The 143430-nt window shown below is 51.6% G+C and overlaps 5 protein-coding genes across 13 annotated transcripts in view; 2 read left to right on the forward strand and 3 right to left on the reverse strand.

The window, feature by feature from the left end:
• Nucleotides 1–710: 710 nt before the first annotated feature.
• On the reverse strand, nucleotides 711–27228 carry LOC116949517 (uncharacterized). 6 transcript variants are annotated; one of them, XM_076072396.1, is made up of 21 exons: nucleotides 26992–27228; nucleotides 23379–23441; nucleotides 22575–22934; nucleotides 21879–22109; nucleotides 21461–21571; nucleotides 20886–20988; nucleotides 19765–19832; nucleotides 19068–19138; nucleotides 18599–18681; nucleotides 17997–18108; nucleotides 16695–16835; nucleotides 16121–16221; nucleotides 15432–15603; nucleotides 12407–13165; nucleotides 11756–11901; nucleotides 10776–11486; nucleotides 9867–10031; nucleotides 9130–9449; nucleotides 8485–8622; nucleotides 7918–8033; nucleotides 711–6843 (listed from the first exon to the last, which is right to left on the reverse strand). In XM_076072396.1, the coding sequence occupies exons 3-21, from the start codon at nucleotides 22915–22917 to the stop codon at nucleotides 6736–6738; spliced, it is 3999 nt and encodes a 1332-aa protein (XP_075928511.1). In that variant the 5' UTR covers nucleotides 22918–22934; nucleotides 23379–23441; nucleotides 26992–27228; the 3' UTR covers nucleotides 711–6735. The 6 variants fall into 6 exon arrangements, with proteins under 6 accessions (XP_075928511.1, XP_075928507.1, XP_075928510.1 ...); XM_076072392.1 differs by lacking the exon at nucleotides 23379–23441 and adding an exon at nucleotides 23901–24029; XM_076072395.1 differs by lacking the exon at nucleotides 26992–27228 and adding an exon at nucleotides 23901–26917.
• A 2320-nt stretch (nucleotides 27229–29548) lies between these two features.
• On the forward strand, nucleotides 29549–38229 carry ECSIT (ECSIT signaling integrator). 2 transcript variants are annotated; one of them, XM_032966942.2, is made up of 10 exons: nucleotides 29549–29667; nucleotides 31825–31995; nucleotides 32468–32797; nucleotides 33026–33377; nucleotides 34242–34465; nucleotides 35260–35317; nucleotides 35595–35743; nucleotides 36168–36270; nucleotides 36486–36727; nucleotides 37175–38229. In XM_032966942.2, exons 2-9 carry the CDS (start codon nucleotides 31882–31884, stop codon nucleotides 36707–36709), a joined length of 1554 nt encoding a protein of 517 aa, XP_032822833.2. In that variant the 5' UTR covers nucleotides 29549–29667; nucleotides 31825–31881; the 3' UTR covers nucleotides 36710–36727; nucleotides 37175–38229. The 2 variants fall into 2 exon arrangements, with proteins under 2 accessions (XP_032822833.2, XP_032822834.2); XM_032966943.2 differs by lacking the exon at nucleotides 29549–29667 and adding an exon at nucleotides 29677–29905.
• A 759-nt stretch (nucleotides 38230–38988) lies between these two features.
• SLC25A27 (solute carrier family 25 member 27) lies at nucleotides 38989–55720 on the reverse strand. The gene is made up of 9 exons (XM_032966967.2): nucleotides 55355–55720; nucleotides 52020–52193; nucleotides 48852–48936; nucleotides 47565–47687; nucleotides 45778–45890; nucleotides 44682–44766; nucleotides 43611–43703; nucleotides 43077–43179; nucleotides 38989–41359 (listed from the first exon to the last, which is right to left on the reverse strand). Exons 1-9 carry the CDS (start codon nucleotides 55488–55490, stop codon nucleotides 41288–41290), a joined length of 984 nt encoding a protein of 327 aa, XP_032822858.1. The 5' UTR covers nucleotides 55491–55720; the 3' UTR covers nucleotides 38989–41287.
• A 10322-nt stretch (nucleotides 55721–66042) lies between these two features.
• LOC116949555 (uncharacterized) lies at nucleotides 66043–79939 on the forward strand. 2 transcript variants are annotated; one of them, XM_032966980.2, is made up of 3 exons: nucleotides 66043–66375; nucleotides 76279–76451; nucleotides 77914–79939. In XM_032966980.2, the coding sequence occupies exons 1-3, from the start codon at nucleotides 66364–66366 to the stop codon at nucleotides 78044–78046; spliced, it is 318 nt and encodes a 105-aa protein (XP_032822871.2). In that variant the 5' UTR covers nucleotides 66043–66363; the 3' UTR covers nucleotides 78047–79939. The 2 variants fall into 2 exon arrangements, with proteins under 2 accessions (XP_032822871.2, XP_032822869.2); XM_032966978.2 differs by having other exon boundaries at nucleotides 66048–66375; nucleotides 76262–76451.
• A 7974-nt stretch (nucleotides 79940–87913) lies between these two features.
• The window catches only part of LOC116949528 (BAR/IMD domain-containing adapter protein 2-like), a 56344-nt gene continuing 827 nt past the window's right edge, over nucleotides 87914–143430 (reverse strand). Inside the window, exons 2-15 of one of the 2 annotated variants that reach the window (XM_076072401.1) lie at nucleotides 142110–142255; nucleotides 132056–132131; nucleotides 130920–131006; nucleotides 105481–105542; nucleotides 104328–104399; nucleotides 102775–102906; nucleotides 101854–102006; nucleotides 99725–100018; nucleotides 98057–98411; nucleotides 97658–97913; nucleotides 97119–97181; nucleotides 95839–95950; nucleotides 94028–94056; nucleotides 87914–93063 (exon numbers count right to left, since the gene is read on the reverse strand). In XM_076072401.1, the coding sequence (XP_075928516.1) occupies nucleotides 92994–93063; nucleotides 94028–94056; nucleotides 95839–95950; nucleotides 97119–97181; nucleotides 97658–97913; nucleotides 98057–98411; nucleotides 99725–100018; nucleotides 101854–102006; nucleotides 102775–102906; nucleotides 104328–104399; nucleotides 105481–105542; nucleotides 130920–131006; nucleotides 132056–132131; nucleotides 142110–142157 (1809 nt within the window). In that variant the 5' untranslated portion in view covers nucleotides 142158–142255 and the 3' untranslated portion in view covers nucleotides 87914–92993. Of the gene's footprint in view, nucleotides 93064–94027; nucleotides 94057–95838; nucleotides 95951–97118; nucleotides 97182–97657; nucleotides 97914–98056; nucleotides 98412–99724; nucleotides 100019–101853; nucleotides 102007–102774; nucleotides 102907–104327; nucleotides 104400–105480; nucleotides 105543–130919; nucleotides 131007–132055; nucleotides 132132–142109; nucleotides 142261–143430 lie in introns of both variants that reach the window. The other variant, XM_076072402.1, reaches the window with a different exon arrangement.

The raw sequence follows: 143430 nt of genomic DNA on the forward strand, positions 1-143430 counted from the left end.
TGAGCGGAACCTTCACAAACTTTGTGGGTACAATGGTTATTGCTCTAAACGAGCCTGTAAAAGGCTTTCAAAGCATGTTTTTTTTTTTATCCACTGTTGCCATGCCCCCCCCCCCCGCATCATACCCCCACCAATGATTTGCCATTTTCAAATCGACGATAGGCTATTAATTTATAATACAAAAAAGTATTCCTTCGTAGAAGCTAGCCTGGCACGGCTCTGGAGGCTCCGGGTCGCTTTTCCACTGCAGAGTGCCGAGCTGTGCTGCTGACGTCGCAAAGCAATCAAGTTGTGGGTAACCACCCCCCCCCCAAGCCAGATTGAGACATCCTCGTAAGTCTTGTGCCGTGATGGCCCGGCGCTGGCCTGGCTCAAGTGTGCCAGTGGAGAAGGAGTAATTGTAGATCGGGCACATTTGTAAAATTATTTTCGTCACTCCGTGTGTGTGTGTGTGGAATGGCACCGAATAAATTAACGGAGCCCCCGAATTATTATGTTTTTTGCTGCGAGCCGATATGAAGTTGAAAATGCGAGGCGGCTGCTGCGTGCCCAGATTCCGGAATATCCAGGTGCTCGGTCTTCTGGACCATGTGTCCGGTTTTGTCAGCGAATTAACTCTTTTTGCACAGCTAATGGAGATGCATTCCTTATCTTTTGAAGGTCGAGACGGTCGAGCGATCGTCGTTAGACCGAGATTTTTTTTTGTCGTCGTCGTCGGTTTAAATACGAACTTTTTTTTTTCGGTGGCAAGAGCAGCGCGTCCATCAACGTCGGAGATCGTGGCTGCACCCCAGCATTTACCGCACAGACCCACCACACGCGCCACGCCACTTGCGCCGGAGCTCACCCCTGCACTGTTATACACAATAATACACAAATACAGCGAGTCCTCAAAATAACGGTGAAGGATATAGCAGGCTTTTATATATTTTTGGCGGAACCTTAAAAAACATATCTCAAGGCCCTCTCTCTAGTTTGGTCAGTCTTTCGAGCAGCTCTGGGCTTGTGTCCACGCTTCCGAGTTTGTTGACTTGTCTGAAAAATCTGGCGCGTTATCATTATTATTGATACATTTTTTGTTACACATATATCGCACTCAGGTGAGCTCGGACAATTTGCGCCGTGCAAAGCGACCGCTGCCTTGACGATGTTGTTCTTGCTAGCCTCGGTCTTCACGCCGCGCAGAAACGTGGATGCGACCCGTACAGGTCCCTGCCGAGTCCCGCACGGCACAGCAGCCGCGACTGCTACCGCAGAAAAATTGGATTGTGCGATCCGGAATTGGCTCGTGTGATTTTCAATAATGATTATACCTAAAACATGTTTTTCTACTTGTACGTATGCAATAAAAGCAATATCAATAATGTCGCAAGCTGTAAATGGCCAAAGGTTGGCCTTCATGGGAATGACGTGGTTTTGGGAAGGGGAAATTGGTATCGTGGAGGCCAACACAACCCTGAATAAGCCCGATATTGCGAGGACACACAGTGCAAACACACCCCCACACAAGCAACGCTACACTGCACACGCATGGATAGGTCTGCAGGTCATAAAAGCTGGGAGTTGAGAAGCTCTGTTTTGAGTATTCTCGAGCAAATGTGCAATGTTTTATTTTATTGTTGGTGAACTTTAACCCCTGATCAGTGTTACGTGAATTAGTATAACTTGTAGGAATTAGCGTGCGCGTCGTCGGCAGAACCCAGACTCCGAGCGCCGTGGAAGGTTCAATGAATCCATCCCGGGCTTTCGCCAACACCACCACCACCACTAAAATCACCCAACGAATCGTCTATCGGATTGACTCTGGAGATCCACTGAAACGCCAGAGATCTCCTGCTTAGATGAGCATTGAAGCGGTGCTCGTCTTGTGTTTACAGCCCTGAGCCAGTGGTTAGACATTCCACATTCCTATTGTGGGAGTTGAATCCACTGTTGATCTCTCCCACCAAGTGGCACTCATTTTACGGAGCGCAGAGGGATAGATGGGCCCGAGTCAAGTCTCTGAAACACGATTTGAACTCGCAACGTTTCCGATTGCCGAGCCACCGTGGACAGACGGAGGTCCTCTGGCTGTCAGAAAACAAGATAAATGTATTGAAATTGAAACGCGAATTGTGTTTGTTAATCGTCAAATCCAACGATTCTTACATCTTTGCTGCCGCGTGTAAATGTCCTTGTTCCCGTACGCCTTTGATTACGGGAATAAAACAAAGGCATAATGCAGTAAAATTCCTGCTATCCGTAACCCTTTTATCCACCACTCCGTGGTCCGCGAAAAATCCGTGACCACATTCTTCCTATTAACCGCAATCATCTGCGGTTTCCCATCCTGCGTTGCGGAACGGGCTTCCTATTATCCGCCAAAGTCTTTGCAAATTCGCGCGATTTTATTGGTGAACAAAATTCATCACTACGGACAAGCAGAAGCGAATTCGCAAGATAACGTCGCGGATAATAGGATCCCGCGGTGTTTTTGTCGCCCACATCCCAAATAAGAGGAGCTGTGGTTGTTGGTGCTGTTAAAGACCCCGACATGGACATTGGCGAGTCCTTTCCCAGCCCGGAGGCTGTGATGCTGTAGGACTGCCCACCGTGTGACGTGTTAATGTACATAATCGTGCCGTGTTAAGTATGTTGCTATTAAAATAACGTTCTGTTTATACTGCTTGTGTCAATGCTTTTGTTTGCCAATTATTGTTTGTAACAATAAATTCTTACCGTGAACACGTAAGCCTTGTGAGCGACCGTTCAGAGGTTGTGGCTTCAAAGTGCTGTCCCCAGGACCCAATGAGGGCTTGAAGTAGCTGGCAACAACCAATGTTTCAAGTTGGGACCTGGGAAATGTCACTTGCAAATGAGACGCCCGGGCGCATTATACAGGGTGTTTGAAAAAGATGGACCCGATTTGAAATTGCTGTATCTCTGCAACCACGAACCGCCCATGAATGAAACTTACCACTTGAAAGGGCAGGGCATAGAGTTTCAAATGATGACCGCTAGATGCCTCAGCGCACAAACAGCCCCTAGCCTCAGTCATTAGCAAGATAGCGACCCCGAAACACAAGGCGTTTTGCGTTCTGCAGTTCAGCAAAATTTAATCCATAATTGCGGTGCAGCGTGTTTCAACGGCGTTTTGGCATTGATCCACCAATGTCAAAGAGCATGGTGGCACAAAAGACCGTGGTGTTTTTGTGCCACCATTAGCGACTAATCTGGATGACCTAAAAACAGAATCACGGCAGTGGTGACTTCAGTGGAAGACACTTTGAGAGGCGTTAGGGACAAATTCAACTATCGTCTCGATGTTGTCCGTAAAGCAGGTGGAGGGCACCAGAGCATTTATAAAATGGTTAGTAAAACTAAATAACTCATTAAACCGTTTGTAACTTTTTGTGTAATTGTAACATTGCCATCGTGAAATATACTGCTTTGAAATTGGGTCCATCATTTTTAAACACCCTGTAGGCTGCCAATAGGGAGATGATTGCTGCTGCTGTGTGCGTGTGTGGACAATCCCAAGAGTAATTTGTGGGCATTTTTAAAAATTGGAACCCTGACAACCGGCACGCAGTGGCCTACTCTCGCGAACATCGGGGGAATCTTTCATGCCCACTGTGAAGCCGACGGCGCGTCATATCACCAACGGTTACCGCACCCAGCAACATTAATCAGGGGCGGCCGCTGGATTTGAACCACGAACCAGCGCAACAAGCGGCGAACGCAAAACCGCTGGGCCGTGTCACGGTCCATGGATCAATGTCCTCTGAAGAAGGGCCCAATGACTCAAACGTCATCCCTTCAACTTTTCTTTTCCTTTTCACGGCCACGGTGTTATTGTCAAACGTGCCGAGTCTTATCTGGCCTTATAGGATAATTATAATCGACGTATAGCAACCACTCTAGAGCGAGCGTGGGGGGGGGGGGGCGCCGGCCACCCGTGGAGAGCCAAGAGCTCCGGTCGCTGCGAGCCTTCCCCTTGCTCGATTCTGGGAGCACACAACGGTGGGGCCAGCTGTAAGGTTTATTTCAAGAACACAAGGTTTAACCGCAAGCACAACCCAAACACCTGCATTGAAATGTGAACACGGTTTCACGTGCACTTGGTACAGAAAATCGTATTAACTATGGCACGTGTATATATATTTTGCATAGTTAACAGCTGCTTAAACAACCATATTGCATACAGATTTTTTTTTTTACATACCAGCAATCAACACGGTCCCAATGCTCGAGTCCTTGAAAAGCGATGGACGGTACACCGCAGTGCTTTGGAGTAATAGAGGTGCCAACTGGGCACCCTGTGCGACACAGGACGTTGGTTAGCAGATGGATCGATCTCCTACGGCCGGCCTCCCCGCACGAGACACCGAGGTGGCACGGCACAGACAGCCGCCGCTGCAGACGGCAAGTGGGGAAACCAGACGCTTGCAGAGGAATCGGCCAAACAGGACCATCCATGGGAGGGGGCAGGCAACCAGCCACAAACACCTCGACTCGGAATAACCACCGGGACGTCGCGCCTGTAAATAATATAAATGATAAGCAGACAATGGCTCCTTTGCTCATCCGTCGGCGTGTAACAAAAATAAAAATCTTTACGCGGCCCGTCGGCCTTCCGGAAGGCTGTGGTGGGCAGATGAGTTTGCGCGAAAGAATGCTTGCACCGTGTTAATGTGGAGAGCACGAGATATATGGAAGGCATTGTCTGAACCTATTTTGTGAACGCCCGGATTACTAAAGCAAAAGATAACGAGGGCTCGTATTTAATAGACACGCGGTGTTGGAAACATTCCCCCCTCCAGTATATCCGATTAGTGCGGCCCAAGATGTGAGGAAATCGCGGCCCGTGTGAAGCGGAGTCATGGGGGCCGTGTGAAGCGGAGTCATGGGGGCCGTGTGAAGAGAGGTCACGGACTGTTGAAGTAAAGCTGTGGGCCCGTATCTGGACCATGGGGTGTAAGCTCCCAATCCCAAAACTTGTCAACATGCTGCCAAGTGTGGCAATGATTATTCCGTGAATCAAATAAAAAGGGCACTCACCTCTCATCGTATCCATCACATTGTGCAATGGATACGTATCGAACATCCATCGTATTGTGCAAGCAAGAATCTAATATTTCAGAAAAGCATGCGCTGAATTATTGTATGGAAATGTGACACTTATGTGAACGGAACTAATGAGGCAGATCTGGACAGAACACACGAGACGGGCAATACTAATGAGACCGTATAAACGAGATAAACATAACTGATAAGAATACAAATAACCGACTTTACCGGATTGAACTGTAACCCCATATCGTTAAAATTAATATCAACGATTAGGCATAAGGATGCGCACGACTGGGTCCGTGTATATGCCCCCCAACATTTCAAAGGGTCTCATGACATCACATTTCAATAATTCCAATGCTCAGCTGTCATTCTTGTTAAGCCTGGGGGGACGACGACACACCCCCCCCCTTATGACAGCTGTCCCAATAAAGCACCGAGTGGTCATTCCACGAGTTTTCAGATCTAAAACCACCAAACCTGCTGCCGTCTCTCCGCAACCAGTGTGAAAATGCACATTTTAAAATCGGCGGTTAATTTCCCTCCGAAATTCTCCGCAACACGTCTTATATTAATACACGAGCTTATATTTTTCAAGTATAGAGGATTTCACAGGCATCCTGCTACATGTGTTTTTTTTTCTTTCTTTGTTCTTATAGACTAAATAATACCTAAATAAATTGTATGAAAATAAAAAAATGCGGAGCGCACTTATTAATAAAGAAAATCTCAGCCGAGTTTCCCCGCACCACCCCCCTCCCCCATCAGCCTCCGCAGATTTGGCAACTCGTTATAGGCCGATTTGCCAGTTAACGGCTGCCATGGATGAAAGCAATCGGCGTGCAGCGGTGGGAGAGGTGGGGGGGGGGATGGTGGGCACTCAAACCGCGTCGCGAGGCCCCCACCACGAAGCCCTCACCACGAAGCCCCGTCGCGAGGCCCTTGTGCGAGCGAACGTGTCAATCTCAAAACGTCGCCCTCCTCCTCCCCCCCCCCCCCTTTTTTTTCTTCTTCGGTGCGTCGCATTTTTGGCAGAAACGGTGCCTACGATGCCTCTCCCTTCCTTCCTTCCTTCCTCCACCAACAAAAGGCAGCAGAACTCGGCAAAGGTGATGCGATTCGACCGCCCGGTCGAGGACGCCACGACGCAGCCATCGACGGCGCGTGCGGTTTTTTCGTCGGCTCAAGATGGGCGAAGGTTTCTTTTCCGGCCCCCCGCAACGCGGCTTTGTCCAGACTCGCAGCGGGGTGGCGCCGACGGTGCGTGTCCGCGTTGACCACGCTCGAGGCGGCGTCACAGATTAGAGCTGGCAAAGGTGGCACGCGCTGGGTAGCCTGGGATGACGCCGAATTGCCTGCCTCTCCGCCCGCGTGCATGCGCGTCTATGGAGGGGCGGCACCGCAGCGACAGCCCAAGTTTGATTTCCGGCCACGGATAACATCCGAACTGGTCCTGGGCCTCCGCTAGATTAAACACTGGGGAGACAAAGGCGGCCGGGTGCGGTTCCAGCAACACCACCCCCTTCTCACGCGCTGTGCCGTCCTTAATAGGTACTCGCCAACAGCACTTGCGCCCCCAACAGCCTGTCTGGGCTCCACGGGATATGTTTACGTCTCTATCCGTGTTGTCTCGGAGAGAGGGAGACGCTTTTCTGTGCCACGAGGTCTCCGTCCGTGCCAGCCTCAAAACCTCTCGGCGTGGCCTCCTCGGCCCCTGGAGTCGAGCGTCTGCTGGAAGAGGTTGCCCTGCGACTGCCTCCACTGCTGCGACTTCTTCCTCACCTTTTTCGTCTGCAACGTGAACAGCAGCGGCGGCAGCAGCAGCAGCAGCAGCACGGGATTCGTTAACACCTCCACACGCACACACACAGCACAGAGACGGGACGGCGAGCCCGACCACCGCACCGCGCAGCCGGCCACGCATACAGAGGCTGCTGGGTGAAGTGCCGTCCTTGAGCTAAACATTTTTGAGTTGAAGTTTATTTGATTTGCTGCACGGATGATGGTGGTCCCGTTAAGCCGGTTTGCCCAGATGTATTTTACAAGGGAGATCTGTGTTGCTGCGCGAGCACAGCAACAAACCAAACAGGTAGACATCGACATCGCAGAGAAATAAGTAGAGGGTCCCTTAAGGCAGCGGTCCCCAACCAAGAAACCGGTTTCGTGGAAGATAAATTTTTCACGGACTGGGGGGGGGGTTCCATCATTGGGTCTTCCCCCCTTTTCAAAGAAGCTCTCCAGCGACGTTTGTTTTTTACTCATTGTGGCTACTAGGGGTTAGAGCTTGTGGGCTTTATACCAACACTGTGACTGAGACAAGTGCGCAGTGCGGGAAAAGAGGCGCGGAGGGAAGTGGTAAATAATAAAATAATGGGCGGACCACGCGCAGACTCGCCGCTCACCTCCTGCTGTGCGGCCCGGTTCCTACAGGCCACGGACCGGTACCGGCCCGCGTCCCGGGGGTTGGGGACCCCTGCCTTAAGAGTTATTTAATGGTCATAAACGGAACACACGGCCTACGAGTGGTTGCTGCAGCTGCCACCACGCCCGATCACCTTTGTCTCCCCAGTGGCGATGTTTACACACCACACCAGGTACTCATTTAAGAGCCGAGTCGACCAAGCGGAAACCCAGTACCGGCTGGGAATTGAACTTGGGCCGCTGAGTTTGCAGCACAGCGTGCTAACCACTTCACGACCACTCCCCCCCACCCTAACCACTGCACCAGCGTGAACCACCGCACCCCACACACACATAGACGACGCAACGACGACAGTGGGAATCGAACTCGTGTCGCCGGGTTTGTAGCGCGAAACGGCACAGGCAGCAGGGGGGCGAGGGGTTGCGAGCGGAAACGCCCCTCACCTTGCCCAGGTCAAACTCCTCGTCCCACTCGTCCGTGACGCGGTCGTGTCTGCACATCGCGATGTCGCGCTGCGCATCGCGGCTCACCAGGGACGGCTGCCCGTCCCACGAGAGCACTGCACCGCCAGCAGCACAGCCAACGCCACAATTATACCACACCAGCATGACCACAACAAAACGACCGCGATTAATACCATCAGCACCACCACAAAATGACCGTCATTAAATACCATAGCTAGCATTGCCACAACCGCGATTAATATCATCACCACAACAATCAACACCACCACCACCATCAATAGCACTACCACCACAATTACCAACACCACAATTACCACCACCACCACCAATAGCACTACCACTAGCACCGCCACACCATCATGGCCACCACCACAACATTCCGCAACAACAACAACTCTCGGACAAAGCCTCGATCCCTAAATCCACAGGTTGCACCGGCGACGAAACTCCAAAGACTCTGAAATAAAATAATAAATTCCCGACTTACCACCACAACAACCACGATTAAACACCGCTCGCGGTTATTGGGTGGCGAGCGCCGACTACCTGGGGTGCCGTACGCGCGGTCCGACGATCGGCGGAGGAGCTCCTCAAGCACGTCAGACCTCCGCGGGGCGACCGCCCTCTCGGGTTCCGCCAGGCCGCGGCGCTCACGAGTGTGTCTGTCCCACCGCACCGGCGCCACTGCACACGCGGCGGGGGGGGGGGGGGGGGCGACACGGGGCGACACGGGGCATGCGCGTTGCGGTGAAACGCCGGTGCCACTTTTGGGCAAGCGGACCGCACCCTTTTTAAATTGGCGACGTCTTGCGGGTGGCCGGGCATCTTACGCGCAAAGGCCAGGTGCGCATAGGAGCACACAAGTCTGAGTTTACAGCAGGCGGTGAAGCGTTACAGTGGCACTCGGCGGTGAAATTCACCATCACGCCGCAGCCGCGCTACTGGTTTGACCTCTGCGACAACTGGCGATGAAGTCAAACGTGCCCCCGATGAGCACGGTTGGCTACGTACGGTGCAAAAGAAGTTCAACACGCGTACACGCAAGCATCCTGCCACACCTCCGAATAAAGTAAAAAAAATTAAGTAAAGGATGCGTAAAGCCTAAAATCTAAGTTACACGCAACCCTTACGCAACCGGGAGAAGCCAGAAGGACAGGGCCAATGCGAATGGAAACGCGCGTGGACAATCACCATGTGCTCGCTCTGCCGCACTGGCCTGCCCGTTCATGAGTGCCGGCAGCTGCTCCTCCTGGCCTGCATCGGCCACCTCTTCCACCACCTCCTCCACCTTGGCGGCCCCACGCTCGTTGCCGCCCGCTTCTTCGGAGTGCCGCCGCTTCTTCTTTTTGATTTTAGGGGGCCCGGCGTCCGCCTCCGGGAAGTCTGCCTGCGTCCGCTCGGTGGCGTCAGGCCCGAGGAGCTCCTCCTGGTGGCGCTCTCTCTTGCGCCTCTTCGTCTCGTCGCGCGGTGCGGCGCCGGTGGCACAACGCTCCTCCGAGTTGTGGAGCTCGCTGTGGAGAAGGAGACGAGGGTAAAGGTGCAGCCCCTGCAACTGCTCCGGTCACGCCACGGCCAGCAGAAGGGCCTCCACACCGGAGGAGGGGGGGGGGGGCGACGCTCGAGAGCTCCGCAAGTGGACGGAGGCTCTAGAGCCCCTGCCCTACAATAGAGGGTCGGTGTTTGGCCTACTCTTCCATGCTGGTCAAGACAGCTTGGGGGGGGTGGGGGGAAGAACGTTTCACGCGGGCCGGGGAAGCCCGACGGGCAAGAACACGGCTGTTGGTTTCTATTCACGTTGGAGCTCGGGCATTAAGAGGGAGGGGGGTTGGGTTTAGGCCAGGGGGCTAGGGTTTTTGTTTGCGAGGTTGAGTTAAAACTAAAATCAGTCATCGTTAGGCCTCCCCGGGCCGCTGCGTAGGTTTACTCACGTCACGGAGTCGTCGTTGTTGGAGGTCGTCACGACTTCCTCGGCCAGGGCGGATCCTTCCCGAGTCTCGGCTTCCCGCTTCGACTTCCGCTGCCTCTTCTTTTTGTGCCGTCTCTTCCCCTCCGCCCCGCTCTTCGGCTCCGAGCGCTCATCAGCAGCAACGGAGCTGAAAATAGACACACCGGGAGCAGCATCGTATATTAACTATTTTTTATTTGACCAGGAAAGGGCGCACTGAGCTATATGGCTATTTTTCAGAAGTGACCTGGCCACAAATGATACCTCAACGAAATGGCTTATCGCGTGTAAATTTATAGCAGCCAAATACTCTACACGCGCGTTGATTCTAATTGTGGAGTGAAAAATCGGAGGACTCGGAGGAAAAGCCACGCAATCACGAGGAGAGATTCAAAACTCCAAATATACTGTACAGGCGTCACGGTGGGGATGGAACCCACGACCTCCTGCATACCAGGTGAGGTAGTTAACATCTCGCCACTGTGGTGGGCACCCCCTCTGATTTCACCAACCAGCACTAACCAAATCGTGAAGCATGGTCAAACAACCCCCAAGACTAATCCAGTAAGAAAATGGATTAACCAAAGGCTGTGTGCTACAGTATTTTAAAAATTATTATTTGGAATGTGTAATAGTATTATTACACGGTGGTTATTTTCTCTATGCTATAAACCTGGAAACTTGAGGGTCAAGGTCAAGTGATACCTCACCTTTCCATCAACTTGCAGTGACCAGCGTGGTGTTCAACAACAACCACCTGATGACCGACATACCGTGGGGGTGGGGTTGCAGGCCTTCATCCAACAGTGGATTGACAAGGTGGCTGTGGAATATTCATATTCTAAACACTCGTCACAACGGTAAAACGTCGACGCTTAGAAATTGAACTTACGCGTCTTGGCGTGACTCTACAGGCGTGCGCTTCCTCTTCTTCCCTCTCGCTCTACCGGCCATGTCGTCTCCCGTCTCCCCGGTCTCCGTACGCGGCGCAGCGCTGCTCTCTCCTCCGTCTCCGCCTTCTTCACCGCGGTGCTGGAGGCCGTCGTCGCGCTCCCTGTCGCGGTTTCGCTTCCGTTTCTTTCGTTTCCTGCGTTTGCCCGAGGCGGTGGATTCGGTCGTGACCTCCTCCTCCACCACCACCACCTCAGCCGCCACCGCCTTCTCAAGTTGCCCGATGCCCTCCAACCTCCGGCCTGCGCCGCAAGGCTTCTCCCTCGGTCCCGTGGTACTGCTGCGGTCGCTGTCACCACCGCCAGTGCTGACGTCTGTCGCCCCGGCCAATGTAGCCGAAGTCTCCGCCGGGGTGATATTACTCTTGGTCAAACCGTCGCCCTGCTTGTGCTGCTGCTGTTGCTGGTTGTGTTTAATTTTGCCGTTCGCTTTCCCGAGAGCCGGAGCCTCGTGGCTTCCATTCGCCACGAGAGGTGACAGCAGTGGCGGCGGTAACGACGATGACTTGGCAGTTGCCACCCCTCCTCCTCCTCCGCTGTGCGCGGTTCCGTTGGGTTTGGACAGAACATCCGATTTGATTTTCCCGGGCGGGGAACGGCACAAGGATGGGAACGCAGGGGTGATGTTCCAACCAGGGCTGAGAGGCGACGGCCTGGTGCAAAGGGGGAGGGAGGCAAGATGGAGTGAGTCTCTAATAGCTACACAACTTCAAACGGACGTTCAGTTGCATGTATGAATGCTGAGCTTCTTTCGCACCGTACGTAGCCAACGGTGCTAATCGGATCATCTTCACAAGTGTTATCGTGCCCCCCACCACCGCCCCCCCCCCCCCACCACCCTTGGTTATGGGCAGATGGATGTGGTAATGTGGTTGAGTAGCGTTAGGAAGGCAGTGGAGCGCCGGTGAATGCGGGGAACCACCTGGAGGAGGGGGAGCGCACGGGGCTGCTCGAGACCGACCACTTTCCGACCGGCAACAACGACGGCATCGCCACCACGAGGGGCGGGGATAGCGGCAGGGAGGCCCCGTTCACGCGCCAGGCCGGGCGGCCCACCTGCAGAGTGGCCTGGGGGGGGGGGGTGGGGGCGGGCGGTGCACAGGCAGGGGCATAAACGCACGCGCACGTACACACACAAGACAAGGGATCCACCGTGCGGCCTTTAACAGGCTGTTAGGCCAAGTGCCGTGAGCGAGTAGCACCTATGAAAGCCGGCATGGCACACGAGGGCGTGGGTGGCCAACACCACGCCCGGCCGCCTTTGCCTCCCTCGTGGCAATGTGTACACACTGCACCAGGTTCTCATTTGAGGCTGAGTCGAACTAGGGGAGGCCCAGAAACGGTTCAGATAATCGTCACCGGTGTTGGCCGTGAGCAGGAATCGAACTCGGGTGGCCGGGTTCGTAGTGGAGCGTGCTAACCGCTACGCCACCGCTCCCCACATATACACACGTCCACAAACACACGTAGCTACACAAACATCACAACGCATACACAAAGCCCTTGGACACACATAAACAAAACACAAGACACCGACCCACTCCAAGCCTCGATACAGAAACACCGCAGTCACCTTCGGCGACACGAGGAAGAGCTTTCCGAGCAGAGGCCTGGGCTTGTGCGCATTCTTCATCGGACTGAGCGACAATTGCATGGCGGTCGTCTTTTCACCACTTGCGCTCGCCGCGTCCGAGTGGGCCCTTTGTCGGGCACTGCAGCCAGCTTGCTCCTCGGACGCCCCGACCGGGTCCTCGCTCTGCGCGCTCGCGAGGGCCCCGCCAACGCGGCCCGCGCCAACGCCGCCATCGCCGTCGCCTTGCCGCTCGGTGGCACCGACGATCGTCTTGCCCGCGCCGTTCTCGCTCGGCTCCGGAGACGTTTTATCGTCGGAGCCGTGGGTCTTCAGCTTTGGCTTGTCGGCCACCAGCGCCTCTTTGGGTAGCGGCTCCCGCGACGCTTTCCCCGCACTCCCTCCGCCCTCCGCGGCCCCGTCGAGGCCCGATGGCGTGGGGCGTGGCGACACCGCCGCTGCGGTCCTCTCTCTGGGCGGCACGTCAGCGGCGGTGGCGTTGGCCGTGGCAGGCCGAGCTGGGGGTTTTGCCGGAGGAGGCGCGGAAACGGAGAGCCGCGGAGTATCAGCTGCGTCCGGCGCTTTGGGCTTCTTCGCGAAAATGTCGATGAACGCCGGAGCATTCGTCACTCTCGGCTGCCACCGGGCCGGGCCGAACGGCGCGGTGGACACGGTGGCCGGGGCGGACGCCCCCGCGTTTGGGCCGCGTTGCACGGAAACTCCAAGCTGGTCCGGTCTTGCCACGATAACAGAGTCGAAATTCTGAAGCGGAAGGTGGGGCCGAGTTAACGGACGGAACAGTGGTAAAACCTCACTAGCTCGTTAACATTTAGCCAACCGATGACAACTCGTTGGCCGGTTACCGCTAAAGACGACCATTATCCCCTGGCCCTGGCTTTGGCCGTACACGCAAAGAGGTGACTCGGTGGCAAGAGTGCTTATAATATAAAAAACGTAGGTCTACAGGAAGCGATCACCAACACCAGAGAAGTGCAATCGCGGAAACACGTTTGTCCAACCTCGTCTATCGCGGCTGCCATTCGACGACTCGCGGAAGAGGACCGGTTTAAAAAGGGCACTGGTGCTGTATGAAAGAACCTCATGGAACATTCAAAAATATAACTCATCCACACCCCTCTGTCAAACAGTGCTGGGTGAAGGCCTCCCGGCGCTGTGCCAATCATGGGGTCGTCCGACCAAGGACCGGTTCCAGTCCACCTTCACGCCACCGACATCGGTCGTAGCTGGGAATCGACCTCGGGTCACCAGATTCGAGACGCAGAGCGATAATCGCTACAGCGCCACCGCCGCCCCCCCACCCACCGCCGCCACTGCTACGTGCCAAAACACGCCGCTCGTCCGTACGTCTCAAAAATTAGCAACTCCTTCGACGGTGGCACGCTACCGATCGGTGGCCTCGCCGTGCTGAGCCAAGCTGCAGCCCGGACGGGCTGCTCCCGGCAATAGCGACAGGCGCAGCTTAAGACGGCATGCACAGGAGCGAAGAGGAGCGACGTGCGGACAATAGCAACAGTTCGTGTGTAAGCACGTATCGCGAACTGTACGTGTGCATCGGGTGTATTACATGTGCACTGTATATCGTACGTGTGTATCGTCAATTGTACGTGCGCACCGTGTGCCGTACATGTGTATCATGTGTATTGTGTCCATCGCGTATCGTATGTATCATGTGTGCTTCGTGTATCATACGTGTTTATCGAGTCCATTGTGTGTATCGTACATTTGTATCGTGCATTGCGTTGATCGAATGTGTTTAACATGTGTGCTTCGTGTATCATACGTGTTTATCGAGTCTATTACGTGTGTATCGTACATGTGTATCGTGCATTGCGTGCAACGTGTATCGTATGTGTTTATCATGTGTACTTCGTGTATCATACGTGTTTATCGAGTGTATTACACACGTATCGTGGATCCTAAGTGTGTATCGTGTGTAGTATGTGTATCGTGTGTGCGTGTATGTACGTATATATAATAGGGTTGTGAAAATATTTTTTTCCTCTTAACTACGTGGAAAAGGATGTTAAAACTGGAAACCAGTTTGCCACACGTTCAGAAATGTCCGGCAATAAACACAACACAGTTACATTGGATAAAGGAGAAAAGAAAGGGAGCTGGCACAGTGGTGGTGTTGCGGTCAGCGCACTGGACTTGCCATCCGTCTCCTGGCGCGACAGTTTAGACATTGTGGGCGAGATTCTTAAATCCCCACCCCCTTCCCACGGCCCCTCCACCGCCTGTCCACACAGCAGTGCGAATGATGATATCCTTGGGACCCTTTTGCCGGCATCAACATGATAACAGAAATTTAAGAGGCTTTCCCCTTTCTCGCAATAAAAAAAAGCGGTGTAAATGTTCAAACACCCAATAGACACCTATTGCAAGGCATCAAAGTCTACGAACGGCTTCAAGCAGGCTGCGCGTGGTGGGGTACGGTGTGGGTACGTGCACCTCTTCAAAGCCGTCCGGTGAGCATAGACCAAATACCCCCCCTGTAGAATTCGCTCCGGTGGAATCCATTTTCGCCAGCAGTGGCGCGAGCGATCGATTGCAGGGCAGCCGCCTTTTTAAACTTGTAACCGAGAAACGTCGGCAAACGAGCCTCGTGGTGACTCGGGCCGCCGTGCCGTTCGTAGGCACGCTCGCGCGGCCACTCGGCACATTCGTACCGGTTTCCAGACGCCGTTTGGGGACAAAAAAAAACCCAGTAAACACATTCTGGAACCGGTTCGTATGCAAGTGCGTATGCATGCCGAACTTCTTTCCCACCGTACGTAGCCAACCGTGCTACCGGTGAACAACCCTAGTATATATGTGCATGAAAGCGTTGTTCTGGAGGCACTGGGGAAAGACGACGGGGACTCACGTGGACGCAATGCCAACGGCTCGTCTAGGATAGAAAGGCGAAGGAGGTCTACTGCTTGTGGTCCATGGACCCAGCATTGGATTTCATGAAGGCTGGAATGGAGGAGGAGAAGAAGGAGCAGCAGCAGAAGTGTGGCGCCACCTTGTGGAGCAGCGGTGGTCGCTGCGACGAGCCCGGTGGGGGGGCGCCGCCCGTTCGTGCGTCTTTGCCGCCGGCCCCACCGTGCTGCCCGGCCGCCAGGGCACGCGCGGGGGTCTCGTTTCCCCGGGGGGTAACCCCGCCATCATCCCCAGGCTTCTTGGCATCCTGGACCCTGCGTCCGTGTGCGTGCGTGATTGTGCGTGTGCGCGCCCGTGGGGCAGAGGGGGTGGGGGGCAGACCATTTAATCCAGCAGGGCACATTTTCACTTTGGCCCTGTGGGGTGATGGACACAGGGGACTGGCGGTATGGGGCGGCAGCGAGAGGGGAAGGCGCAGGATGGGGGCAGCAGTTGAAGGGGCAGCACTTGAAGAGAATGGCTCTGGGATTTAGGGGATCACACCGAGAGGTGAAGTTACTGAGAGGGCTCTGGCAGCACTAGGGGGGTAATGGCACTTCAAGGGGGCAGCACTGGGTAGCGGGGGAGGGGGGGGGGCAAGGACAGCAGGAGGGGCAACTGGGAGGTGGTGGCAGTGAGAGGGGGCTACAAAGAGGAAAACGTTGCTCCGACAAGTGGCACTGGAAGAGAGCGGCACCTGAACAAAATGACAATGGAGTTCATGGGGGCAGCACTGGGGTTTAGGGGGAGGCACTGAAAGGGGGCGGCATGCGGGGGAGGGGAGTAGCGTACCTGATGTAGAAGAGCACATAGGCCTGCTGGTTGAGCACCACCTTGATGTTGCTCAGGCTCACGTGGGAGTCGTTCATTTGGTACCACTGCCCATTGCTCGCCTGCTCGGGAGGGGATGGTGTTGAACGGTGGGAGAACGGGGACCGAATAAAGCCGGCCTCTTAATAAACAAAGCGCACGTCAATCACAACCCTCAACGCGCCGTTCAAGGGCCCATGCGTTATGCACATCGCGCAAGTGTATGCGTGCGTGTCGTGCGTGTGCAACAGCAAGTGGGGAGCGGTCGTGTAGTGCTCATCGTGCTGCACTTTAAACCCAGCAGCCTGAGTTCGATTCCCACTCATGGGCCTGGGCCTCTCCTAGGTCAACTCGGCCTTAAATGAGTACCTGGTGGAGTATGCAACCATCAGCATCGGAGACAAAAACAGCCAGGGGAGTGACATTGCCCGCAAACCTGCCCCTCCTGCGCAGTTGCAAGCCTTAATAATAGGCGCTCGCTAACAGCACTTGGCCCACCAGTCTACACGGCTATTGGCTTGTGACCACGCAGGGGCAGCGACCGGTCGCCTCCCACCTTGATGTAGCAGTAGTAGTGCCCGGCGTAGCAGCTGTAGCCGGAGTGCACCAGCACGGCGTAGAGGCTGTAGTGGAGGGAAGCGCCGTTTGGGACCGACATGAACGGACGGAGGTTGAGCCGCTCGGGGTAGCTCACGTCCTGCGGGGCGACGGAGGCGCAGGGTGATGGGGGGGGGTGGGCGATGTTAGCGTAACCTGTTCCACTCGCAAACGTTTCGTTTACATGTTACAATAATAATGCTGAGTTTGTGACGCACAGGTTTCGTTCAACCCCCCTTTGCGTGAGAGACAGAGAAGTGAGATTCAGAGCCGCGGGAGGGCCACAGGGCAAGCGGAAAGGAGCAGCCAGGACTGGCGCCAACAATTGCCCAAGCTCTGTGGTCCTACGTTGATGTTTGGTCAGCTCCGTAAAAAAATCTACTGCCGAATCGGGAAGCAGTAAAAATCACGCGTGCGGATTATGCAAACACTTTCCGTCGCGTTTGTCCTCGGAATGATTTCATCGGCAATCAAATATTTAGCGATGAAGTTCTTCCATCAGGTAAATAATACATATTTTTTAATAGCCTGGCTCACGTTCGTTTTCAACGATAGGTGGCTTTGTTTTTACGCGGGGCATTGCTCCCCACTCATTTGTCTGTGGGCCACTGAGAGCTGACTGCACTCATGTGCAACGTTAAACATCATGGGACCTCCTTTGCCAGTATCAAAATATGATCATAGGTTTTCCCCCTTTTTTACGGCAACAAAACAGGTGTGTTAAGATGTTAAAACACCAAACTGAAACCTTTCACGAGGAATCATGTCTGCATTAACCACAATGCTTGTGGTCAGAATGCAAAAAAAAAACACTCTGATAATATATGCATTGCCCTGGAAACTGATTGGTCCACACCAGAGACAGCTTTCTTTTGAGCCTCGTCTCAAACGGTGTTAGACCAGAGGACGCCAAAAGGCGTGCACAGCCCAAAGACAATGCCACTATCAGAGTAATGAGAGCTCGGGTAGAGCATCTACATCATGGGACCTCCCCTTTGCCAGTACCAAAATATGATAATACAATCAACGCCTCTCCGATCGCTCTTCCTTTCTCACCTCCAGTGGCCCCTTTCCCCATCAACCAGTTTGGCACAGGTGCTGCGGCTCGCCCCTCCGTGTGGTTTCCGCTTCACCTGGGCCGCCCCCCTTCCCACGCCATCACCCACCAGGGGATAACTACCAAGGTGACTCCACCGATAACGGAATTAAACAAGACCCAGGCGCCCGCGGAGTAGCTCCAAGGAGTTGGCCGCCTACGCACCTTGCTGATTTTCCCGCCGGAGAAGTTCGCGAAGCGTTTCATGGAGATGGTGAGGACCCTGGAAGCGCGGTGAATGGAAAACCTCTTGGAGGCCGGAACTTTCTTGTGGCAGCTGAGTTGAGACAGGAGGAGGGGGCAGTGGAGGCGAAGGCAAATTTTGGTCATCATCATCGTCGTCACTGTGTTAAACATTATCGCCATTATCATCGTGATAATCGTCAATAAAGTCACCATCATCTACGTCGTCACTATAGTTCATAAAAATTGTCGGCGATCGTCGTCGTCGTCAAAATTATTATCGTCAATGTTATCGACAAGATCATCAATGCGATCACAGAGCATCAAAATCATCATCAATTATCATCGTTGTCATTATCGTGGTCATCATAATTGTGCACCAGTAGCGGCCGGTATTTGTGGGCCACTTGGGAAAAACCGAAAATGTACAAAAATGAACAATTATCGAAGCTGCACATCGTGTTTTTTATATTTGTGAACAACGCGCGCGTGCGTGCGTGCGACACCGCGCCAAGTTCGCTACTTTGGGGCCAGCCCCAGCTGACGGGGCCGCCCCCTGTCCTGGCGCGTGGACTCTCGCTCACCGGTGGCACATGTACGCGTTGTCTCCGGACAGCAAGTCGGGCCGGACAAAATGCTCGAGGGCTCGGACCACGTCACTCGAATGCTGGGGGAGGGGGGCAGGTTAGTGGGGGGGGGGCAGAGACAAATGGAGAAAAGGAAGCGATAATTATTCAGGAAGGTAGCTCAGGTCGGTGATCAATCAGACAGCTAATAAGTCATCGATTCATCAAATACCAATCTGAGTGCCTGTGACCAAGTTGCCTGGAATGTGCCCGATCCCATCAGAACAAGCAAGCCAAGCAATGCTGAAGGCACAGGACCAGACCAGACCGGTTCAAATATTCGTCACCGTTATCGATCGTGAGCGGAAATGTGGTTAGCGGAGTGCGCTAACTACTGCACGACCGCTCACCATGCCTAAGGAAGACACACACACACTCGCGCGCATGTATAGTTCACCCTTAATGTGACCGAGTTCATTGAACGCACCTTAATGTCCAGGGCGATATCCAGGTACGGGTCGTAAGTGTCCGAGACACCTTTGCAGACTGAACACTTCACTGCAGCGCAGGATAAGAGACAGGAAACAGTGTCGGCAAATGCAAGAAGGCCGCATGTCCACAGTGCTGACCAGAGCCGGATTTCGGCCCAAATTCTAAGATCGGGCACCAGTGCCAGACTTCTGACCCAAAAGCGCTGACCCTCTGCAGGGGCGGAGGTGGCAAGGTTTTTTAATCATTCCGCTAGTTTACTTAGGAATGCTTCAATGAATCACTTGACTCTTTTTCAGGAGGGACCTTCCAAGTTTCCACAGCAGGAAGACAACGATCGATGTAGGGATTCCAATTAAGTAACTCGCGGCAAATTTTTCAACTTTGGACTGTGACTTCGGCACGCAATGGCCTACTCTTGCGAATGACGTGAATGAATCTTTAACGTCCACTGTGAAGCAGATGGCGAGTAGTAATATTATTACGGTTAATTCACACCACAGTATTAACTAGGGCGGCCGCTGGATTCAAACCGTGGACCTCTGCAGCTACCGCTGGGCCACATTACCTGCCAAACGGTGCAAAATGGGCACCTTGCATTTCAGGACAGACGCAGATACGGCGCAGAGAAACAAGCGATGTTAAATGCGTGTGTGTGTGCGTGATCAATGCAGGTAAATGTCTTGACTTCTGACCTCTTGACCTTAAGTAACCTCCGAAGATTTGATGGACCAGTGTGGTGGCCTGGCTCTGCCTGTCCAGCCTATAAAAATATCACACAAAATAAAATAAACATCAACACAGCAGAAACTGCAAGATGTGAGTTACAAAAAAAACATTGGAGGAAGCTAACGATATTTTAAATTGAAATTCAGTCGGCAGAAACTGGTGAATGAGTGTGACAATATATTTGGTTTCATAACGTATGTCAACTGCAGCCCGACGTCAATTCACTGTTGGATGAAGGCCTCCCCGTGTGTGTGCCAAAAAAGAGAATCACTCTTAGAGTATTGCTGTGTGCCATCACAACCATGACAATTGTGATTATATTATGGCACGCACGACAATACACCAGTTTAGATCTTCCACGGAAACAACAGTCAGCGCTGAGCCAGATCCGCACAATCCACGGATTACGTTGATACCCGGTGCACATGTGGAGAATCAAAGACTCTCTCCTGTTTCTGTGTGCGACTTCCGCTACGAACTCCAAACTGTGGACCACGTGACCTTGCGCGCCCCCTAATGTACACGTGAAAGTGATGGGTGGGTGAGTAGATGATCAGTGGGTGAGCAGTGGGTGAGCATATCTACAATTTACCAATTCTCGGACAAGGCACTAGAATGGCTGAATCCACCACAAGTGAATCTCTGACAGCTGATCTCCATAGGCCATACAAAGAAGAAGTTGGCCTTTTTGCAGTGTTGGTAAAGGGCATCATTATTGTTTTGCGGTGTGCGCAACTAGAGGGCATCATCATACTATGAGAAAAAAAGTTTTGCTGGCTGTTGTGCGGTCGCGCAAGTGCGCCGCGGTGGTGAGGTCAAAAGGCAAATCCGTGTGGTGAAATCACCTGCATCCCACAGCGCTCAGAATCATAATCTTCATTTATACTGGAGGAATCCGATGAGCCACAAATCTCTTTTTAGAGATATCCAGTAAGCGGTAAGCCGGATTCTTGCATCATGTTGACGTCTGTAAGTCTCCCCCTACCCCACCCTCCACTCCTCGGCCATGTATTGTGTAGCGCTGCGTGGTAGCAGAGGGCATTATCGCACACGCTCCGGTATTGCTGCGCGAGGCGAGGGCTCTCACTTGGTGTGCCCACTCAGGCAGGCTTTCTGCATGGCGTCCACGGTGTAGCGCAGGAACTCGTGGGCGTCCTCCTGGCTGCCGAAGCGGAAGTGTCGCGCGATTCCTTCAGTGGCGGAGGGCGGGGGGGGAAACAAAGAAATTCACGCGCAAGACACCGTGGCGGGCGTCAACAAAACCACGATGCGCGCCGCCGCCCGTCCCAACCGCGCTGCCGAGACGAGTCGTGAAAAATAACCTTGCATGGAGACACGAGCGTAGTGGGGGGGGGGAGGGGTGCTGCCACGCTGGGATTGTAGTGCAGTGGTCGCCGGTTCGATTTCACATCGCGGCGCCGGCGGTTAAATAAATGAGCGTTTATTAAACCCCACCCCCCATACCTCCCCCCCTCCACCGCCTCTGTCTATTGAGCAGTATACGTGGGTGCACACCACATCGAGGAGTCGATCGGCAGGTCACGTGTGCTGGGGTAAAATGTGGGTAGTCCCATTTATTCCAAGGCGTCTAGGCCAGCGTGGAAAAGTAGAGTGGAGGTAAAGCGGGGTGTGAGATGTGGGGGTAGGGGGTTGCACACTCACTCTTGAGGTCATTGATCACAGAGAGGGGCTTGATGGCACTGCCGGGGTTGGAGAAAGTCTTGACCAGGTGATTCTGCATGATGCACAGCATGCAAAACCCGCTCTGCGTGCCTGTACACGCAAATACGCACACACACAGATAAGGATCACCCCTATAGCCTCAAAAGACTGTTGGGGCAAGTGCTGCTAACAAGCACAAAAAAGATCACCCCTATAGCCTTAAAATACAGTTGGGGCAAGTGCTGTTACACAATGTCGAAGGACAGGACGGCACACAAGGAGGCGGGCGGCTAGCACCCCTTTGTGTGCCATGCTGGCCTTCATCGGTGCTCAGTAGCAGCGCTTTCCCAACAATCTGTTAAGGCTAAAGCGGGGGATCTTTGTCGTTGTGTTTCCCGAGTGCACGCGGCTCACTCACAGGCGCGCGTGTGTTCGCGCGACATCAGGTAGTTGGCAAGCGGGGGCGTATAGGCGAGGCACTGGAGCGTGGAGTTCAGGAAGCACGTGTTGCCCAGGTTGTGCAGGCCCGCGCCCACCCGTTGCACCCGCTCCCAGGTCAGCACCAGCCTCTCCGCCGCAAACAGCACCTTCTGGGGGGCTGGGATCCCATCTTGGGGAGGGCCTGGACCAGTGCTTCCGCCACTGCCGCCTGCCGGGTTAGAACACCATGCCGAACACAACACGCGGCACGACCCGAACACACGTCAGAGAGCTGCACTATACAACAACAACAAAAAACCTACAGAGTTGCAATGAACATATCCTCGAGATCGGGAGCTCTCTAGTCTCATTTGCACTGACAGGCAGTGGCTCAGGGCGGGGGGTGATGCTAAGGCATTAGCTGATGGGTGACTGGTGACAGAATGATATTAGCCATGGTCACTAAGTCCATAGCAGTGTGGGGTAACCACTGTACCACCACTCATCAATAAAAATTACAATTTTAAGTTCTGCGATCCGCAGTGCAAATCGACCCCCGTCGTTCCACACTGCCACTAGGCAAATTTCACATCGCGGCAAGTTACTGCTGCACCTTGGCCCCACTCTCTCAAGACTTTTTCCGGCAATCACCGCCGCTATCGCCACTGTCTGCACCAGGGAGAGTTGCCCCTACCTGACGGCGGGATGCTTGTGCTGCTGACGCCCGGCCAGGAAGCCGACGGCGCGATGGCGGCGTCCCCTCGGCGCCCGAGCGGTTTGTACTTGAGTCTCAGCGCCGCCAGACGGGAGCTCGCGTCGCCGCTCGAAGCTGCCGGAACGAACTCCAACCGCGAGCGGAGAACCTGGGAGGCCGAGGCGGCCAGCAGCCGGTCCAGGTCCGGTTCGGCGCTTTCATTGGCACTGCCACTGTCCGTGCCGGTGCTCGCCCGTCGCCCCTTGTTAGACCAGAGGTCGCCGCCACCACCGCTGCCGCCACCCGGCCTCAGGGTCGCGTTGAGACGCTCCACAATGGCCATTGTCACGAAGCTTGGACCTGAGAAGAGCAGTCGGGTTCATTTCAGCCGGGGTCTGTCTGGGTCTGGGGTTGGCGAACTGCAGCTCCGGAGCCGCATGTGGCTCTTTACGGACGGCTTCGTGGCTCCCGTCACTATAATTGGAATGTAAAAAAAACATCCTAATTATTTGAGATAAACGGTGAACGTCTAAAAGCCCAACAACGATTTGTCATGCGATATTACAAATCATTGTGCACGTGCTCTTCTTAAAATAGTGATTACAAAAAATATGCTTTGATGTTATTCATTGAGTACCGTCCTGTATTCACATTCTACTACAGTCTTACCAGCGGCCTGGGAGATATTCAGTGAGGAAATTAAGCCTTGGCGTGGACCACCGCACCATCGCTAACAAACCTCAAAATCGTGAAACGTCGTCTCAAGAAAAAATGCAAACCCGTCAACCCCTTTTCAGTGCCTACCTTATTACAGACCAATTCAGATGTTATTGGTCACCCGTCGCCTTATAAATCTCAACGTTCATCCTACAAAGTCCCATCACAAGGAAGAGACACAAAGAAGTAGAAAAATTTACATATTTATTTTTGCCCTCATCGAAACGGCTGTACGCCGTATGGACCTAAAAAACACATTTCCCCGTACAAGAATACAGTAAAACCTTGGATTGCGAGTAACTTGGTCTGCGAGTGTTTTGCAAGACGAGCAATTTTTTTTTAAATAAATATTAATTTGATGAACGAGCGAGGTCTTGCAATACAAGTAGTACGTGCACGCTTTGTCTGCCGAGCGTCACATGATCACAACCGATATACGAGTGCTTTGATATACGAGTGCTTTGGATTACAAATACGTTTCCGGAACGAATTATGCTCGCAATCCAAGGTTTTACTGTACAGGTAAACCGTATGGGTTGACAGGTATGAAAATGTCACGAGACTATTTAGAGCATCACCACACGCACAGGGTGCTCAACACACACACACCTGCAAACTGCTCCTCGATCTGCATGTCCTGTTTCGCCAGATGCGTTGCTCGTCGCTTTTGCAAAGCATTGCTCGGGAAATGCAAAGTGTTGCTTGATCCAACAAGAACATCGTTAAGTTGACAATGCGCTGGAGAAGAGAATATGAACGAAAAACTATTTTTTTTATTATACCATGGCCCACTGAGCTATATGTAGCTCTTTTTTTCCTAAGCAACCTGGCTACACATGATAGCCCAATTAAGTGGCTTATCATGTCGAAATGTATAGCAGCCGAAGAGTCTAAATGCACGTTTCTCAATGCGGAGGGAAAAAACGGAGAAAAATGCACACAACCACGGGTACAGATACACGCAAAATTCAAACATACAGCAGGCATCGTCAGGGTCGGGATCGAACCCACGATCTCCTGTATACCAGGCGAGGTAGTTAACATCTCCTAGCCACCGTGACGATGAGAGAGACACCGCAAACTCCAAATATACAGCAAGCACCGTCAGGGTCGGGATCGAACCCACGACCTCCTGTATACCAAGCGAGGTAATTAACATCTCCTAGCCACCATGGTGATGATGATGAGAAAGAGACACCGCAAACTACAAATATACAGCAGCAGGCGTCAGGGTCGGGATCGAACCCACTAACCTCCTGTATACCAGGCGAGGTAGTTAACATCTCCTAGCCACCGTGATGATGAGAGAGACACCGCAAACACCAAATATACAGCAAGCACCGTCAGGATCGGGATCGAACCCACGACCTCCTGTATACCAGGCGAGGTAGTTAACATCTCCTAGCCACCGTGATGATGAGAGAGACACCACAAACACCAAATATACAGCAGGCACCGTCAGGGTCGGGATCGAACCCACAACCTCCTGTATACCAGGCGAGGTATGATGATAAAGAGAGACACCGCGAACTCCAAATATACAGCAGGTACCATCAGGGTCGGGATCGAACCCACGACCTCCTGTATACCAGGCGAGGTAGTTAACATCTCCTAGCCACCATGGTGATGATGATGATGAGAAAGAGAGACACCGCAAACTACAAATATACAGCAGCAGGCGTCAGGGTCGGGATCGAACCCACTAACCTCCTGTATACCAGGCGAGGTAGTTAACATCTCCTAGCCACCGTGATGATGAGAGACACCACAAACACCAAATATACAGCAGGCACCGTCAGGGTCGGGATCGAACCCACGACCTCCTGTATACCAGACGAGGTAGTTAACATCTCCTAGCCACCGTGATGATGATGATAAAGAGAGACACCGCGAACTCCAAATATACAGCAGGCACCATCAGGGTCGGGATCGAACCCACGACCTCCTGTATACCAGGCGAGGTAGTTAACATCTCCTAGCCACCGTGGTTCTGCCATGGTCCACACGGTGCTGTGTCACCATGGCAGCCTGGCCCAGTCGTGCAAATCACGGAGTTCAAATTCCGGTTCACTTTCCCTTCCATGCTGAAATCTTAAAGGAGGCGAGCCAAACCTGGAAGCAGTTGGTGACAGTCACGGCATAAGGTATATTATATAAACACTGCCTTAATATTCAATACATTCACGCGCGTATTATTAAATTCGTATGATGCGTTGTACGTGTTTTAATGTAGCTTTCCGCGTTGTGCTTTTGCACAACGCGGAATGTGTTCTCGGTTTTCGTGTAGGTCTCAAAATAAGAGACTCTTTGTGTTAAGGTGCTCGTCGTAATAATCATCATCAATGATCGATCCACTGCTGGTTGAAGGCCTCACCTAAGGCGTTTCCCACCTCGCGATCCTGTGATGTAACAAAAAAACCCATCCATATAACCTGCACGCGAGTATGCCGTGATAGTACAAATATTGCTATAGTTTCTCGTGTTTAATTGTGTTATATCGACAATATCTTTCACGAACCCATTGTACCTATTCTTGATTCTTTCGGTAAAGTCACGTAGAAGGGAAATAATACAAATAAAACATAATACAATAAAATTCTCACGACGTTTCGGCCACAACGCAAGCAGCTGTCCTCGGGTGAAGATACAAAGCTGTCAGAAAGACAACTGTACCTATTGTCCACGATTACCAGCAACGTATTTCACGTCGGCGGTTCATTAGGGTTACAACGAACGAGTGCTGTAAATGTATTGCCGAATAATCTAAACACGCCAACACTCAATACGTGACGACAAAGCAACAAATAATGAGGGCGACGTTCGGAACTCCTGGACGTGTTTGGAGGGGTTCACGTTCAAAGTTAAATAAGTCACGGCAAGTGCCACCGATAAGCACCACCATCACCACCACCATCATCATCACAACCTTCCATCATCACTCTCTCTCTCTTCTCTTTATCTCTCTCTGGAGAAACGGCGATCTCCACGAGAATCACTCCGGCCACCACCGTATGGTGCAGCGAGACCAATTCTTCTGATGCAATCTGATCACGAGAAACCCATCTGGACACAAACAGCCTTGCCCACTCCCCCCCCCCCACATCTATACTCAATGTAGGCCACACAAACCCCATGCAGACTCATACGGAGCTAGCTCGCTTTGCAGACCCGAGACAACATTCGCAAGCAACTTGAACTCGAGCAAACTCCGCCTCGTGCCGAATCAGAACCCCCGTCTATAACCGAAACACACCGAAGCAGACCCATCCCGACACCAACCAGGCATCATCCATCATTATCATCAACCCACTGATGAAGGCCTCCCTCCCCCCAAACAGTCGTTACCCTCTCATGGTCCCGCTGTACACCGGGGCAGCTGTACACGTGGTCATTTCATCGCTCCATCTCCGCGGGGCACGTAGCCCCTCATCGACACCCGACCGAATCCCCATCGACCCAGACCCTGGTAACACCCCAACTGAACCCATCCACACCTCGTCAACAAACCAACCAGGGCACCCAACAGACTAATAACGTCCAGACTCTAATCCGTACCCAACGAAATCCCATCCAGATTCGAACCAGATCCATCTCGACCACCATCCACACCCAACCAGACCCCACCACTCACCCCCCCCTAGCAGCCCGCAACCGAAAACGTGGACTGCAACACCCCAAAACCCTCCCCGGCGCCTCTCACCGTAGCCAACGCTGGCCCAAGGCCTTGACTTGAAGACCTAAACCAGCCAGACGACGAGGAGGTCGAGGAGACGAGGTGGGACGAGAAGAGGTGGGGATGGGGTTGGTGGTGGATGCCGAGGCGAGGGAATGCTTCCCACGCGCGCGCCTCCCGCCCACGAGGTCTCGTCAGAGGAGTCGGTGGAGCACGCGGGCGGCCATCTTACCTGGGGGTGGTGGTGGGGAGGGGGGACGTGAAGCCGCCCAAGCACAGCACTCGCCCGCTCCCCCCTATGACGTTGATTCGTCCTCGTGGTTGTGACGTCATCCGGGGTGACGGGGAGGGGCCGCGCAAACCCAGCGGCGTTGTCCACGCACCCCCACCTCACGTAAGATGGCCGCCCTCGGAGAGGGGAGTGATTGTGGACCGGCGTGACGTGGCGCACGTGCTACGGATATCCGGCTTGATGGGTGGGGAGGGAGGGGTGGGGGTGGGTGAGGGGTCGGGTGGGGGTCAAGGGAGGGAGTCGGTTGGGGGTCGGGTGAGGGGTCGGGTGAAGGGGGTGTCGGGTGGGGGGGTGATCGGGTGGGGGGGGGGTTGGGTGAGGGGTCGGGTGGGGGGTCGGGTGGGGGGGTGATCGGGTGGGGGGGGGTTGGGTGAGGGGTCGGGTGAGAGGTCGAGGGGGGGGGTGATCGGGTGGGGGGGGGTCGGGTGAGAGGTCGGGTGGGGGGGTGATCGGGTGGGAGGGGGGTTGGGTGGGGGGTCGGGTGGGGGGGTGATCGGGTGGGGGGAGTTGGGTGGGGGGTCGAGGGGGGGAGTTGGATGGGGGGGGTAGGGGGTGGGGCGGGCGCCGCGCCACCCGCTCGCACGATATAATTTCTCAATTTAATTTCACGATATAACGATTATCACGATATCGACATTATCGCTATATAAACATTATCGCTATATAACGATTATCGCGATGCATGCCGTAATTGTACTTTTACTCGACACACAGCGTGAATTACAGCGTTACTTTGAACTGAAACTATTACATTTCGATTTAAAGCTTTCGTGACTGCAGGGATTCATATTCTTGGTTCTTTCGGTAAAGTCACCACGTTAGAAGGGAAATAATAAAATGTAAATTAAACAAAAACAGATTTTCTTGCTGATGATGATTGCTTGTGTTGCAATCGAAACGTCGTGAGAATTTTATTGTTTAATTTTATTTATTTTATTGTTTCCCTTCTACGTTACTTTACCGAAAGAACCAAGAATATGAAACTTATTAACTTCGTGAATATTTTGTCACGAAGTTCACGACCGTAATTTAAAAATGGTTGTAAAATAAATAAATCTAAACTCGAAAAATCAACGAAACTATTAAATTTTGCAAAAAAAAAACCCATACAACGACGTTTCTGGCTGTCCGCCTGGTGATGCTATTTGTAATTACTGGCGAAACGTCGTACCCAAATTGTTAATGTTGTCGACTTGCTCTCCAACATACCCGTGTGCTGTTACTAGTAAGGGTCCGTCCATAAATGACGTCACGCACCTGGGGAGGGGGAGGAGTCAGACATTTGTGACGATGTGTGACGAGGGGAGGGGGGGGGTTGAGAAATGTGACGTCACATCAAAATGCGCAACTTTAAATAAATAAAGACAACACGTTCTAACTTAATTAAATTGACTTTTTAATAAATGTTTTCTCCTACAACATCAGGGTGCAGCGCCACATTAAATACGCACTACAATAATAGTTTAAAGCGATTTGAAGCATGTTTTTTTTTGGGGGGGGGGGGCAGAGCTTTGTGACGTCATATTTGAGGGGGGGGGGTCTGACTTTCGTCCAAAATCGCATGACGTCATTTATGGACGTTCTTGACTTCTGTTCACGTAACAAACCTCACTAATTAGCTGTGTCGGTTGGTGGCGGGTTTAACGACACATTTATATTAACCTCTCAGTTATGGATGATGCAATTGTCCTTGGGGAATCTTTAAGATGTTTTTCTTGTTCGTGTTTTTTTCTTTGTTGTGGTTGCACCAGATTCAAGAGCCGAAATGTCTCACAGGGCTATATCAAAATAAATAAAACTGAAATCTGATATCGTGCGATATATCGTACGATATATCGATATATTGTCGTATCGTACGATACGCTATATACGCTATATATCGACGATATATCGACGATATATATCGTATTGTACGATATATCGTATCGTACGATACGACGATATATCGTATTGTATATATCGTATCGTGCGATATATCGTATCGTGCGATATATCGTATCGTGCGATATATCGTATCGTGCGATATATCGTATCGTGCGATATATCGTATCGTGCGATATATCGTATCGTGCGATATATCGTATCGTGCGATATATCGTATCGTGCGATATATCGTATCGTGCGATATATCGTATCGTGCGATATATCGTATCGCACGATGCGATATATCGTATCGCGCGATATATCGTATCGCGCGATATATCGTATCGCGCGATATATCGTATCGCGCGATATATCGTATCGCGCGATATATCGTATCGCGCGATATATCGTATCGCGCGATATATCGTATCGCGCGATATATCGTATCGCGCGCTATATCGTCGCGTATCGTCATCACCGGCAACCCTACTACCCACAACCCCGCGCGGCGACAACATGGCCACCCCCATGCCACGCTGCTAATCCGCGTGAGTGTCCTCCTCAGCCTCCTCATCCTCATCATTCCTCATCTTCGAGTCTAAACACCTCGTTGGCTCCTCGCCTCATCGCGCAAAGGCGAGAGAGGCGATGGACGGGGCTGGGGCGGCTTGTGAGGGAACTCGTAGTCTCATTCTGCGTGAGACCTCCCTGACCTTTGGCTCGCTCGCCAGAAGCCGGCGTAACATGTTGCGACTCGCAGCTTCTTGAGTGTCATACTCGTCAATGGTAATAATAGTCTTAATAGTAATTATAATGCGACGGCTTGGGAGAGAGACCTTCATCCAGCAGTGGATTGATGGTTGTTGGTGGCGGCAGGCATTTTTGTCAAGTCAAACTGCCGGGTGTATGATGATTCACGCCGCGCATAGCCCGTGGCGGGCGTTGTTTGACCATACTTCACCTCGCTGGCGCTGAGGGTTGGTGAAGGCGTCGGGGGTGGGAGACCCCCACTACCGGTCCAGTACCTACTTGCTCTCCCTTAAAATAAATTACTTTGGCGATGCCGCTTTGCCAGTGGTGCACAATTAACAAACAACAAAACACAACGCGTACGTCATTAACACAGCCTTATAAGGAACGTATGTAATTATTTGCACACCTGTTTTACGTGCTCTGAAGAAGGGCCATTGCCCAAAACGTCGCCTGTGATATGATTCCTAATCGGTCGGTGTTACTGTACAGCAATGTACTGCGGTACTTTCTGTACTGCCATCTAGTGGTGGCCTGACCGCCTCCGTCTGGACGGGGCCCGTGGGATTGTGCGATAAATCCGCAGTGTGTCTGGAGTCAAACCATCCGCGTAAGAGGGGGGGTCGACTCTCAAAACTCTCACCGTACACACTTGAGCCACTCAGAAACAACCTACTTACTATACCAGAGCACATTCCCTATGATTACTGTTGCTACATTGTGTTTGTTTTTTTACAGCTTTATTTTGTTGATTTCGAAAACACATGGTTAAGCCGTGTTTCTTACGGAAGTGCGGAGTAGGCCTGATCACTTTAATCTAAATTGTCTTATGGTTGTTGTTGTTTGACTTGCATCACACTGGGATTTTTAGCACACAGCGTTGTAATACGGCGGGTGCAAGATTTTTTCTGGTTTATCCAGGATGTTTCTATTGCGCGTCGTCGCTTTAAGATGCTCTCTTCACATTTGGTTTGTTGCGGTTGCATTCGACTCAAGAACCGCATGACTCACAGGGCTATACCTAATAAATACAACTTGAAATTACCAGAAACGTTCCCTGTTATCTTTTCCAGTGAACGCCACAGTGTTCTTGATGAATGAATTGCGTTTTTTGTAATTTATTTTTGTGCACTGGCCAACGTAGTATCACCAAATAATGTGTTTTATTATACCACCACCTACAGACACCACTACCTCGCTGCACCTCCGTGATGTCAGATTATCGCTACTGCACAAATGACGGGTTTATCCCAGTGTGATATATAAAAACACTTGCATTGCACAAATGAATGGCCCGCTATTTACAGTGATACATTTATAGATACCCCACTGATTTCTTCCGAGCGCATTCTCAACACGGGACTGAACTTTGTCAAATCAGTTGCTCCGTATCTTACAGAAGAGAGTGTTAAAATACGTGTGTTAGTCTATTGATATTGGTGGGAGACATGGGCACCTGGAAGTTAATGTTTTTTCTCTAGTTTCGTAAGTACGATCATTTATAATTTGCAAAGGGTAGTTTTGTTGTTGTGTGTGGAAACCATAGACAAGCAGGAAGCCCGAGTTGCCCTAGCTCTGGTCCTAAGATTTCTAATAAATGTTTCTTATTTCTTTAAGTGGTATCTATGTCAATCTGTACATACTCTGCCGTGTGGTGGGTGCAAGGGGGGCAGTGCGGTAAAATAAATTGTGCTGTGAAGTTCTCTGCTCCCCGCCTTCACAAACCCACACTGACCAACATGAGTGAAGTACGGTCAAATATTGTACATGGGGTGTGGAGTAGTGGTGCAGTGACTTATGCACCATGCCATTATCCTGACCACCTGAGTTCGATTCTCGGCCACGACTAACATCAGTGGCAGGTGATATCTGGACCAGTCCTGCCTCCACCCCTTGTTCAACCCCGCACGATGCAGCGTGGTGACACGGAGGGACGTGTCTGTATGCCCCCTCAGGACTGAGCTGCTCGTGTTGATGAGGCCGAGTAGGGGTTTACCACGTCGCCATTGACGATGATGAGTTACACACGGGGGCTGTCGTCCCTGCTCGCTGGGATCTGGACCCGCACCGCTTCAGCCGTGACAGGGCCCGTGGGGGTCCCTTCACGTCACCGCACGGGGCCCCATGTACGTGAGTCACAGTGTGAGAGAGTATTTTTTACCCCTGTCGAATTCTGACCCTGGCGTCAGAAGTCTATGATTTATTAAAACCCTTTTCCTGCTGTGGCAAATTAACACCCCTGCCAATATGGGTCATTATTCTCTTCACATACTTGTAAGTACACTGGGAGCTAATCTATTTTGCGCTGTAATATTGACAAAAGCCAATTTTAAGAGGGTTGCAAGAACCCTTGGATAGGCACCCAAACCCAAACCCCTACACTAACCACAACCCTAAATCATTCTTACCTTGGGGGAAGTGAGGGGTGGTGGAGTCCTTGTTCTTCTACATTTTTTACCACAGGGGTCCAAATAATGAACTTGGGGCCTGCTATGAATCAACTATCCCTTCAATACTTTACAGTAGTTAGCCAAGTCAGTAACTCGACAAATAATCGACACCGTGGGACTCTCTTTTGATCGTGCCCGTGTCCATTAGGCTGCCACCGTCGTGGTCGTCACCTGCAGGAGCGTGTTCATCGGCCGCGCAGCGCCGCAGAGGCACCGGCTCTCCAGGGCGCAGCCTGACGCAGACAGCTCGAGCGCCGGCAGCAGAGTCACAAGCGACGAAGCTCACCAACGGCTGCAGCAACAGCAACGGCAACATGAGAAGCAGCAGCAGCAGCAGCAGCAGGAGGAGGAGAAGAGTCAGCAGGAGGAAGAGCAGCAGCAGAAGCAGGCTCAAAATCAGCAGCAACAGCAGGAGCATCAGGAGCTTGCGATGAAGCAGCAGCAGAAGAAATATTTTTGGAGCAAAGAGTCGACGGCGGTAGGCGAACTCGCAAACAATCCTACGAATGGCTGAGCGGGTGATTTGAGTGGGTAGACTGACGGATGATAACAGAATTGTGTGAGCGGCTGAGTGTTCGTGTCCTCGAAGGCAAAGATACCTAACTTCGGCCTTGCTGTTAGGCTGCATCGCTCCCGTGCCAAAGCCCCACATCCTACATCCATCACTTTTTTTCCCCCCTTGCGTCGCCGCCTTTTCTCTCCACAGGGCCGCGCCGACACCGATACCTCCGCTACCTCTCTCACCATCTACGAGCACCGTTTTGCTGAGGCGGCTGCGGCAGGGCATAGCAGCCGCACCAAGGCGGCGTTCGTGAGCGTCATCGAGTCGTTCTGCCGGGACGACCCGCGCCGCCGCGGCCACGTGGACTTCGTGTACGCGGCGCTGCGGTGCATGCGCGACTACGGCGTGCACCACGACATCGCCGTCTACAACCGCCTGCTCGACGTCATCCCCAAGGGGGTGTTCGTGCCGCGCAACGTGATCCAGCGCACGTTCAACCACTACCCGCGCCAGCAGCAGTGCGGCATCGCCGTGCTCGAACAGATGGAGAACTATGGTGAGAGTCGGCGGCGGCGACGTTGCGTGCGCGAGCGCGAGCGCGGTCGCTTATCTGTCCGCTCGCTTGCTTGTCCGTTCATCTGATCGCCAATCAATAGATTTTTCCCGCTCACAAATTTGCTCGCCTATTTGTCTGCTTGCCTGATCATCGATTCGTCGGTTTGCCTGCTTGCTCCTTAGCCTCATCATCCGTCAGCCTGCCCACCTGCTGACTTGCCCGCTTAACCAGACGCTCACCTACATACTCGTTTAATTCCCAACCCTGAGAATTAAAAGTATTTGTTCGACTGTCATGTGATGAATATTACTCCCATAAGGCAGCTCTGTGATATCTGCGCGGTCGCTTATCTGTCCGCTCGCTTGCTTGTCCGTTCATCTGATCGCCAATCAATAGATTTTTCCCGCTCACAAATTTGCTCGCCTATTTGTCTGCTTGCCTGATCGTCGATTCGTCGGTTTGCCTGCTTGCTCCTTAGCCTCATCATCCATCAGCCTGCCCACCTGCTCACTTGCCCGCTTAACCAGACGCTCACCTACATACTCGTTTAATTCCCAACCCTGAGAATTAAAAGTATTTGTTCGACTATCATGTGATGAATATTACTCCCATAAGGCAGCTCTGTGATATCTGCTTCCACACGCGAAGGGTTGTACAACACTGCGAGAGAGCTGAGTGGATACTTCATCTCGTAACGAGATATTGATAGCACAATTGGAGAATAATTGGGGAAAATATCAGAAGGAAAAAAATAATAAATCTAATTCAAAATATCTTAACCGATGGATAATTCCATGCCTACAAACTTTGCACCCACCACATCCCCCCAATGGATTCCCCTGACCCCCTCCTCCCCCCCCCCAGGCCTGATGCCTGACAAGGAGACACGGTCGCTGCTCATCCAGATCTACGGGCAGCTGAGCCACCCATACCGCAAGTACCGCCGCATCCTCTACTGGTTCCCACGCATGAAGCACGTGAACCCGTACCCTGTGCCCGTGACGCTGCCCAGCGACCCGGTCACCCTCGCCTCGCTCGCACTCACGCGCATGGCCGACGACCTCGACACCAAGGTCACCGTCTACCAGGCAAGGATGCCGCCCGGTCACCCACCCGCTCACCCTTTTTGAAAGCTCTGCTTGATAGGATGTTTGCTCGATTCCTCGTTGGCTTGCTCATGTGATTGCTCGCGAGCTTCTTTGCATGCTCACCCGATCGACTTTCACACTCGCTCGCTCGTTTGCGAGCTTGTTTACATGCTCATGTGACTGCTCGCATGCACATTTTCAGATTCACTGGATTCATTTAACACATTTCGCTTGCGAGCTCACTTGATTGCATGCTTGCTCGTTTGCAGAGAAACGCTCAGCACAACATCTTGGAGGGGGCAAATAGTTAAAATATAGATCGGTGGTGAGAGAGATAAGTGCCACTTTTTCCCCCACCAATCCACCCCACATACTTGATATACCGCTGCTTATATAGTCGCTCCCTCTCTTGCGCATGTGCTCGGTTATAAGCGCGTACACTCATTCGCTCACTCATTTGCTTGCTCACTTGCTCGAGGCCATACAATGTGAATTAAATGTTCACAGTACACTGCGCTGCTATGTTACGTTGTACCCAACTGAAAAGTGGCTAAATCGATCAAAGGGTTTGCCCAAAACTTGCAGACAAAAATAACTTGGAGAAAAATGAACCATTTGCTAATATGCAATCACATTTTACCCTGCCAGCTCCGAACAAATCGGCTTCCGTATTGCCAATTAAATAGTTCCTCACACGGTGGAAAGCGATCCAACGTACGTGCACATGCTTGGTGATTTCTGTCTTGTTTAAATACGGCTTATGTTAATTTCCGTTGCAACCGTCTGCCCCGCAGAGTTCCTACAATGATGTCACGGAAGACGGCCGTGACGTGACCAAGCCCTACATCGTCGGTAAGGCGCTGATGTATCCTGTAGGTCATGGCTGGGGAACCGTACGGCCCACGGGCCAGACATGGCCCATGACTTTGTTTAATTCTTCCCACGGCCACATGAAGCCTAGCACTTCGAAATATCCTGGAAATGTTACTTATGTATCAACTGCGATCATCTCATCAGGTTGTAGAGGGGAAATATGACAATCCTACAACAACGTGGCAACCTTGAAATGTACGTCCTTGCGTACACGCTTGTACATTGTGTGTTCATATGTACGGGCACGTGTGTGCAGGCATCCAGAGCCCCGATCAGCAGGAGTTGCTGTCGCGGCACCGCCCCGAGCGGCCCGTGTACGTGGAGGGGCCGTCGCGCCTGTGGCTGCGTGACGCCAACGTCTCCTACTACGTGCTCCGCGGTGACCCCCTCGCACCCCACGAGAAGGTGCTAGCGGTCTCGCATCTTGCGCCCCTTCCCCCCCTTCTAATGAGCCACCGCCTCGCTGTGTTGCTCGTTAGCGTCGCTCACCCCCAACCGATCACGGATGCGGTTGGGGCGGCTGCACGGTTCTAAATAAAAACGACGATCTTGTTCGGAGGCTGCTGCGGAGACACGTCGCGGTTCTTATGTCCGTGGGTTAAAAAAAAATCGATCCTTAGGCTAGCGATACGTGCATCGAGTCGTACCAACGAATCGATTACTGAGAGGTGACCGGGTGGTTCGGAGGCCAGAGACACTGAGCAGGAATCACTCAGGTGCATGGTTTTAAAATCCGTGTCTCGGTCACTGCCCGTGATCAACACGGGTTCGTGAGTGTAGCGAGTCAAAGGTCTCAGCCCGTTCACCAGCGACTGCACTGTGTCCCCAGAACCCCCCCATCGACCCCGAGCGGAGCCTCTACTACCCCCTGCAGCTTGACCTTGACCTGACCCTCGACCTCTCCGATGACTTTTCCTTCGATGTCAAGGAGGGTGAGTGGTTGCCTGCCGGTTACTGTCGCCACACTACCGTCAGCCTGAGCCCTCTCCGCTCAAACACCTGACCACCGCCTCCCCCATTGTCTGCACCACCCACCATGTGGTTCATCTCGCCGTATTTTTGCTTGTCGGGCGGTGGCAGTGAGCGGGTTTTTTCGAGCGGGTGAGCGAGCAGGCAAGTAAGCATCTGCCCCGTGTGTCTCCCGCAGTGGAGGAGGGCCCCGTGTTTGCCATGTGCATGGTGGGGCGTGGTGACCAGGCCACACTAGGGCACTGGCTCTCGGGCCTGCAGCTCTCCAATCCTGTGTTGGGCCGCACGCCCATCATATTCCGTCTGGAGAGCACGCCCAGTGACCTCGTGCCAGGCGGTGGGAGCCACGGGGGACGAGGGAACGGCAGCGAAGGGGGTCCCGGTGAAGAGCGGACAAAGTGACGCCGAGGGTCGGAGGAGGTGAGGTCATCTTATGTTACGATGCGGAGGAAAGTTAAAGGACGGTTGTTAAGATCGCGGCTCTCTTGGTTGAGCGGCAGCGATGGCCGTGGTGGCAACGTGCAAAATGCTAAGTCCACTGGCAGGCGGATTAGCGCCAACCGAGGTGGAATTTACATTCGTGCAGAGTTTTCCCAAAGCCAGTCCTCGCGAGATTTCAAGGGCGATCCAGCGGACTCCGGGAATGTGTCGTTGGCATTGCATGTGCAACACCAGCTTTCAAATTGCCGGTGCACACATGCACACACTGTCTCGAAGTGTGCGCAGCTTAATTAACACCCGGCGGGAGTTTTGGGGTTTATTTAAAATGTTCTTTATTTCGGGTAATGTTCGGGATTGCTCTGAATTCTGGCTTGCTTGTGTCCGACTTTTTAGAAGTTTTACTGAATCCATTTGTTGTTTGTGCAGCCTCATCTCGAGAGCCTCCGCACGGCAGCCGCTACCGATCGGTCATGGCCGACGGCACTGTAAAGAGGAGGGAGAACTTCTTAGTGGTGGCTGACGGAGGCATTCGGCCAAATGGTGTCGCCAGCACCACCACTGCGCTTGCCACGTGGTTGTTTACCACCCACTGGGTCTCCCTGCCCCCGTGACGCCTGCGTGGTGGCGCCGCGCTCTGCGCTGGCACCTGCCACCACCGCTGCCGCCTCCTGTTGCAAGATTTGCGATGCCCCTGGTTGGAAGGGGGTTTTGGAGGTCCCGCGCGGCTGGCGACGTGGGCTGGTGGTGGCACTATCGTACGTGTGGGCCTGTAAAGCCGCAGATGAGCCAGCTTGCTCAAGGGGCTGACTACGGTGGAATGAAATAAAATTAAAACAAAAAAGAATGTAAGCTTACTCTTTGGGTCTTTCGGTAAAGTCACGTAGACAGGTTCAAAGAAAATAACAAAAAACTACGACGTTTCGATCGCAACACAAGCGTTCGTCATCAGGAGGAGGGGGAGACAACCGCTAAAAAACGACTGCACAACCGAGTTGTGCCGGGGCTGTGCCGTGCCAATCCAGCTCAGCGCGAACCAAGAGGCCACTGAGTTGTGTTACCACCGCAGAAGTCTTGAGTAGTGCCGCCGAAGTCGAGGCGCGCGTGGGCGGCGCCGTGACGTTGCGTTTAAGTTGTCACAAACGATGATGACATCAATATGCCCATGTGGCATCGGGTGACGTCACTTCTGTGACGATGAAGACGCGTTCATTTATTCCGTATTGGTGATCTGAACGAGATCCAAATTTGTCCTTAAAAATCCAGAACGTTTTACTTTAACTCAACCCTTGGAGATAGTCGAACAGAACTGCATGGGTTATGTGTTCCTTTCAACAATTAAGTAGTACCTTGCACACAATAGGACAATGAACCAGATTGTTACAGGGTTGTATTTTAGTTATACATCAACCCTAAATAGATTGTTGGCTCGTGAGTGTAAAAATATAATTTTAATCTAAATTAAAATGTATTTGAAACCTCTACCCATTGCTGGTTGGTCTGCTTGTTTGTAACGTTTGGTTGTAATGTGATTGTACAGACGCTAGTTATGGGCGTTACACCAGTGTGAATTTCCACCGCGCATATTTCCGTCACTTCACGGTGCAGGAGAATCCCAGAGTCTTCCGACCCATTACGTCACAATCGATAACGATTATAACGCACTTGTCAGTTGAGCATGGAACCGTTCAATAAATTCCTCAAACAACCAAAAACTAAACTTTTTATTTTACCAGGCAAGGCCCACTGAGCTATATAGCTCTTTTTTTTTTTAGAAGCGACCTAGCCACAAATGATCGCTCAATTAAGTGGCTTATCATGTAGACATAGCATCCAAATCCTCTTAAACGCATGTTTCTAATGTGGAAAAAAAACGTAGAAAAATCCATGCGACCACGGGGAGAACGTGCTAACTCCAAATCTACAGGCGTCAGGGTTGGGATCGAACCCCCTTCTGTATACCAGGCGAGGTAGTTAAAATTTTGTCACCGTGGTATCCTAAAAACTACTTAAAACGATGCGATGATAAATTCTCGAGTGATGCTTCGTACTCCACGCGGCTGCGCGGGAACGCATCTTGCTGCCGTTAGTGACGTTGCTGTCGTGACAGGGACACATGGGAGCGTCTGATTGGACGGCCAGCGGAAAGCGGGTGAAGCCGATGTTTTCCCGCCAAAACCACAAGGAGGCTACGCCCCACCCCCCCTGCCCCGCTCTGTAATTGGTCAAATGCAAACATGTGATCGGTTTTTCAAGACTTTTTTTATTGATCGCAAGCAACTCAAATGCAACGGTTGTGATAATCGTGATAATTACTCGAGGTATATTTTAACCCGCAAAATAATTTGTCTTGATGGCAACAAGAAAATTAAGGCACATGCTCAGGCAGCTCTCTATATTTTAAAAATGGCAATTAAGTTATTGCTATACAGTATTTGAAGAAGGAATCACCGCCGTATAAACAAGTAGCACGGTAAATGAAAATGCTCGTCAAGTGCAAATGTTAAACCTGTCCTGAAGCCACCACTCGAATACATCTTATTCCACCAGACAAAAAACAACCCGGCTCAGGAGGCGACACATTGTTTTTCCAGCGCAGAAAGCTTGGCTGTGACGATGTCACGCACAACCTTCCAGAATTGAGATGGCTGTAGTGACGCTTAGGCCTCAGTCTACTGACTGACGTCACAAGCGATTGAATGCGTCATTTTCCCCGCCCCTGGCCCTGCTTGGCCCGGGACAGATTCAGATGCATTCTTGTGAGGCCCGGGTATCAGAGTTTGCTTCTGGCTGGACACGACAAATAGCCAGTGGGAAAAAAAACACCCGTACAATTCTGGCTGCTGTCCTGGCACAGCGGCGGATGTGGCAATGGAAAATTGGGCAAATTGTCACTGCTTTTAAATATCAATATATAAATAAAAAAATCAACCACAATAAAACGATTATTCATCTAGATATTAAATGCTGTATTTGCACACCTGAGTTCTCAAACAGCGTTAACTACTCGGCTCATCAAAACGAGAGTTGCTACCTTGGGACATGTGAAGAGTATTTCTCAACACCGTAAATGCATTGTATTAAGTGGTGGTTCATTATTATTATTTGGCAAATGACAAAAAAACGGGACTTTTAAATGTCCTGGGATGACTTAAAAGAATATCCCATAACAGCAGCTACCTCCTCAACAAGAGGAAGTTCTTGGGAAAACCCGGACAGTTGGCAACCCTAGCCACAATCCACGATTTTGGCTGGTCAGTGCTCGTCAAGCAGTGGAACCAAGATGGTGGAGGCTTTGAATGATCACAATTACAAAAATAAATATATTAGTTGATTACACGCGCGCTACATTCAATACAATATGCATCGTGCGATTAACTGCAATGTGCAATTATGAAGAATGCTATCTTTTACGCGTAAAATTGCTATGCAATACTGTACTTGTCTTCAATAGGTGCATCGAGTAATCATGACTGCTTTAAGCGTTCAATCAAACATTGTAGACCACCGAGGTAATTACTGCCAGGCACTGACCCAGAGTGTCGAGGTATGGTCAAACAACCCTCACGACCGGAGTGGGTAGGCCTTTGTCACAGAGGGCTTAGCAATCACTGGCCCTGTTCACGTAAATTATAGCAAACATTTTTCACATAAAACGAGGCTGAAAATGGTTGACTTCTAAAAATGTCGATATATCACAGCCCTCCTCCTGGAGGACGTTACAAGCATCTTAGCTTGCGCTAATCACGTAGTGGAGGGGAATAGTCGCAGCCTGGCAATGAGTCTGCGTTTATAATATTAGCGCCACGCTCAGTTGCTTCTGTCACTACAAGGGCCTTAATGTGGTGAATGGGGTGTTTGTGTTCATGTGTGTTAATGTTTGGTGGGGAGCGGTAGTGTTGCGTTTAGCGTCCTGTGCTACGAACCCAGAGACCCGAGCTCAATTCCCGCTCGCAGCCAATATCAGTGATGATTTTCTGAACCCATACTGGGCCTCGCCTAGGTTGATAAAGCCCCAAATGAGTACCTGGTGTAGTGTGCAAACATCGCCACTGGGGAGAAAAAAGGCGGCGAGGGCGTGGTGTTGGCCACCCACCCCCCCCCCCGTGTACCGTGCCAGCCTTCAATAGATGCTCGCTAACAACGCTTGCTCCAATGGTCTTTCAATGCTCTACGGGGGATCTTAGTCGTTTTTTGTGTGTGTAATGTTTGGTTGCCTGCCAAAGGTATTCGAAAGTCCTATTCGGATGCCCTCGGTCTGGGAGAAAGTTTCCCCACCCCTGCTCAAGGTGGCATTGCGTCTCACGCTGCCACTAGGCAACGAACTTCATGTTGTACACGGGGAGGGCGCGGGGCCCGCCAGCGAACAGCCGGGCCGCTCACCAGCCACCCTTCCTTGTGCGGGGCCGTCGCCAAAATCCTCCGACCACGAGAGCCTGGTGTCCGGAGACTCGGTGATGAGGCAAAGTGAAGGCAGGACGAAGCGGAGCCGAGGAGGACGGTGGCTCGGGCGATGGGGCCGCCCCCCCCCACCCCCGACGCTCAGAAGGAGCTTACGCCGGTAAGCCTGCGGATCTGCTCGAAGGTGATCCAGAAGGTGAGGGACCAGGGGGCCTGCACACACGCGGCAGTTGAACGAACGCAATACGCATTAACGAACGTGTATGTAAGTATGTAAAACTTCCCCCGCACGGTACGTAGGCAACCGCGATAAACGGAGGACGCGGGGGAAGGACGACAAACTGAACGCAAAAAGCGGCTCTAAATAAGATTTCAAAATGGATAGCTCCAAGTGGCTTCCTAATCGGAAGGGAAGATCGTTCCAGACGGCCGCAGATGCGCATGTCAAAGCTCGCGATGCGGTGACCGCCTTTGTTGGATGGTTAGCCAAAAGGTGCTGCGAGGATGACCGGGAATTCGCGTGATGGTTTATGCTCCTTGACGATATCAGCCAAGGTGTTGTGGTTAATTTGTGGAAAGCATCTGGTGTGTGATGAGTGCGACCTCATAAACACATTCCTGCGGAGGGAGCTGGTAGGGACGTTGGGTTGCTCGGTCAATGGCCAGGGTCAACGGCGGCACCACGTGGTGTATTCCGCAAATATGCCTGACTGTGAGGGCGGGCACATGCCGGCGTAAGTAGGTTAAATGTTGAGTTTTATAAGGGCACCACGGGGTGACCAGCCCCTCCCCACCCAGCCCCACCCCTCCCACCCCCCACCCAGCCCCACCCTCCCCACCCAGCCCCTCCCCACCCTCTCCTCCCCACCCTCTCCTCCCCACCCAGCCCCACCCTCCCCACCCAGCCCTTCCCCACCCTCCCCTCTCCACCCAGCCACACCCCTCCCATTTTTGGATGCACGACGGACGGACGGACACAATAATCCCCTGTGGGCTGGTGGTGTAACCAGGAGGTTCCTACCAGTATAAAGTGCTCTTGCACTTGCTCCAATTAAGCGCCTTCCAACCAGAGTAAAGAAGTTAAGTTCGCCTGTCTTCCCCGGACACGCTTTAAGACTGTTCGGGCAATAACATGACTCGACTGGAGGTGTCACACGACGGTCCGGTGCAGGGGCCGGCAACTCAAAATAACAAGAGACATTTTTTTTGTCGAATTCGGTAAAAACACCACTCAATATTTCAAGAGCCGCGATGCACTGTCTGGTGAATATGAGACGGTGGTTGTCCTTAATAAACAACCTCACCAAGTTGCAGTCCTTCAAGAGCCGCACACGGATCCGGAGCCACAGGTTGCCGACCCCTGGTCCAGTGGTAGTGCGTTGCAGTGGTCTGCGGTTCGAATCCGGTAGGCTGCCCTGGTTATTATCGCAGTGTGCGTATTAACCTTCCACTGATTCTCAATGGACTGGATGTTAAAGATCCCTTGGCGTCGTTGGTAAGGGTGGGCCATTTGTGTGCCGGCGTCGTGGTCCTTACCCACGAAATACGAACCACACCGTAAATTATTCAAATTGGAATTTACACCTGGCAATGACCGCCCCCCTGTCACTACTAATAAACTCACGCCAGTCGCGTAACGAGCTTGGGAGCAGGGGGTGCCTTGGCCCCTGCCTGGTGGCCAAAGCTACGAGTTTGGGGCCTACTTGACAACCACCATGAGATATGTTTTCAATAAGAGTGTGAAAGAACAAAAACTTACGTAATGATGTGATTAGGCAAGAAGAACCACGAATCAAATATTGGGGCCCCACCTGACCGATTGCCGCACACCCTGAGCTGAGATGCGCTCGCTCTAAGGCGCTTCCTAGTGTGCCGAGGGCATCACAAGCGGGCTCCCCGGAGCCACAGGTGCGGGGAATGCGATGATTACCATGCGTGCCCACGTGGGCAGGAAGCCCTTGTAGAGGGCTACGAAGCCTTCAGCCCTCACCGTCTGCGTGAGGCAGTCGAGGGAGGAACGGTAGAGGACTCCCCTGCACGCACACAGAGGCAAGTGGCCATTCGCCGGTGCTACTCGCCAACAGCACTTGCCCTGACGGTCTGTTAAAGGCCTTGGGGCGGGTCTTTGTCTTTCAACGATACCACGGCAGGGTGTGTAGGGACTGCCCATGACCCCATCATCCAGAATGCGGTTTGATCTCGAACGCTCAGCAGTGGTTGAGCCTGGATAGCGTTGGGGATGGATTGACCGCAGGTCTGTTAGAGGGTGCTGCGGTGTTGCAGCGACAACATCGCGTTGCTCACGATGCTACTCAAATGTTCACACACGTACGCTCCCCCGGATTCACCAACCCGCGCTGTACAGCGTGGTGAAGTATGGCCAAATAACACCCCCACGGCGTGGGGAGGCCCTCCTCCGGCTAGCGGATTGACGAAAACGGGCCGCACACGTCCGCAGAGTCACCTTCCATTCCGGTCCGTGGGCTGGTTCATGATTCGGGTTTTGACGACATCCGCGGGCGTGCTCATGGTAGCTGCCACTAACCCTGAGAATACACTGCATCCATACACGCAGACGTACACCACCAAAAGGTCAACGATCCCCCGTGTAGTCTTACACAGACTGTGAGGGGCAAGTGCTGAAGGTCGAGCGCCTAGGAAGACCGGCATGGCGCGCGAGGGGGTGGGTGGTCAGCACCATGCTTAGTGGGAATTTGTCTCCCGAGCACTGATGCTTACGCACCGCACCAGAAACCCATTTTTAAGGCTTGAGTCCACCTCAGGGAGGACTTGAGTCACTGAAGTTGGCCGTGAGCGGGAATCGAACTCGGATGAGCAGGTTTCAGAGCGCAGCGCGCTAACTGCTGCCCCACCGCTCCCCCACACAAGCACAGACGTGTGCACACATACATACGCACACGCACACAAACGCACACACAGCAGACGTATGCATGCAGCATAGATGCAGCAGCATAGCAGTACAGCGCTTCAGTGGTTTATGCTGCACTGCCCTCTGTTGCCCACCACATTGCTCCCACCGCCACCTACAATCATTGGGCATGGCTGTCGCCAGTCCAAGCGCTCTCCAGGCTCAAAGCCTGCTTAGCTTCTGAGATCTGGGCGCAATTATGTGGTGTTTGGGTCATAGCCCACGGATGAATGGGATGAGTGAAATATATATTTTTTATTTTACCACGTAAGGCACACTGAGCTATGTAGTTCTTTTTAAGAAGCGACCTGGCCACAAATGATAGCTCAACGAAGTGGCTCATTATCACGTGGAAATTTATGGCAGCCAAATTCTCTAAACACACGTTGATTCTAAATGTGGAGGGAAAAACCGGAGGACCCGGACAAAAATCCACACGCGACCACGGGGAGAGAGAACACGCAAATACATTTACAGGCGTGAGGGTCGGAATCGAACTCGTGAACCTCCCTGTACACCAGGCGAGGTGGTTCACATCTCGCCACCGTGGCGCCGAGCAAAAAATTAGAATTTCTGGAGCCCAGCGCTCGGGAGTCTCGCTCGCACCTCGACAGTCCGTGGCAAACCCAGTTGTCCTGCAGCGTCGTGCGCCTCAGCAGCAGGTGTTTGACCGTGTCGTAGGTCGTGAGATCTGTGGAGAAGTCACGGCACCACGCGAGCAGGTGAGGGCGCGAAGCAGCAGGCGACGACGCGTCGAAGCGTCGCCGCGTGTGACCAACGACAGGCCGCATGCCTGGGATGGTACGCGTGCCAACGGACGGTGAGGAAGCGTGTCAGGGCCCTCTGATTTGTGCAGGGAGGCATCAGAAAGGATTGCTTAGGGTCGGGGGAATGAAACCGATTGGAGGTGAAGTGCAAACGTAAAAGGCGGGCGAGCGAGGGTTGACTTTCGGGGGGAACGGTTGACAACCGTTGGAGAAGATGGACGGGAATTGGCTGAGTGAAATGGGGTGAGCGAACCTTCTGGAAAGGGGGGCTCGAGGGATATTAAAGGGGATAAGCACGAGGGGAGGGGACGCTTGGAGAGAAGACGAATGTCGAGCATCAAGAACCAAAGTCCGGGCCTAGGAATAGAGTTGTTGGTGTCCACAATAAAGGCTCTTAGTAAAGCCAGGAGCGTGGGTCGGCCCAACGACACAGGCACCGAGTCCAGTGCGTGAGAATCGATCGTTTTAGATCGGTGGTTCTTATCCTTTACTGCAAGACTTGCACCCCCTTTGGTTCTCAATCGTAAGAAATTTAAAAGTACAATGTTAATAAATACATCGTGTTTGATGGAACAAAGTAAGTTGTAACTTACGTGCCCGTGCGTAATTTGTGCTTCGATCATTTATCTTCTAAAAAAGATCTGACCATGTCTCGCACCCCCAGAAAGGGCATCTCGCACCCTCGGGGGGGGGGGGGTGCGTGCACCCCAGGTTTAAGAGCCACTGCTTTAGATGATGAGAGGGGAGGAGGGAATAGACGGGGAAGAGAGAAGGGGGAGGGGCGAGCACAAGAAGTGAGCGGCACGGAGGAGGAGCAGCGTCTGTCGTCACAATGGGCGGCGGTAGCGGCGTGGAGAGAGAGGGGGGCATACGCGGAGGTCACGTGACTTACTGGAGGCTCGTAGAAAAGAGAGGGAGAGGAAAGGTTTTGTTACCTCCGAGGTTGACGAGCGCCGCCCGCTGCACGTTGGGCGCCCACCCGGCCCAGAGGCCTCGCATGCCGCCCCGAGACAGGATCTGGGCGAACGCGTGCCAGGCCCCGCGCACCCTGCCGACACACAGTTCCCGTTATAAGCCTATACCCCTCCCTCGCGGGCAGTGCCGGATTATCTTAGTAGCACAAGTAGCTACATATGCTACGGGCCCCGCGCTAAATGCTTTCAAGCTCTCAATTCCGGTTCAGTGATTCTGCACTTGCTCTATTACTATAGTGCTATACCGCCTTCAACTTTTACGAACGACTGGGTGTTCAAGGTTAGCGATTTGTCGTATTATCTGGCTGTATAGCAAATGAAACAATTACATTTACTTTACTATGCAAGTAAAAAATGTGCGTATTTTAATATTTCCGTGTGTGTTGTTTTATTTAGGGGCCCCTTTATAACATCATGCTACAGGCCCCGCACTAGCTTCATCCGGCACTGCTCGCGGGCCCCCTCTTCCACCGCCCTCGCCCGGTACACACGAGGTTGTGGGTTCAGTGCCCAACCCTGACGCCTGCTGTATATTTTGTCTCTTTCTCTCTCCCCGTGGTCACGTGGATTTTTCTCCCGGTCTACCGGTTTTTACCTCCACATTTAGAATCGACGTCACGCGTTTTAGAGCATTTGGCTGCTGTACACTTGCACGTGACGAGAAGCCACTTCATTGAGCTATCATTTGTGATGGTCAGTTCACTTCTGAAAAAGAGATATACAGTAGAGCTCGGTGGGCCTAACCTGGAAGAACATGCAGAAGGAAAAATGTTCAAACAAAAAATGTGACGGTCGGATATGCGACGTCGTGCTGTATGAGACCTTGCGCTTAACCAATATCACGAAGCCGCTAGAGCTACGAACTATTAAATCCATCTAGACTAAAAACTAATTTCTTCAGAACTGCATTTTGTGTTAAGTTTGTTGTCCTTCCTCCGCACCTCCGATTAGCACGGTAGGCTACGTGCGGCGCGAAAGGAGTTCAACACAATACCGGTACCAATTCTCGGTACGACCTAAACACAGATGCCAATTCCTGGAAAGGTAGCAACTCTACCCAGGACGGCATGAAACACATTCCTGCGGAGGGAGCTGGTAGGAACGTTGGGTTGCTCGGTCAATGGCCAGGGTCAACGGCGGCACCACGTGGTGTATTCCGCAAATATGCCCGACTGTGAGGGCGGGCACAAGCCGGCGTGAGTAGGTTAAACGTTGAGTTTTATAAGGGCACTACGGGGTGACCAGCCCCTCCCCACCCAGCCCCACCCCTCCCACCTCCCACCCAGCCCCTCCCCACCCTCCCCACCCAGCCCCTCCCCACTCTCCCCTCCCGACCCAGCCCCACCCTCCCCACCCAGCCCTTCCCCACCCCACCCTCCCCTCCCCACCCAGCCCCTTCCCACCCTCCCCTCTCCACCCAGCCCCACCCCTCCCATTTTTGGATGCACGACGGACGGACAGACACAATAATCCCCCGTGGGCTGGTGGTGTAACCAGGAGGTTCCTACCAGTATAAGCAGGCCATACGCCTCCTTCACACATCTCTCCCTCCACGTATTTTTTTTTATCTCTCACATCCCATCAGCCATACGGCCTTCTGGAAGTGCACCATTTCAGTAGCATTGGTTCAGCAGTCGGCTACGTACGGCGTGAAAGACGTTGAACATACACGCACACGTACGACTTGAAGTTGGTTAACGGGGGAGCGAGCGATTGAGCGAGCGGGCGGTCAGTGCAGCTGGGGTTACCTGGGTGCCTTGCCCTCCAGCCGCCGTCTCCCTTCCATCTGCATCTGCACCTTCACCAGGTCGGTGGGGCTGGCAAAGAACTGGCCGATGGCACCCGCCATCATGCCCCCCAGCACCGCCTTCCTGCACCAGAGGACGTCCATCAATTTTCGTGATTTGGTTTTGGTGTAACGGGCTGTAACAGTGTCATTATTATTTATAATAATATTAAGAATCACAAGCAGCAGACGAGAGATGTCCCCCATGCCATGTAGGTAGGAAACCACTGAATGTTTGTTTCCAAGTTCATGCATTGATTTAGTGAATGGTGGCATTAGCACGGTTGGTAACATACGGTGCGAAATAAATTCAACATACATCCATATGTAAGCTTTCACTTGCAAAATCATGAATCTTAACTGCTATTATATATATTTTTTGGGGATCGGAACATAACGTAACGATCTGGCGAGACTTGCGTTGTTGAAAACCCTCCACCATCCAACACAGCCCAAACAAATTCAATTTGCCGAGTGGCACACAAGCGTTAAACGACGCCGCCGGGTTACGATCGTTTCGGCTCAGCTCACCGGTAAAGTTGAAGAACGATTCTCACCGCACCACGATCGTGTCCAATTGGCGCATTTGGTTGTGAGGATTGTCGATAGTGCGATCGTGCGCAATGCGGTTGACTCTCGATTACCTGGGGTGATGGGGCGGAGGGGTGGCCCGCATAAAACGCACACGAGTAACGCTAGACATAGTTAATTGGGCTCAGGCAGCGTGTTTGTTATTCACCTACGTAGCACGGGGGTGAACGTGTAGGACGCGTCTGCGTGTGTAGATTGGTTCGTCGAGTAATTGGTTCGCTTGGGCACCGATTCGCCGACCCCCCGACGAGCGAGGAGCAGCCGATACGGCACGAGCGAGCCCCGAATCACCGCGGTCTATTGAACGTTTGGGGCCACCTCGAGCGACGGCGAGCGAGCCAGACATCTGCGGTGCCAATGGGCACGCGAGCTTCGCAAGGGGCCTGGAGCGCAATCTTCACGAAATGGCCGACCTGTCGCCGCACCCTGGCGACCGTTCGTTTTGCGCCGCGAGAGCTCGCCGCCAGCGACCGCCGCCGCCGCCGCCGTTGCCGCCACCGCCGGAACAAGAACCACCGGAGGGAACATTTCGCCGGTGGCAGTTTCGCGACCACGACGGGATTTTGCACGCCCTTCGTCGCGGCATCGGGCGTGCGCGGTGAATGCGAGGCGTTCGCGGTGGACACCGCGCGGGTTCACGAGGAGCGTCGGGACAAACCAAACTGGGAAGGTGCCGTCCGCGCTGCGCAGCAGAACGCGTTCCCGCAGCTGTTCGTAGGCCACCATGCGGCCCCCTGTGTACACTGCGGTAACAGGGGGAAGAGGAGAACGGTATTAGTATGATTATATTATTATTGTTTTGCCCAGGGAGGCCTCACCGAGTCTCAAGGCTCTGTGTTCAGGAGACACCTGCCAGGGGTTCGCAGTAGGGGCGGGGGGGCGATGTTGCTGCTGCGTGTGCTACCGTGTTAGTGCCACGTGTTCGTGCCACTGTGTCAGTGCCACTGCATCAGTGCTGCAGTGTTAGTGCTAGAGTCAGTGGTAGTGCCACTGCATTAGTGCCACTTTGTTAACGCTAGCGTGTTAGCGCTACCACGTTAGTGCCACTGTGTTAGTGCCACTGTGTTAGTGCCGTTGTGTTAGTGCCACTGTGTTAGTGCTACCGTGTTAGTGCCACTGCATTAGTGCCACTTTGTTAACGCTACCGTGTTAGTGCTACCATGTTAGTGCCACTGTGCTAGTGCTACTGTGTTAGTGCTACTGTGTTAGTGCCACTGCATTAGTGCCACTTTGTTAACGCTACCGTGTTAGCGCTACCACGTTAGTGCCACTGTGTTAGTGCCACTGTGTTAGTGCTACCTCGTTAGTGCCACTGTGTTAGTGCCACTGTGTCAGTGCTACTGTGTTAGTGCCACTGTGTTAGTGCCACTGTGTTAGTGCCGTTGTGTTAGTGCCACTGTGTTAGCGCTACCACGTTAGTGCCACTGTGTTAGTGCCACTGTGTTAGTGCTACCACGTTAGTGCCACTGTGTTAGTGCCACTGTGTTAGCGCTACCACGTTAGTGCCACTGTGTTAGTGCCACTGTGTCAGTGCTACTGTGTCAGTGCCACTGTGTCAGTGCCACTGTGTCAGTGCCACTGTGTTAGTGCTACTGTGTTAGTGCCACTGTGTTAGTGCCACTGTGATAGTGCCACTGTGTCAGTGCCACTGTGTCAGTGCCACTGTGTTAGTGCTACTGTGTTAGTGCTACTGTGTTAGTGCCACTGTGTTAGTGCTACTGTGTTAGTGCCACTGTGTTAGTGCCACTGTGTCAGTGCCACTGTGTTAGTGCCACTGTGTTAGTTCTACTGTGTTAGTGCTATTGTGTTAGTGCTACCGTGTTAGTGCCACTGTGTTAGTGCCACTGTGTTAGTGCCACTGTGTTAGTGCTACTGTGTTAGTGCCACTGTGTTAGTGCCACCTCGTTAGTGCCACTGTGTTAGTGCTACCTCGTTAGTGCCACTGTGTTAGTGCCACTGTGTTAGTGCCACTGTGTTAGTGCCACTGTGTTAGTGCTACCGTGTTAGTGCCACTGTGTCAGTGCCACTGTGTTAGTGCCACTGTGTTAGTGCCACTGTGTTAGTGCCACTGTGTCAGTGCCACTGTGTTAGTGCCACTGTGTGAGTGCCACTGTGTCAGTGCCACTGTGTCAGTGCTACTGTGTTAGTGCCACTGTGTTAGTGCTACTGTGTTAGTGCCACTGTGTTAGTGCCACTGTGTCAGTGCCACTGTGTTAGTGCCACTGTGTTAGTTCCACTGTGTTAGTGCTATTGTGTTAGTGCCACTGTGTTAGTGCCACTGTGTTAGTGCCACTGTGTTAGTGCCACTGTGTTAGTGCTATTGTGTTAGTGCTACCGTGTTAGCGCCACTGTGTTAGTGCCACTGTGTTAGTGCCACTGTGTCAGTGCCACTGTGTTAGTGCCACTGTGTCAGTGCCACTGTGTTAGTGCCACTGTGTTAGTTCCACTGTGTTAGTGCTATTGTGTTAGTGCTACCGTGTTAGTGCCACTGTGTTAGTGCCACCGTGTTAGTGCCACTGTGTTAGTGCTACTGTGTTAGTGCCACTGTGTTAGTGCCACCTCGTTAGTGCCACTGTGTTAGTGCTACCTCGTTAGTGCCACTGTGTTAGTGCCACTGTGTTAGTGCCACTGTGTTAGTGCCACTGTGTTAGTGCTACCGTGTTAGTGCCACTGTGTCAGTGCCACTGTGTTAGTGCCACTGTGTTAGTGCCACTGTGTTAGTGCCACTGTGTCAGTGCCACTGTGTTAGTGCCACTGTGTGAGTGCCACTGTGTCAGTGCCACTGTGTCAGTGCTACTGTGTTAGTGCCACTGTGTTAGTGCTACTGTGTTAGTGCCACTGTGTTAGTGCCACTGTGTCAGTGCCACTGTGTTAGTGCCACTGTGTTAGTTCCACTGTGTTAGTGCTATTGTGTTAGTGCCATTGTGTTAGTGCCACTGTGTTAGTGCCACTGTGTTAGTGCCACTGTGTTAGTGCTATTGTGTTAGTGCTACCGTGTTAGCGCCACTGTGTTAGTGCCACTGTGTTAGTGCCACTGTGTTAGTGCTACTGTGTTAGTGCCACTGTGTTAGTGCCACCTCGTTAGTGCCACTGTGTTAGTGCTACCTCGTTAGTGCCACTGTGTTAGTGCCACTGTGTTAGTGCCACTGTGTTAGTGCCACTGTGTTAGTGCTACCGTGTTAGTGCCACTGTGTCAGTGCCACTGTGTTAGTGCCACTGTGTCAGTGCCACTGTGTTAGTGCCACTGTGTTAGTGCCACCTCGTTAGTGCCACTGTGTTAGTGCTACCTCGTTAGTGCCACTGTGTTAGTGCCACTGTGTTAGTGCTACTGTGTTAGTGCCGCTGTGTTAGTGCCACTGTGTTAGTGCCACTGTGTCAGTGCCACTGTGTTAGTGCCACTGTGTTAGTGTCACTGTGTTAGTGCCACTGTGTTAGTGCTATTGTGTTAGTGCTACCGTGTTAGCGCCACTGTGTTAGTGCCACTGTGTTAGTGCCACTGTGTTAGTGCCACTGTGTTAGTGCCACTGTGTTAGTGCCACTGTGTTAGTGCTACTGTGTCAGTGCCACTGTGTTAGTCCCACTGTGTTAGTGCCACTGTGTTAGTGCCACTGTGTTAGTGCCACCTCGTTAGTGCCACTGTGTTAGTGCCACTGTGTTAGTGCCACTGTGTTAGTGCCACTGTGTTAGTGCCACTGTGTTAGTGCCACTGTGTTAGTGCCACTGTGTTAGTGCCACTGTGTTAGTGCCACTGTGTCAGTGCCACTGTGTTAGTGCTACAGGCAGCGGTGGTCTGCGTGGGCTGGTGCTCCCGTGGGCCCCTCGCTACCGATGTGCCGGCACACCGCCGGCGTGGCTCCCTGCCACAGCTTCAGGGCGCCCTCCTCTCTGGCGATGCCCACCGCCGTGCCCACCATGCCCCGGTACTCCACGCCACCCGGACCGGACCGCGCCTCTCCCTGGATCTGCAGCCTCGTCTTGGTCAGGTCGAGGGGGAACGTCACTGTCGGACCGGGGGTAGAGAGAGACGCAGAGAGAGTTGGGCAGTGCCAGAGGGAGAGTGAGAGAGACGCGGGCGACCACGGTGGCGAGATGTTAACTCCCTCGCGTTGCGGTGGATCATCGTAGGCGACAAACGCAAGCAGAGCTCCATCTCCGCGTGTTCACAAACGCGTTTTAGTCGTTGGCCTATTGGTTCTCCAACACCAACGTGATTCAACAGAAGGTTTAGCAAGCCGGACCCAGCTGATGATGAGATTCATACGGGGTGCCGCGGTGGCTATGAGATGTTAACGACCTCGCCTGGTATACAGGAGGTCGTGGGTTCGATGCCGACTCTGACGCTTGCTGCTGTGTATTTGGAGTTTGCCTGTCCCTCCTCCCGTGGTCGTGTTGATTTTTTTTTCCGGGTCCTCCGGTTTTTCCCTCCACATTTAGAATCAACGCCATACATTTCCACACAATGGTAAGCCACTCCGTTGAGCTATCATTCGTGATAGCCAGGTCCCTTCTGAAAAAACAGCTATGCAGCAGCTCAGTGGGACCTTACCTGGTACAATAAAAAAATAAGTTTAGTTTTTAGTTTAGTTCAGACAGACTGCGGAGGTCCTACACAGCGGCCGCTCTGCCTGGTCAACTCGTGACCACTACACCCATGGTCAGGAGGCCTACGTGGATACATTCACTCTCCCACGGAGCCATCGACTGGATTCGAACTTGCGGCTTATGGTCGCGTTTCAGTAGGGGACGATGTTGCTGCTGCTGCTGTGTGATCCCAATTGAGTAATATGGAGGTATTTTTTGCAGTATTGAGATGTCGAGGCCTATACATTGTATGGGCTTTATATAGATATTTATTTTATTTCATCTAGCCATCTATTTAATTTATTTTTTATCAGTTATGTATTTAGTATTATTTAGTATTAGTAGTTTCATTTATTTATTTAGCTCTACCGGTTCACATTGCATGGGCTTTATTTAGTCATGGGAGGAAAGGGGAGAATCCGGAGGAAACTCATGCAGAACAGGGGGAGAGACATCAGTTGATCATCGGTTATCCGGCACGCTATTATCCGGTGCGCGATTATCCGGCTTCCAACATTTTCCGGCGGTCCGGGGGCCGATCTGGCAAAACCGGCAAGAGCTCTCCCAGTCCGGTGATCGGCACCATGTGCGTGACAATAAAAGTAGCTACGCTTGATTTAAATGTCGAATATTATATACAATGCATTATACACTACACAAAACTTGAACAATGAAAACAATGCACGTATATATATACACATCACCATGCAGAGTCTTCGAAATTGGAGTGGTACGGTACAATAAATACGTACAACTTTTTGTTAAGTAGGATATTTATTTGTCTCTATTTGTATGTTCATTTATGGCAATTTCATACAGTAAACAAGTTAAAAACACGAAAATAAAACATATAACAACACATCAAGACCTAACGTCACACAAGAATGTGCAAAAATAAGCTATTTTAAATGATGATGTAGTGATTATCCGGCGTTTTTGAAAATCCGGCACCCCCTTCCCACCCCGCAATAATCGATGATCTCCTGTTCACACATACAGAGAGGCGCGCCCGAGTCGGAGATGAACCCAGGTGCTTCTTGGTGGTGAGGAGCGCGAGTGTAACCACCGCACCACCTTGCTATTCTGTGATATGTCACACAAAAGTCGCGCTCTTTGTGGCGAAAATATCGTCACATTGTGATGATCGTCACTCGTTGTGCTTTGAGTATTTATATCCTGGTCAAAGAATAATACTGCACTGCGTATGAAATGAACAACAGCGTTGTAGGAAATTGGTATCGCGATAATCGTCATATCGTGGACAAAACCCATTGTAATTGACATGAATTAATGAACATTTCCCACAGTTAATTTGTGAAAGTATTTTTCGTCCGAGATAATTAAAGGCAATTACAGCAAAACACCTCGGATATTATAATTTAGTCTGCTCATTCATCAAATTCATGTTGTGCGATATTATAGACTGTCCTAAAGTTGTTTTGATTATAATGCCCATTGGCAAGGCTAATGTGGAGTCCACTGCACCGAGGCAACATTTATGAACCGTCATATTCATGCTCACCGGAGGTACAGAATAGCATAACTACACAGCAACATTTGCTTGGGGAGAGAAGAAAAATAACAATAATAATAATCGTTGGGATTGTTTGACCACAATTAGCCACGATACTTATTGCGGGTTGTTGGCGTGGCTTCGGAGGGAGGGGGGTTTGGGTGGAGTGGGGGGTGGGGACTGTCCCGGTTCAGATTACACTCGCCACTGGCGTTAGACGTGGTCTGGGGTTGAACTCGATTGGCCGGGTTCAGAGTGCAGCGCGCAAACTGCTGGATAATCACGCCACCGACATACACACTACGCCTATAGCCGTTAAATTATTAACCCGCTCGGCACTCTCTTCCCAGTAAACATGCAACGTTGGGCCGACGTCGGTTGGTTGACGTTGGCCTAACGTCAATGAGAGGTGGCCCAATGTTGCGTGTTTACGGGGTTATTTATGAAGTTGGGGACGAGGACATTGAAACGTCTGCAACTATAAGCCACGCAGCAGTGTCAGGAGCCAACTCACGTCCATCCATCTCAGCCGCAGCTGCTATGCAGTACAACATTTCCCAACACGGATTAACAAAAAAAACGGATGCAAAAGAACATTGGCCATGCAATGCAGCACATATGTCTAAACCACTCCGTACAACAACAGTATCACTAAAAACTATTTAAAACTATATATTTAATGTTTTACCAAGTAAGGCTGAGCCATATATAGCTATTTTTCAGAAGCGACCTGGCTATCGCAAGTGATAGCTCGAACAAGTGGCTTTATCATCGTGTGGACATTTATAGCAGCACAAAAACGCTCTAAACGCGTGTTTCTAAATGTGGAGGGGAATCACCGAAGGACCCGGAAAAAAAAATCCACGCGACCACGGCGGGAGCGACACGCAAATTCCAAACATCCAGGTGTCTTGGTCGGGATCGAACCCACGACCTCCTGTACACCAGCCACACAGCCAGGACCGCGTTCCCTGCTATCTGCGACTTTGCGGATAATGGGATCGAAGCGCGTGCGATGATAGCCATGCAAGCAAGCACTCAGCCGTGAACAACACAGCACCCCGCACCTATCTCGGCCACGGCCGCGGCACAGGCGGACAGCGCGAACTTTGCCACCAGGGGGTGAAGCGAAGCCGACGACGACGACGAGGAGGAAGGAGCGATGGGCAACCTCCCTGCGGGGACGGCTGCCCCCTCCCCCATGACTGAGCTCCTTAATTGGCGGCCGCAGTTAATGAGCAGAGCGCGTCAAGTGGAGTCGGCTGTCGACGATGATGAGGATGGTGGCTGCGCGGGACCAGAGGTGACCCCTCTCTCGGGTCTATCCCCCCCCCCCCCAAATCCACGCTTCCTGTGATGTCACACGCCGGGGCCGTGTTGCACCACGAACGCCGAAGCGCCGCGCGTGCCGTGCCGAGTCCCGTGGTGGCCCCGTGCCAGTTGGGCGGCGCGCGCGATCGGTCCGCCGGCAGAGGGCGACGTGGGCCCGACGGCGGAGAGGAGCTCCGTTTGCCCGCAAGCGTCGGTCGGGCATGGAGCGAGTGACCCATGCCCTCGGCCTCCTGCTGCTAGTGGCTATGGCTACAACGGGTTTTTTTTTTGTGTGTGTGTACACGTTATGTATATCGCTTGTTGTTAAATTTAAATCAAAGTCACCTTTACCGAAAAAAAACAAAGAGTAATTCCTGCAGTCACGAAAGCAAGCAACCAATCAAGTTCCTATTCTAGATTTAAAGCTTTCGTGACTGCAAGGATCCAAACTCTTTGGTTCTATTCGGTAAAGTCACGTAACAAACAACAAAAAATTAAAATATAAAATTCACGACGTTTCGGCCACAACACAAGTGGCCTTCATCAGGTGAAGGGACCGTGCTGTCATGAGGACAGCGTTGGAGTGAAAACAGCCAAGCCCAGGTCGCGTCCTTTAAGCTGTGTGGGAAGAAGCAAAACGCTTGACAAAGGATTTAGTATAGAAATGAGCACGATATACGTAAAAGGTGTATGGGCCATGATGGACCAAGAGCAAGTTCCTATTGTTTTTTATAGTTTTGTTTTGGTAATTTCAAAGCCATGTTTGTTTGTTGAAGGGCTGAGTTAGCCTGATAACGTCAATCTAAATTGTCTTTTGGTTGTATTTTTTTAAAACTTAAATCCCATTGGGATTTTTGCACACAGCCTTTTTTTACACGGTGCGTTTTTCTTCAGGAAGATGTTGCTGGTTTTGTCGTGGGTGATTATGTTGCGTGTCGTCATTTTCAGATGTTCTGTGTACGTGTTTTTTTATTGTTGCGATTGCACCCGAGTCAAGAGCCGCATGGCTCACAGGGCTACACCGAATAAGTACAACTTGAAACTTGAATTTGAACTACTCGTGCGTGTTTCGCGCGCGTGTATGCACACGCGCGCGCGCTCTATCGGGGCTTGCTCCAACAGCCTGTTAATGCTATACCGGGGTGGGGGGGGGGGGGGTCTTTGTCTTTGCTGTATCATACATCCAGCGGTAGTGTACACCCGGTTACCCGAGTTCGATTTCCGCTCAGGGTCAACACCAGTGACGAATATCTGAAACGGTCCTGGGCCTCCCCCTAGGTTGGCTCGGCCTCGATCGAGTACCTGGTGCGATGTGTCGTAAACATCGCCACTGGGGAGACAAAGGCGGCCGGGCGTGGTGCTGGCCACCCAATCCCCTCGTGTGCCGGCCTGAATAGGTGCTACTCGCTAACAGCACTTGTTCCAAATGTATTTTAAATAGTATCCAATGGCTGGAGATGAGATGTGTTGATGTTTTGTGTAAGGAGGATGTGGAGCTGAGTGGACTTGCCGATGACCGGTACCAGTCGCGTCAAGATCGTCCTCTGTGGAGAAGATTTTCAGTTTCAGTTTTTATTTTCATTTATTTTGGTATAGCCCTGTGAGCCATTCGGCTCTTTAATCGGGTGCAACCGCAACAAACAAAAAACAAAAACACATCTTCAAGTGACTATGTGACTGTGCAAATAGAAAATCTAGGAAAAAACAGCAAAATATTCCTGAAAAAGCACCGTACACCAACGCTGTGTGCAAAAATCTCAGTGGGATGCAAGTTAAACAACAACAACAACCACAAGACAACTTAGATTAAGGCCATCAGTCTAACTCCGTACTACAACAAACAAACATGGCCAAACCAAAAAACTTTTCGAAATCACCAAAATAAAGCCATAAAAGCAATGTAACAGTGATCATAGGAACTGTGACCGAATTTTAACAATAAACGACATAAATAACATATAACATACAAACTCTAGAGCCAAAGCTCCCTGCATGAGTCACTCCACAACAACAGGAGCATCAGTCGGAGTATCAAATTTTCCAATGCACCTTTAAGATCAGCACACTAAATCAAAATACAGATAATACTTTGCAGCGGTCATCCGGAGCGAAACATTATATTTTATTTTAGGCCACTGAATAGCAATGGCAGCTAGGGGTGTACAACTCCTCTAGAGTAGTTTTGAGTGAAGATCTCATAGTGATTCAAGTTGCAGTTTATTGGCAATATCATTCCAGACCCTGGGGGCATCAATAGCAAAGGCCCTTCCTCCAGTTTTTGGTGCTCGTGAAGGACGCTGCTGCTACTGGGCAAGTTGGAGGCAGTCGCCCTCCAGCAACAACGGAGGGCAGAGGAGCGACGCTCACAACAACGAGCGGCGCGCCGGGTGGCTACAACGCAGCAAGTTGGCACAGTGAGGGCGAGGGGTCGGAGCAATTATGACTCCAGGGGCAGCCACTGGCTGCCCCTGGTGGCCTTAAGTGCGGCCCCCGAACACTCTACAAACAGAAAACCCACCCCATCATCATCATCGTGCTGCTGTCAAACCTTCAATGGTTGCAAATGGTGTGGCGGTTCCTCACACCGATGATGTCTTATCGACGAAAGTGCCCCCCGCCCCCCCCCCCCTTTGAAACTGAGTGAAGAACACCACGTGACTGGTTTAAGGCAGAGCCGAGGGATATCGATGTTAGCCGTGAGGGGGAACCCAACTTCGTAGTGCAGTGCTCGAACAACTGCGCCACCGCTCCCAGGCTAGGTGCACCCTGATGCCACCCTGGCAAGGAGGGTCACGGGACAGACCCCAGGTGCCATGGGTTGATTGAGATGGCTGGCACGCACACACACACGCGTATCCGCACACTGGCACGTGTGCATTATCCTAGGGCACTCATGAGGTCAGTAGCGTCAGAATTTCCACTTTCGCTTCCCTCAATTCAAGGACTGTATTCCTGATCAAGCTTCACTTCCCATCCAACCCGCATCCCACTCTCCCCCTCCCCCCCACGTGTACCTACCCCGCCTCGTCCAAAACACGAACAAAAAATACTCAACGCTTTCGGCCTGTAACACCGTGGCCTTAAAAAGACGTGTGTAATTGACGACGGTTCGGGCGGTGGCCCTTCTTCACGGCACGTCGTTGAGGCCACTCTACTCCCTCTGTGGCCTATGGTGCTGTGAAGAAGACCCATTGGCCGAAACGTCGCCGACTATATAATGCACTGCACGGGTGTTATCTTAAGGCCACGCTGTTATTGACTGCACGTGTTGCGGTTTGTTGTTGTTGCATGTGTTTGTGCACCCCCTTGCCAAACGGAGCATGGCCAAAATACTTTCTCTTAACAAGAAACATTCCTTCGAACACCACGTGACCTCTCCTCCCTCTCCCTCCCCCAATCTCATTCATCTCACCTTCCGGTCACCTCGCAGCAGAGGAAGTTACACAACCAACACGCAGCACGATACAGTAACAAAAGCCTCCCCATGCGTACTGTAGTATATCTGTCCCTGCACGTACACACACACACAAATCATCGCGCAAAAACGCCTCTCACACACGGCCCTCTGGGAGCGCACAGGACACCGATTTCACGGAGCCACTTGGCCAAGGGATTTATTGGTGCAACTCGTCGGGTTTAACTCGCGTACATCCGCGCGCATCCGTGGGGTATTCGTGGGTCTACATGGGGTGGGCACAGATTTTCGTGCGCATGCGTGGGTGTTCGTGGGTGTGCGTGGGTATACATGGGTGTACATGGATATTTCTGCACATGCATGGGTGCACGTGGGTGTTCGTGAGTGTACGTGGGTGTTCATTGGTGTACATGTGTGTACATGGGTGTTCGTGGGTGTACGTGGGTGTGCGTGGGCGTTCGTGGGTGTACATGGACGCATGTGGGCGAGTGAACGCGGACGCACACGGTGTGTCTACAACAAAAGTTGTGCAACAGGTGATGAATGTGGCTTTGAAGTGGCTCGAAAATGAGCAAAAACCATTAATGGGTGGAGCCACCTCGTGTACACATCTGAAGAATAACCCCAAAAAACTCTATTATGAATAATTGTCCTACCGAGAAATGCACAAATGTTAACTCCGTGGCTTTTAATTATATATGTCTCTTTTTTATCACGCCTGTTGACCCAGGATAGTTTCACTGAGTCTCATGACACCTTTTCAGGAGGGCCCGGCCACGTTTTTACCCAGTACTGGATGGGGGGGTGGGTCGCCGCTCGCTTTGTATATTCCAAGTAAGTGATTCAAAATGTGGGGGTTCGGTTCGATGCGGACTTTCACCTGGTTGGGATTGCGGGATCGAGATAAGGCGACGTAGAGCTGCTGGCCGTGCGAGAAGACCGCCGTCTGCAGATCGATTCCAACGTAATCGAACGTCTGTCCCTGCGCCTCCGTCGTTCATGCAGGGGGCGCGTGTAGGTTTGCAGCGCCTCCTTTCATGAAAACGACGGAAAGTGCAGCGTTCATCACAGATAGATAAAGTTGTGCGCTTATCTCCATATATATATAAAATGCAAAGTTGTGATTATGTGTGTCTGTTCAAAATGTTTAGCGTACTTACCGACATGCAACAAACTTGAAATTTGCCATGTGGGTACTTTCCAGACTGTACACCATGCAAAATAAAAAAAAAATACACTCAGCATCAAACGAGTAACTGCTCTGCTGTGTGAACATCGCCACTGGGGAGACAAAGGCGGTCGGGCGTGGTGAATCCAAGCCCCGGGCGAAGCCGGGTAGTAAAGCCAGTCGGAGTACATGTGTCTAAAGTTCGTGATCTATGGACCCTGGCCAGTGCCGTGAATGCATAGCCACCTTTTTTACACGGCGCGCTGAAATTTACGACCACGCGCAACACGCAGTGCAACTCGTTCATGGCCTTGCCAAACGGGGCACGGCGTGCGACAGCTCCTGTAGGCGAGACCATGCAGGGCGATTTGCGGCTTCTCCTGGGTGGACGTGCGACCGCTCTCGGTATGCAGCGACACGGCAGGGACGCGTCTTGCGGGCGACAGCGTCGGAGAGTCAGCGGAACCCGGCCCACGGTGCCCTCGTGCCAAGGAACTCTATGGGGGTCACATTCGCTGTTCCGTCACGTTCTTCGCCTGGGGGACCCGGCTGTGCACACGAGACGGAACTGCGAGTTGGTTATTCACTATGTAACACGATTTTTGTTCCTGGATACCAGGTGTTATTTTCTCATTGCTTATGCCTCAAAAGTATATAAAATGGATGTTACTCCCCACAAACGTTGCTTTTGTGACACAGGACTTTACGTGAAGGAACGACACAAATGCACACCACGTTTTCTCAGTTGAAAATAGGTACATTTCAAAATATCACTGTACTGGTCACAAAAGCAAAGTTTGTGGGGAATAATAGCCATTTTCTGTACTTTTGAGGCAAAGGCAATTCGGAAATGACACTGCCTAGGAACAAAAATATGTTTTTGCTACACAGTGAATTATAAGGGCCACTGTTCCGCCGCCTCCCAGCATTGTCACTGAGCTGACATATGGCTCGCGCCTGGCGTCATGACCCCCGCTCGGCCACTGAAGTCACCTCATGAGATGACTCCCCGTGCCGAGGGGCCACCCTCTCCGGCACCTCGGACAGGAGGGCGCTGGCAGCATCCGACTCACCGGTCTAGCGCGCGTTCCTTTAACGGATGTTCATCTTCAGCGGGGAGTAAAGTCGACTCACACCACCAGCCAACACCAACCACCCATCGTAAGCAGAGTGGTCCCGGGACGCCGAAAGGCACGAAGAACGACTCCCTGACGAAGCCGCCCTCCTCCCCCCCTTAGCCTCTTTGATGGCAATAAGGAGATCACCGCACCGAGTCCATAAAGCAGAGGAAGAGATTTTGGTTGGAGTACACTTCAGCCGTGCCGCAGCACCAACGACCCATGCCGAAGATTGTCCCACACTGCGTGACGCTGCCGTTGCGTTTAAACGCACACGCGCAGGGACTCTGATTGCAGCACGATTTGGCACAACCATCGGCAACGAACGTTGCCTGCAAGCATCGGGGCCGTCCATAAATGACGTCACGCACTTAGGGGCGGGGGGGGGGTCAGATATTTGTGACGATGTGTGACGAGGGGGAAGGGGGGGTTTGAGAAATGTGACGTCACATCAAAATGCGCAACTTTGAATAAAGATAGAATTGTTATAACAACACTGATTGTTATAACAACACTCCTACAACATCAGAATGCAGCGCCACATTAAATACGCACTACAATTACAATAGTTTAAAGCGATTTGAAGCATGTTTTATTTCCAAAATGAAAATATGGTTTTGGGGGGGGCAGAGCTTTGTGACGTCATATTTGAGGGGGGGGGGTCTGACTTTTTGTGACGCCGTGTGACGAGGGGGGGGTAAAAAATCGTCCAAAATCGCGTGACGTCATTTATGGACGGCCCCATAATAACGCCTGAGAAAGCCGAAGGTCCTCCCCTACAGCTGTACACATAGCATGCTGTACGCATGTTGTACGCATGTTGTACGCATGTTGAACTTTGTTCGCGACACGTGCTAATCGGTGGCGCCGGGGCAATGGCCGCTTGCGAGCAAACTATTTTGGACACGAACGGCGAACACAACTTCCGTCCGGCCGCCTTTGTCTCCCCTGGTGATGTTTACCGCGTACGGTGGCACGTCTTAAGGCTGAGTTGACCTACGGGGAGTCTCTGGACCGCTTCTGATATTATTAGCCACTGGTGTTAGCCGTTTCCTGGAGTCGAACTCAATTCGTCGGCTTCAAAGCCCAGTGTGCTGACCACTGGTCCACCGGACCACTGCCGGACCACGTTGCACGCGCACGCACGCGCTCGCATACATTCACATACACACTCCGAAGAACGCACGCACATTTAAAGCGGGGTAGAGAGAGAGAGAGAGTGGGAAGGGGTAAGAAGGAGGAGAGCAGAGCGTGACATATTTCGTGAAATATTTCATTGAAACAGGGGGGAGGGGGGGTGCACATAAAGCAAAGCATTAAAAAAAATAACTAAATGATGAACGAAGCAAAGTGCCGACTACACCGCGCATAAATTTTGATTTAAAGCTTTCGTGACTGCAGTAATTCATATTCTGAGCTCTTTCGGTAAAGTCACGTTGAAGGGAAACAATAAAATAATAAAATATATATAAAACAATAAAAAAAATTCTCACGACGTTTCGACCATAACACATGACGACCGTTTGTGTTATGGTCGAAACGTCGTGAGAATTTTTATTGTTATATATATTTTATTATTTTATTGTTTCCCTTCAACGTGACTTTACCGAAAGAGCTAAGAATATACACCGCGCAACTTCTTGTTTCCTCTGATCGTAAAAAAAAGCGCATTGCAAACCTTTCACGCAAAGCAAAGACGACCCGTATTGGTCACTCACACTGCCAGGGCAAGCGCTGTTTAGCGAGCACCTACTGATGCTGGCAGGGCGCACGAGTGGGTGATGTACACGCACAAAATAAAGACAAAGACCCCCTGGTATAGCCTGCACAATATGTCGGGGCAAGTGTTGATAGCGAGCTCCTGTGAAGGCCGGCACGGCACACGCAGGGGAGTGGGTGTTGTGGCCGAAACCACTTTTGTCTCCGCAGCGCTGATGTGTACATATCCACGCCAGGTAAATCATGCTTATGATGAGTCGTTAAGGAAGTGTAATTTATTACAGTCGTACCCCGTAATAGAGGTTTTTTTTTGGGTTAGATCGAGCAAACATATATAAATGTGTCGTTAAACCCGGCACCACCCGACACAGCCAACTAGTAAGGTTTGTCACGCAAAACAGAACGTGGCCAATTCGTCACTAGTACAGCACCACCGGTGTGTTGGAGAGCCAAGCCACAACATTTACAATCCGAGTACTCGTGCGCCCTGCCGGCAATCTGAGGCCCTATGGGTGAAGCAGAAATTGACGAACGTTGGACACCGTTGTGAGGACCTTCTGGACCAAGATGATTCGGTCTTTGCTTGGGAATGGAGAAGGTGGCAGGGGCAGAGGTCGACCTCGGAGCAGGCGGATGGACAACATCAAGAGCACTGCTGGCCTCACGCGAACCCAGCTACGAGAGGCAGAGAGGCAGAGAGAGAGAGAGAGACACGCGGTTTGGATGGCTGAGTCTGGCCGTGGATGTTACCAGAGGTCGTACTCGACCTGACGGTAACATTCCTTCACGTGCGGTGAAAAGCAGTTCGTGCACAGGGTAAGGGTGGAGGCGAAGGCTGAGAGGCGGCGGATGCGAGAACAGGAGGGACGATGCTAACGTTAAACCGCATTTACTTTAAATGTAAAGTCGCCTCCACTCAAAGGGGGGGGGGGGGGTGGGCGGGGGGGGGGTATCAAAACATTGTGCACTGAAATAAAATGCAAAGACGATTTAAAAAAAAACAACAACAACGTTTAAGTAAAAGCCATGTGAAAACGGTGAGTTATTCGCACTTCCTCCTAAACACACCGAGGCTCGTAAGCGTTGCCGGATCACTGGTCGGCAAGGCGTCTCCAAATCGTTGGGGCAACGCTTGATCAAAAGAGCCGAAGTTGGGAGAGGGGTAGTAAGGTGCTGCTCTGAAGAGTGGAGCGTTTAAACCCCAAGCGAAGTAAGTTGGAGTGGGGGAGGGGAGTTGAAGCGACGCAAATCGGGTGGTGGTCTTAATTAAGGTGACCAGGTATTTTTGCAACGACGTTGAAAAGTGGAGACGTAAGTCTGGGTATTAATGTATTTCCCTGTTTCCCCCCCCTCCCCCCCCAGGACTTCCCCATAATTACGAGCGAAACTGCTGACTTGACGGTTCAATGGGTTGGAGATTCGTGACCATTCTCGCCCTCAGCGATTGGCATAGTGATGGTGGTTCCAGATCGTTGGGGCAACGCTTGATCGCAAGAGCCGAGGCTGGGCTAGGGGTATAGTAAGGTACTGCAAACGACGTGTGTGGGGGGGAGGTGAAGCGACGCAAATCGGGTGTTGGTCTTAATTAAGGTGGCCAGATGTTTGCGAAACGACATTAAAAAGGGGCAGACGTAAGTCGGGGTATTAATGCATTTCCCTGTTATTCCCCCCCCCCCAGGACTTCCCCGAAATTACGAGCGAATCTGCGGACTGTACGGTTCAATGGGTTGGAGATTAGGAATAGGTTTTACCCTTTTAACTGGCACAAAAACTGACACCTTTATTCAAGGCATCATGTTTGCAATAACCACAACACAAGCAGTCAAAATGCAAACAAAAAAAGACAACTCTGATAATAATATGCACTGTCCTTGAATTCGATTGGTCCACACCCGAGACGGCTTTTCTTAGAGCCTAGTCTCCACTGGTGTTGGACCAGAAGACGCCAAAAGGCGTACAACTCAAAAACAGCGCACTATCAGAGTATTGAGGGCTCGGGGTGAGCAGAGCTTTGTGACGTCATATTTGAGGGGGGGGGGGGGGGTGACGTCGTGTGACGAGGGGAGGGGGTAAAAAAATCGTCCAAAATTGCGTGACGTCATGGCCCCATATACGTAGCCAACCGTGCTTATCGGAAGTGCCTTTGTCTCCCCAATGCTATTTTCCACATCGCATCAGGCACTCTTTTAAGGTTGAGTCGACCTAGAGGATGCCAAGGACAATTTATTTCATCACTTGCCACTCACGTTGGACGTGTCGTTTCGTGGCACAGTCCGCATGACGAAAACCACTCCCTGCCAGATACATTCCCCCCATATGGCTTCTCACAGGCTGGTTGGGTCAAGTGCTGCGAGCGAGCACCTCTGCTAAGGCCTGAACGGCGCACGAATGGGAGGTGTGAACCAGAACCACACACGGCCGCCTTTGTCTCCCCCAAGTGCCGATGGTTACACACCGCACCAGGTACTCATGTTGAGGCTGAGTCGACACTACGGGGGGGGAGGCGCAGGACCATTTCGGATAATCGCCACCGGTGGTGGCCGTGACCAGGGAAATCAAACTCGGGCCGCCAGGTTCTTCGCGGCAAACGCGCTAACCGCTGCACCACCGCTCCACACGCATCTGCAAGACGCGGGCACGCGATGTTGAGTTTTGCCCTGCTCCTGGCTGACTGACCTCCTTCCCCACACAGGAAATGGGGCCCCACCCCCGCAAAGGAGGGGAGGGGGATGGGGCGGAGGAGGGGAGGGGCTGGAAACTCGTTATGGGAGAGAGGTGGAAGAGAAAGAGGGTGGATAGAGAGAGGGCGGAGGGTACGGACTCTGTGCAGGGAAGCCGGAGGGGTATGGGGGGAGAGGGAAGGATGGGGGGGGAGATGGGATGGGGGGGGCGAGAGGGAGGGATGGGGGGTGAGGGAGGGATGGGGAGGGCGAGGGATGGGGGGGGCGAGAGATGGGGAGGGCGAGGGATGGGGGGGCGAGAGGGAGGGATGGGGGGGGGGCGAGAGGGAGGGATGGGGGGGCCGCGCCCATAATCGAATCTGGCTTTGGTGCAGATGCGAGCTTCTGCACTCGTGCCAATTGCGAGGCGAAGGAGGAGGAGGCGCGAGGTAGCAGACACGCAACGAGCCTCGAGAGACGGAGAGAGATAGAGAGAGAGACAAGAGACCCGACTGGGAGGAGGGCGAGACACGGGAGATACGAGGGAGGCGAACGGGGCCCAGCAACGAAGAAGGGCATCAGGAGACGAGAAGACAAGAGAGAGAGAAGCGCTGAAGAGAAAGAGCAGCAGACATGAGCGCTCCACCTCCTTACGGTTACTCGCAGCCACCCGTGGCGCCTGGATATGCTCCGCAGGGTGAGGAGTGGGAACGGTCGCCGTGTTTACTGCTGTGTGCGTGTGTACAGAATTGATGAAGTATGGTCAAAATACCCCCCCCCACTCCTCTCCTCCCCCCCTCTCCCCCTCCTCCCCACCACCCTTCCCCTGATCCACAAGTGGATGCACGGGAGTGTCAGCGCGTGTGTCTGTGTGTGTGTCTGTGTGTCTGTGTGTGTGTGTCTGTGTGTGTGTGTCTGTGTGTGTGTCTGTGTGTGTCTGTGTGTGTGTCTGTGTGTGTGTGTATGTGTGTGTGTGTCTGTGTGTGTGTGTCTGTGTGTGTGTGTCTGTGTGTGTGTCTGTGTGTGTGTCTGTGTGTGTGTCTGTGTGTGTGTGTCTGTCTGTGTGTGTGTGTGTCTGTGTGTGTGTGTCTGTGTGTGTGTGTCTGTGTACACGTGGGGTATAAGGCGCCGAAGTGTGTGCGTGTTTTTTCTGGGGGAGCGGTGGCGCAGTGGTTGGCGCACTAAGCTACGAACCCCTGGAGGAAAAAAATCCCGAGTTTGATTCCCGCTCGTGACGCAATTCCGGCGGCGAATGTTTGCGTGGGTCTCCCCTTGGTCGACTGGGCCTTAAACGATTGCAGTTGTGTAAACCTCAGCATTGGGGGAGGCGAGGGCGGCCCGGTTGTCCACCCACCCACTCGCATCGCAAGCCTCTCCATAGGTGCTCGCTAACAGCACTTCCCCCAAAAGTCTGGGGAAAGGTTATACGGGGGGATCTTTGTTGGTGCATGGTTAGTACCTGTGTTGATGCACAGCTGTGTGTGTGGGGGGGAGCGGTGGCGCAGTGGTTAGCGTACAAACTAACGAGTTCCGTTCAATACCAGCTCCGAGCCAACATCGTTAATACATCACGTGACTCTTTTACTGTCGTCGAAACTTTCAAAGTATGAACATTTTTGTTAGAATAGGTATATTATCAGCGCATGTTTTTGTGTCCATGTTCAACAAAGGCACGTGCAGTTAATGCATGACTTGATTCCTTGCAACACTGTATCTTCGTGGTGTTTTTAAAATGGTGAACCAAAAAAATAATTTTCTTCATATTTATCACGTCTAACGCAGTAAGCACATCTAAACCGGGCTCACACGACAATGCACTTCTCCGACCCGAGGTGGACTCTGCATTACATTTTGCGGTGTTCAAACAGCAGCCAGTTGGGCAGTGATCAAAGTCGGCCGAACGTGGTTTGCTGCTTCGTGCACCGTGCCGGCCTCCCACAGGTGCTGCTCAAGAGCACTTGCCACCCAACGGCCTTGTCTGACGCTCCGCGGCGGCAGCCTTTCATATTTGCTTCGCACATGCGAGTGCACCTTAGCGTGGCACGTGCGCCGCGGTGACGTCACCGCCACGTCGGAGCGATTGGCCGGTCGTGTGGCCTCGCCCCAGGTCGGCTCGGCGTCAAATGAGCACCGGATGCGGTTGTGTGGTTGGTAAAACGTCGCAAGTGGGGAGACAAAGGCGGCCGGGGCGTGGTGCTGGCCGCCCAACCCGTCGTGTGCCGTGCCGGCCTTCATAGGTGCTCGCTGACACCACTTTCCCCAACAGTCTGTTAAGGCTATACGGGGGATCTTTGTCTTTGGGTCTAAGAAAAACACACACACACGGGGACATCAACGAATCTAAAAGGAAAAGTGCGCAACGAAGCGTGGAGAGACGGAGAGATGCAAGCTTGGAATTACACTGAGAGACGGAGAGAGAGGAATACGTCGATCAGAGATCAGGCGGGCGTGGTGGCCGACGGGACGCGTCCCATGGGTACGTCCGTCACGGAGACGGAGCGATGGGATGTCGTCCGCAGGTTGTCTCGGTGGGTTGTTGTTGCAGTGCAAGGATCATGACGGATGGCAACGGCTTCATCCAGCAGTGGATTGATCGATATTGTATATATATACATGCGTATGTATATATGGGGGGGAGAGCGGTAGTGTAGTGGTTCGTGCACTTGTGACCCGAGTTCGATTCCCGCTCACGACCGTAAATAAGTGTCGAGCATCTCAAACCGGTCCTCGACCTCCTCTAGGTCGACTCAGCCTTAATAGTACCTGGTGCAGTGTGTAAACATCAGCACTGGTGAAACAAAGGCGGCCGGGCGTGGTACTGACCCCCCCCCCCCCCACCCAACATCGTGTGCCGTGGTGGCCTTCAAAGGTGCTACTCTGGCTAACAGCACTTTGCCCAACAGCCTTTTAAAAGCGGCACGGGGGAAATTTCTGCCATCGTGTGTATTTGCGTGCATCCGTTTATCACCCCAATATATTCCCCAGCAAAATGGGGGTTTTTCACCACGAGGGGTTGGCCAGCGCGAAAACTCCAGGGCAGCAGAAGGTGAAACGGAACAAAACCCATTCTGCTAAAGTCTAAACAAATACTCTTGCGTCTTTAGGTCAAGTCACGTAAGTAAATAATAATAGATCACGACGTTTCGATCTATTGTTTTTTTATTTTATCAATTTATTATTTTATTCTCATTCTACGTGACTTTACCGAAAGAACCAAAGAAGATGAATCCTTGCAGTCACGAAAGCTTTAAATCGAAATTTGACCGAAATACTCTAGAGCTTGAATTCCTGCAGTCACGAAAGCCTTAAATCAAGATCTAAACAAATAAGTGAAGAAGGAGCTGGTGCATGGGAGCGTGGCGGTGAGGGTGTGGGGGGTAGTCGTGAATCCCACGCTGCTTGTGGGAACACCTTTCCATCAACGGCAAGTGGGGAATGTTGGTGGTGGCCGTTGGCGGCTTATGCAACCACCGAATATGAACGTCAGTGGATGAATGCATGACAGGATAATGAGTCGGATGCCTTCTATGACCTATCCCAGGCGCCGGCTAAAGTAGCACCGCGGGCTAGTTATCTTGTTGGGTGACTTTTATGTCCCATTGCGTTTTGGTGCATGCAGGTAGCTCAACCCGGAGTGATTGGAAGGCATGGGCCAGATCAGCTCAATAACGTTAGGAGGCCACTCGACTTCTGTGCAGCCTATGGGCTTGTAACTGACTTTACCCAATAGAACCAAAGAGTATGGATTCTCGCAGTCACGAAAGCTTTACATCTAGAATTTGCTGGACATTTCTGTGAGGGTTTGTGCAACCCTTAGCTCACAGAACACCGCAGGGTCAAGGTGCGTTTGGCCGTGATGTCACGACTTCCACTCCCAGTGGCGTCGACGAATTATTGGGTCGACGCTGACGCGGCGTTTTCCCAACAACAAAAATGCCTCGCCGAGGAATGGTGACCCATGATTTTTCGAGGAGCCCTGCCAAGTTTTCTCGCAATGGTTGCCCACGGATAATGCGATGGGGTTATTTGGCAGCTGTTGGCCAGCTGTTGTGTACATCGTTTGTGTGTGTACAGCACTGGTGTGTACATCGTTTCTGTGTGTACAGCACTCGTGTGTACATCGTTTGTGTGTGTACAACACTGGTGTGTACATCGTTTGTGTGTGTACAGCACTGGTGTGTACATCGTTTGTGTGTGTACAGCACTGGTGTGTACATCGTTGTGTGTGTACAGCACTGGTGTGTACATCGTTTGTGTGTGTACAGCACTCGTGTGCACAGCGTTTGTGTGTGTACAGCACTGGTGTGTACATCGTTTGTGTGTGTACAGCACTCGTGTGCACAGCGTTTGTGTACAGCACTGGTGTGTACATCGTTTGTGTGTGTACATCGTTTGTGTGTGTACATCACTCGTGTGTACATCGTTCGTGTGTGTACAGCACTCGTGTGCACAGCGTTTGTGTACAGCACTGGTGTGTACATCGTTGTGTGTGTACAGCACTGGTGTGTACATCGTTTGTGTGTGTACAGCACTGGTGTGTACATCGTTTGTGTGTGTACATCGTTTGTGTGTGTACATCGTTTGTGTGTGTACAGCACTGGTGTGTACATCGTTTGTGGGTAGTTTTCGTGCGAATTGTACTGCACAGTAGTGTGCTGTACGTGTAGTGCCTGGCATTCTCTAAACTCACCATAATAACCAGCTAGTATAGGGGCCGTCCATAAATGACGTCACGCACTTGGGGGGGGGGGTCAGACATTTGTGACGATGTGTGACGGGGGGGGGGGAGGTTTGAGAAATGTGACGTCACATCAAAACGCACAACTTTAAATAAATATAGACAACACGTTCTACTTAATTAAATAGACTTTAAAATAAATGTTTTCTCCGACATCAGAGTGCAACGCCACATTAAATACGCACTATAATGACAATAGTTTAAAGCGATTTGAAGCATGTTTTAATTTGGAGGGGGGAGGGGGGGGGGCAGAGCATTGTGACGTCATATTTGAGGAGGGAGTCTCACTTTTTGTGACGCCGTATGACGAAGGGGGGGGGGGGTCAAAAATCGTCCAAAATCGCGTGACGTCATTTATGGACGGCCCCATAGACGTGGGAGCATACACGTACAGCGCAACATCGAACTGTTGATGCACACTGTCCTCTTGCTCACAATGTTGGTCTTAACCTTTACATTTAAAAAAAAATCAGCCTTCTTGATAAACTGGATCGACGAGGTCACTGGATTTTGTTTTGTGCGCGTTGCCCTGACCACTCCGCCTCCCCCCCCCCCCACACGCGCTCCACACATCGATAAGCAGATTTGCAGACGCCACCACCACCACCACAAAAGCAAAAGACCAAAGACATTTCTTCTTACAGGCTGAGAGTCATGTTTATTAGCACCCGACTGCCAATGCCCTAGCCAGTCCCCAACCGCGATTGTTGTTCCGGCACCCGCTGATTCACTCCGGTCGCTCGCTGACCGGCAGACAGTCCTTATCGCTCTACTATCGCTACTGCACGAGTTTATTTGTCCCACTCGTGTTGAGGACTCCATCTCTACCGGACACTGGGTTTGTTTTCGTGTCATCCACCCCAATGTGGTCCACCACCACCATTACTAAAACGAAACTTTTTTTTTCGTTTTTGGAGTTATTTTGTTAACCCCAAAATCGTAGCCTTTTAAAATACATAATTGGTTTCTTTTGCGTTAGGCCATGTAAGACATGTGTACTGTAAACCCTCATACATCCAGCACAGGCTATGTGTAGTGGGTTCACGGGACACGGAGACGGTGGAGTAGAGGCAGCACTGTTTATTCAAGCTTAACAAGGGTTACACTGGAAGGGGCAACGGCCCCTTCACCCGTATACACGCTGGGACACCCCCTAGGCTATCTAGCCTAATTCCTGTGCTCCCAGTTCCTCCGCTACAGGCGCTAGAGGAGGCTATCTGATCTGGCCCTGGTCAAGCACAGATCACGGCACCCCACCAACCAGACCGACCCTTAAAAGGGCTCCGGCTCTGAGGCTCTGAGGCCGCACCACTGGCTTACCCTGCCGGCCCTCAAAAGGACAGCGGTCAGGGAAGTCCCAGGGTCTATCTAGCCGGTCTTCCTTCTTCACTGGTTCTTCATTCTTGGCCCCAACACACTGCCCCGAGCTCTCTGGCTCCCCACCCTTTATACCCATACACCACTGAGGGTGGGGCTATAGCGGACGTGGTTGTAGCCACCATGGTGTGACTGTGTGTTACCTTCCCGCAACACCCCTGCATATGTATAGAAGTGTGACGTGACTCAAACGTAGCCAATCACTGCCGCTGGAGCACCACCGGTAGAGACGTTTCGCTGGAGATTACTGGAAACTATTTGTTATTTTACCAGGTAAGGCCCACTGAGCTATATAGCTCTTTTTCGGAAGCGACCTGGCCACAAATGAAGTCTCAACAAAGGGGTGGGGAACCGTTTTTCTGCCAAGGGCCATTTGGATATGTATAACATCATACAGGATTATCAACTTAAAAAATTAGCCTGTTATATTTGGTCAAACATTTAATTAACTCACCCCTAATGCGATGGCTGGAACTGCTTCTCTTTGGTGAGGCGTGTCATGATGTTAGCTGGTATTGATGATGTTGCTACTCGCAACTGCTTTTCCAATGTTTGCTCTACCTAGATTTATTGAATTTCGAGTCCCGCCTGCGGTTGCCTTGGCAGGGCCGGACCAGATGATTCCGTGGGCCTTACACGGCCCGTGGACCGGACGTTCCCCACCCCTGCGTCTAAACGCATGTCGATCATAAATTTGGAGGGAAAAACCAGAAGACCCGGAGAAAAATACACGCGATCACGGGGGGAACATGTAAACTAGAAATATACAGGCGTCAGGGCCGGGATCGAATCAACGGCTTCCTGTATACCAGGCGAGGTGGTTAACATCTAGAACCACCGCGGCACTTCAGGTCACAACAACACTGACCCACCCATCCATCCATTAATTTACTAACCCACTCAATGACCTACCCATTCACTCACCCACCCACCCACTCGCGCATTCACTAACTCACACACTTATCTCACCGATTCACCAACCATACTGAAGTCGAAAACACTTATATTACTTCCTCTTGCTCTGCCCTGCTTTTGAATTCCCCCCCCCACCCCCAACCCTCCCCGATCGTCTCTCTTTTACCCGAGCTTTTACCATAACCTTGCTCAATTCAAGACACTGTGTTACGCACTCTTGCCCATCACATTGACAGTTGTTGCTGTTTGTTGCTGACCGCTTGACGTTTCGGGCCTTTCGAGGCCTCCTGCTGCTCAGCAAACTGTGTCAACCACTAGCCCCGTGGCTTGTCCAATGGGTTTCTGCGCGCGTGGCCGAATTTCTATAAACGCGGACCCGGTTTCCGTGTAACGCGTGGGGGTATTTCTTTAAAAAAAAACGGGATATCTTCCCCTTGACAACAAGCATCTGGAATCTGTTTACACGAATGAACGAAAAAAACCCCACAAGGGAGATGTTGCAAAAATGGAACTAATTTCCCTGTGTACATAATCCTATCCCTGGCACCATATTCCTAATCATAGCCCAAATCATGTGCCTAGCGGCCCTAGCCCCACACGGTATGCCCAGCTGTATCACTAAGCCCAGTATTAACCCCTAACCCTTGCCTTAATGTTACCCATGCCCTTAACCCTGACCATAACCTTAGTCCTATATAGCCTTAGTCTTAATTATAGCTCAAGTCTTAACCAGAACCCAAGCCTCAGTCCTAGTCCTAGCCCAAACCCTGGCTCTAGCTCGAGATGATATATCCGAGCCCTTGGCTGAATCCAAGCCCTATAGCCTCGCTATTATAGCCTCATAACCATAGCCGTGCCCAAACTCTAGACCAGGGGGTGTGCACCCTGTAATTATAATAACAATTACATTTATATCGCGCTTTTCATCAAGGATCTCGAAGCACTGTACAGGACAACGAGCAGCAGACACGTAGCATTAAAATAAATATATATTTTTATACATTTTAAAAAGCCATTTACTAAATGAACTAGAAGTTTAATAAGCGGAGGCGTAACAGACCAAGAGCCGAAATGTACCCACCCATGAGTTACGTAAAGCGCCAAGTGTATATATGTGTGTATACATATTAACAGTTTTTGGCACAGCACGGGATACATTATTCTTTGCGATGACTGTGATAGTCTGTTATACGTTACGCCCCTTCTATAGAGCCGCGTGTGGTGGACTAAAAAGCCGCATGCATCTCGGGGAGATGCCAGTTGGCCACCGCTGCTCTGGAACTAACTCTAGCCCTGGGCCAAACTCTATCCCTAACTTCATTCCTAACCCCAACACGAGCTCCAACCCAAGCAAGAATTCTATACTTATCCCCCAACACGATACCTCGAGCATTTATGGCCCTAACACTAGCCCGGGTCGGCAATCAACTTAACAAGATAGAGCGAATGTTCTCGAATTCGGTTAGTCAACTGAAAACATCAATATCTCAAGATGCCGCCAATCCACGTGGTGAATCCGAGACGGCGGTCTTTAAATGGCCGTGTGCGGCTCCGGAGCCGCTGGTTTTGCCGACCCCTGACCCTAGCCTCAGCCCTCCCTCTCGCCACGACTGTGAGAGCGGTTGCGAGTTAAGGGCCTTGGGGGGGGGGGGTCTCTGGTGGGAATCCGGACTGAAAGTTAAGTGAGAGAGCGATACTTCCGAGAAAACCACCAATTTTTATTGCGCTGTTTGTTTGCTGGTCATTAGACTTTAGTGGGGGCCTGTGCCCAGCAACTGATGACAGCTGTGGCTAATACTGATCACACTGCACACATCGCTGACAATGCTGTTTGCCTATGCAGATGCCGTTGCTGATAATATACTGCTGTTGTTGTTGAAGATTAAGATAATGATGTTGCTGCTGATGATACTGCTGATGACGCGCCTGATAATCATGAAGATCAGCGTCCGAGTGGGCCCCATTATTCCTCCTAGCTCATATGTGAGCCATCGAACCTTGATTGGTGCTCGCTAACAGCATGTCAAATGTGATAATATAATAACCTAATAATAATAAAAATTATAAGTGCCTACTTTGTCCAGAAATGCCCAAGGACTCCTTTTCGGGAGGTTCTGGCTACGTTTGGTTTTTATTTGAAAAGTTTTCAACCGATTTATGATTCACAATTGACAGTTGAGTTAAGATCGCGTAAGTGAAATGTCAGAATCTAAATATTTATACTGGAGGAATCCGATGAGCTATGAAGCTCCTTTTCACAGATGTTGCGTCGTAAACCCTCCGCCACCCGACACGGCCAATTTATAAAGCTGTCACGTGATGAAGAAACGTGCCAGCTTATCACCGCTTCAGCAGGAGCAGCAGCAACAGCACCAGGCATGTGTTGTTGTTCACCGACTGCGTGCGGACGTTCTGCCGGTAGTTACAGCCGGCTTCAACGAGCAGCCGCCATCAATATTAAAACGTCAGCCACGTTTCATTGTTGCGAAAGCCAGCGTCGTTCAAGGCAACCAGATAAAACCCACACATGCGGGCACGTGTGCGTGGGAGCGTGATCGTTAACAGCACTTGCCCCTACAGTCTGTTCAGGCTATACGGGGGATCTCTGTGCGTGGGCGTGTGCGTGCGTAGGAGTGGAGTGGTTAGCATGTTGAGCTATGAATCCTGCGGAGACACAACTTCGATTCCCGCCCACAGCCAACACCGACAATTATCCGAGCCGGTCCTGCGCCTCCCCTAGGTCAACTGAGCCTCAAATGAGTACCTGGTGCGATGTGTAAAAAAAAAAATCGCCACTCAGGAGACAAAGGCGGCCGGGGCGTGGTGTTGGCCACCCACCCCCTCGTGTGCCACAGTGCCGGCCTTCATGAGGCGCTCGCTAACAGCACTTGCCCCTACAGTCTGTTACGGGCTACACGGGGGGGATCTTTGTCTTGGGGGTTTACTTTGGGAGATGCATATGTGTGGGGAGACATTAACAGAGGACGCCTCTGTTCAGAGTCGTAACTTGCATTATTCGCGGAGACAGCGTCGCCTTGTTTAGTGTGGCATCCTCACGATTCGGACACCCGAGCGAGCGAGAGTAAAAACAAAACCGACTTGAGCCTTCACGAGCGGCGACCTTGACAGCAGGCTGCGGCGGCGAGCGAGGGTTGGTAAGATTGCGCAAGTGTTTTGCGAAACTCCCTTCCCGTGGGCGTCGGGGAGGTGCGCCGGGTACCCTGGCCTCTCCAGAGGATAGCGTGGCAAAGCGTGGGCTGATGTCATGTCATTCATCCCTTCTAAATGCTTGTTGCCCCCCCCCTTCTCCCCGCGATGTGTGGGTTTTCTCCACGTGCCCCCGGCTTCCACCCCACGTGTACACAAACGCTCGTGAAAGTGGATTCTGCTTCATCCGTACGGCCGATCTCGGTGGACAGCAGCGTCTCCGAATGATTTACGCTGAAGCGGTCGAGTCGGGTATCTGGTTTGAAAACGTCTCAATCTATGCACCGTGTTTCCTCTCCCTACCCCCCTTCTCTCACCCCCTCCACCCCCCCGCTCCTACCCCCAGCCGCGTACCCCCCTCAGTATGGCCCCCAGTATCCCCCCCAGTATCCCCCCCAGTATCCCCCCGCTTGCGCGCAGCCTCTCCGTTACCCGAGTCATGCGGGCCCTGCGTACGCCCCGGGCCAGCGGCCCGCCCCGGGCCAGCAGCCCGCACCGGCCGTGGTGATCATGGCCGGAGGCTGCCCTTCCTGCAGGTGAGACCCCCTCCCCCCCTCCCCCCGCCTCCCGCCATGGTAACGTGGAATTGCCAACACTGGTTGCGATGGAGCAGGGGCGCCGCCACCAGTCCCGACGAGCCGCGTGCAAATTGAGCCGTCGATTGAAATCGATGCTTGTGCTCGCAGCGCGCGAATCGACGCGTGCGTTCAGTTCGTCGGCCTATGGCCTTTCCGGGGCTCAGATTTTAACCGAGAAGCATTGGTTTACGAAGTTGAACTCTGGTGCGCCAGGTCTATCAAGCCTGTGCGGTGTCCTCCGATTAGCGCGCTCGGCCACGTACGGTGCGAAACAAGTGGCATACATCCTGTAGGAAAATGCAACGCAATACAGGTACCAGAATTCGGTACTACCTGAACACAGGTGCCAATGCCTGGACAGGTGGAAACTCTACCCAGAGATGGGGCATATTATAAGCAGACGGTACTCCTCCTTCACACATCTATCCCTGTACTCAACACATCCCCCCCTCCCACATCCCATCAACCACACGGCCGTCTGGAAGTGCACCATAGCATTGGTTTAGCGCAAGTTAATTGTGCAGACCGGTTTCGACATTCAGTGTCTCATCAGCAGAGTCGGGCTCGCTTGAACTTTGTTTATTTGTGATGATGATGATGATGAAAAAAAAAGAATAGGCTTTACCCTTTATGGCAAGAATACAGAAGGCGTTAAGATGTTCAAACACCATATTGCCCATTATCACAAGGCATCAAGTCTGCATTGACCATACACGCTTGTGGTAAAACATGCAAATGGCACATGCTTTGATAATATATGCATCGTCCTTGAAACTGATTGGCCTCTGATGGCCTTGTGACACCAGATAACACTTCAGAGGTAGGAGCCGACGTTTCCGTAGCCACGGTTGTGTTTTTTTTTTACTTGGGCCGCGCGGTGCTTGTTTCACGCAAAACAATCTTGTCAACAACCCTCCACCAAGCAAAATAGTCACGTTTGCAAAGCTGTTATCATTATCATCATAAACACGTGCCAACGTACTGATCGAATCCTGACTACTTGGAGCTCGGAGGCGGCGGCGGCGGCGGCTTGAGAATTCCACGACCGTACGTTCATCTGTTTTTGCCCAAGACTCTTCTGCGCTTCGCTGAGGGAGGTTCGCCCGAGGAGGCCTTGAATGTTCAACCCGGAGCACGCGGGGAGCCCTTTGCTTCACGCGCAGCGTTCCGACTCGCCGTCGTCGCGCTCGCGATGTGAATGCCCCGATGACGACTGTCTAGCCCACGTCCCCCATATAGCCCCAGGTGCCTCTGCACCCCCCCCCCCACCCCACCGCCCGCAGAGCCACCTTGCCATGAATCAATACACGCAAGCCAATTTCCAGCCTTATGTTGCGTTGAGGCGGGCGTCGTCGCGCTAACGATGTGAATGCCCTGATGACGACGATGTCGATGATGATGATGCCGTGCCTTGCTGCAGGATGGGCGTGATGCAAAATGACTTCACGTGCTGCGGGATCTTCCTCGCCATCTGCTGCTTCCCCCTGGGCATCCTGTGCTGCTACGCTCTGCGCCAGAAGCGTTGCGCCAGCTGTGGCCACACCGTGGGCTAGCGGACCAGCCCGGCTGCCCGCCCTCCCTCCCTGCCTAGCCCAGGTCACCCTCCCTGGCTAGCCCAGGTCGCCCTCCCTGCCTATCCCAGGTCACCCTCCCTGTCTAGCCCAGGTCACCCTCCCTGCCTAGCCCAGGTCACCCTCCCTGCCTAGCCCAGGTCACCCTCCCTGTCTAGCCCAGGTCACCCTCCCTGTCTAGCCCAGGTCACCCTCCCTGTCTAGCCCAGGTCACCCTCCCTGTCTAGCCCAGGTCACCCTCCCTGTCTAGCCCAGGTCGCCCTCCCTGTCTAGCCCAGGTCGCCCTCCCTGCCTAGCCCAGGTCGCCCTCCCCCAACCCCTCACAGAGCCACCTTACCCTGAATCAATACACATTGAAGCCACCATTGTTTGTTGTTGTTGTTGCTGCTGACCAGTGTTAAGTCATAGCCAATTTCAGCCTAGTGTAGCCCAGTGTCTAGTCCGGCATATAGCCCTAGTCGGTTTGACATAACACTTCCTAGCCTGGGTCGAACAAGTTCAACTGAGTCACTCGCCTAAACCTAGCCCTGCCTAGCTGAGGTTAAAAAAAGAAATGTTGTTTAATGCAGCCGTGAGCCTTACGCCTATAGCACTTTCTAGCTTGGTTCAAATTAGTTTCATCTAGTATCTAGCCTAGGCCGAGCCCTGCCTATCCTAGATAAAACTACTGTTTAAGCAAGCATCTAGCTGAGGCTTAGCCCTGCCACGACGAGGTAAACTAATTTTTAGGATGTGTGTGAGCAGGCGTTCGACACTTCACGTGGCCTCAAGGTGCACATCGCCTGGCACAAGCGTCGTGGTGACGTCACCGCCACTTAGTGGCGAATGGCGGTTGTTGATGTTGTTGTGGGAGAAACACTCCGCTAGGCAGGGGGTCCCGCTGGTTTCATCAACCGGTCATCTCAATCGGCCAACCCACGGCACCTGCTGGGTCTGTCCTGAGACCTCCTGCCAGCAGCGAGCCGTCGAAACTTTTGCGTGGCTTCAAGGTGCACCTAGCCTGGCACAGGCGCTGTCGTCACATCACCGTCACTTAACACGGTGGCGTAGCGGTTAGCGCGCCGCGCTACGAGCCCGGCGACCCGAGCTCGATTCCCGCTCGCGGCCAACACCCAGTGACGATTATCTGTACCGGTCTCGGGCCTCCCCTAGGTCGACTCAGCCTCAAATGAGTACCCGGTGCGGTGTGTAGTAAACATCGCCGCTGATGAGTCAAAGGCGGCCAGGCGTGGTGCTGGCCACCCACCCCATCGTGTGCCGTTCTTGCCTTAGGTGCTCGCTAACAGCACTTGCCTCAATAGTCTGTTCAGGCTACACAGGGGTATCTGTGTCTGTGTGCGCGTGAGAAACACATGGACACACATGCATGCACACACTTGCACACACGAATACACAACGCGAAACGAATGCCGTGCTAACACCGCGTTGACCAGAGGCGACGAGGTTGTGATCCCTCTTTGTTGTGGCCCTCGTAACCTGTGGAGGGGCTTGGGGGTGGGGGTGACAGTGGTGTCGATTAGAGGGGCCACCGTACCCAAAAAAAACACAATACACTGCTTTTTAAGTATTTTATCTCAGTAACGAAGCTTCACACCCACGTTGGATACCCTGGGTGTGTCGAGAACGATTGAGTGAGTGCCCCTGCACGGGGGACAGTGAACAGTGGTTGTCCTGTGGTAGAGACCGGCCCTCGTCATGGGAATGTGGATTTTACTCCCACTGGCTCAGGGCAATAAACGGAAGCTGAGCGCCAGTATAGCTGCCAACCAAAGCTGTCTCGGACACCATCTGCGCGTGTATTCATTCCGGAAGATTTGCTGAATATCTACTCGAAGTGCTTTTTATTGTCATAAATCAAGTTTTACGTTAATTGTTTTTTTATTTACGCTTTTATGTTTTTAATGTCACGCAAGTGACAATGCCGATGTGCCCGGAGTTAGGAGAGTTTCTTAAGTCGGCGCGCGCACACCACACCCTGGAAGCCTTGCGAAGTTCAGCCCAACGCTGGGCCACGTGCTTTTGAAACGTTTGGTGCAAACTTTGGAGAGGCGACGGCGCAGAGGTTGGTAACCGAGGAGAACGCCTGAAGCCACATAGGGTGGGGCAGTGCCGGATCATCGTAGCACAACTAGCTGCACATGTAGTAGCTACTACATATGTAGTAGTTATGCATATGTAGTAGTATATGTAGTAGCTACTACGTATGCAGTAGCTACTACATATGCAGTAGCTACGGGCCACCCGCACTTTCAAGGGAACCGCGCTAAATGCTTTCAAGCTCTCAATTCCGGTTCAGTGATTCTGCACTTGCTCTGTTACTATAGTACTATACCGCCTTCAACTTTTATGAACGACCGGGTGTTTAAGGTTAGCGATTTGTCGTATTATCTGGCTGTATAGCAAATGAAAAAATACAATTACGTAGGTAAAAAATAAAACAACAAAAATCACGACGTTTTGGCCACAACACAAGCGGCCTTCATCAGGTGAAGGGACCAGACTGTCTCGAGGACAGCGCTGGAGTGAAACACAGCCAAGCTCAGACCGCGACCTTTAAGCTGTGTGAGAGTAATAAAGGTGCCTTGACAAAGGAATTCGCATAAAAATTTGCATTTTAATAGGCGAACTTAGCATGATGAAAGGTAGGGAGGGGGTCGACCTGTGCAGGCTGGCGAGGGGGCATGGCAGCGTCCACATGCTGGTGCTATGAAAAGGGGATTTTAAGCTGAGAAAGTTTGGGGTACCACTACTTGAAAAATATACTGTACCATTGAAAAATTAGTTTAATGTTTGGTTCGATTTAGAACATCTTTCCAATGGTTGCTTAATTTGAAACCATCTTCTCGGTTGAAATTGTGTCTGTGTTTGTAGATCTGAATTGCCTCGTGAACAAATCTCTGATAAAAACCCGTGGGTTTGCAAAGAACCTTGGTATCGGAGAAAATTATATCGTGATCACCCACAGCGTTGTAACAGTGATCAGCTACGGCAGAAGAATTCGTTCTGCCGTGTTTAAAATCTGATTAGTGCTCGCGAATTCGGTCAGAGACATCGTTTCGTCTCCCCGATATAGCAATCACCGCAGGTACAACTCAATTTGTAAACCCCGGGGTACTGTAAGTCAGGAATGACATCCTTCACGGATGGGATCAGATCACGAATTTTGTGTACTGTATTGAACCGGACCTGGATCTTGTGTTTGTTTAGAATTTTGGAAATATTTTTAGTAACGCCTGCTATATATGGTAGTGTGATGGTTTTGACCAGAGTATCAAGTGGGTGTTTCTGTATGGAGGGAGAAACAGCTTGGCAGATGGTACGGTCAGAGTATCCATTCCTTTTGAGGGCCAGGTGTACATGTTTTAATTCACTGGTCAGGTGGTGTTGGTCCGAAATGCAATGAGCCCTATGGTATAAAGTTTTGATGAGATAATTCTTCTGAGCTGGGTGGTGGTGGGAATCAGGCTTCAAATAGGAATCCGTGTGGGTGGGTTTCCTGTAGACAGAATGCCCCAATGAGCCATCAGGTCTCCTCTCAAACAGAACATCTAAGAATGGTAGCCTGCCATCCTTCTCCACTTTCATGGTGAATTTGATGGCGGGATGTCTGGAATTGATGTGGTGAGGAAAAGGTTCAGAGCTGGGAGGCCATGTGGCCAAATGACGAAAGTGTCATCCACATATCTCTTCCACAGAGAAGGTCTGAGGGTGGAAGTCTGGATGGCGTCCGATTCAAATTTCTCCATGAAAACATTGGCTATCACTGGTGACAAGGGGGAACCCATGGGAGTACCCTCATTTTGCTTGTAGAAGGAACCATTCCAAGTAAAGTAGGTGTTGGTGAGGCAGTGCCTGACCAGAGTAGGTACCTCGGGGTTTAGTCCATGTTGTACCAAATTTCCAATTATATCAATGGTATCAGGACCGGGACCTTGGTGAACAAGGAGACCACATCGAAGCTGACAAGGATATCGTCGGGGGACAGTACAACGTCTTTGACCATAGAGACCAATTGGGCTGAGTTAAGTACTGCTGAGGAGGTCTTACCAGTGAAAGGTAGCAAGGTATCTGACAGAAAACGTGCTAGCTTATAGGTAGGGGAGTTGATCGTGGATACGATGGGTCGTGGTGGGGTGCCTTCTTTATGAATCTTGGGGAGACCTAGGGGGTCTTGCAGCAGAAGGTTTTAGGGAGGGACGTTTAGTTGGTTCGATTAGGGAGGTCGAACTTGTGATGATCTTGTTGGTTTTTATAGTTAGGCTATTAGTAGGGTCATTTTTAATTTTGAGTAACTTCCATCGTTGAGTAGGTTCTGGATTTTGTTGTTCTACGAATCTTTATACATAATTACAGTGGCGTTGCCTTTGTCGGCTGAGAGGATGACTATATCATTTCTATTTTTTTTAATTCGCGAGTTCAGAGCGTTCATTTTTGCTGATGTTGCTAATGGGTTTCTTAGCATTCTTGAGAATAGTGGCTATTTCAGCTCTCGCAACGTCTGCTTGGATGTGCCCTATGCCTTTGAGGGCTACATCGACCTGAAAGATGATATCATCTACAGGGATATGTTTTGGGGTGACAGCGAAATTTAGTCCTTTAGCCAATACTGTTTTCAGATTGTCCGAAATTGGGGTGCTACTCTGATTGATAACAATTTTGTTAACATCTAGTTTTGTGATCTGTGGAACCGGGTTTTTCTTTGATAGGTGGTTGAATTTAGCAATTAGGTTAGCTTTGCATTTGATTGAAAGTGAATCGGCAGAAGAAGCAGTCATGTTGTCTACGTGGTTCCAATCAGAAGGCGACGTTTTTTGTGTTAACGTTAAATGATCTTGGAGGAGATTCCTGTGATAGCCAATGTTTTCATGGAGAAATTTGAATTGGACGCCATCCAGACTTCCACCCTCAGACCTTCCCTGTGGAAGAGATTTGTGGATGACACTTTCGTCATTTGGCCACATGGCCTCCCAGCTCTGACTTACAGTACCCCGGGGTTTACAAATTGAGTTGTACCTGCGGTGACTGCTATATCGGGGAGACGAAACGATTTGTCTCTGACCGAATTCGCGAGCACAAATCAGATTTGAAATATGGCAAAACGAATTCTTCTGCCGTGGCTGATCACTGTTACAACGCTGTGGGTGATCACGATATAATTTTCTCTGATACCAAGGTTCTTTGCAAACCCACGGATTTTTATCAGAGATTTGTTCACGAGCAATTCAGATCTACAAACACAGACACAATTTCAACCGAGAAGATGGTTTCAAATTAAGCAACCATTGGAAAGATGTTCTAAATCGAACCAAACATTAAACACATTTTTCAATGGTACAGTATATTTTTCAAGTAGTGGTACCCCAAACTTTCGCAGCTTAAAATCCCCTTTTCACACCACCAGCATGTGGACGCTGACGTGCCCCCTCGCCAGCCTGCACAGGTTGACCCTCTCCCCACCTTTCATCATGCAAAGTCCGCCTATTAAAGTGCAAATTTTTATGCTAATTCCTTTGTCAAGGCACCTTGATTACTCTCACACAGCTTAAAGGTTGCGGTCTGAGCTTGGCTGTGTTTCACTCCAGCGCTGTCCTCGAGACAGTCTGGTCCCTTCACCTGATGAAGGCCGCTTGTGTTGTGGCCGAAACGTCGTGATTTTTGTTGTTTTATTTTTTCCTACGTGACTTTACCGAATAGAACCAAAGAGTATGGATCCTTGCAGTCACGAAAGCTTCAAATCTAGAAAAATACAATTAGTTTAACACGTAGGCTTTTGCGACCAATATTATTAAAATCAATTGAGTGTTAATAATTTAATATTTAAATTATCTCAAACACAACTGTCGGCAGTGGCAGGACATGCTTGTCAACAAGGACACTCAATTGATTTTGACAATGTTGCAGTGTTGTGTAAAACTGATTATTACTGGCAAAGACTAATTAGAGAATCCATTGAAATTGAGAGGAACAAGAATAACTTTAATCGCTCTGACAGCTACAGGCTTAGTGCGTCCTGGAAGCGTATTATTAAATAATACACATTACATTTTGATTTTCGTGACTGCAGTGATTCATGTTCTTGGCTCTTTCGGTGGAGTTACGTTGGGGGGGAAGCAATAAAATAATAGAATATCTATGTTTGTTGTTTTGTTGTTTCCCTTCGGCATGGCTTTGCCGAGGAAGCTAAGAATATGAATGCACATTACAATTCCTTATAGGGGAAACACATACTAATTAACGGATTACTAACAGAGCATATAATCACTAACACACATTACAACTAATTACTAATCTACAACTCATTACTAATCATAACCAATGATTGATTACTAATCGATTATATAATTACAATACCCCCCCCTCCGCCTCTAATCACTGCACCTGATATGAGTTAAGTGTTGACGTTACCCTGCTGCTCTATATAAAACTGGGAGCAAGTGAGGGCTTTACCATTCTGGCGAATTGCCCGATGATGCTGGATGTATTTACCAGCGAAACGTCGTACTCAAACTGTAAATGTGGATTCACTCTTCAACACACCGGTGGGGTAAAGTAGTGAATTATTTGTCTTTTGTCAACGTGACACTTTTTTTTACTGATTGGCCGTGTCGGGTGGTGGAGGGTTACGACACATTTATAAATAACGCGATCTAACCCAAAAACCTTTATTATGAAAAATACAATTACTTTACTGTGCAAGTTAAACATTTATGTGCTTTAAAATGTATTTTTAATTTAGGGCCCCTTTTTAACATCATGCTACAGGCCCCGCACTAGCTTCATCCGGCACTGGATGGTGCCGATGATAATGGAGACTAAGAGTGGTCCTTGGAACGTCGGACATCACCTGCGTGAAAAGTGAATAATTGAATTTACAGTACGGTATTACGGTATCACTTCAGTCGTGGATAAGGGGCCGTCCATAAATGACGTCACGCACCTAGGGGAGGGGGGGGTCAGATATTTGTGACGATGTGTGACGAGGGGGGGGGGGGTGTTTGAGAAATGTGACGTCACATCAAAATGCGCAACTTTAATTAAATCTAGAATTGTTATAACAACACTAATTGTGCAGCGCCACATCCAATACGCACTACAATGACAATAGTTTAAAGCGATTTGAAGCGTGTTTTAGTTTTAAAATGGAAATATCGTTTTGAGGGGGGCAGAGGTTTGTGACGTCATATTTGAGGGGGGATCTGACTTTTTGTGACGCCGTGTGACGGGGGGGGGGGGGTCAAAAATCGACTTTGGCGTCCAGTGGAAGAGATGGTAAACCCGACAAAAACAAAGACCCCCCATGTAGATTTGATCCGATCGGATCATTGGGGTTTATTAGTAATAAATCGGCATTTTGCGACCCCCACTGCCACTGTGTAGCATATTATTACGTGCCAGGGACTCTATGAGATGGTAGGACAATAGTCTGAGTCCGTAATTGGCAATAAGTAACGGCATAGCGGTTATAATAGACTCACAGAATTGTGCGCAGTTGCGTATACAGTACACGACTTCCCTGAAGGCATCGACACCTTCAGCGAGCGTGATGCCGATCACTAACAACGCGGTTCGAATTCGACCCTCGATCGATGGCTGCTCCATCGCCGCACACGCGTCGAGTAACAAGCAAGGGACAAGTCCTACACTCACTAACAACTCATTACTTACTAACAACTCCTTACTTATTAACAACTCCTTACTCACTAACAACTCCTTACTTACCAACAACTCCTTACTTACTAACAACTCCTTACTTACTAACAACTCCCCTATCATTTTTCATTGCTGGAGGGCTTACCCCCCCCCCCCTACCTAAAAATCCTGGCTCCACCATTGCTCACGAACACAGCGTGTGGGAAGTTTTCGTCCTTTCGAAGTGGTCATTCTCTCTCTTCAATCTCTGTCGTCTCTCCGTTTTCTGCACGATTTTGGCGCCATCCGCCGGTAGCAAAGCAGGAGGAGCGAAGCTCACAACCAGGAGGGGTGTCTTCTTTGGTTCTTTCGGTAAAGTCACGTCGATATAAAAATAATAATAATTGAAGATACAGTGAATAAACATTATTAAAGGAGGGGGGGGGGGGGTGCCGGGTGGATAACAAAAAAAAACTGCAGCAAGTTGACACAGGTGATGAATCGGCCAGTCGACTCAGAGCGTCAACTCCAGTGATGAAATGGGGCAGGAAAGTCGTGGTGGGAGTGCAAATGTGAACTCGACTCACAGGTAGACTCCCCCCTAGACGAACAGAGAAACCCGCTGACACGCACAGAGGCCAAAATAAGCGCACAGAGACCCACAGGCACGCTTAGATACCCACAGACGCACTCAGAGACCCACAGACACAATCGGAAATCCACTGACACGCAAAGATACCCACATAGACGCACTCAGAGACTCACAGACACAATCGGAGATCCACAGACACACACAGAGACCCACATAGATGCATAGAGACCCACAGACTCGCACAGAGACCCACAGAAACGCACAGAGACCCACAGACGCGCACAAAGACTCAAAAAACGGAGCGAAGCTCCTCCGCCACCATCGAGTGTACGGCTCAGATCTAGCTGGGGCGCGGGTGTGGTTATTTGAGAAATGTCTTCTCACATTTACGAGTAATTTCTTCTCATTTCCAGCTTCTGGTCAACAACCCATGATGCACGTGTCTGTCCTGTGACCTCACGCCGGCGAGCCTTCGACACGTCACGTGGGCCCCGGGCGTACCCAGCCTTGCATAAGCGCCGTGGTTGACGCTACCGGCGCTCACGGGCGAACGGCGACGATTGTTGTTGGATAAGATTGCTTAGACGGGCGCGCGCGTACGCGGGGAGCGGTGGCGCAGTGGTTGAGCGCGTTGCAGTCCCAAACCCCGGTGGAATTCATTTCGATTCGTGGCCAACGTCAGTGTGGCGAGCCGAGACCCTCCCCACAGCTCCCAAGGGCCACCACCATGTTCACGTTTGGCTAAGCCGCGCCTGACCAGCGTGGTGTGAAGTATGGTCAATTACTCCTCGCCACCGACACGGCGTGGGGGGAGACCTTCAGTCCAGCAGTGGATTGGCAAAAGGGTTGCGTGTAAAATGGGGTCTCAGCGGTAGTTCTACGATATCGGCTTCCGCGGGCCGCTCTCTCAACACTGAGGACAGTCGAAGCCGATGGCAGTAATAGGGATTACAACCAATGGCGGAAGAGATACATAAAAGCGTGTTTTAAAAAAAAGTTTTTAAAAATATATTTTATTTTGTTTTTACCACGTTTTCATTGAACTCTGTCTGTTGTTGTCGTTGTATCCTCAAATCTTGTAACTCAATTTAAACCCACTTCCCAATGTGGTATCGACTGCAAACTTGGTATACTTATGTCATACTGATGACAATACTATATTCTATCATAAACAAAAATCTATATTTTTATACATTATTTTTTATATGGTGTGTTGTCGGCTTGGGCCTAATTGTCCACGGTCAACTGACGTTAGCTGTAATTTGCCACGGTGCCCTTACGTTATGGCAAGCTTCGGGGCCACTTCCTAGAGTCGTGGAGTTCTTCCATTACTAGTACATTTCATAAAAGCGTGTTTAAAAAAAATATTACTCATTTTAAATTTAACAACACTAAAGCAAACAAAAAAATACTAGCGATCACACCGGAGAGATGAGAAGAAGATGACCAACACTTCCCTCCTCTGCTCCGGAGGTGGGGCTGGTAACATGCTAATTCATATGTTAACTCCGTCCACACAGGTTAAAAGACGCGGTCCTTGCTTGACAGCGTTCATTCAAGCCCTGTCTTCGAGACAGACCTGTTTCTTCACCTGAAGAAGGACCACTTGTGTTGTGGCCGAAACGTCGTGAGAATTTTATTATTTTATTTTTTATTATGTTATGTCCATTCTACGTGACTTTACCGAAAGAACCAAGAAGACTTTAAAAACACTTTTACTGATCCTCTAAAAGACGATAGTCCACACAATCATTGAAGGGAACAAAAACAATCCATCACAACATCCCACACGTCTCCTTGCGCAGTGGTGGGGGGGGGGGGGCTTCTTTCTCATCAACTGACCAATAGCATGATGGTGAAGTATGGTCAAAACAACTCTCAATGACCCCGAAGTGGGCGTAGGAAGGTGGACTGACCGTCGCAATGATCCCGTAATTCCGCTCATCCGCGCTCCCCATTTCCGCTCTACTTTAAAAATGCAAGCAAAGCGCTCTTATATTGGGGGGCCGGGGGAGGCAGGGCACTCACAACCTCTGCTCGCTGGCACGGTGCTCACACGCACGCACAAAGCTCGAAGCGAAATGACAGCACTTGCGCAAAGCCGTCGACTCTTAAGCGTAATAGAAAAAAAACCGCTCCGACTCGGTATAGCATTGCTAAGAGCTTTACAGAAACGCTCTGTGTCTTCTGAGACTGCAGCTGTATACTGTGTTGAATAATCATAATACTGTACTGGATACAGGAAGGCCATTGATTGTGAGAGGCATGGCCCTGGGATAGTCAGTCCTATCACGATAACAATCATCATCACCATTTATATAATTATCATTGTTATCTGTCATAAGCACAATCATTTTTAAAAAAAAAATCACTTGCCATCATTATAATCATCCATGTGATCGCCGCTGATCATTGGCATAACGATCATCGTCATCATTAAATTACATCGTCGCGATTCATACATTTGTTATAGTCGACATCACGACTATCATTATTGTCATAATCATCATTGGTATCATTACGGCCATCATCACCACCACTGTCATTTACCGAATCACTTTCAGGCACCAGCCATCATCATTGGCAGTGTTATTATAATCATCGTCACCACCATCGCTATCATGATCATTGATATCAGCATCCCAATAATTTTCACCATCACCGCATTGTTGCTTTAGTCGCCTTTGTCATCGTTACTATCATTACTTTAATCATTTTCAATATCACTGGCGTCATCATCATCATCAATCATCCCTCCGGGGTCGGTCAATTTAGTATCGGCCCTAGACAGAGCTTACAGCCGCTTGCTACAGTCGAGCCTTGAGTGGTTGTGCAGTGGATATCCAGGTCCCCATCACAGTAACGTGGACTTTCCCAAGAAGCGGGCAGAGAGAGAGAGATATTAGCTGCTCACAATGGACACGCGCGTGCAGTAGTGCAACCGAAGTCGAGTAGGCCCCTTCACACGAAGCTCACACGCGCATCACTACGACTACGGCTGTCTGGACTCCACTGAGTGTAATCGGCGTCACTTCCCGAAACTTAACAAAAACTGGGACAGAGAGTTTGGTTCTCAGGAAAATAGCCCCCGTGTCTCTTAAACGGCAGTCGATCGATGACGCCCAATGACTTTACTGCAGTGTTCCTGACCGTAACTTTAAAGTATTTTTCCCCCCTCCCATGAACAAAGCTTTAAACGTGTGCCCGACAGCCCAGCGGACACGGTGTGTGTATTTCTAGGTAGCCACAATATATGAGTCGCCTGTGCATTTCGAGCTGTTAACAAATCCGCAACCTCTTCCAAGACATCTCGGCCAGCGTGGAAGAGTAGGCCAACTACCCTCCAGAGGGGCCGGGATGAGGGTGCTCTCTAGAGCTTCCTCTGAAAGGCACTTTCTGCCAACAGTGGCGTGGGCGAGCAATTGCAGGGCTGCGCCTTCACCCCTTTTGTTTTAAGAATCCGCAATAACCAGCGCGGTGAAGTATGGTCAAACGACGCCCCTGACCCAAGGCAAAGGGGGGGGGGGATTGACAGAGGGGCGTGTGAGTGAACACTTATCCATCAAAACGCAACTTTCACAACGCTAAACATATATTGTATTAATGCACACGCGCGTGTATGTGCGTACATTCACACGTGCTTTATATTACGTCCTAAATTACACGCGCACGCGCACGCACACACGTACACGGCGAAGGTTTTAATGAAAAGCAAAAATCAGCGAAATTCTCTGTCCGGAAGGTCGCGTCCATACACCGCGGTGGCTAGGAGATGTTAACTACCTCGCCTGGTATACAGGAGGTCGTGGGTTTGATCCCGATCCTGACGACGCCTGTAGATTTTATTTGGCTGCTATAAATTTCCACGCGATGATAAGCCACATCGTTGAGCTATCAGTTGTGACAACCGGGCCGCTTCTGAACTACACAGGCTCAGCGGTGCCTCGTCTGGTAAAATAAAAAATAGTGAAAAAAATGTAGAATACGCGCGGTTCGTCCACGTCGAACCTTGGGTTGTGAGGAAAATTCTCGATAGAAATGGAAACTGCCCGGATTAATTGCAGGGGGTTGTGAAGAAAAAAACCCGCAAAGATTGTTCGTTCGGTAATGGGATTCGGGGTTAAGGTTCTGGATTTGGCCTTGGGTACGGGATGAAGCTAAGAATGGAGTTAGGGATGGAATTAGGTATTAGGGATGGGGTTGGGGGTTAGGACTAGGGGTATAGTTGGGGTTTAGGCGAAGGGTAGGCATGTGGCGATGGCTCGTGTTAGGGTTGAGGTTTCGGTAGAGGCAGTGGCTGTCCTCTTATTGACCGAGGTTGAGCTTCAGTCGGGGCTACTGGCGGTGTCGCTCCTGCTGAAAGGAGGTCGCGACACCCCTCCTCGTTGGTGTGACGCTACCATCCTCGTTGGTGTGACGCTACCCTCCTCGTTGGTGTGACGCTACCCTCCTCGTTGGTGTGATGCTACCCTCCTCGCTGGTGTGATGCTACCCTCCTCGTTGGTGTGACGCTACCCTCCTCGTTGGTGTGACGCTACCCTCCTCGTTGGTGTGACGCTACTCTCCTCGCTGGTGTGATGCTACCCTCCTCGTTGGTGTGACGCTACCCTCCTCGTTGGTGTGACGCTACCCTCCTCGCTGGTGTGACGCTACCCTCCTCGCTGGTGTGACGCTACCCTCCTCGTTGGTGTGACGCTACCCTCCTCGTTGGTGTGACGCTACGCTTCTCGCTGGTGTGACGCTACCCTCCTCGTTGGTGTGACGCTACCCTCCTCGCTGGTGTGACGCTACCCTCCTCGTTGGTGTGACGCTACCCTCCTTGTTGGTGTGACGTTACCCTCCTCGTTGGTGTGACGCTACCCTCCTCGTTGGTGTGATGCTACCCTCCTTGTTGGTGTGACGTTACCCTCGTTGGTGTGACGATACCCTCGTTGGTGTGACGCTACCCTCCTTGTTGGTGTGACGCTATCCTCCTCGTTGGTGTGACGTTACCCTCGTTAGTGTGACGATACCCTCGTTGGTGTGACGCTACCCTCCTTGTTGGTGTGACGCTACCCTCCTCGTTGGTGTGATGCTACCCTCCTCGCTGGTGTGATGCTACCCTCCTCGTTGGTGTGACGCTACCCTCCTCGTTGGTGTGACGCTACCCTCCTCGTTGGTGTGACGCTACTCTCCTCGCTGGTGTGATGCTACCCTCCTCGTTGGTGTGACGCTACCCTCCTCGTTGGTGTGACGCTACCCTCCTCGCTGGTGTGACGCTACCCTCCTCGCTGGTGTGACGCTACCCTCCTCGTTGGTGTGACGCTACCCTCCTCGTTGGTGTGACGCTACGCTTCTCGCTGGTGTGACGCTACCCTCCTCGTTGGTGTGACGCTACCCTCCTCGCTGGTGTGACGCTACCCTCCTCGTTGGTGTGACGCTACCCTCCTTGTTGGTGTGACGTTACCCTCCTCGTTGGTGTGACGCTACCCTCCTCGTTGGTGTGATGCTACCCTCCTTGTTGGTGTGACGTTACCCTCGTTGGTGTGACGATACCCTCGTTGGTGTGACGCTACCCTCCTTGTTGGTGTGACGCTATCCTCCTCGTTGGTGTGACGTTACCCTCGTTAGTGTGACGATACCCTCGTTGGTGTGACGCTACCCTCCTTGTTGGTGTGACGCTACCCTCCTCGTTGGTGTGACGCTACCCTCCTCGTTGTTGGTGTGACGCTACCCTCCTCGTTGGTGTGACACTACCCTCCTTGTTGGTGTGACGCTACCCTCCTTGTTGGTGTGATGCTATCCTCCACACTGTGGCCTGAAGGTCAGCACTCTTCCTGCTCTCGCCTGTGTGTGTGTATATAGGTCGTGCCGGCCTTCATAGACGCAGTCTATTCAGGCTTTGCTGGGGATCTTTGTCTTTGCCTTTATACATAGGCAGTTGGACGTGGTGCTGGCCACCCATCACTCCCGTGTGCCGTGCCAGCCTTCATAGGTGCTCGCTAACAGAACGTGCCCTCACAGCCTGTTGAAGGCTATACGGGGATCTTTGTTGATTTCTTCATGCACGTGTGTGTTGCATGTCTTCGTCTTTGCGGAGAGCGGTGGCGCAGTGGTGAGCACGCTGTGCCACGAACCTGGCGACACGGGTTCGATTCCCGCTCACGGCCAACACCGGTGACGATTATCTGAACCAGTCGTGGGCCTCCCCTAGGTTGACTCAGCCTCAAATGATTACCTGGTGCGATGTGTCAAAATCGCCACTGGGGAGACAAAGGCGGCCGGGCGTGGTGTTGGCCACACAACCCCCTCTTGTGCCATACCGGCCTTCATAAGTGCTTGCTAACAGCACTTGCCCCAACAATGTGTTGAAGGCTATACGGGGGATCTTTGTCTTTGTGTATTTATGCTAACGGCACTTGCCCCAACAATGTGTTGAAGGCTATACGGGGGATCTTTGTCTTTGTGTATTTATGCTAACGGCACTTGCCCCAACAATGTGTTGAAGGCTATACGGAGGATCTTTGTCTTTGTGTATTTACGCTAACGGCACTTGGCCCAACAGTATGTTAAGGCTATACGGAGGATCTTTGTGTATTCACGCGAACGGTACGTGCCCCAACAGTCTGTCAAGGCTAACCGGGGGATCTTTGTCTTTGTGTGTTTAAACGATGCACATGGCTGTGTGTACGAGTCTTGTGTTCGTAGGAAACGCAGCCGGCCACCCGGTCACATGTGTGGTGCTGAACGATCATTCGTGACCGTTGCCTTGAGATGAATGCTGTAGAAAGGATTTTCCCTGCACGCACACAAAAACAAAGACAAAGGTCACCCGTGTAGCCTGTAACAGGTTGTTGGGGCAAGTGCTATTAGCTCCTGTGAAGGGCGGAAAGGTACGCGAGGGAATCAGCGGCCAGCACCACGCCCAGTGCCGGATGATCCCAGTAGCACAAGTAGCTACAACATATGTAGCAGCTACATATGTAGCTACTTGTGCCGGATGATCCCAGTAGCACAAGTAGCGACAACATATGTAGCAGCTACATATGTAGCTACTTGTGCCGGATTATCCTAGTAGCACAAGTAGCTGCATATGCAGCTACGGGCCCCGCACTTTCAAGGGCCCCGCGCTAAACGCTTTCAAGCTATCAATTACGGTTCAGTGATTCTGCGCTTGCTCTATTACTATAGTACTATACCGCCTTCAACTTTTATTAACGACCGGGTGTTTAAGGTGAGCGATTTGTCGTTGTTATCTGGTTGTATAGAAAATTAAAAAAATACAATTACTTTACTGTGCAAGTTAAAAATGTGTGTTTTAATATTTACGTGTGTTTTTTTTTATATAATTTAGGGCCCCTTCGTAACATATGCTACAGGCCCCACACGAGCTTCATCCGGCACTGACCACGCCCACATACAGCGCATGCAGTGGAGTAGTGGCACTGCGGTTAGCGCACTGTGCTAACAAACCCGTCCACCCGAGTATGGTGTCCACCCACGGCTATCATCAGTGGCGAATACCTGAAGCGGTCCTGGGCCTCTCCTAGGTCAACTCAGCCCGACGTGAGTGTCTGGTATGGTGTGTGAAACACCAGCATGGGGGAGACAAAGGCGGCCAGGCGTGGTCTTGGCTACCTCACCTCCCTGTTCACCCCTACTGGCCTTAATAGATGCTCGCAAACAGCGCTTGCTCCACGGTCATAAACTAATAAACTCATCTCCAAATCCCAGGGAGTTGTCCGCTCATGCGTCCATCTCACCTCAAGGCAGAGTCGCTTGAATCCTCCTCCTGGTGGAGACACGAGAAGGGAGAGAGGGGGACAGGTACAAGGGTCACCGCCAAAACTAGAGATGATCAGCAATGTGTAGCCTTGTCCACGCGACTGCCAAAGGGCTCGTCAGATATGCCTGGTGGCACCGTTACGGTGATTTCCTGCCCGTCGCTCATACGCACACTGTCCATACTAGGACAAAGATCCCCCGTGTAGCCTTTGGCACGCGGTTGGGGCAAGTGCCGTTAGCGAGGAGCATCTATCATGGCCGGCACGGCACACCAGGGGGGTGGGTGGCCAGCACCGCGCCCCAGCCGCCTTTGTCTCTCGACCAGCGATGTTTACACACCGCACCAGGTACTCATTTGAGGCTTAATCGACCTAGGGGAGGGCCAGTACCGTTTCAGATAATCATCACTGGCGTGGGTGGCCGTGAGCGGGAAATGAAACTCCCTTCGTCGGATTTCGTGGCGCAGTCCAGTAACCACTGCGCCACCGCTCCCCGTACACGTAACGGGCCCTGAGCCGGTGGTGGAAACTCCACACTCCCATGGCGGGTGCCAGCGACTTTCGCTTGACAACCCACCGCTGCTCATGTTGTCTAACGCCCGCGGAGATGATGTGCGGGAGTGAACCCGCGGGGAGCAGCTCGGGCAACGGCTGCGTGTTTTTGTTTGCCGCTGCGGATTTCGGGAAGTTCGAGAGAGTTCAATTGCATCCCGTTATTTTTGACGTCAATTTCCTGGAAGGGTCTGCGGTTTGGTCGCCTTCACTTGCATCACGAGCAAGAAGTGCGACACACGCGGCGAGAGTCATCGGCGGCACTCGACCTGCACGTGTGTCTGTGTGTGTGTTTGTGGGGAGCGGTAGTGTAGCGGTTAGCGCGCTGCGCTATGAACCTGGCGACCCGGGTTCGATTCCCGCTCACGGCCAACACCAGTGACGATTATCTGAACCGGTCCCGGGCCTCCCCTAGGTCGACTCAGCCTCAAATGAGTACCTGGTGCGGTGTGTAAACATCGCCACTAGGGAGACAAAGGTGGTCGGGCGTGGTGCTGGCCACCCACCCCCTCGTGTACCGTTCTGGCCTTCATAGGTGCTCGCCAACAGCACTTGCCCCTACAGTCTGTTACAGGCTATATGGGGGATCTTTGTTTGTGTGTGTGTGTGGGGAGTGGAAGTGCAGCGGTTAGCGCGCTGCGCGACGAAGCCGGTGACGCGAGTTTGATTCCCGTTCACGACCAACACCGGTGACGATTATCCTAACCGGTACTGGGCCTCGCCTAGGTCGACTCAGCCTCAAATTATTGTGTACAAAGGCGGCCCGGCGTGGTGCTGGCCACTCACCCCCTCGTGTGCCGTTCCGGCCTTCATAGGTGCTCGCTAACAGCACTTGCCCCTACAATCTGTTAAGGCTATACGGGGGATCTTTGTTTTTGTCTTTGGGGAGTGTTTGGGGAGCGGTAGTGCAGCGGTTAGCGCCACGCTGTACTATGAACCCGGCGAGCCGAGTTCGATTCCCGCTCACGGCCACCAACGCCAGTGACGATTATCTGAACCGATCCTGGTCCTCCCCCCAGGTCGACTCAGCCTTAAAATTAATACCCGGAGTGATGTGTAAAAGCGTCAGCACTGGGGAGACAAAGACGGCCGGGCGTGTTTTTTGTTTGTTTTTACGGCCACAACACTCCACCCGTGCCCTGCGTTGACCTTTACAGGAGCTCGCTAATAACACTTGACCCAAGGTCTTTGCCTCCGCTCGTTAACGTTGACCCCCTGAACGGCGTTGCCTCTCTCACCTTGGATTCCGGGTCGTAGGGCGAGGCGGCAAAGTAATCGGTGGAGGGCAGAGGAAGCTCCCCGCCCTCGTGGTAGCTGCCGGCGCTGCTCAGGGTGTCAGGCTCCCCGTGGCTGAAGGCGGACGCGGAGGTACAGCGGACAAGCGGGGGGGGGGGGGGGGGGGGGTGGGGGGGGGGGGTCGCGGCACATCGAAGTGTTAGGGCAGTGGTTTTTAACCTTTACTGCAAATCAAATCAAACTTTACCCTGTAATGAGCGACTTCTGTGACACGTCGTGTAGAGGGTACTTCTTATGTTATTTCTTACATTGGGCAGAACACAGGCAAACCTTATCCTTCTCACTCTGAGTACAACGCTTAGACATTAACGTCTCTGCTGGCTACACACGGCCGATCACTCGGCGTGGTCCCACCGACCTCACTCGGCCACGCCGCTGGCTGGCGGCATGACGGCGATGGAAGCCCCGCAGGAGATCTTCCACGTGGCCGGACGACGGAGAGAGATGTCGGCGAGCAGCGACGCAGCCAGGGCCCCAGAAGCCACACGCGAGCCCCGAGCCCCGGGTCCGCCCCCGCTTATATCCCCCCAGGCGTGGCTAGGCTCCGCCTCCGGCCACGCCCTCTCGTGGAACCTTCGGGCAGGTTCCCGGAGCATCTCGGCCAACCCCGCCTTTGACCTTTGCCCCAGAAACCTCTCTCTCCCTTCCGGATTGGTTGTTGTCTTAGCGGTGCCCGTACCCGTGCTTCCCTTTCCCAGCCAGCAGGTGTCATCATGTCATTACACTCGTGAAGCACAATTCGTGCGCGGTAAAGGGAATCTCGCACCCCCGTGCGTGCACCCCAGGTTAAGGAGAACCGCCGCGACAGCGGGATAGAAATCGCGACGGGGAAAAAAGAAAAAGCTCGAACGATTGGCCACGCGAACGTGAGTCGATGTTAGATAGTGAATTCCACCCACACCCCGTCGTGCGGGTCCGCTCGGGCAGACTGCTGCCATCCGACGGCACACTCATCAAAAGTTAGTCACGGGAACATCAAGCGGATGCAGCGCGGTTGGCCATTGCACTCGTTTGTAAACAGGCGAGGATAGCGGTTGAGTGGGCGTGGCCGCGTAAAAGCGGGCGTGGCCGCGTAAACGTGGGCGTGGCTGAGGGAGGGGCTGCCCCCCCCCCCCGGGCTCCCCGGCGTGTTCCCGTTGAGCGGCTTAACGCGGGACGCTGCCGCCATCCACTCGGTCCCTCTGGGGTCCCCCCGGAGCCGCGAGGGGCGAGGGGTTCTCACCTGGAGTGGGCGTCGTCATCCGCATCCAGCGGGCGCGTGTACGTCACGGGGAACCAGCCGCGCCTGCGGGGGGGACAGGGCGGAGGACAGGCGTGCGTCGCTACATTTCTATGACCGGGCCCAGTCCATCCACTGCACCGTAACAATGGGACGATCACGGGTAAGGTTTGCCTTTGCGGCGAGTGCAGATGCCTCAACAGCCGATGCTCGGTGAACAACGACGATGATGGTGGCGACGATGATGGCGATGATGTCCCCTCACCAGTTCTCAGCAACGGTGACTTTGAGCAACGGTGATGATGATGACAGCGAGGATGATGACGACGATAAAGATGACAATGATGATGATTACGATAGCAGGAGCGACTTTGACGATGACAACGACGGCGACGGCGGCGGCGGCGGCGACGAGAGCAACGACAACAAAGCTGACGGCGATGATGACGACGATGAGGACGACTACGGTGACGACAATCAACGTTGATGACGCGACTCGGATGGTTGGCGATGACGATGACGCCGACGACGGCGGACCCCACCTGCCCGTGTGCACGTTCTCCCCGTACTGCCAGCCGTCCTGCGGCTGCGGCGCCAGCATCGTGATCACGTCGCCCACGTCGAAGCTCAGCAGCGTGCCCTCCTGCGCGCCGGCCACGTGCTGGAACAGAGCCTCCACCTGCATCCCCACCGCGCCGGTCGACCCGCCACCGCCGCCGCCGTCCCCCACCGAGTCCAGGCCCGCCGACGCCGAGCTGGACCGTGCCAGCTGTGGCCCGCCGGCCGCCACGGCGCTCCCTGCGCGGTCCACCGACCCCCCACACACCGCACGAAGCAACCGGTCGGAGGGGATCGCACGCAGCAGAGAAGAGCGAGGGAATGAGCGACGGAGATTAGGGACAGGATGGGCGACGGAGGAGAGGCACTTTGCCCGCTCTCGCCTGTTCTGCCGACGCCGCCGCCGCCGCCGCCGCCGGCGCCGGCGCTGCCGGTGCTGCCGATGGGCGTGCGCTTGGCGGGCAGCGTGCGGTACTGCAGGTCGGGCCCCTGCTGCTGGGGCCCCCCCTGATTGGTCGTCGCCCTCGGAGGTGCCCGCCGGTCCCCGGTCCCGGCGCGGCCCCTGCCCGGGACCCCCACCTCCTCCTCGACGGAGCCGGCGGAGCCGCTGCTCGAGCCCCCCCCGAGGGAGCCCCCCCCGATGGAGCCCCCCCTGGCGTGCGCCGTCACGGCCGCCGGGATGCCGCCGTTGGGCACCGCCGGGAGCTCGCGGCGCATCGCGGGCCGCGGCTCGGGCCTCTGGGTAGGGACGGAGGGAGGGCGAGGAGCGTGGCGAGAGGGAGCGGGTGTTAGCGAGCGAGCGAGCGAGCGGGCCGGCATTAGCGAGCACCTTTTGCGGCCGGGGAGAGCAGCTGGGGCCGTGGCAGCGATGAGGATGGTGGTAATTAATAAAAAATGATGATGATGATGATGACGTGCAAACGTCAGTACTACAAAGGTGGCCGGGCGTGATGCTGTCTTTGCCGCTGGTGGTAGTAGCGGGTTATCTAAGAGGTAGCGATTGCAGTGATGGTTGTCGTGGTGGTCGTGGTGGTGGTTATGAATATAACGACAATATTATGGGGGGCGGTAGCGCAACGGTTAGCACGCTGGGCTACAAACCCAGCGACCCGAGTTCAATTCCCGCTCACGGCCAACACCGGTGACGTTTATTTGAATCGTTCCTGGGCCTCCCCTAGGTCGACTCACGAATGAGGACCTGGTGCGATGTGTAAACATCGCCACTGGAGAAACAAAGGCGGCCGGGCGTAGTGGTGGCCACCCACCTCCTCGCGCAGTGCGTTCACCGCTACACTTCCACTCCTCACAACACCAACAACGCTAGGATTGCGATGACCAATTCACTAACTATTTAACTATATTTTGATTTAACCAGATAAGGCTCACTGAGCTCGAGAGAAGTTTTTAAGAAGAGACCTGGTCACAAATGATACCTCAACTAAATTGCTCACCACGTTGACATTTATACCAGTAACCAAATACCTTAAACGCGTGATGTTGATTCTAAATGTGGAGGGAAAAACCGGAGAAAAAATCCACGTGACCACGGGGAGAGAGAGAGATAGAGACACACAAACTGCATATGTACAGCAGGCGGCAGGGTCGGGATCGAACCCACGACCTTCTGCATACCAGGCGAGAGAGTTACATCTCTTAGCCACCGTGGCACCCAATTAACGACACCCCTGCCCCCTATATTCTTGGTTCTTTCGGTAAAGTCACGTAGAAGGGAAACAATAAAATAATAAAAATATAAAACAATAAAATTCTCACGACGTTTCGACTGCAACACAAGCAATCATCATCAGGTGTGAAAACCACAGCAAGAAAATTTGAAAAAAAATTTGAAAAAAAATTCTTGCCGTGGTTTTCACACCTGATGATGAATGCTTGTGTCGCAGTCGAAACGTCGTGAGAATTTTATTGTTTTATATTTTCATTTTTTTTATTGTTTCCCTTCTAACGTGGTGACTTTACCGAAAGACCCAAGAATATGAATCCCTGCGGTCACGAAAGCTTCAAATCAAAATTTAACCCCTGCCCCCGTTTACCCGCGCGCCAGTGACGAAGGGCGCCAACTCTGGCGGCACGGGCAGCGCCGCCTCGATGGGCACGGGGGCCGAGATGAACGGGGGCGGTGGCCCCGGCGGGGGGGCCTCCCCACCGCCACCCCCCGGACTCGTCGCGGACGAGGAGGCCGCGCGGGGGTCGTCTGTCTCCCCGGTGCCGTCGGCCGGAGGGCCCTCCAGCTTCTGCATGAGCACGGAGACGCGGGGGGGCAGCGTGGAGGCGCTCAGGCAGCAGGTCTGCCACGAGGCCATCTTGTGGGTCATCAGCTCCTTGGACTGCAGGAGGAGGTGGGGGAGGAAGAAGAGGTGGGGGGGGGGAGGAGGAGGAGGATGCATTTGGCTGCAGGTGGAGCAGCTGGTCAGTTTAACACGTAGGCTTTCGCGACCAATATTATTCATAATAAAGGTTTTTGGGTTAGATCGCGTTTATTTATAAATGTGTCGTAACCCTCCACCACCCGACACGGCCAATCAGCAAAGAAAAGTGTCACGTTGACAAAAGACAAATAATTCACTACTTCAGCCCACCGGTGTGTTGAAGAGTTAATCCACATTTACAGTTTGAGTACGACGTTTCGCTGGTAAATACTTCCAGCATCATCGGGCAATTCGCCAGAATGGTAAAGCCCTCGCTTGCTCCCGGTTTTATATAGAGCAGAAAGGGTGACGTCATCACTTAACTCATCAGGTGCAGTGATTAGAGGCGGAGGGGGGGGTAATGTAATTATATAATCGATTAGTAATCAGTCATTGGTTATGATTAGTAATGAGTTGTAGATTAGTAATTCTTTAAATCAAAATGTAATGTGTATTATTTAATAATACGCTTCCAGGCCGCACTGAGCCGGTAGCTGTCAGAGCGATTAAAGTTATTCTTGTTCCTCTCAATTTCAATGGATTCTCTAATTAGTCTTTGCCAGTAATAATTAGTTTTACACACCACTGCAACATTGTCAAAATCAATTGAGTGTCCTTGTTGACAAGCATGTTCTGCCACTGCCGACAGTTGTGTTTGAGATAAACTATCAACAGAAGGTGTATATCGGATTAATTGTTCATGTGGCAGCTGCTACATTGGGCAGACGGGACGTAACATCAGTGTAAGACTAAAAGAACATCAGAGAAATATTAAATTATCTCAAACACAACTGTCGGCAGTGGCAGAACATGCTTGTCAACAAGGACACTCAATTGATTTTGACAATGTTGCAGTGGTGTGCAAAACTAATTATTACTGGCAAAGACTAATTAGAGAATCCATTGAAATTGAGAGGAACAAGAATAACTTTAATCGCTCTGACAGCTACCGGCTCAGTGCGGCCTGGAAGCGTATTATTAAATAATACACATTACATTTTGATTTAAAGAATTACTAATCTACAACTCATTACTAATCATAACCAATGACTGATTACTAATCGATTATATAATTACATTACCCCCCCCTCCGCCTCTAATCACTGCACCTGATGAGTTAAGTGATGACGTCACCCTTTCTGCTCTATATAAAACCGGGAGCAAGCGAGGGCTTTACCATTCTGGCGAATTGCCTGATGATGCTGGAAGTATTTACCAGCGAAACGTCGTACTCAAACTGTAAATGTGGATTAACTCTTCAACACACCGGTGGGCTGAAGTAGTGAATTATTTGTCTTTTGTCAACGTGACACTTTTCTTTGCTGATTGGCCGTGTCGGGTGGTGGAGGGTTACGACACATTTATAAATAAACGCGATCTAACCCAAAAACCTTTATTATGGAGCAGCTGGTGTTGTCGCCATGATTATTGAGTTTGTGAGTGTTGCGGTTGCTGTTGTGGTTGTTGCTCGTGCCACCTTGCCATGATTATTACGTTTGGGAGTGTTGTTGTTGTCGTGGTTGTTGGTGTGGTTCTTGCTCGCGGTGCCTTGCCACGATTATTGAGTTTGCGAATGTTGTGGTTGTTGGTGTGGTAGTTGCTCGTACCACCTTTCCGCGATCATTGCGTTTGCGAGTGTTGTTGTTGCGGGTGTGGTAGCTGCTCCCGCGCCAACCCTTGCCACGATAATCATTGGTGTTTGCGAGCGCAGTTATTCCGGTTGTTGTTGTTGCTGTTGTTGCGAGCGGCGGTACCTTGCCGTGATACTGGGCGAACACCTGCGTGACGGCGCACTGGCGGTCCACGAGGAAGCAGTAGCGACGGCGCTCCTCCACCAGCGCGTTGCGGTAGCCGTCGCTCACGAACTGCTGCAGCTCCCCATGGCGCATCTGCATGTGGCTCAGCACCTATGGGGCCCGTCCATAAATGACGTCTCGCGATTTTGGACGATTTTTGACCTCCCCCCCCCCCGCAAAAAGTCAGATCCCCCCTCAAATATGACGTTACAAAGCTCTGCCCCCCCCCCAAAATAAAACATGCTTCAAATCGCTTTAAACGATTGGCATTGTAATGCGTATTTAATGTGGCGCTGCACTCTGATGTTGTAGGAGAAAACATTTATTAAAAAGTCTATTTAATTAAGTTAGAACGTGTTGTCTATATTCATTTAAAGTTGCGCATTGTGATGTGACGTCACAAATGTCTGACCCCCCTATCCCCCCCCAGGTGCGTGACGTCATTTATGGACGGCCCCCTATGGGTGCAACACACGCAGACAAAATATTCCCCCCGCACGTAGCCTTGAACAGACTTGGGTTAGGGTTAGGGTTGGGTTTTAGTGTCGGGATTAGGAGTACGGTAATGTTGGGTTTAGGAAATGGTTCAGTGTGTTGGAGAGAGTGTTGTGGTTCACGTTGGCGTTGGGGTTCGATTTGTGGTTAGCGCTGGGGTTAGGGTTATGAAAGGGGCTTAGTGTTGAGGTTCTTGTTGTGGTCAGGGTTAGGGTTCGTGTTGGGGTTCGTGTGAATCTTTGGGTTCAGACCAGGGCCAGAGTTTAGCGTTTGAGATTCACGGCTTTCAGTTTAAGCGATCAGATTCGGGTTGGGGGGGGTGGGGTTAGGGGTTCGATTCGGGTTTTTTTTTATCATGGCCTGGGGCTGGGTGTCTCCCCTTACCTTTGACTCCCTTTCTCGGTACTTTCCCGGGTTCTTGCTGCTCTTCTTGCTCACGCGTTTCAGCTCGGCCCTCACCTTCTCCACGCCGTCGGAGTGCGCGCGGTGCTCCACCTGGAACCGCTTGAGCGTCAGCTGCACGCGGCCACGGGGGAGAAGGCGACGAGCCACACACACACACAGGATAATCCCCCCACACACACGATAACCCACACACACGATAACCCACACACACACGATAACCCACACACACACATGATAACCCACACACACACACGATAACCCACACACACACACGATAACACACACACACACACACACGACAACCCACACGATAACCCACACACACACACGATAACCCACACACACAAACGATAACACACACACGATAACCCACACACACGATAACCCACACACACACACACGATAACCCACACACACACGATAACCCACACACACACACGATAACCCACACACACACACGATAACACACACACACGATAACCCACACACACACGATAACCCACACACACACGATAACCCACACACACACACAATAACCCACACGATAACCCACACACACACGATAACCCACACACACACACGATAACACACACACGATAACCCACACACACACACACGATAACCCACACACACACGATAACACACACACACACACGATAACCCACACACACACGATAACCCACACACACACAATAACCCACACACACACACGATAACCCACACGATAACCCACACACACACACACGATAACCCACACACACACACGATAACCCACACACAAACACGATAACCCACACACACACACGATAACCCACACACACACAAGATAACCCACACACACACACGATAACCCACACACAGGATAACCCACACACACGATAACCCACACACACACGATAACCCACACGATAACCCACACACACACAACCCACACACAGGATAACCCACACGATAACCCACACACACACACACACGATAACCCCCCAACACACACGATAACCCACACACACACACGATAACCCACACGATAACCCACACACACACACGATAACCCACACACACACACGATAACCCACACACACACACGATAACCCACACACACACACACACACAGGATAACACACACACACACGATAACCCACACGATAACCCACACACACACACGATAACCCACACACACACACACGATAACCCACACGATAACCCACACACACACACGATAACCCACACACACACACGATAACCCACACACACGATAACCCACACACACACGATAACCCACACACACACGATAACACACACACACACACGATAACCCACACACACGATAACCCACACACACACACACTATAACCCCCACACACACACACGACAACCCACACACACACACGATAACCCACACACACACACACGATAACCCACACACACATGATAACCTACACACACACACGATAACCCACACACACACATGATAACCCACACACACACGCCATAACCCACACACTCGTGTGCTCACTCGTGCATCTACTTACACTCACGTACTTGACATCCTGATCCAACTTCTGCTCCAGCTGTGACAGCAGCTCCATGTGCAGAGATTTGATCTGATTACGGGCAAGAGGTCAAGAGATGAGAGGTCACGGTAAGCTTGGCGGGAGGTCAGGGCAAGTGGGTGGGATGTCAGGGTGAGAAGTCAGAGTGAGTTGGCCTGGGTGAGAGTAGGGGCGAGGGTGGTGGTGAGGGTGGTGTGCATGATGTGGCTGTGATGTCATCGTGGTGATGTCGATCTGATTGTGGTCATGATGAGGTCATGATTTGGTCATGACGTGGCCACGATGTGGTCATGATGAGGTCATTATATGGTCATGATGAGGTCATGATTTGGTCACGCTGTGGTCATGATGAGGTTATTATGTGGTCATGATGAGGTTACAATGTGGTCATGATGAGGTAATGATGTGGTCATGATGAGGTCATGGTGATGATGATTCTGGTGACTTGGCCCTTTTCCCAGCGTAGTGCTTTGATGGATTCAATAATTCCTGATCGCAGTTGAGTTCACAAATGGATTCTTTGTTTATCATGTTCATCGCGATTCAACAAATCGGCTGATACTGTTTATGATGACGACGACGATGATGATGATGTGGTGTTAAAGGTGGTGATGATGATGATCACAACCGCCGTCGATGGCGTTTATGATTCTGCCGTCGATGATATTGATGTTCTTGGTTCTGCTGTTGATGATGACACTGACGACGACGTCTGCTGCTGCCGCCGCCGCTCGCGATGACGCGTGAACTTGGCGATGAAAATAAATTAAATAATAAACGACGTCTAGTTCCATACGGCATAATCTTTCGCGCACATAGCATCTCAACATCGGCGAGGAACCACCGGCAAGCTGGAAGGCAGCCGGGCGGTGAGCGGGCGCTGTCAACAAATGCGAGGGGGAAACACTCGATCTACCCGCACGAACTGGGCCAGATGATGTCAGTCTGCACTTCGCTGTTGCCGCCTTCTCCAGGCGAGCCAGGGAGTTTTCGCAGTGTCTGTGCGGTGATCCACCAACCCCCTCGCCCCGCTGCTGCCGCCTCCACAGCAGTGCTGGACTACGGGCTGAAATCCGCGTGCAGCAGCGTGGCCACTGCCGCCGCCCGGCTGATGCTCACGATGGACACTCACCGCTTCCTCCATCTGGATCTGAATCTGCCGGTGAACCTCGGCCATCTGGAAGACTGTATCACCTGAACAACAACAACAACAACGTCGAACAATGAGAATCAACGTCAAAGAACGAGACACAATTAGCAACAAACAATAAGATCGCAACAACACAACAGTGACACACAACAAACAAACAATAAAACACAACAAGAACAGTACACAGCAACACGCAACAAGACACAGCAGTGAACAATGGAACACAACCACAGACAATAAGACGCAACATCAACAAGACACAACCGCAGACGAGAAGACACAACAGAGAACGGCTTCCGAAGGAAGCTGACGTCACGGAACGACTTCTTGCGACGCTTTCAATTGCCCCTTAGCCACACTGGGTGGTGGTGGTGGTGCGTCTCATCACAAAACCCCGTGCTACAGAGGTCTTACTGGTAGGAACCTCCTGGTTACACCACCAGCCCACAGGGGATTATTGTGTCCGTCCGTCGTGCATCCAAAAATGGGAGGGCTGGGTGGAGAGGGGAGGGTGGGGAGGGGCTGGATGGGGAGGGAGGGGCTGGGTGGGGAGGGAGGGGCTGGGTGGGGAGGGGAAGCTGGGTGGGGAGGGTGGGGCTGGGTGGGGGGTGGGAGGGGTGGTGCTGGGTGGGGAGTGGCTGGTCACCCCGTGGTGCCCTTATAAAACTCAACGTTTAACCTACTCACGCCGGCTTGTGCCCGCCCTCACAGTCGGGCATATTTGCGGAATACACCACGTGGTGCCGCCGTTGACCCTGGCCATTGACCGAGCAACCCAACGTTCCGACCAGCTCCCTCCGCAGGAATGTGTTAGTCTCATGTCAATCAATCTTCATTCTATCTCCAGTATGGGCACGACGTCAGAACGGTACAACAATAATGCAAAAGCACGATAGGAGTGCGAATCTAATAGGAAAGGTAAATAAATCACTTGAACAAAAAATGTACAAGTAAAACTAAACTTTTTTTTTATCTTACCAGGTAAGACCCAACTGGGCTATTGGTTTCTTTTTTTCAGAAGCGACCTGGCCACAAATGATAGCTAAACGAAGTGGCTCATCCCTGCAGTAACTCTCAAGAGCTGAGGATTTAGCCAAATTAAGCAAAGGCGCAGCCCTGCAACTGCTTGTGGAAGAGGCCTCTGGTAAAAAAAAAGGGGGACAGCAGCTGTACTTGGCCTACGTTTCCACGACGGCCAGACGTCTCGGTACTCTCGCACAGCGGCGCGACCCTTCGCGTTAGAGGACGGCCCGCGGAAGCGGACACCGCAGAACGACCTCCGATATCCCTTTTTACTTCGTCTTCTTCAAGTGGCGCTCTGGTCCACGCCACCAGACCACACACACGCGGCAGGGGGAAGCACTTCCCCATCCGCTCCGCCGTACGAGAGAAAAGCTCCGTCTGGGGCGACGTTTGACACCAATGTTCGAATCTCAGAGCCGTCATTTTTTTTGTGGGTCTGGATCCGGCGTCGAAGCAAATTTAACGCGATGGATGTTGTTGATGTTGTTGTTGTCGCTGTGCATACATTGCATTGGTGATCGGGCTCAGGGCACCATCACCTCGCCGCACGTGGCAGCCCCGTTAAAACGCGGCTTTGGCACCCGGGGTCTGATAAGCCGGATTCGAAACGTAGAAAACCTCGTCGGTTCTGGCTCAGGCATCTCGGAAAGGGCCATCACGCGCGAGCCCTCTAAGAGCCACCGCCGGGCAGCACTTGCGCATTCCGAGGTCTCAAAAGGAACCAGGATCTGCTTATCTCGGCTCGGCGGGGGGGGGGGGCATCGGGGGGGGTGGTGGAATTCAGGGTCACGCTCACACGGAGACTTAGAGGTGAAACTTCTTAGAATCTAAAATCACACAAAGGAGTTACTGAGGCGCTGAGCGCGAGGGAGTTTAGCGGGGATGGTGGTTGGTGGGGCGGGGGGGCATTTGTCTTAATCTCACAGAGGGCAGAGATAAAGATCCCCCGTGTAGCCGACGCGGGCTTTTGGGGCAAGTGCTGTTGGACAGCGCACGTGAAAGACGCCGGCTCTGGCCAGGTTCGTGCCCGACCGCCTTTGCCTCCCCAGTGCTGATGGTCGTGTTTTGTTGTTGCCTTTTTTCACGACACACCGCACGCAACCGAGCGAAATCCCAGGACTGGTTCAGATATTTGATACTGATGGTGGACGTGGCGGTGACGGAATCGAACTCGGGTCGTTGGGTTTGCAGTGCATTCCGCTGACCACTGCGCCAATGGTAAAAAAAGACAAAGCTCGCCTCTATAGCCTTAACGGGCTGTTGGGGCAAGGGCTGTTAGCGAGCACCTATGAAGGCCGGATCGGCACACGAGGAGGTGGGTGGCCAACGCCACGCCCGGCCGCCTTTGTCTCTCCAGTTATAATATTTGCACACCGCACCAGGTGCTCTTTAAGGCTGAGTAGACCTGCTCAAAACACACACACACACACACGCTAGGATGGGTGACCAGCACCACGCCAGGCCGCCTTTGTCTCCCTAATGGCGATGCTTACACACCGCCCCAAGTACTGACTTGTGGCGGAGTCGACCTAGATGATGCCCAGGACCGGTTCAAATATGAACACACACACATACAGACACATACACACACATACAAAGACAAAGATCCCCCATATAGCCTTAACAGACTGTAGGGGCAAGTGATGTTAGCGAGCACCTATGAAGGCCGGATCGGTACACCAGGGGGTGGGTGGCCAGCACCACTCCCGACCGCCTTTGTCTCCCTAGTGGCAATGTTTACACACCGCAGCAGGTACTCATTTGAGGCTGAGTCAACACACATACACACACATACACACACACACGTATGTGTGTGTGTGTATGTGTGTGTGGAGGAGGCTCGTCAAGGATGCTACTGGGCAGTTGGAGGCAGTCGCCCTCCAACAACAACGGAGGGCGGAAGAGCGACGCCCACAACAACGAGCGGAGCGCCTGGTGCCTAAAGCACAGCAGGTTGGCACAGTAGGGGGCCCAGGTGGTGCATCAGCCAGTCACCTCAGTCATCTTAGTCAGTCGACCCGTGGCACTTGGGTTTGCCCCGTGACCTCCTGCCAGCAGGCGTTCGACACTTCACGTGGCCTCAAGGTGCACATGGCCTGGCACAAGCGTCGTGGTGACGTCACCGCCACTTAGTGACAAATGGCGGTTGTTGTTGTGAGTTAATATTTGAACCGGTCCTGGGCATCATCTAGGTCGACTCTGCCACAAGTGAGTACTTGGGGCGGTGTGTAAGCATCGCCATTAGGGAGACAAAGGCGTCCTGGCGTGGTGCTGGTCACTCATCTTATCGTGTGCCGTGCCAGCCTTCACAGGTGCTGCTCGCTAACAGCACTTGCCCTAACAAGTTTGTTAAGGCTACACGGGGGATCTTTGTCTTCGTATATCCCTGCATGTTCCACACATCCCCACTGCATCCTTCCTGTGTGAGAGCCACCTCCTCTGTGTGTAAACACCACACATCCCCCACGACCTTCCCCCTCTGCCCCCCCTCCACTTCACCCCCCCCTCCACCCATCCCCTCCCACCATCAGCATCATCACACCACCTCTTCCTCTCTTACAGCTCCCATGAACATCCCTTCACGTGACATCGTGCCCATCAGCAGCGCCGTCACGCTTCACCATCTCGGGTCTGGCCACCATCCCCCCCCCCTGCGGACCGAACGGACCCCACGCGGATTCGGGGCTAGGAGATGTTGACTACCTCGCCTGGTATACAGGAGGTCGTGGGTTCGAGCCCGACCCTGACGCCTGCTGCTGTATATTTGGGAGTTTGCGTGCGTCTCTCTCTCTCTCTTTCTGCCCGTGATCTCGTGGATTTTTCTCCGGGTCCTCCGGGATTTCCCTCCACATTTGAGAATCAACATCACGCGTTTCGAGGGTCCGGCTGCTGTAAATTTTCACACGACGACGAGCCACTTCGTTGAGCTATAGTTTTCTGACAAATATCTACATCGCTCAGTGGTAAAATAAAAAAAACAGTAGTTTTACATTTCTCAGCCGGCGTGAGGTCTCTTATCGAGACCTTGCAGTAAATGGCGATAAAGTTCGACGCAGCGATGCCGGTACCACATCTCGGTACATAAACCCGATGCAAATTTCTTGACAGGTGGCAACTCACGCCCCCGATTAGCACGGCTGGCTATTAACGTTGCGAAAGAAGTTGAACGTAGAGGACATACAACTCTAGTGGTTGAGTGGGTGAGTGAGTTACTCAGTGACTTGGTACATGAATGAGTGAACGAATGAGTGGGTCAGTGATTCTGTGAGTTAATGAACGAATTGGATGGTAAGTGAGCCGGTGAGTGGGTGGGTGCGTTACTTGGAAAATGAATGAGTGAATTAATACGTTGGTTAGTGAGTGAGTGGGTGGGAGGGCGAGTGGGTCAGTGAGTTGGTTGGTGAGCGAGTGGGTGGGTGAATAGATTGGTTGGTAAGTGAGTGAATGAGTTGGTTGGTGAGCGAGTGGGTGGGTGAATGAGTGAATGAGTTGGTTGGTGAGTGAGTGGGTGAATGAGTTGATTGGCGAGCGAGTGGGTGAGTGAGTTGGTTGGTGAGCGAGTGTGTGAGTGAGTTGATTTGTGAGCGAGTGGGTGAGTGAGTTGATTGGTGAGCGAGTGGGTGAGTCGTTTGGTGAGCGAGTGGGTGAGTTGGTTGGTGAGCGAGTGTGTGGCTTGGTGAGTGGTGAGGGTTGTCACCCTTTCCCACAGAGACCCGCACACATTTCTCCGCGCCGCAGCGGAGGGACGCCGCCGCCACAGGGTACGGTATGTAACGTTGAACTTCTTTCGCACCGTACCTTAGCCAACCGTGCTAATGCGAGGTGCGGTGAAGTAACGGGGGCCCAAACAATGGCGCCCCTAGCCAACAACAACAACAAGAACCAGTCAGTCGCTTTCCAAAAGCTACCAGAGGCGGATCTCGAAACTTCCGTAAGTGGGGAGGGTGTTGGGGGATTAGGGGAGGTCGTGAAACGTCAAGATTTTGTTTTTCAATGGCAGTTTATTTTCACACACAAAAAAAGTTTGGATTTCAGCGTCCCCCCCCCCCCCCCACCATGGATCCGCCACTGAAGGTCTCCTCCGTTACATGCCCCTGACTTGTGGTGTCTTGCACGGTCGTGGCCTTTTGGAATCACATCCATGGGCGCCTCTAGTGGCTTAGTAGCGAAGTTTGCCCTGGCGCGAGGATTACGATGCCCCCCCACCCTCGCCCCCCACCCTCGCACCCCCCCTCCCCCTTCCCCCACGCCTCCCCCCCCACCTCGTCGTAGCCTGGCGCTTTGCCCCCTCCCTTCGGGCGCGTTGGACCCGGTGCAGTTGCACTGCCTGCACACTCAATAGCCACGCCAAGCCACTGAATTCCCCCAGCCCTACTACTCTCATGGGGGGTGAGTGGCGGGCGGGGGGGGGGGCAGGAAAGAGGCGAGGTCGGCAGCTTTTACGAGTTTCCAACTTCAACAAAAACTCACTCACGCACACACAAAGACAAAGGACCCCCCGCATATAGCCTTGAACAGGACGTTAGGGCAAGTGCTGTTAGCACCAATGGGAATATTAGCCATGACGACGATGGCGGTGGTGGTGGTGAGGATATTAGTGATTGATGATAATGGTGGTGAGGATATTTGTGATTGATGGTGCTGGGAACCAGGATCTGCATATTTCCACTCACACTCTGTATAATTGTGATTAAGCAAAACGATTTGGGTGAGGCTGCTGCTGCTGCGTTTGTCAGTGGCGCATCAGCGCAGTTAACAACCCAACACGGCCAATAACAAACGCTGTTGGTGCGGGGAAAATCCAGAAATGGGCCGCAGCCCGAAACGTCGCCTATTATAGACATGACGAATATCTTGGGAATTTCTGTTGTGTCGATAATTCGATAGTTGTGAGATTTAAAAAAACACTAACAACCTTTAAGCGCGAATTCACCCGCCCCGACCCTGCTCAACCCAAACTGTCGCCTCTTCCAGCCCCGTCAGAGTAACGAAGAATTCCTAGCTTCTGGGCCCCCACACGCCCACCCCCCCAGGCAATGTGTGGGGGGAGGGGGAGGCGACCACGTAGTGAGTAGATCGGGTGTGGTGGGGTTATATATTTTTTTGCGGCGGGGATTTGAATGCGTTTCTGAGCAACGCTCTCGAAACTCAGGAAATGAATTCGCGTAAGAACGCGGGCGATAAAACTCCCACCCCCCCCCCCCGAAACAAAAAAAACTGGCAGCTTCCTGCGAGCACAGAACACAAAATCAAACAAACATCACCAGTCGCGCGCGAGCTAATAATAATAACGAGGACATTCATGGTTGTTATATGGACCATATGCAGAACCAACGGGAGGAACTCCAAAAGCCCTCTCGTCGTGGCCAGCAGCAGGAGAATTCTATCTGCTGAACATAACGCAGCTGGCATTCGCAATAAGTAGAAGACAGGGTCGTACAAAGAGTATCTGCATCTCTATGTATGCATTAGTATACACCATATGGATACGTACAGTGAGGGTAAAAAAGTATTTGATCCCCTGCTGATTTTGTACGTTTGCCCACTGACAAAGAAATGCTCAGTCTATAATTTTAATGGTAGGTTTATTTGAACAGTGAGAGACAGAATAACAACAAAAAAATCCAGAAAAACGCATGTCAAAAATTGTATTAATTGATTTGCATTTTAATGAAGGAAATAAGTATTTGACCCCCTCTCAATCAGAAAGATTTCTGGCTCCCAGGTGTCTTTTAAAGGGAGTGCTCCTAATCTCAGCTTGTTACATGTATAAAAGACACCTGTCCACAGAAGCAATCAATCAATCAGATTCCAAACTCTCCACCATGGCAAACACCAAAGAGCTCTTCAAGGATGTCAGGGACAAGATTGTAGACCTACACAAGGCTGGAATGGGCTACAAGACCATTGCCAAGCAGCTTGGTGAGAAGGTGACAACAGTCGGTGCGATTATTCGCAAATGGAAGAAACACAAAAGAACTGTCAATCTCCCTCGGCCTGGGGCTCCATGCAAGATCTCACCTCGTGGAGTTGCAATGATCATGAGAACGGTGAGGAATCAGCCCAGAACTACACGGGAGGATCTTGTCAATGATCTCAAGGCAGCTGGGACCATAGTCACCAAGAAAACAATTGGTAACACACTACGCCGTGAAGGACTGAAATCCTGCAGCGCCCGCAAGGCCCCCCTGCTCAAGAAAGTTTGCCAATGAACATCTGAATGATTCAGAGGACAACTGGGTGAAAGTGTTGTGGTCAGATGAGACCAAAATGGAGCTCTTTGGCATCAACTCAACTCGCCGTGTTTGGAAAAGGAGGAATGCTGCCTATGACCCCAAGAACACCATCCCCACCGTCAAACATGGAGGTGGAAACATTATGCTTTTGGGGTGTTTTTCTGCTAAGGGGACAGGACAACTTCACCGCATCAAAGGGACGATGAACGGGGCCATGTACCAACACATCTTGGGTGAGAACCTCCTTCCCTCAGCCAGGGCATTGAAAATGGGTCGTGGATGAGTATTCCAGCATGACAATGACCCAAAACACAGGCCAAGGCAACAAAGAAGTGACTCAAGAAGAAGCACATTAAGGTCCTGGAGAGGCCTAGCCATTCTCCAGACCTTAATCCTATAGAAAATCTGTGGAGGGAGCTGAAGGTTCGAGTTGCCAAACGTCAGCCTCGAAACCTTAATGACTTGGAGAAGATCTGCAAAGAGGAGTGGGACAAAATCCCTCCTGAGATGTGTGCAAACCTGGTGACCAACTACAAAAAACGTCTGACCTCTATGATTGCCAAGAAGGGTTTTACCACTAAGTACTAAGTCATGTTTTGCAGAGGGGTCAAATACTTATTTCCCTCATTAAAATGCAAATCAATTTATAACATTTTTGAAAAGCGTTTTTCTGGATTTTTTTGTTGTGATTCCGTCTCTCACTGTTCAAATAAACCAAACCTACCATTAAAATTATAGACTGATCATTTCTTTGTCAGTGGGCAAACGTACAAAATCAGCAGGGAATCAAATATTTTTTTCCCTCACTGTATGCACATTGTAGAGACCAATAGAGGTACACAGAGACTCAGGGAAACACGCAGACCCATTGAGATACAGGCATACATCAAAGAATGTACGTAGCGAGTATACAGGAGTTCGTGGGTTCGATCCCGACCACGACGCCTGCTGTATATTTGGAGTTTGCGTGTCTCTCCCCATCCCCCCCACACACATTTAGAATCAACATCACCACCACGCGTTTCAAGTATTTGTCTGCTACTATCAGTTTCGACACGATGATGATGATGATAAGCCCGCTTCGTCGAGGTATCATTTGCGACAGCGAGGTCGCTTCTGGAAAATTCCTCCCTAGCTCAGTGGGCCCCTTACCTGGTCAACTAAAACATTGTTCACCATTAGACCTCCTTTGCCAGTACCAAAATGTAATAATAGGGTTTTCCCCCTTTTTTCTGGCAACAAAACTGAAACCTTTTTACAAGGATTCATGTCTGGTGTGGACCAATCAGTTTCAAGGACAATGCATATATTAGTATAGTATGTTTTTTGTTTGCATTTAATGCAGACATGAATCCTTGTTAAACGGTTTCAGTTTTGTTGCTAGGAAAACAAAGGGGAAAAACCCTTATTATTAAATCATTGTTGTTGAAATAGCTGTAAATCAAGCGCAGTGCGCTTGTGGCCACGCAATGCAAACAATGGGCCTTAGAGCAAACATTCTCAGTCTGTGCGCCTTCATTGTTGTATTGTTTGTTGTTGTAGCTTGCTGACCCTAACCCGACCGGGCATCTGTGAAGAAACAAAACAAAGAGCTTCGCAGCTCATCGGATTCCCGCAGTCCTAAACAAAACAGTGTTTCCGATGTAACGGCGTCGAGCCGCTGAACCAGATTGCCAGAGGATTTGCCAAGAGATGTTTGTTTTGGGGTGGGGGGCATCGCGGCCGCTTGCCCCTTGTGTGTATAGAATTCCGCGGTTCGCGTCCATGGCAGGGCTGCTCCTGGTAAAAAAACAAATACTGCCGGTTCGTTACCACGTGAACACGGCGGAGACGGAGGTACTTCTCGATCTTGGTCGGCGTTCTTCACTCGTTTCAGAGAGGTGGGAGGTGGAGGGGCAGGCGACGATAAGACATCATCCCACTTTCGCCGATAATTAAGACATCATCGGTGCCGCGGGCTGTCGCCACACCATTTTAAACCATTGTGGGGTTTGACAGCGGCACGATGATGATGAGTGGGGTGTGGGGTGTTTTTACTCTGTGTGTAGTGTCGGGGTTCGCATGTCAGGGACGGCACTAAAGGCCATCAGGGGCCACTGGTGGCCCTCTGCGCCTTGCAATGAAGAACTCTGGCTTCGAACACCACCGTCACCACCACCAAACACCACTAGCAACAACATCACCACCATCACCACCAGAAACGAATCACCGTCGCTACCAACCCTATCTCACCACCACCACCACCAAACACCACTAGCAACAACATCACCACCATCACCACCAGAAACGAATCACCGTCGCTACCAACCCCATCTCACCACCACCACCAACCAACCACCACTCGCAACAACAACACCACCATCACCAAAACCCATCGCCATCGATACCAACCCCATCTCACCAACGTCATCCAGCAACATCACCACCACCATCACCACCAAAAACGAATCACCATCGCCACCGACCCCCATCACCACCACCACCACGAGCAACAACACCACCGCCATCACCACCGTTGCCCACCATCACCATCGATACCATCACCACTTCGGACTGGCTTTCCTTATCTGCTGCCCAAGCTGCCCACCGCCGCGTTATCTCCTCTCCCCAACTGCGCCCAGAGTTCCCCGCGCCAGATAAGCTCACTCGGTCTGCAAAGTACTCTCACTGTAGTACTCTCACTGTAGTACTTTCACTGTAGTACTCACTCTAGAGTACTCTCACTGTAGTACTTTCACTGTAGTACTCACTCTAGAGTACTCTCACTGTAGTACTCTCACTGTAGTACTCTCACTGTAGTACTTTCACTGTAGTACTCTCACTGTAGTACTCTCACTGTAGTACTTTCACTGTAGTACTTTAACTGTAGTACTCTCACTGTAGTACTCTCACTGTAGTACTCTCACTGTAGTACTCTAGAGTACTCTCACTGTAGTACTCTCACTGTAGTACTCTCACTGTAGTACTCTCACTGCAGTACTCTCACTGTAGTACTCTAGAGTACTCTCACTGTAGTACTTTAACTGTAGTACTCACTCTAGAGTACTCTCACTGTAGTACTCTCACTGTAGTACTCTCACTGTAGTACTCTCACTGTAGTACTCGCTCTAGAGTACTCTCACTGTGGTACTCGCTCTACAGTACTCGCTCTACAGGACTCTCACTGCAGACTGGCCTCAGTACTGAGTATTTATCTGCTGCTGTAACGTTCCACGTGGCGACTCGCCACTTGGTGGAGCCATCAACTATAGTGATGGCCAGGTTGCTTCCGAAAGAAGGGCTACATAGCTCAGTGGGCCTTACCTGGTAAACGACATCGTTTAGTCTATGGGTCTCTATGGATCTCTATGTGTTTTAGAGTAGTTGGCTGCTTCAATAACTTTCCACGTGGCAATACGTCGCTAGGTTGAGCTATAAAATAGCAATGGCCAGGTCGCGAGCTGTAAGAAGAGCTACATAGCTCAGATGGAGCGTACCTGGTCAGATAAAACATAGCTTCTTGAGACCCAGAAAATTGGTATCGTATCGATAAACACGGCACCCCCCTCCACCCCCCTCCACCCCCCAACGTGCCGAGGAGTCACGGTCGAGGGAGGACCACACCAGCGGTGGGGATGGGCGGCCTCGGCTAGTGGGGATGCTGATGATGGGGGGGAGGATGGGGTCAAGAGATTTTGTTGAGAGCCGTATGGGTCAGAAGGAGGAGGATGTTCAAACTCCACTCTAGTGAACTCCGTAGGAAGCCCGCGAAGAGAGGGAGGGCCAGGACTGGATCGATGGCAGCGGAAGCACGCGGGCAGGGGTTGGTGGCACTCCGGACGATATTCCGAGTTCTGTACCAGCAGCGTAACGAGCGGTGGGGGGGGGGGTGGGGGGGGGGGCAGAAGGTGCCTTAGCCTCCCGCCCCCCCCCCCCCCACTCCAAAGCGACGAGTTGGGGCCCCCCTTGACAAGCACCTGGAGGAATGATGTGATTAGGCAAGAGGAGCCGTGATTGATAATAGCCTCGGTGCAAACCGTGCGAGACAAATCACAATTATGGGGGCCCCTCCTTACCGAGCTGATAATGTAGTTTACTATGCCACTGATAATGTAGTTAATACACCACTGATAACGTTGTTAGTACATCACTGATAATGTAGTTACTACGCCACTGATAATGTAGTTACTACACCACTGATAATGTAGTTACTACGCCACTGATAATGTAGTTACTACACCACTGGTAATGTAGTTACTACACCACTGATAATGTAGTCACTACGCCACTGATAATGTAGTTACTACGCCACTGATAATGTAGTTACTACACCACTGATAATGTAGTTACTACGCCACTGATAATGTAGTCACTAAGCCACTGATGATGTAGTTACTACACCACTGGTAATGTAGTCACTACGCCACTGATAATGTAGTCACTACGCCACTGATAATGTAGTTACTACGCCACTGATAATGTAGTTACTACACCACTGATAACGTTGTTAGTACATCACTGATAATGTAGTTACTACGCCACTGATAATGTAGTTACTACACCACTGATAATGTAGTTACTACACCACTGGTAATGTAGTCACTACGCCACTGATAATGTAGTCACTACGCCACTGATAATGTAGTTACTACGCCACTGATAATGTAGTTACTACGCCACTGATAATGTAGTCACTACACCACTGATAATGTAGTTACTATGCCACTGATAATGTAGTCACTACACCACTTATAGTGTAGTTACTACACCACTGATAATGTAGTCACTACGTCACTGATGATGTAGTTACTACACCACTGATAATGTAGTTACTACGCCACTGATAATGTAGTTACTACACCACTGATAATGTAGTCACTACGCCACTGATAATGTAGTTTACTATGCCACTGATAATGTAGTTACTACACCACTGATAACGTTATTAGTACATCACTGATAATGTAGTTACTACGCCACTGATAATGTAGTTACTACACCACTGATAATGTAGTTACTACACCACTGGTAATGTAGTCACTACGCCACTGATAATGTAGTCACTACGCCACTGATAATGTAGTTACTACACCACCGGTAATGTAGTCACTACGCCACTGATAATGTAGTTACTACGCCACTGATAATGTAGTTACTACACCACTGATAATGTAGTTACTACACCACTGATAATGTAGTTACTACACCACTGATAATGTAGTTACTACACCACTGATAATGTAGTTACTACACCACTGATAATGTAGTTACTACGCCACTGATAATGTAGTCACTACACCACTGATAATGTAGTCACTACACCACTGATAATGTAGTCACTACGCCACTGATAATGTAGTCACTACGCCACTGATAATCTAGTTACTACACCACTGATAATGTAGTCACTACGTCACTGATGATGTAGTTACTATGTCACTGATGATGTAGTTACTACGTCACTGATAATGTAGTTACTACACCACTGATAATGTAGTTACTACACCACTGATAATGTAGTCACTACGCCACTGATAATGTAGTCACTACACCACTGATAATGTAGTTACTACACCACTGATAATGTAGTTACTACACCACTGATAATGTAGTTACTACGCCACTGATAATGTAGTTACTACACCACTGATAATGTAGTTACTACACCACTGATAATGTAGTCACTACGCCACTGATAATGTAGTCACTACACCACTGATAATGTAGTCACTACACCACTGATAATGTAGTTATTACACCACTGATAATGTAGTTACTACGTCACTGATAATGTAGTTACTACACCACTGATAATGTAGTTACTACACCACTGATAATGTAGTCACTACGCCACTGATAATGTAGTCACTACACCACTGATAATGTAGTCACTACACCACTGATAATGTAGTTACTACACCACTGATAATGTAGTTACTACGCCACTGATAATGTAGTTACTACACCACTGATAATGTAGTTACTACGCCACTGATAATGTAGTAACTACACCACTGATAATGTAGTCACTACACCACTGATAATGTAGTTACTACGCCACTGATAATATAGTTACTACGCCACTGATAATGTAGTCACTACACCACTGATAATGTAGTCACTACACCACTGATAATGTAGTCACTACACCACTGATAATGTAGTCACTACACCACTGGGACGTACCGCAATTTGTCGAGGACTCTAACAAACGCGCCCCCGCCCCCTGCCCCCTATCGCAGTGGAGGGCAATACCCCCCCCCCCCCTCGTGCATCAGTTGGCTGCCCGAACCAATTGAGCGACGTGAAACCCACACACCAGAACCACGGCAAGGCACATGGCGGTGGCGTTAAATCCGCCGCTAATCACCTAACCCAGCCCGGATTTAACCCCTTCCTTTTCGCTCCCCGTCATAGTAACGTGGAATCTCAAATGCCGCGGACACGGTGCCACCACCAACGGATGTGATCGCCCCCCCCCCTCCCACCAATCTTCGTGGTCGGTCGTACTCTGGGGAGTGCTCCCCCCACTTGGACCTCTAGCTTAAATTCCGTCACGGCTCTCACCCATCATTCATCGTCCCGTCTGGCCCGCGGTGAGCCCTGCCCGAGCCCACCGCTTACTGAGCCCAACAACCCATGCATTGCACTTCATTGACAGGACCCAACGCAGGAGACCCTCTGGATTTGATCTCCCATGAGGCTGCGAATGGTTCCATCCTTGAACGTATCCACCGCACAAACCACGGCGGAAGAAGATGCGGGATACCCTGATGCACAAATGGGGGGGGGGGGGGGGAGGGGGGGGGAACCCTCTCCAGTAGCGGTGCGACTGTGGCCATCCAGAACAGATCTTACAATCCATAGCGACGCAATGTCCGAGCCACAAATCGTCCTCGCTCTGCATCTACATGAGCAGCCGTGCGAAAAAAAACGAAGATTCGCAACGTGCCATCTTTACTCGCCGAGCCACGTTGGCTTCCCGTTTGCCGAACGAAGACGTCAAAGGGTCTCGCTCGCTTACACGCAGAGCGCCTGCAACAAGCGGAGCCGCAACACCCCGCCGATCTCGTCAAAGGAGCATTTAAACATCATCACGCGAACTCAAACGGCCACCCTCACGGAAGCGGCTTTTCGGCTAACCAGTCGAGCAGAGACGGTGGTCGTCGCATCGCGCACTTTCAGGTGCGCTTCTGCGGGCCGTCTGGAATGCTCTTCCTTCCAAAATTTGGAAAACCAATGGAGGCATGCGCTTTAAAGTAATGTAGATTGAAAGGTAATTTCTTCGAAACTGCGTTTTGTGTTTAGTTTGTTGTCCTTTCCCCGCACCTCCGATTAGCGCGGGTGGCTACGTACGGTGGGAAAGAAGTTCAACATAGACTCACATACACACGTGCCGGGCGGAAAAAAAAGTTTTCAATCAGTGGACGATGACCCATCATTGCGTACGGATCAGTAAGATGGACGCTGACAATAAAGAGCCTGAACTACTGGCTTCAGGGGCCACACCATCATGCCTTCAGGACCGCGGCGGTGAATTGGTGACTACCTCGCCTGGAATACAAGAGGTCGTGGGCTTCATCCCGACCCTGACGATGCCTGCTGCTGTATATTTGGATTCTGCAGTGTCTCTCTCTCCCTCCCTCCCTCTCTCCCCGTGGTCGCGTGGATTTTCTCCGGGGCCTCCGGTTTTTCCCTCCACATTCAGAATCCACATCACGCGTTCAGAGTATTTGGCCGCGATAAATTCCCAAGTGACGGCAGGCCCGCTTCGTTGGGCTATCATTTGTGATGGCCAGGTCGCTTCTGAAAAACACCTACATAGCTGAGTGGGCCTTGCCTGGTAAAATAAAAATTGTTTAGTTCAAGTTTCGTCATTCTCTCGAAAACACAGCCCCCACTAGAGGTAGCTCTAGAGAGCCCCCCCCCCCCACCCTCTCGTGGCTACCTAGGCCTACTCTTCCACGGTGGCCGGGGTTTAACCAGGATGGTTGCGGAATCGACCGTGCGCGTTTCCTGGTGGCGGCAGCAATGGATTCGTGCCCAGAGCTGGCATCGGTGTCGCCGCGTCGGACTCCAATGCAGCAAACGCTGCGCGGTTGTCGATAAGGGAGCCAGTGCTGACTGAGCAATGCGCGCGGCTTTGGTCTCCAAAGCGGCGGTGGCGGTCCCTAATCTTCTAAGACGCTGCGAGTTACCCATGCTGTGGCCCACCACACGTGACCCTGGCGATCAACAACTTCTCTGGCCTCCTACCGTAAAGTGTTTAAAACCGCGTGCCGCACACTGGTATATTATGTGTGTGTGGGATTCGTTTATTTTTTTTAGTGAGTGACACGCATTGCAAATGAGCATTGATACTTTTTTTGGGGGGGTGGGGGCGCGGTTTGACAAACGGAAACTTCCAAAATGCTCAAATAATGTAATCGCGTGCGGAGCGATTTTTGAAGTCAAGGGAATTATTTGGTGACGCCGCCACCACTGCCGCCGCTGCTGCTGCGTTGGCGGTGGTAGAAAAGCACAACCAAGAACAACAACAACAACAACTCCCCATCACCACCACACCTGCCGCCTGGCACCTGACACTCACGGTAAAACCCGCAACCATCCTGGTTAAACCCCGGCCACCGTGGAAGAGTAGGCCTAGGTAGCCACGAGAGGGTGGGGGGGGGGGCTCTCTAGAGCTACCTCTAGTGGGGGCTGTGTTTTCGAGAGAATGACGAAACTTGAACTAAACAATTTTTATTTTACCAGGCAAGGTCCACTCAGCTATGTAGGTGTTTTTCAGAAGCGACCTGGCCATCACAAATGATAGCCCAACGAAGCGGGCCTGCCGTCACTTGGGAATTTATCACGGCCAAATACTCTGAACGCGTGATGTTGATTCTGAATGTGGAGAGAAAAACCGGAGGCCCCGGAGCAAATCCACGCGACCACGGGGAGAGAGGGAGGGAGAGAGAGACACTGCAGACTCCAAATATACAGCAGCAGCGTCACTCGAACATCTGTTTCGGACACTAAAGGCCTCGAACTGTTACAGCCTTACGTCAGTATACACTGCAATACACTTCACTATACACTACACTACTATACACTAGACGATACACTACTATACACTACACTATACACTGCTATACACTACACTATACACTACACTACTATACACAGCTATATACTACACTATACACTACACTATTATACACTGCACTACTATACACTACAATACACTACACTATTATACACTAGACTATACACTACTATATACCACACTACTATACACTAAACTATACACTACACTACTATACACTACAATACACTATACTATACACTACACTATACACTGCTAATACTATACATTACTATATACTACGCTATACACGACACTACACTATACACTACATTATACACTATACACTACACACTACACTATACACGACACTACACTATACACTACATTATACACTATACACTACACTATACACTACACTATACACGACACTACTATACACTACACTATACACGACACTACACTATACACTACATTATACACTATACACTACACTATACACGACACTACTATACACTACACTACACTATACACGACACTACACTATACACTACATTATACACTATACACTACACTATACACTACACTGTTACAGCCTCACGTGGGTCCTCTGCTGACGCCCCCCCGGTGTGGGACTCTCTAATGCCTTTGCATATCCGCAACATCACACGCACTCTGCCTTCTTCTGTCAAGGAACATCTCAAAGGCCTCTCGCGATGTGTGTTGGCTCAGGGCTTTCGAGAATCCCCGAGCTTGGCCCGGCGCGCCTCTGAGCTGTCGACTTGTCTGCAAAATGTGTCACGTTGTAAATATCACCATCATCATTGTCGTCAACTAAAACACATCTGTCAATAGCAACACTCTGTGTGTGACGTTCGAAGGACGTCCTCCAGGCAAAAGGACCCAGGGGGGGTGGGGTGGGGATGGTGCGCCTGGCCGAGGAGAGACACCGGCGATCTGGGAGCCAGGGTTGACGCCGCTGGCGGAGCACAGGGCCGTGTGGGAGGGGGGGCCTCGGTGGAGTCGCTGCCACACCCCCACCTTGCGAACAGATTCAGGCGGTGACTTATTGGGTAATGGCCCTTCTCTGAAGCAGATAGAGAGGGGAGGTCAGAGGCTGCATGAAAGGTGGACGAAGTTTTTGCCCAATCCCGGCCAGCTGCCTCAAGAAAATGTTCATAAGAAACTTAATAAACAAAACAATAATCATTCACTCGTTTACACCGTGGGGCCTGATGAGAACTGTACTTTTTTTTCGTCAACGAGTTATTTCAGATGACCATTTTATTTCTGTTTTTTTTTTAAACGAGTTGCCTATCAAGAGTTACACTCATAGCAGCAGAGCAAGTTAAAAACTAAACTCAACGCGTTCGTCAAAAATAAAACAGCGCCGTGGCCTTAATAAGGAAGGATGTGTATAAATAGTAATTATCCAATTTTAATATACATAGAACGCGCTGTTTCACTGCGGTGTCCGGCACAGCACCCCGGGGGGGGGGGGAGAGAGAAGGGGGGGGGCACTGATTGTGCGTCGAAGTAAAACCCAAAAGGGCTCGATTCGGCGGGGCGACCGACTGTCTGTAGAACGAAAGAGAGAGCGAAACTTTGAATCGTTTGCACAACGAACGAACAAACGAAAAACCTCGCGAGAGTGCGCGCAGAAATACGGAGAGCCGCGCGCATGCTCGGGACCCACTGGCAGTGGGGGGGAGGCATATGCCACCCCAATGATCCGATCCAAATCCCTAATTTCCATCGGATCATTGGGGTTTATTAGTAATAAATCGGCATTTTGCGACCCCCACTGCCACTGTGTAGCATATTATTACGTGCCAGGGACTGTTTGAGATGATAGGATAAGAGACCGAGTCCATAATTGGCAATAAGTAACGGCATAGCGGTTATAAGTGACTCACAGAATTGTGCGCAATTGCGTATACAGTCCAGACTTCCCTGAAGGCATCAACACCTTCAGCGAGCACGATGCCGATCACACCACGCGGTTCGAATTCGACCCTCGATCGATGGCTGCGCCATCGCCGCACACGCGTCGAGTAAAAAGCAAGGGACAAGTCCTTGCTTACTAACACCCTTGACAAGGGCGGAACGGGAACGCCGCAAAAATGATGATGATGATGATAGTTGTCATTTAGAAAATTGCAACGCGCGCGGTTCTCTACTCAAAAGGGAAAGGGGGAAACTGAACAGACTCTGCGGCACGAGGGAGAACGACGGACAAAATAGGGGGAGGCAGTCAAGAACCGGCGCCAAAAATAAAAATCCCCCCCAAGCTCTGCGGTCCTATATTTGGAGAGTTTGACCAACTGCATCTAAGGCGTGGGGGGGGGGGGGAAGGAAACCCCGAGTCCCTGGAGAGAACCCACGCATGCGCGGTTGGGAGGTGGGGGGGGGTTAACACTCAAACCGCTCATTGCAGACGGAGGCTAACCCACTTGCTGTACTGCGCATCATATCCCGGCAAATCCAGATAAAAATGTCGGAAACTGCGCGACCCGGGTGCCGCTGAAGAGAGATCTGACGCCGATCTCGAAAGCGGCAGTATCACCCCCCCCCCCCCTTTAATGTTCAGCGAAAGTCGCGTGTGAGACGCTTGTGCCGGGGATTTCTCGCAGATTGTTACGACGACAACGGGATCCTAAAACCGCGGATCCCATACAGGGACCTGGCCATTGTGCTACGATGGCAGTAGCAGCAGCAGCGGCGATAGGATTCAGGAGATGCTGACCACGCCGAGAGGGCTTTAACAGAGAGAAAGAGAGAGTTCTGTCGTCTATCTGTTCCTCCTCCGTCGAAGGAGCGCAGAACATAGCGGGTTTGCTACAAGGCCGTAGCCATGGAGTCAACATTGGGGGGGACCAACTCCTCCAGGGGGTCTGGGGGTCCCAACCCATAAAAATATCTAAAATATTTTAAAAAATTTACTAACATATGGGATGGACTTTTTATCAAATTTTTACAATAATGTCTAATAGTGTTACTGTGTTACATTGCTCTGTTTAAACTTTTTGACCATTTCCTGTTTCATTGTATGTAATGGCAGAGATTAGGGATTAATAAAGTACAACCATAACCACAATCATATAAACAGAAATCTATGCCTTGATTTATATAAGTCCAGAATTGTGGCCAAGGTTTAGCAAATTGTTATTTTTATTTACATAGCATAGCAATTTTTTTTAAAAGCAATATATTGGGGGGGGGGACATTTTGAGGATATTTGAATATTGGGGGGGATGTGTCCCCCCCCAATATTCAAATATCCTCCCCCCAATATATATTATAATTACGGCCTTGGTTTGCTATATGGACGTATTGGCACTACATCGGTGCAGCACAACACACCGGTCCAAATAAAACAGTTCTGAAATCTAAATTTGAACTGACTTTCGTCTCCCGACTGCTTCGACATCACGGGAGCTGATTTTTTGACGCACCACCACCCCGCAAGATTTCTTGACCGGGGTTGTGAATCGCGGGAAAATAAATCATGATTGTGGTTGTGTCTTTATTTTCACTCGGACATGGGTCTCTATATCTGCCATGGGTCTTTAGGAGTCTCAATATATCTCCGAGTATGTATCTCCGTGTATCTGTGTTTCATTTATTTCGCACCCGACGTAGCCGACCGTGCTAATCGGCAGGTTCGGGGGAAGGACAATAAACTAAAGAAAAAAAGGCCGTTCTAAAGAAATGAATTTTCAACCCACGTGTCTCTACGCATCTTTCTATGGGCGCCCGTGTAGCTCCGTTCGATCGCTCGTAAATTGTTTACGTGGCGCGAGAGACGTCCGGCCGTAAGCCGCTTTACAAGAATGACCCGCGGAGGAGCTCGCAGAAGAAATTGAAGACCGGCGTGTAACTTGCAACGTTGCGGACGCCGAGTTGCGAACTCAACCGAAGAAAACTACGACGATGACGACACCGCCCGCCCGCCCGACCGCGTCGTGCATCGCTCAAGCGGCGCAGAAATATAACGGCGGCTCGCGCCGGGTTTCGCTCACCGCACAGGGAGAAGGGAAATCTATCTTAAATCATGGAAGGATTTTTTTTTTGTTCCTTCAAATTTAAATGCCAAGGCGAGAGGCCATTTTAAGGCGAAACCGCGAAAACCCGGGCACGACCCCAAAAAAAGTGAAAGAGGCGGCAAAAGCGAGGTGACTTTTTAGCGTGGCCCGGATCTCGCTCGGCTTGCGTTCAAGAGAGGTTGGCGTTTAAGACCGAAACAGGAGGAGGATTATGTCCACAAATCTGACTGTCGCCTGATGATCCTCTGACACCCATAAACTCTATACTCATTGGTTCTTTCGGTAAAAATCACGTAGGTATAAAATAAAATATACCTACGTGACTTTACCGAAAGAACCAAAGAGTTATGGATCCCTGCAGTCACGGGAGCTTCAAACCCATAAACTCGTTGTGCCTCCCACCAGCCTCCGCTCTATGGGTGATTGGAGGGCCCTCTCATCAGTTGCCCCGAGGCTATGGAACACACTGCCCATTGAGATCAGATCCGCTGAGTAAATCTCCGCCTTCAAATCTCAATTAAAAACTGTTCAAACGGTCTTACAATTTGGCTTGAATGCCCTCCTGTACTCTCCCCCACCGAGCATATTCTGTCCCTTGAATGCTCTCAATGCTGCCCCTTATGTTTTATACATATGCTATTGTTTTTTTTCATGCAATCGTTCTATTTTCAGCATGTTTCATATTTAATACTTTTTACTGTTCGGTTCTTTGAACGTGGGAAGAGCGACATATAAATAAAATGCATTATTATTGATGAGGCCGCTTGTGATTACCAGCAAAACGTCACGGTAATAGGAACGACACATTTATATTTATGCGATCTAACCCACAACAACCCCCCCCCCTATTATGGACGATATTGCTCGCGAAATCCCTAAACTGGTAGGGTGGTGCCTCAACGTTAACGGACAATGACGATGGCAGCGAGAGGGGGCGGTCACGGAGGTGATCGGACGATTCGTTTGGGAGGATTTCGAGGATGAATGATTGCCAATGACGCTATCTTCCAGTATGGCCGCGGTCGCACTGTGGCTCGTCTTTAAGGTATCTCTGTGGACATATGGGGGTCTCTGCATCTCGATGTGTCTCCGTGTGTCTCCGTGTGTCTGTACCTATCTCTGTGTGTCTCTCTCTGTGCAGCTGCGCGTCTCTGCGGCTATGCGTCTCTATGTTTGCCCTCTTGCGCACGGCAATGTGGCTTAGGAGCTCGATGCCACCAATGTCTAGGTCTGCTGCTGGCCACGATGAGGGGGGCTTCAAGGGGAGAGTTCGTGTCGTTTTGCTGTTCTCTTCCTTCGCCGATAGAGCTCAGACCACAGTGGGTTTACCGTGCAGTCCATAGCGTGGCCACAATCGCACTACCGTGGCTTGTCTTTAATGCATCTCTACGGGTCTCTATGCATCTCTATGGGTCCGAGTGTCTACGTATATCCATGTGCTTATATGGGTTTACTGTACGGTCCATGGCTTGGTTGCATGGTCACAATCACAGTGCAGTGGCTCGCGGGGCGCCACGGTGGCTAGGATATGTTAACTACCTCCCTTGGTATACAGGAAGTTGTTGGTTGTTGTAACAGGTCTCTCGCTGGTTCAGCAGTTCCACTGCTGGATTTTTTTCGCCTGAGGACGACCGCTTGTGTTGCGATCGAAACGTCGTGATATGTATTTTTAATTTTATTTTTCTACCTACGTGACTTTACCGAAAGAACCAAAATAGTTTGGATTCCTGCAGACACGAAAGCTTCAAATCAAGAAGGAGGTCGTGGGTTCGAGCTCGACCCTTCATCCCCTATGGGACATAATCTTTTCCTGCCCTTGGCTGCATGCTCTGCCGCTCCCCATGAGAGGTTTTTCTTGCCAAGCTCTGCCGTGGCGGTTCTTCGCCAGGTGGGTTTTGGCCTCCCCAGTTTTATTTTGCCCGCAGGCGTCCATCTCAGGATCGATCCCGACCCTTGACTCCTGTAATTTTTTAAAAGTTTGCGGTGTCTCCCCGTGGTTGCGTGGATTTTTCTCTGGGTCCCCCGGTGTTCGCCCTCCACATTTGGAATCGACGTCGTGCGTTCAGAGTGTTTGGCCGCTGCAACTTTCCGCGTGATGATAAGCCAACTTCGTTGAGCTCTCAATTGTGATGGCCAGGTCGCTTCTAACGAAGAGCTACAGAGCTCAGTGGACCTTACCTGGTAAAATAAAAACAATGTTAAATAGTTAATGTATCATCGCGATCCTCGCGTTGTTGGCGTAGCAGAGAGCGCGCTGCACACGACACACAAAGAGGTGGCCGGCCACCACCACCACCACTACGCCCGGGCGTCTTTGTCTCTTCAGGAGTTTAGTTTTTAATCCATTTATGAAAGAGATGTGCACATTATCGTCCCGGTGATGATGCTCTGATGCGGTTAATGGTTGCAATGTTGTTTTCGAGGAGGGAGGGATGTTAAAGTCCTGGTCGTAGGCGTGCGATGATGCTCGGGGTCTCGAGCCCCGAATGAGGGCGCTGGCAAACACGGCGGAACGGAAACTTTCAGAGGGAGCGCACGGAAACAACAACTTGGACAGCGCCGTTTGTAACTGGCCGATGGGCGTTCTGCGGTCCCCAGGTGTCCTGTCTGCTCGGCAACTGTAGTCAAGGTCACCTCCGATTATCCAACCGTGCTCAATCCCAGACTCGCAAAGACCCGCAGCGACGCGTGGAGACCCACAGAGACTCATCCGAGTTCAATTAAAGACAAGCCACAGTCGTCCCAGTGTAGCCATGCAACCCTAACCATGGACCGCACACAGCAAACCCACTGTGCTCTGGGCTCCTGCATCGGATGAAGCAAAGAGGAGCAGCGACACGACACGAACTCTCTGCTGAAGCCCTCCCGTAGTGGCCAACAGCAATAGCAGCAGGACCCCTCGACATTGGCGACATCGAGCACCTGAGCCAGATTGCCATACGCAAGAAGATGAAGATACATGGAGATAGATAGACCCATAGGGATACATATAGACACATGAAGAGCCACAGAGAGACACATCTATACATACACAGAGAGTCCTAGAAATACTTAGAGTTACGACCAAGACGAGCCACAGCAGTGCGACTGTGGCCATGCAACCCAGAGGCATATGGACCCACAAAGTAAAGCCACTGCGGTCTGCGCAGGAGGAACAGCGACACGACACGAACTATCTCTCTCTCTCTCTACTGAAGCCCTCTCGTCGTAGGCCAACAGCAGCAGCAGCAGACCGCGACAATTGGCGACATCGAGCGCCTGAGCCACATCGCCGCCACGCGCAAGGATACAACGACAGTGGACCCCACCGTGTGCTCAAGTGCACGTTACTTGTTCACTTCGAGAGAGCTGCACAACGCGGTCGATCTTGGTGGTGCATTTCGGTGCGAGAGGGAGCGGTTTCCTTTTTGGTAAAAATATCAACCCAGGCGTTCGTTGCTATTTATATTTAATTTTGTCGCGGTGGGAAAGGAGTTCCGTTGAACACAAGGCCGGCCAGGGCCCAGGGAGGGACAGGCTTGGCCTTGGGACAGGGGAGGCTAACCATCGCACAAAGACGACGGCCGTCTGGAAAAAAAAAAACACTCTTCTATCCGATATTAGTGAAGCCACTGTGCACTTTTCAATCCAAATTGAAAACGAATTTCTGTAGAACTGCTTTTCAGCACTTAGATCATTGTCCTCCCCGCCCTCCCGCCCCTCCGATTAGCGTCATTGATGCGAAAGAAATTCAACATACGTAGAGATTCATACTCGGAGATATATACGGGGAATCATATAGTCCCGTATAGATACAGAGATCCATATTCAAGTGGTGGTGCCATTGTGGCCATGCAACCCCAAACACTCGCGTTGCAGTGATATCCCGACAAAACGCTGGGCTAATTCAGTGATGGGGCGGTGGCCCTTCCCCCACACCTCCGATTAGCACGGTTGGCTACGTACGGTGCGAAAGAAGTCCAACCATACGTCCCGAGTTTAGGTGACAAAGTCAAGTTGACTTCCCGGCTCACCACGGTGCTGATGCCCTGTCGACGGCCCTGCAGAGTCGGTGGACAACTGGCTGTCGATCTCTGCCCAACTAACCGGTCCGTGTTTTATCGACCCCCCCCGAAAGCTGGTGGGATGATGGGCTGAGCCAACCCTGCCTCAAATAACCCGGATTGGAACTCGCGGCCTTCCGGCTACGAGCGGCTCGCACGGTCGCTTCGAGCCACCCGGGCCGATAATGCGGAAGTAAAGCCCCGATCGTCAACCGTTGGGCATGGAGCGGTGGCGCCGTGGTTAGCGCAGTGCGCGATAAACCCAAAGCCCTGGAGTTTTCATTCCTCGCCGCCGCGACGAACGGCAAAAAAGCGGCGAGCGATATCCGAGTCGGTTTCTGGCCACCCGCCAAAAAAACAAAACCTCCCGCACTGACCAGGGTGGTGAAGTATGGTCAAACGGCCCTTCCGACCGACACGGCGTATCGGAGGGTTTTTATCCAGCAGTGGATCGATGAACGACTGTACGTGTGTTAGTATTAACAACTAGGGTACATTCAAGAGGGTCTGTGCCACCCGCTGGTTTACTGTAAAGGGTGTGTGGCCCCTGCAATCATCCACTCAGCCCCCCAGTGATCCACTTATCCCCAGCCCTCCATTCCCAGTGATCCACTCAGCCCCCCCAGATATCCACTCATCCCCACCCCTCCCTTCCCAGTGATCCACTCAGCCCCCCAGTGATCCACTCATCCCCAGCCCTCCCTTCCCAGTGATCCACTCAGCCCCCCCAGATATCCACTCATCCCCAGCCCTCCCTTCCCAGTGATCTACTCAGCCCCCCAGTGATCCACTCATCCCCAGCCCTCCCTTCCCAGTGATCCACTCAGCCCCCCCCCCCCCCCCAGTGATCCACTCAGCCCCCCCCAGATATCCACTCATCCCCACCCCTCCCTTCCCAGTGATCCACTCGGCCCCCCATTAGTCCACCCATACCTCCAGCGATCACTCAGGCCTCACAATAATTCGCTCTCGGGGGAGGGGGGTCCGTGCCCACCAATCCCCCCGCCCCGCCCCGCCACGTACGCACCGAGCTCCCTGGACGCCTGGCTCTCGCTCGCGATCTCTCCCAGCTTGACCAGTGCGTCGAAGTATCCCTTGGCAGCGTGGGTGACTCCTGCAGAGCGGCGGCACGGAGACACTCGGTGAGCGGCGGAGAGAGACAAAGGCGGCTGTGCAGTGTTGTCGCCCCCACCCCAACAAAGACAAAGATCCCCCCGTATAGCCTTAACAGACTGTAGGGGCAAGTGCTGTGAGCAAGCACCTATGAAGGCCGGAACGGTACACGAGGGGGTGGGTGGCCAGCACCACGCCCGACCGCCTTTGTCTCCGCAGTGGCGACGTTTAACACATCGCACCAGGTACTCATTTGAGGCTAAGTCGAACTAGGGGAGGCCCAGTACGGGTTCAGATAATCGCCACAGGTGTTGGCCGTGAGCGGGAATCGAACCCGGGTCGCCAGGTTCATAGCGCAGCGTAGCGCTAACCGCTACACCACCGCTCCCCCCAACACATGTGTGTAAGTTAAAACCAGGGGCGGGGTGTTGGCTTTGTTATGAAATCATTATGACAGCTGATATCCAAACAGCCTCGATACATTCGCAAGTGCCACCGCGTGGCCCCAAAAAGTAGCCGACAAAACATATAAATAGCAGGCGACGTTTCGGGCGGTGGGCCTCCTTCATTTTGCGTGCTGTGAAGAAGGCGCCGTTCGCTGAATCGTGGCCTAACTCAACATTTTCCTTTCGTAAGGGCCGCACGATGTTCACTGGCGATTGCGCCGAGCTGAGCTGGTGCGTGCACCCTGGATGTGCCTGCGTTCGCGAGCAACCTTGCGGGGAGCGGTGGCGACGTAGCGCGGCGAGCCGAGGTCGCTTCCCGACCACGGCCACCACCAACCCCGGTGGCGATTATCCGAACCGGTCCTGGACCTCGCCTAGGTCGACTCAGCCTCAAATGAGGTCCCGGTGCGGTGTGTAAACGTCGCCACTCGGGAGACAAGGGCAGTGAGTGTGGTGCCGTGCCAGCCGTCATAGGTGCCACTCGCTAACGGCACCGGCCCCTGCAGCCTGTTAAGGCTATACGGGGGATCTTTGTCTGTGTTGTGTGTGTATCCTGTACACGTGCTGTGTGGCACGTGTTGTGTACACACACACACACACTGACCTGACAGGGCCTTCTCGTAGCACTTGCCCATGGCCACGAAATTTCTCAAGCACGGATTGTATTGCTCCATGATCGTCTGTGGGGGGTCAGAATTTGACGAGCAAAGTCACTCACTCACTCAACCACCCAGCCAGCCAGCAAGCAAGCCACAACATCACGGACTCACTCACGCGGCCACAACACCACCTACTTCACTGACTCACTCACCCACCCGACACATTTTCACTCATTCAACTCAGCCACAGTATCATGCGCTCACTTGCCCGTTAACTGATGTACTCTCTTAGCCACAACATCACTGACTCACCTACTCACTCACCCACTCACCCGGCCACAATACCACCCACTTCACTGACTCACTCACCCACCCGTAACGTATGCACTCATTCACTCAGCTATAGTATCATTCACTCACTCGCTCGCTGACTCGCACGCCAAACTGATTTGATTTACTCTCTCAGCCACAACATCACCCACTTCACCGACTCATTCACTCACCCGTAACGTGTTTCACTCATTCACTCAGTTACATCATCATCCAATCACTCGCTCGCCCGCTCACTCAGCCACAAAATCACCCACTACATCGACTCATTCACTCACCCATCATTTCACTCATTCACTCAGCTACAACTTAATTCACTAATTAACTCACTCACTCACTCTTGCTCGCTCGCTCACCTACTCAGCCACCCGCCCAGCCATTACATTTTCTCAATCACTTATTCACTCACTCACTCGCTCAATCACTCATTCACTGACTCGCTTGCTCAATCACTCATTCATTCACTCGCTCAATCACTCATCCTCTTACTCGCTCAATCACTCATCCACTCACTCGCTCGCTCAATCACTTATTAACTGACTCGCTCGCTCAATCACTCATTCACTCACTCGCTCGCTCAATCACTCATTCACTCACTCACTCGATCGCTCAATCACTCATTCACTCACTCGCTCAATCACTCATTCACTGACTCGCTCGCTCAATCACTCATTCACTCGCTCGCTCGATCATTCATTCACTGACTCGCTCGCTCAATCACTCATTCATTCACTCGCTCGCTCACTTGCACCAGCACATCAAACCGAATCGTTCGGTGATGCTGCTGTAGTGGTGTACAGGCACAATTAATAATTAATAACACAAACTCAGCACACATTCGTCAGGAACAACACCGCAGGCGATGTTTCAGGCAATGCCCCATCCTCATTGCGTGTTGTTGAATTTGTTATAAAGTGCAACATCGCTCACTCCATTCATATCTTATTTACAAACGAATTGTCTGGGAGAGTTCCGATTTCAATGAAGTGATCTTGGGCCATAAAATAACTTTACATCCCCCCCCCCCACCCCCACAATATTGCATTCGCACAATTATCGACACATCACAACAATGCACACGTCTCTAAAGAGGAGTGGCAGAAAGCAGTGAATCACCTCGTGTCAGAGAGCACGCTTCTGGAAGGTGATGTCACACAGCTGCTTCTGATTTCACTTCAAATTTAGATCGCACTTTTTCATCTACATTGAAAAACTCGTTTCTTGATAACTGCTTTTTGTGTTTACTTTCCTCCCCCCCCCCCCCCCGCGCCTCTGATTAGCGCGGTTGCCTACGTACGGTACTAAAGAAGTTCAACGTGCAATACAATTGCCTCTTATGATGGGGGGGACCTTGCCAATAAATATCTGTGGAGTTCACCAGCATTGATTGGTTGCACGGAGCCTGACACTGCTGATGAGACACTGAATGTCAATCACAGGTGCGGAGTTTTGCTTGCACTGAACCAGCGCCTCTGAAATGTTGTAAGCCGAGATGGCTGTGGATGCGTGAAGCCACGCCAGTATATAGTTTAAGGGGAGAGACGTCTCGACGCAATCAGGAGAGACATCGCGTGCCTATCTGCAGTATACTGTCGATTATTTCCACAGTGACCCTAATGATTATTTCGTGTTATGTATGATAAAGGCAAAGATCCCACGTGCAGCCTTAACGAAGGGGCAAGTGCTGTTAGCGAGTGGGAGCTGTGATGGCCGGGACGGCGCACGAGGGGGTTAGTGCGTTAAACAACCACGCCCGGCCGCCTTTGTCTCCCCTGCGCTCATGTCTGAGGTCCAATAATGATTGTTGTCTCATCCACACTCGAGGCCCTGCTTTGTCTCATGGGCCAGGTTGTGGCGGGAGAAGCGATGAACGTGATGATGGTGGTCGTGGTGGTTAGTGGTGGTGGTTGTTGTTGATTGTGATGAAGATATAAACGACGATGATGCTGGTGGTGATATTGGAGACGGTTCAAGCATTGATGATGATTTAATTATGACAATGATTCTAGCGGTGGTAGATGTAGTCGTGATGATGATGGTGATGTTGGTCGTGGTATTCATGATTATATAGTACTGTACTCTTTGCTGCTGCCGCTCATGATGCTATTTAACATCGGAAGTCTTGATGTTGATGCCACTGCTGTTGATATTAATGTTGATCGCCTTTTTACGACGTTGCTTCTTGTGCTGTTTCTGCCAATACCGTCGCTGATGTTGCTGCCACTGCTGCTCCTCCTTCTTGCTGACGATTGCTGATAACGAACGTTGATCATTTTTACGATGCTGCTGATTGATGCTGCCACTGTTGCTTTCTGAATGCCACGTGTCAGCCCATTGAACTCCCTTGCTCACATCAGGGGCTTGTAAACACTCCCCCCCTCTCTCCCCTCCACCTCGTCCATCACGCCCACCCCGTCACCCCCTCATCTAAAGAGTGCTTGTGTGCGAAGTGGCCAGCTCCACGTCCCTTTCTCACGCCGGCAAAGACAAAGTTCCCCCGTTAAGCCTTTGGCAAGCTGTTGGGGCAAGTGCTGTTAGCGAGTAGCACCTATAAAGGCCGGCACGGCAACACGAGGGGGTGGGTTGCCAACACCACGCCCGGCCGCCTTTGTGTCCGCAGTGGCGATGTTTACTACACATCGCACCAGCTATTCATTTGAGGCTGTGTCGACCTCGGGGAGGCCCAGGACCGGTTCAGATAATCGTCACCGGTGTTGGCCGCGAGCGGGAAATCAAACCCCGGGTGGCCTGGTTCGTAGCGCAGCGTAGCGCTAACCTCTGCGCCACCACCACGCACGCACGCACGCAAATATATTTGAGCTGTAGCGAGGGACGTTCCGCGGCGCTGGTATCGGCGGCGGTAGCAACACGGCAGACGGCGATGATGACAATGGTCAAGTCGGGATGACGAGGCCGCGGTGTGGTGATTTATCGGCGCGCCGAGTGGCCACAGGTTCGACTCCGTCTCCCCGGCGCGGCAGTTGGAGCAACCGGTGGGTCGGTTGCGCGCGGTCTTACAAATCCCTGACCTCTCGCAAATCGACCTCGCCGCCCCTGCCCACCCAACGTGCACACCGCGGTCATTCGATCGGATCGGTCGCACGCGTGTGGTGGTGGTGGGGTCAAGTGCGGGTACGCCCACCACCTCTTCGAAGGCGTCCGGTCGGTGTGGAAGAGGAGGTGGACATTCCGCCTAGAGACTCCCGTGTAGCGGAGGCGCCGTCCCGCCGCCAGCAGTGGTGTGAGCCGAGCCGTTGCAGGGCCTGCGCCTTTAATACACCCCCCCCCCTTTATCAAAAGGGCTCGTGGGGAAAGCCCAAACAGCCCTAGGGTGATGAGCGTGATGGATGTTCGGAGTGTTCCTCTCTTCGAGTGGTTCCTCTTGACGATAAAACAAATAACACCCCCTCCCAACCCGCGCGCGCACTCGACAATAGTGGCAATTCCACGTTGCTGTGGTTTGTTCGGGGAGGTTTAAAATAAAAATAAGTCACGTGCTGTGTTGCTGAGCGCAGGCCCGTTGGCCCAAAACGTCAAGGGGCCCAGCCACAAGCAGCACGAGCGGACGCGCAATGGCCACGAGTTGAATGCGTTTCTTGAGCTGAGCGAAGTTTGTTAGTAAAGTGGCGGTGGGGGGGGGGAGAAAGAGAAGTGTGGTGACCCGCGGGGTGGTGAGTGGGTGGGTGGGGTAGTGAGTGGGTGAGTGTGTTGTTGTGACCTGCAGTGTGGTGAGTGGGGTAGTGAGTGGGTGAGTGTGTTGTTGAGACCTGCAGTGTGGTGAGTGGGGTAGTGAGTGGGTGAGTGTGTTGTTGTGACCTGCAGTGTGGTGAGTGGGTGGGTGGGGTAGTGAGTGGGTGAGTGGGTGAGTGTGTTGTTGTGACCTGCAGTGTGGTGAGTGGGGTAGTGAGTGGGTGAGTGTGTTGTTGTGACCTGCAGTGTGGTGAGTGGGGTGGTGAGTGGGTGAGTGTGTTGTTGTGACCTGCAGTGTGGTGAGTGGGGTAGTGAGTGGGTGGGGTAGTGAGTGGGTGAGTGTGTTGTTGTGACCTGCAGTGTGGTGAGTGGGGTTGTGAGTGGGTGGGGTAGTGAGTGGGTGAGTGTGTTGTTGTGACCTGCAGTGTGGTGAGTGGGGTTGTGAGTGGGTGGGGTAGTGAGTGGGTGAGTGTGTTGTTGTGACCTGCAGTGTGGTGAGTGGGGTTGTGAGTGGGTGGGGTAGTGAGTGGGTGAGTGTGTTGTTGTGACCTGCAGTGTGGTGAGTGGGGTTGTGAGTGGGTGAGTGTGTTGTTGTGACCTGCAGTGTGGTGAGTGGGGTAGTGAGTGGGTGAGTGTGTTGTTGTGACCTGCAGTGTGGTGAGTGGGGTTGTGAGTGGGTGAGTGTGTTGTTGTGACCTGCAGTGTGGTGAGTGGGGTAGTGAGTGGGTGGGGTAGTGAGTGGGTGAGTGTGTTGTTGTGACCTGCAGTGTGGTGAGTGGGGTTGTGAGTGGGTGAGTGTGTTGTTGTGACCTGCAGTGTGGTGAGTGGGGTAGTGAGTGGGTGAGTGTGTTGTGACCTGCAGTGTGGTGAGTGGGGTAGTGAGTGGGTGAGTGTGTTGTTGTGACCTGCAGTGTGGTGAGTGGGTGGGTGGGGTAGTGAGTGGGTGAGTGAGTGTGTTGTTGAGACCTGCAGTGTGGTGAGTGGGGTTGTGAGTGGGTGGGGTAGTGAGTGGGTGAGTGTGTTGTTGTGACCTGCAGTGTGGTGAGTGGGGTAGTGAGTGGGTGAGTGTGTTGTTGTGACCTGCAGTGTGGTGAGTGGGGTAGTGAGTGGGTGAGTGTGTTGTTGTGACCTGCAGTGTGGTGAGTGGGGTAGTGAGTGGGTGAGTGTGTTGTTGTGACCTGCAGTGTGGTGAGTGGGGTGGTGAGTGGGTGAGTGTGTTGTTGTGACCTGCAGTGTGGTGAGTGGGTGGGTGGGGTAGTGAGTGGGTGAGTGAGTGTGTTGTTGAGACCTGCAGTGTGGTGAGTGGGGTAGTGAGTGGGTGAGTGTGTTGTTGTGACCTGCAGTGTGGTGAGTGGGTGGGTGGGGTAGTGAGTGGGTGAGTGGGTGAGTGTGTTGTTGTGACCTGCAGTGTGGTGAGTGGGGTAGTGAGTGGGTGATTGTGTTGTTGTGACCTGCAGTGTGGTGAGTGGGGTTGTGAGTGGGTGAATGGGTAAGTGGGTGAGTGGGTAAGTGGGTGAGTGCGTTCTTGTGACCTGCACTGTGGTGAGTGGGTGGGTGAATTGGGTTGTGAGTGGGTGAGTGGGTGAATGGGTAAGTGGGTGAGTGTGTTGTTGTGACCTGCGGTGTGGTGAGTGGGTGGGTGGGGTTGTGAGTGGGTGAGTGGGTAAGTGGGTGAGTGTATTGTTGTGACCCTGCAGTGTGGTGAATGGGCGGGTGAGTGAGTGGGTGAGTCGTTGAGTAGGTAAGGGGGTGAGTGCGTTGTTGTTACCTGCAGTGTGGTGAATGGGTGGGTGAGTGGGCGGGTGAGTGAGTGGGTGAGTCGTTGAGTAGGTAAGGGGGTGAGTGCGTTGACCTGCAGTGTGGTCAGCGGGTGGAGGAATCAATGAGTGACGTTCGTGAGTAAAATGAAGAAACCATTGTAGCAGCGATAGAAGAGCGATGAGGAGGTGACGGGCCGTCATTGATTAGACACAAGAAAATTGTGACTTCGCACAAATTGGTACTGATTTTATCAGAAGTTGGTTGGGCTTTCCGCAGGCCACATCGTGGCTAGAAGGGATGACCACGATGATGATGGCAGATGAACAAGACGAATGATGGAATGCCAGCCAAGGGCGACCTGCGTGGAGATGGAACGCTGTGAGCAGTTGCAGGAGTAAGACTGTGAGAGGTGGTGACGCTGTGGGAGGGGGGGGGGGGCCTTCATCTAGCAGTGGATAGACCACGGCTGATAATGGTATGATGGTGATGATTGATAGCCAAAGTCGGCCAGCAGATGGAATTTTAATATCAACACTGGGAAGACAAAGGCGGCTGGGTGCGGTGCTAGTCACACAACTTCCTTTGGTGTTGCGTTGGCAAGCACAACAAAGATCCCCCATATATCCTTGAACAGCCTTGGGGCAAGTGCTGTCAGCGAGCCCACATGCACATGTAGGCGTGAGCAAGATGGACGCCTGAGGCGCACGTGCTCCCGGGCCGCTGCCGGGCCGCGTTCCCAGCAGCGGCTGGCGGAGGCCGCTTGTGAGGGGGCCGCTTGTGAGGGGGCCGACGGAGCCAGGGGGGGGATGACGGAGCCAGGGGGGGGCCGACGGAGCCGGGGGGGGCCAACGGAGCTGGGGGGGGGCGACAGAGCCGGGGGGGGCCGACGGAGCCGGGGGGGGGGGGCGACGGACCCGGGGGGATGCCAACGGCGCGAGCAGAGGGAGCCGACACTGACTCACTCACACATCATACACTGACTCACTCACACATCATACACTGACTCACTCACACATCATACACTGACTCACTCACACATCATACACTGACTCACTCACACATCATACACTGACTCACTCACACATCATACACTGACTCACTCACACATCATACACTGACTCACTCACACATCTTACACTGACTCACTCACACATCATACACTGACTCACTCACACATCATACACTGACTCACACCATGCACTGACTCACTCACACATCATACACTGACTCACTCACACATCATACACTGACTCACTCACACATCATACACTGACTCACTCATACATCATACACTGACTCACTCACACATCATACACTGACTCACTCACACATCATACACTGACTCACTCACACATCTTACACTGACTCACTCACACATCATACACTGACTCACTCACACATCATACACTGACTCACACCATGCACTGACTCACTCACACATCATACACTGACTCACTCACACATCATACACTGACTCACTCACACATCATACACTGACTCACTCATACATCATACACTGACTCACTCACACATCATACACTGACTCACTCACACATCATACACTGACTCACTCACACATCATACACTGACTCACTCACACATCATACACTGACTCACTCACACATCATACACTGACTCACTCACACATCATACACTGACTCACTCACACATCATACACTGACTCACTCACACATCATACACTGACTCACTCACACATCATACACTGACTCACTCACACATCATACACTGACTCACTCACACATCATACACTGACTCACTCACACATCATACACTGACTCACTCACACATCATACACTGACTCACTCACACATCATACACTGACTCACTCACACATCATACACTGACTCACTCACACATCATACACTGACTCACTCACACATCATAAACTGACTCACTCACACATCATACACTGACTCACTCACACATCATACACTGACTCACTCACACATCATACACTGACTCACTCACACATCATGCACTGACTCACACATCATAAACTGACTCACTCACACATCATACACTGACTCACTCACACATCATGCACTGACTCACACATCATAAACTGACTCACTCACACATCATACACTGACTCACTCACACATCATGCACTGACTCACACATCATACACTGACTCACTCACACATCATACACTGACTCACTCACACATCATACACTGACTCACTCACACATCATACACTGACTTTCTCACACATCATACACTGACTCACTCATACATCATACACTGACTCACACATCATACACTGACTCACTCACACATCATACACTGACTCACTCACACATCATACACTGACTCACTCACACATCATACACTGACTCACTCACACCATGCACTGACTCACTCACACATCATACACTGACTCACTCACACATCATACACTGACTCACTCACACCATGTACTGACTCACTCACACATCATGCACTGACTCACTCACACATCATACACTGACTCACTCACACATCATACACTGACTCACACATCATACACTGACTCACTCACACCATGCACTGACTCACTCACACATCATGCACTGACTCACTCACACATCATACACTGACTCACTCACACATCATACACTGACTCACTCACACCATGCACTGACTCACTCACACCATGCACTGACTCACTCACACATCATACACTGACTCACTCACACATCATGCACTGACTCACTCACACATCATACACTGACTTTCTCACACATCATACACTGACTCACTCACACATCATACACTCACTCACACATCTTACAATGACTCACTCACACATCATACACTGACTCACTCACACCATGCACTGACTCACTCACACATCATGCACTGACTTGCTCATCATGCGCTTACTCACTCACACATCATACACTCGCACAACCACTGACCCATTCACTCATCATACACAGGTTCACTCATCGTGTGCTGGCTCACTCGCACATCATACACTCACTCAAGCTACTACTAACTCACTCATCATACGCTGACTCGCACATCATACACTCTCACGCTGCTGCTGACTCACTCACACATCATACACTGGGAGTGTCGTGCTGCCAGCTATGGATGCAGGTTTTGTCGTACGTATTATGTATATCGATTATTGTTAAAAGTTAAATCACAGTTCCTATGATTACTGTTGTTACATTGTTTTTATAGCTTTATTTTGGTGATTCGAAAACATGGTAAATCGAAATTGTCTTATGGTTATTGTTGTTGGCTTGCACCACATTGTGATTTTTGCACACAGCGTTTTAATACGGTTTTTTTGTGTGGAATATTTGCTGGTTTATTCCAGGATGTTTCTGTTGCGCGTTGTCGCTTTGGGATGTTCTGTGTTCAAATTTTGTTTGTTGCGGTTGCACCCGACTTAAGAGCCGCATGGCTCACAGGGCTATGCCTAATAAATGAAAAACTTGAAGAAAAAAAAACTTGAAATGTAGAGGCGTTAACTACTCACTGTTCGGTAACCTGCATTGCCACTAGGTATCAAAGGGCCAGTGCAGCGTTACCTCTGTGTACATAACGGTTGGGGTCAGACGAGGTGAAGTGGATCGTAGCCACAGTTTGGTAAGAACCAACCAGACAGTTCCACGTGGGAATGTGGGATTGGTTACACCTGGCCACAAACGGGTATAAGAAGGGTGACCGCGCAGAGCGCGGGGAGTTCTCTCCCTACACGAAAGACCGTAGCCCGTGCTGAAGACAGCCAGGACCCTGGACCCAGCCTTCCAGCCCTTCTGAGGGCTAAGGCTCGGCGTATCCAGTGGTCAAGACCCGCCGGGCCAACAGTGGGTCAGATAGCCTCCCCTAGGTCCCAGCCGGAGGACTCTAGGATAGCGGTAGACGTGTGAGTAGGTCCCGCCAAGATAGGAGGCTGTACCTCCTTAGGTTAGCAAGAGACCTGTGTGTAGGTCACGCTAAGTCCGGAGGCTGTACCTTCTTAGGGTATCGGGTGAGGGGACCGTACACCCCTCTGTGTGTTAAGGACTGTGTAAGAGAAGTATTACAATTAACAGAGTGTGCCTCATAAGAAGTTCATTCGTCATTATAAACACTACACACACAAAATACAACAGCAACAAATACAACAGCATCAGCAGCCACTAAGTTGCGGTGACGTCATTGCGGCACTTGTGCCAGGCTAGGTGCACTTTAAGGCAACGTGAAGTGTCGAAGGCTCGCTGCTGGCAAGGAGGTCACACGCACACGCACGCATACACACACACGCACGCACACGCACGCACCTTATAGGCGTTCTCCGTCAGTTTGGCAGCCTCCTCGATTGGAGACATGGTGGTGGTGGTGCTGGTGGTGCTGGTGGTTGTGGTAGTGTAGGTTCGAATCCCGGTGGAGGCGTCGAGCCCAGTATTCTGCCTCTCTCTGCTCCCACCTTCCCTTGGAAGCAGAGGCTACAGTCAGCAGTAGTAAAACAGTGAGCAGCAGCAGCAGCACTCCCAGTACAAGTAGCAGTACATCTACAGGCAGCAGCAGAGGTAGTACACTTACAGGTAGCAGTACAACTATCAGTCGCATTCCACCTACCAGTAGCAGTACACCTACCAATAGCAACACACCTAACATTAGCAGTACACTTGCCAATACACTTACCAGCCGCAGTACACTCAGCAGTACACCTACCAATAGCAGTCCACCTACCAGCCGCAGTACACTCAGCAGTACACCTACCAATAGCAGTCCACCTACCAGTTGCAGTCCACCTACCAGCCTCAGTACACTCAGCAGTCCACCTACCAGCCGCAGTACACTCAGCAGTCCACCTACTAGTAGCAGTCCACCTACCAGCCGCAGTACACTCAGCAGTCCACCTACCAGTAGCAGTCCACCTACCAGCCGCAGTACACTCAGCAGTCCACCTACTAGTAGCAGTCCACCTACTAGTAGCAGTCCACCTACCAGCCGCAGTACACTCAGCAGTCCACCTACCAGTAGCAGTCCACCTACCAGTAGCAGTCCACCTACCAGCCGCAGTACACTCAGCAGTCCACCTACCAGTAGCAGTCCACCTACCAGTATCAGTCCACCTACCAGCCGCAGTACACTCAGCAGTCCACCTACCAGTAGCAGTCCACCTACCAGCCGCAGTACACTCAGCAGTCAACCTACCAGTAGCAGTCCACCTACCAGTAGCAGTCCACCTACCAGCCGCAGTACACTCAGCAGTCCACCTACCAGTAGCAGTCCACCTACCAGCCGCAGTACACTCAGCAGCAGTACACTCAGCAGTCCACCTACCAGCCGCAGTACACTCAGCGTCGTGCAGGTAGATCACGAGACACGTGCCACAGCGGCAGTCGTCAGAACACTTCACGCAGATGATACTCGCGTCTCGAGCCGGCGAAGTTGAATAATGGTGATGGTTGTCGGAGACTCCGGGATGATCATGACAATGCTAAGATGATGATATGCTAACGACGATTACGGTGTGACGGCGATGATGATCACGATGATGGTGATGATGATTGCGATTGTAAGGTGATGGTTATGGTGGAAATTCCAACATCTATCGTGAAATTACGGTGACGTTGACTCTAGTATTATTCGACG

Source organism: Petromyzon marinus, chromosome 37 (assembly GCF_048934315.1).
Source record: "Petromyzon marinus isolate PM22_M1 ecotype Great Lakes invasive population chromosome 37, UKy_Petmar_22M1.pri1.0, whole genome shotgun sequence".
Classification (NCBI taxonomy): domain Eukaryota; kingdom Metazoa; phylum Chordata; class Hyperoartia; order Petromyzontiformes; family Petromyzontidae; genus Petromyzon; species Petromyzon marinus.

Coding starts and splice junctions, on each gene's coding strand:
- LOC116949517 (XM_076072392.1), bottom strand. CDS start 23,925: ATGCAGATCGAGGAGCAGTTTGCAG. Junction 19,139..19,764: donor AGGTTACTTAAGGTCAAGAG/GTCAGAAGTCAA, acceptor CCTGCGCTGCAG/TGAAGTGTTCAGTCTGCAAA. Junction 9,450..9,866: donor AACAACGACGACTCCGTGAC/GTGAGTAAACCT, acceptor CCTTCTCCACAG/CGAGCTCCACAACTCGGAGG.
- ECSIT (XM_032966942.2), top strand. CDS start 31,882: ATGATGAGTTACACACGGGGGCTGTCGTCCCTGCTCGCTGGGATCTGG. Junction 31,996..32,467: donor GTCACCGCACGGGGCCCCAT/GTACGTGAGTCA, acceptor CGTGTCCATTAG/GCTGCCACCGTCGTGGTCGT. Junction 34,466..35,259: donor CCAAGGTCACCGTCTACCAG/GCAAGGATGCCG, acceptor TCTGCCCCGCAG/AGTTCCTACAATGATGTCAC.
- SLC25A27 (XM_032966967.2), bottom strand. CDS start 55,490: ATGGGGGAGGGGGCAGCCGTCCCCGCAGGGAGGTTGCCCATCGCTCCT. Junction 44,767..45,777: donor GGCGCTCGTCAACCTCGGAG/GTAACAAAACCT, acceptor ACTTCTCCACAG/ATCTCACGACCTACGACACG. Junction 43,704..44,681: donor GTTTGCCACGGACTGTCGAG/GTGCGAGCGAGA, acceptor GTATGGATGCAG/TGTATTCTCAGGGTTAGTGG.
- LOC116949555 (XM_032966978.2), top strand. CDS start 66,312: ATGAGCGCTCCACCTCCTTACGGTTACTCGCAGCCACCCGTGGCGCCT. Junction 66,376..76,261: donor GCCTGGATATGCTCCGCAGG/GTGAGGAGTGGG, acceptor TCCTACCCCCAG/CCGCGTACCCCCCTCAGTAT. Junction 76,452..77,913: donor GGAGGCTGCCCTTCCTGCAG/GTGAGACCCCCT, acceptor GCCTTGCTGCAG/GATGGGCGTGATGCAAAATG.